At 40.8% G+C, this 119105-nt stretch overlaps 2 protein-coding genes across 5 annotated transcripts; one reads left to right on the top strand and one right to left on the bottom strand.

Annotated features, from left to right (window-relative positions):
* Positions 1 to 1395: 1395 nt before the first annotated feature.
* ano10a (anoctamin 10a) lies at positions 1396 to 42845 on the bottom strand. 4 transcript variants are annotated; one of them, XM_036128958.1, is made up of 15 exons: positions 42726 to 42845; positions 39902 to 40051; positions 39629 to 39826; positions 38615 to 38749; positions 35725 to 35844; positions 34589 to 34773; positions 28037 to 28421; positions 27195 to 27250; positions 26783 to 26857; positions 26499 to 26687; positions 26229 to 26420; positions 21961 to 22089; positions 11195 to 11311; positions 8227 to 8243; positions 1396 to 2347 (listed from the first exon to the last, which is right to left on the bottom strand). In XM_036128958.1, exons 2-15 carry the CDS (start codon positions 40029 to 40031, stop codon positions 2284 to 2286), a joined length of 1992 nt encoding a protein of 663 aa, XP_035984851.1. In that variant the 5' UTR covers positions 40032 to 40051; positions 42726 to 42845; the 3' UTR covers positions 1396 to 2283. The 4 variants fall into 4 exon arrangements, with proteins under 4 accessions (XP_035984851.1, XP_035984862.1, XP_035984857.1 ...); XM_036128969.1 differs by lacking the exon at positions 42726 to 42845 and adding an exon at positions 40602 to 40804; XM_036128964.1 differs by lacking the exon at positions 42726 to 42845 and adding an exon at positions 40335 to 40594.
* Positions 42846 to 42898: 53 nt separating this feature from the next.
* Positions 42899 to 62867, top strand: abhd5a (abhydrolase domain containing 5a). Its single transcript, XM_012881885.3, has 8 exons — positions 42899 to 43007; positions 48030 to 48110; positions 56093 to 56178; positions 57901 to 58276; positions 58751 to 58905; positions 59149 to 59260; positions 59353 to 59539; positions 61694 to 62867. Exons 1-8 carry the CDS (start codon positions 42976 to 42978, stop codon positions 61781 to 61783), a joined length of 1119 nt encoding a protein of 372 aa, XP_012737339.2. The 5' UTR covers positions 42899 to 42975; the 3' UTR covers positions 61784 to 62867.
* The last annotated feature ends 56238 nt before the right edge of the window (positions 62868 to 119105 follow it).

Here is a 119105-nt window from a genome sequence, read left to right as displayed (position 1 = left end):
AACTTTCCCACACAGGCAGAGGAGCTAATGTTTAAAAGCAAAAACAATAAGAAAAAAAATGTGGTCAGGCACATCAGCCATCTTGGATTTTCATGTCACCAGCGGGATTTCTGAATAGAATGGGTGTTGAAGGGTACATGTACTAAATGTCATGCTTGTGATGCCATTTGATCGATTCTTCTGAAATGTGCAGTAATCTGCTACACCATTTCATGGACTAAAGATGTAACCTCAGTGGTTCTTTCCTCTTGAGTGAGTGTACCGGGTTTCTGTGGGTCTCAGGCTACTTGGCAGTAAATGCCTTTAAAGCCCCACAAGTGCTGCGTGAGAGAAGAGAAGCAGGATGAGCACCTGAGAAGGAAAAGCAGACAGAGACGTTTCAGCAGAACCAACCAGGCCGCTGGAGTCCAGCTCTGCCTCCCAAAAGGTCACGCAATCTTTCCGAGTGTGTTTGAGCTGGATGTGCTCCAGAGATCAGGTTCTCTTTATTCAAGTCATGTGGATGTGAAAGTCCCTCTTTCTAAATGCAGACGTGACTTAAGCTGCTTCTTGTTCTTACTCGTTTCCCTTCACTTAGTGCAAAGCGTTCCTGCTCATAAACTGGACTGGACCTGTCATTTCTGTTTGTGCTGCTGGATCAGGAGCCCCCCCATCCTGCCTGGAGCTCCCAGCTGGACCTCTGTCCCCTTGTCCATTCTGCTCCAGTTTTGAATGAGAGTGGATTTAAAAAAAAAAAAAAAACTGTCCCTAATAGATGATCTTGCGAAGCAGATACAGAGCCGCGGGGATCTCTGTACGCGACCCAGACCAACAGAAGGTGTTGAAAAGCTCTCAGCTATGATGAACAAGCTGCGTGACACTGAGGAGGACCGCTCTCTAAGTTTGGCTGCCTCAGATCTCCTCTCAACTCACATAACCCTGAAGCGTCCAGGCCAGCTGTGTGTTCACTCAGAGATCCTCTCACACACACGCCGTGAGGAAGACAAACGGTCCGGGTCAGCTGTGTCTGGTTTCTTTCACCAGAAGGAGTCTATAATACCCCCCCCCCCCCCCCCCCACATACACACACAGTAGGGTTGGGGGTGTTGTATATACAGGAAGGCGGAGATGGAGGAATACATCGTCCTTAGTTGGGATGAGGGGATACCAGCAGGAAGCTGTCAGAGCGAGGACATGAGGGAAACTGCGAAAGATCTCACAGCTTTTAGGCTTCTTACTGACATGCTACCAACTTCTTGATGCATACGTATTTATTTCCTTCCAGAGCTGATGATATAAGTAAATGATGAGAAGGGCTGATCTCAGCTCCTTTCCACTTCGTAGTCGTGCTCTACATTGTGTCGGACCGTCACACAAAATCCCAGTCAAGAAAGAAAAAAAACTGGACACGTTATGTTGCATGTTTTTTAGTTTATTGAAGCCAACACTGATCCAGCCAAACCTGCTGCTACAGCTTCGGTGCATTTTTATATGTCAAACAGCAGAAAACTAAGGCACCAGGGGTGTTACAGGAGTGCACTGCTTCAAACATCCTCTCATATTTCTCCACCTTGGACGTGAATAACGGATGATATAACTCGTGCAAAGATTATACATCATGTTACTGTGATAGCGTTTGTGGGAGCAGAGAAAGGCCGAACCATCGGCATGTTTAAACAGTTCAGTGCAGGAGGAACGGTACGGAAGTCCAAACTAATCCCAAACCTGTTCCCTCATGGACGTCTGAAAGGAACCTGAAAGCTGTGTGTATATGAAGTCGGGTGTTGCTTTCAGTCTTTGGAACTTTTTGGTCTTTCTTTGCTGCCGTACATGGAGTCCTGTGGATAAAAGTATCCGCCAACTTTCCAATCGGTGTGCTGTCAGTCAAGAAGGACGGCTGTCAGGTGGAGCCTGAAGGGGTTACTGTGCGTGCACCATCACCTTTAACCCGTTTATAATTAGAACGTGTTTGCACTGATTAAACCCAGCGACTGAACACAATAACACAAACGCTGTTATTTTCATCAACACTCTTTGGTATACCCATCACATGTACAGAAGATTTGAACAGAAGCTCATTCGTCCCACTGTTTAGCCCCACGTGAATCCTGTCATTTATTCCTAGAGTTGTACCCCACCCCAGCACAATACCTGTTGTCCACCATAACAATAAATGCCTCCTCCGCTAATGGTAAACCATATTTTCATAGTGCATAAAAACAATCAGGCCAAAAACTCTAAAAAATAACAATATTTTGCTTTTTAAAACATACAGAAAGGAGCCTCTCTCCAACAGTGCCGTCATCAGAGTCTGCAGGCCCTCCTCTCACTGGATGTCCTTCCTAGGCTCCGAGGCTTCCAGCATTTTCTGAAACAACAAGCAACGCATTTACATTTTTTAGCATTATACACAGTCTTTGATTGTGAGGCGTTTACATGTCCCTTCCATGCAGTGACGTGTGATAAATTCAACCTAAAAGGAACAACAGGCTGTGCAGAATAGAGACAGAAAGTGGTGGAGCTTGTTGTTCTGCTGGAAGGTGCACCTCCACCACAGTCTCAAGTCTTCTACAACCTCCAAAAGCTTTTCCTCCATGATTGACCTGGATTTAGCTCCATCAATCTTCCCACTACTCTGATCAGGTTGCCTGTTCCTAGCGAAGAAAAGCATGCGGACCGCATGATGCAGCCACCACCGTGTTTCACTGTGAGGACGCTTGGCTCAGGGTAGGTGTAGAGTTAGACTGCCACAAACACTGCAAAAAATAATATCTTAGGGCTTCCATAGTGTTCCACTAGGTCAGGATGGGTGTAAATAATTTTTTGCCATGAGATTAACTGACTAGGAATTAAATGTCAATGCTCTGAGAGGGCCCCTTTTGGTCAGACCAGTATAAGTCAAAGGAATCAAAAACTAGGTCATGCTGTCAGTTTCAGTTTCAAGCATAAGGCGTGCCGATCTGAATGAAACTTCTGATACCGCAAATCCACTTAGCCAAACATTTTACCGGATGTCACTTGACCTAAAATAACGTAGAACCTGAAACGTCAAACACCACCCAAAAACATGCCTTCTTGATCATTTGCCCTTTTCTACAGTTAGAAGTGCTTGGACTGATTCACTCTTGCTTTCACTGCAAAAGATGCTGCTAAATACGATCCTCCAGTCACAATGCCATTTAAATGGTCTCTCCCAGTAGATAATTATATCTTTAATTAACAGCTCTTAATAAATCTGTTGCATACAATAAATCACTTACAAATGAGTTCAATTGCTGTTATTAGAACACATGACTTGCAGCAAAGGTATACCATCTTCATAAGTACACACAGAGTGTTTGCCATTACTGCAATATTTAAGTAGCATTCTTTGGTAATGACGTATCAGTGAGCGAGCTGGAAGGCACTACAGGAACATTGTTTACCTCGGGCACTCTAGGGATACGTAGGGCAGATATGCAACTGTGTGAGTGGGGTATTACTCTAAGTCTAAAATAGGTTTTAATTGAACAATTATACTCAAAAAATTAAAAGGAACACTTTGGAAACACACCAGATCTCAACTGCTAAAATATCCTGGATATCCACACTGATATAGATAGGTTAAACCCCCCAGCTGCATGGGGCAGTCCAGCTTTGTCCCAGACTGGTCTTCAGCTCCTTTACTTTTCACAATAAAGCTCCAAGATTCTTGGAATCAAATCTAGACTGTTTGGTGATCATAATAAATGAGTTTCACATGGATTTCTAAAGAAAAGTTAACCATCTTTAACTTTGCCTGCAAACTGAATCCTCGTGGTATTTGTGCGGTTACAAACACACGAGACTCCATCTTGTCCCGTTCCCATCTCAACGGTTTAGGCCCAAACCAAAAACAGTTCGGGCCAAATCACGCTGCAGGACTTTGGTTTAAGGCGGGACAAACCAGCTGCGACGAATGCAAGCGCTGCCGAGGCCACAGCCGAACCAACATAAACATGACAGTGCATGAGGACGCACACCTAGCTGCTATTTTTGTCCATGATTTCATCTTTGAAAGAAGAGCAGCAAGATGTGCCTTGAAAAGCTTAACTTGTTGTAGTTTCTCATGTGGCCAGCTGTGTACATTTTCATTTGATATGGTGAAAGGCTAAAACCAATATTTGGTAGATGGGCACCAGGTGTCACTAAGCCCAATCAGCTTGGAAAGGTTTTGTTTTTTTTGTGTTTTCTTTACGTGTAGGAAAGTTCTGCTGAATGTTCCTCCTTGATGGGAGCAGTCCCATATTGATAATGTGCAGAACATAACATGCACAGTGCTACACATTATCAGTCTGGCTGGCCAGGTTAAAACATCTCTGCCGTGTGGAAAAATCTGTCCAGGTTTTTGTTCTGTTCAGATCTGAGTGATGCTTTATGGAGTGAAAAACTATTTCCGTTATCTGTTTTCATGCTGTTTCCATGAACTCCTGTTTCTGCCCATCCTTCACTCGTTTTGTTGTGCCTCGTCTATTTTCCGGTAGATAACTTCATGCTTTGTGATGTGTTGCTTTGACATCTTTCTGGAACTACCCGTGCATTGAAAATTCAAGAACTTTTCATTTTGTTTGTACTTGCGCTGAATCTTAGAGCGAGCTGAATGGAAAACAACATTGCATGAAAACTGCCTTTAAGGAAGTTTAAGAAACTCCTAAATTGTTTCTTCTATCTTGTTTGGACTGTGTGTCCAAAAAGTCTGACTTTTGAGTTAAATGAAATACCGTGTTATTACTGACCTGGATTTTAGTTTTCAAAACTAAACGTGAATGAACCTACTTCTGAAGGGATGATGCCACAGGGCTGGTAGGAGGTTGTTCCAACCTGCATCAAGACGATGCAGATGAGGGAATCTCTTACTCTTGTAAACATTGATCAAGTTGAAGGGATGTGCATATGTTGCAGCAGCAAAACTGACACTACCCTATTGGCTTATTTATGCTAGCTACACAACACCAGGGCAAATTAACCCAAGATGTTCAGTATTGGCAGATATTTAAGTTTAGATATCATGAACACTTTGGAACTTAAAAGTCCTGGATTATAGCGTCTCTAATGTTATTAAAGTATTAGCACCCAACGGTGTTCAGCTTGTTAGATCAATGCCAAACTAGGTGAAATCAAGTAACCCAACACCATACAAAAAAGCTCAGAGCTTCAGCAGAGATGCAGGACCTAATCAAAGACATCCACCGCACAGAGTGCAGGACAAGACACGATCACACTATAAAATAATGAGTGCCATGAAGGTTGCTTCTCAAGTAGGTGCAATTACACATCCAAGTATCTATCCAACCTTTATTCCCTGCTTATCACTGCAACTGTTGGTAATTTCTGCTCTGGAAAAGTGCTTCGTATGGCATTTTATTTCTTTTATGGCAATATTGACCTATCCCGGAAAACGTCTCGGTAATCTTTGTGGAGATGACAAATGTAAATGTCCTGGGCCCAAGAAGATCCTAAAGAAAGAGGTTATTCAAGCTGAAATGAATACATCAAAGCTTGGTGGCTATTACTGTTTCATTATGGAGTTCTTTTTGGGAACGAGGGACGAAACAGAAAGCATTTGAGAACCACCGATTTAATGACAGCAGACTGGAGGTATGACTGGATCTTAGGCTGCAGTTACGGCCTAGATGGTGCTGCACAGCAAGGTGATTTGAAGCAGGAGATGTGGAGCCAAGAAATTCTCTCATCCGTCTGATCGAGTGTCATATGTGGAAACGTGAACCCTGCAAACCATAAAACCTCTCTATGCCTGAACACAGAGCCAATATGGATCATTTGCCTCACACATTATCAAGAGACTAGCCAACATGAAGGATGATGGACAATAATCTGAAGAAACTCTATATTTGAGAGCCCAACTTTAAACACACAAAGGACTCATCAGGGAGAATATCTTTATATCAATCTGCACATTATTTACAGACCATCAAATACTTCTACATTGGTATTAAAACTTTAGGTCAGGGCATATTCTTCTTAATAATTCAGATTTAGAAGATTAAACTAGCAAATTGACATTTTTTAAACTCTAGATGGCGCCACAGATGGCAGCCTTGGTACAACGCCTGCTCATACTGTGTATTATTACGTATCTCCATCGGAATTTGGCTCCTGTCTAGACACCTGGCAAATGTCCACTCCCTAGGGAAAGAAATAGACAAGCTGCTCTTTTCCAATGCAAGAAACTCAGACATCCCTGGATCTGATATCCTTTGTTTGAATAACACCTGTCTCACTGACAATCTTAAGGGTTGCACTACAGGGAAAAAGAGAGGAGGTGGGATCTGCAATTATATAAATGAAGGTTGGTGTTCTGATGTCAAAATGCAGCCTTCATCAGGAGTCCTATTTTTTTTAGAAACTGCAAACCCTATTCACCAAGGAACAGACAAATATGCCTCGTTTGTTCTGGCTGTTGTTTACATCCCACCACAAGCCCTTACATCAGGCTCAGTGAGGTGATAACAGACATGGAAAAAATAAATACACCCAGACTCTCATCATTGTCGTTGTGAATCTTATCTGTGAAAACCTCCCAAATTAACTTCCAAAATACAGACAGCATATTAATTGCCCTATCAGGAAAAAAAAAAACAAAACTCTGGCTCACCGTTACACAGTTATAAAAAGTTGCATAACGCCCAGTTTTCCGTGCGACTCTGGGACTCCCTGATCACATCTGTTTCATTCTCCCCGTACACAGATGAGTGCACTTCCATGGACGCCTCTGTGAAGTGCCTGAAGGTTGCAGATGACCCCACTGTTTATTGGTTTGATCTAAGACAGCGACAAGTGTGAGTCGTGACAGGAGGGAGATCCGCTTGTCCACTGGTGCGGTCTGAACCAACTGGATCTTAAACATGCTAATGACTGTGGAGATTACGGAGGACTTCTGGAGAACTCCTCAAACATTGCCTCCCCTCAGCATCCTTGACAACATGGTCTACCTTGGATCACTTCCGGTTCCTAGGAACCACCTTTTCCAAGTACCAGAGATGGTCCTCACTCATAGACACTGTTCAGAAGAAGGCCCAGCAGAGACTGGACTTCCTGCAGCAACTCAAGAAGTACCACCTTCCACAGGAGCTGCTGGTCATCTTCTGCAGCGCTATCATTCAGTCCGTCCTGTGTTCGTCCATGTGCGGTTTGGGTCATCCACAAAACAGGTCAGGTCCAGACTGCAATGTACAATTAGGGCTGCAGAGAGGATTACTGGGGCTGACGTTTCCTCCATTCAGGACTAGGAGAGCTCTAGGGTCAAGTAAAAGGCTGCAGACATCTCTGCAGACCCCACACATGCTGCAGACAAACTGTTTAGACTTTTACCTTCAGGTCGGAGCTGTTGACGACCCAGTTGGGACCGAGCGTCAGCTATCAGACCAACGGACCAATACATGACTCCAGAATAAGTTCACTCAATGCCTGCAAGTTGCCCAGATCCTGGTGGGTCTGAACAAGCCCAAACCATCAGCCCCCCCACCACCATAAGGTGTTTGTGCCAATATGCTGTATCTGGTTTGTGCCAAAAATTGAACGAAGCATTGTGTCCAATCATATCTATGTTGGTCTCCTCCTACCCATGAACATTATTCTAGAAGCCTTGTGCTTCATTTAGAGGCAACTGGGCTAAACAAGACATGCTGGCATTATTGTTTCACTGGGAAGAAGCGTTTCCATTCAAATAAAACATGTTTTTATATCAGTCGTCTTCCAGTTTTCCTACTGTGAACTCTACCACTGAACAGGCCAGCTAAGGCCTGATGGCTAAGTTGGTAGGTTGCAGCATCAACTTTAATCGGAGAGTTGAGGAAGAACTTTAAGAAAATGTTGCTGTTGATATGTGGTAGCTTTTATTCTATTTAAAACATAACACCTCAGTACTAGAAGAGTGTGTGTATTTTTTTCTGTTTTTTTTCCCTAAAGCTGTGATATGAAAGCCCAATCCCTGACCCTATGCAAGACAAATATTTTCACACCAAAGGACAAATCTATTGTTAGAGTTCAGCCCATGCTGGAAGACACACCATTAAAAAGTGCATCACAGCTGCAACAGTGTTGCAGAGCTCTGAGTGTTAGACCCCAAACTGAAAAATGAGTTACGGCATTAGAGGAGTCGCCAGCATTGTAAAGTGTTATCGTGTGATTACTACAGAAAAAAGGTATCAGTCAGAAAATACCACAATCAAAATAATCCAAAGTCAAAAGCAACCCGGGGCTACTCACCCTGCAGAGCTCTGCCTCTGGAGAAGCAAGAGATCAGAGAACAACTCAATAAACCAAACTCAACAGCTGATATAAGAGTGTGGACATTAACCTGAGCACCTACACCCCGAATCAAAGGAAGGATGGAGAAAAAATATCATTGGGATGTATTTCCCTCCAGGTATGGTGTTAACACACCATACTCTAGAGCAGCACACTGACAAACTGCTGTTTTTAGAAAAGGTATTCGCACAGTTTACCAAGTTCATTTAATCAGCATCAACTGCCTGCTACTCCCCCTTTAAACACCTAAGAGGTCACAGAGGGTGTACTTAGATTTCACATAGATCTTCTCACCCATTGAACCTTTTCACATAACGACACTATTTCAAACCTCAAGGTGTTTTTTTGACATTTGGATTAACTTTCCTTATTGACGTTTTCAATAACACACACAGACACGCACACACACACCTGCCACGTTAAATAGAAAAAAACAGGACATCAGCTCTTACACAACTGGAAATGTAAAACAGTCCAGCAGCTGGGTTCAACGGTTTATAGTATAATGCTATGAAACATCCGACTGAGTTCTCTTTGTGGTGTAGTCCATAAAAGGCCCCCAAATCCTAATAAACCTGTTATGATTGTTCAACAGTTTATATTGTATCTCTTAAAAGGTACAAGGAAGACACCATATAATTTAACCATTTATGGAAACAGGGAGCTGCTACAGATTTCCAACTCTCTTTGCAATCGTCATGCCAAACACGATTGCTTGTTGAACAGAGTGAGAGCAGGACAATGTCTGATCAGAACGTCCACGTATCAGTTTTCTTGGCTTTTCATGAGACAGACCATAGCAAAAGGGTGCATGATTATGAGAAGTCAAGAAAATTATATAAGTTCTCAAAGTAATGTACAAAAAACCCAGCAAAGTGTGGTGTTCATTTATATCAGGTCTTCTTCCAGGATTTCCCTGTTTAGCTAGATCTATCGTCCCAACAACTCTCTCCAGCTTCCCTATCCCTGCTGAAGAAAAGGGCCCGCTCAGCATGATGCTGCCATCACCAAGCATGGTGAAACATGGTGATTGACACTGCTAGTTTTTTTCCATACATAGTGTTTTACATGTAGACCAGAAAGTTCAGGTTTGGTCTTGTTGTCTTGCATGTTTGCTTTATTCCCTACATGTTTTTTTTTTTTTTTAACAAACTAGACTTTTTAGGAACTTATTTCAACAATGACTTTTGTTCTCTCCACTCTTCCATTAAATGTCATATATTTGCAGTGCAAGAGGACAGATTCTCCCACCTGAGCTGTGGATCTCAGCATCTCCTCCAGAGTCAGCATGGGTCATCATGGGCCTCTTAGCTGCTTCTCAGGTTAATGCTCTCCTCGCCCAGCCTGCTAGTTCAGGTCTGTTCTAAAGCACTAGATTTTAAGTCGAGGTATCAGAGTAAAGGGGGCTGAATATGACTGTACAGCACTTGTCAGATTTCTACTTGTTTTTTGTACTTGAACACAGTTTTTCACTAGTTTGTGTCAGTCTGTCAAAAAAAATCACATTAAAATACACTGAGGTTTGTTGTAGAAATATGACAAAGTCTGGAAAGCTAAAAGTCATGATCTAAATTCCACAAACAAGGAGTGTTATATTTCTCTGACATGTGAATCAACATGTCTATTTGAGCCATGATGCACCAGCGTTAGTCTAAGTCACATCCACCAGAACCTGATGCTGCCAAAGCTAAGGAAGAGAGGGCAGCTAAATGTCCATCTGTCTAGCATTGATCCTGTTTAACTTTCATCAACAATTGGTTTGTTGCCTGTTTTTCCATCAAGGCTGAACTTGATTCTGAGCAACATTTTATGTCACTGCAACAATTGCTGAAAAGCCCAAGTACACATAGCAATAAAAACCATAAACTCAGTTTACCTTCTAAAGGGAATAATTTAACACAACTGGACTTCTGTTGCTTTAAGCTTCTTCGGTTCTGACCATCTTGGACACAAACCAAATATTTACATACACAGTATAAAAAGACACATATCACCTTTTATTCTTACAGTCTGACTTTAAATCAGACAAAAAGGTTTTGTGCTAGTTAGGATGGCCAACCTCAATCACTCATGTGACAAACAGACTCACTTTCATCTCTCTAAGTGGGCACAGAACTTGCCAAGGCAGCGATGCGGGCACACAACCAACGCCGCGGTCTCACTGATGGCTGAGAATTAAGACAATGTGCTGCAGTTGCTGGAAGTTTAGAACGCTGCTGACATGGCGAGTACATCCAGAGAAAACTCTTTGCAACATTCATTAGTTAAAAAGGTAAACGCCAGTGGTGCCTCCTCCTCCTCCTTCAGGGGAGCCTCTACCATCCCTTAGCCAGGAGCAAAAAAATCACCACTGTCCATAAGACAAAGGAGGGCTCTTTAGAGGATCCCAGCAACAGTTACAAGGTCACAGATTGTCTAAAAAAGGGAACGAATATTGATTGTTTGAGTTTACCCCCAGACTAGAGAGGTCACATCATGCATCTGTTTCTATATTCAGCTACTGACAGCACCGCCAGACCCGACTGCCACTTGGGCGTCACCGGTACGTAACACCCCACATTACCTACAGGACCCCACAGATCTGCAGCAAAGTCAGACAGATGAAGCCACCTCCAGTAGAAGACTTAGCATAAATCCCATCTCCACTGCACACCACAGTGGATGTAGTGGAAAAATCACGACATGACTACAACAAGACAAGAAGCATTCAAAAAGTTCAACTTATTTAAAAAATAAAACTAAACAACGTGGAAAGGATGAAGGGTCATGTCAGTGACTCGTTACATCTGCCACTCCTGATCCATGATAACAACAAAAGAAGCCTTTTGAATGAGAACTTAGACATTTAGAAAAAAAAAAGTTCAGTAGCCTTTACTTATCATCCTGTCCTGCAGAATCTATCTGTACTATAAAGCAGTCCATTTACCTTCTTCTTGAGAGCCTCCAGTGACTCAAACTCAAGCCGGGACAGCTTGATCTGGATGTGTTTGGGGACATCAGGTATAAGGAAGGTCAGGATGAACTTGAAAGCCAGCAGTCCATGCTAAAAGAAAAAAAACATAATGAGAGCAGGTTTAAGCATAACACAGTAAGCATAACACATCTTTCGTTTTAATTTAAAGGGACATGACATGTTTTTAAATCCCTCCTTTTCACATTGAAATCAGTCGGTTGTGTTCTGTATAGCCTAAAGTGGAACTGTAAAGCTTTAGTCTGAATTCCTCATTATTGATCCTCCACAGCCAGTCTTTTACCCCTGTTCTGAGGTTCATCTGAGAACAACATGTTTTGGTGCCGTCTCTTTAAATCTATATGAAGCACTTCACACCCCACCCCCTCCAGGTCGCAGTGTTCCACTCCACCCAGTTCAGCCATTCTTGTAGGATACAGGGGGATGGTGTAATGAGTTCTGTGGGTTAATACTAGAGGTTTAAATCACCATATGATGTTATATCAATTTGTTTGGATAACGATACAATGTTTGGCATTACCAAAATCTGTTACAAAACAATTTACATTAAATTCTCACAGGGAATCCCTCACCCCGCTTTCTGATTGGCTACATGGATGTGGCTACAAAAAATGTCGGATTTGCGAAATTGGTTTGCAATGACTTTGTTTAGCGGTTTCACTGCAAATGCTGTGACGTAATTGTTCAACAAACATAATAGAAAACAGAAAAAAACTGAACGGCTTAAAAAAAAAAAAATGACCCAAAAATAATATAAAGATATCTACGCAGCACCTGGAAAGACTGCATTCAAATTATCTGTGTTCCTAGAGACTCCAAGTACACAACAAAATGTATTTAAGGGTTTAAAAAGGGCATTTTGCATGATATGCCCCCTTTAAATCAAGTTTTGTCTATATAGCAAAGAATGCTTGCTTTGAAAGAAATGAAAACAGCTAAATTCTATTTTTTATTGAGTGGCTCCTCTGCTGGAATACAGAAAAGAACAGAGGAGGACGCCAGCAGTGAGTGAGTGGAGGGGTCAGACGCACCAAAAGCAGCTTGTCAACAGGGGTCGCCCACATCAAAATTGAAGAGGAAAAACAAAGCATACAGTAAACATTAATTACAAAGTGATGAGAGATTTTCACATCACTTCATTATGAAATAAGTCTAACTTTAGATTTTTTTTTCAGCATTTCCATTCCATTTTAGTTTTTTTTAGGTTGTTTATTTTTTTCTTGTAAAGGCCTAATTTAATGTTTCATTGACAAGGGGCACCGTGCCGATGACTGTATACGTATCCTCTCAAACCATGTGACTTCATGCCTATCTCTGATTGGCTACTTAGAGATTCTGCTGGGGGCACGTCTCTCTGCACCTGTGGCTAATCGGCACTTTTTGTGTCATTCCTCATCCAAGCAGATTCATTCATGATAATCAGAGTAACACCTCTGGCAGCTCAGTTGGACAGACTGTCGCTCAAATACACAAATGAATAAGAATGGTGCAGCCAAAGAAAATGTAGTCATTTTCAATGGCACAATAAAAATTTCACAAGCCTTTTGCTGGAGAAACAAAACAAAATGGATAAAGGAACTTGGACCGGACCGAGCAGATTTGAAAGTCCAGTAGGAGGTAAGTGATCCTGAACGGATTTATGTTCAAGTATAGTTTATTGTGTTGTAATTCCTGACCTCATCTTCATCTTCAACATCTTCAGGCCCAGATTCTGCAGTTTACGCTCATCTGCAGGCCCGCGGTCACTTTTACAGGAATGAAGATGTTCTTTTTTTTTTTTTTTTTTTGAACATGGTATGATTTAAGAATGTTTACATTGAATACTTCATAAACATGCATCATGTTTCAAAAAGGAGTAGGATGAAACATAAGCTTATTAAGCCCTACCCCTCTATGTTCTCATCATTCCTGAGAAATGTCCGGCTATTAATTACTGATAATCAAGTGGTAATTTGGATAAAAATTCTGAACTTTGTCAATAATTGCCCTTGGCATTTATTAATACTTACTCATACCCAAACATTCAACTATTGTTACACAACAAGTACATAGAAATGGATAATTGAAAGCAATTGAAATCTTTTTAGTTTTTGGGTGCTTTTTCAAAAGCTCCAATGAGAGTCCTCTGACCTCAAACTAAAGGACATAGTGTCGCATCGCTACTGCTGAGAAGGCCCTGTCACCTTTAGCATTCAGCTTTGTATGGAATAATCAGCAGGCCTTGGTCACATGACCTTAGGGAGTACTGGGTATACCGAGTTTTCCCAGGCCAGAAGGGATACGCAACCCTTTCACCAGGTTCTGGGTCTGCTCTGGGTTCTCCTACCAGTAGGACCTGCATAAGGAGGCATCAAGGAGGTATTGGTACCAGATGCCAGACCTACCTCAACTGACTCCTTTTGATGCAGAGAAGCAGCTGTTCTACTTGAAGCACCTGCTGAGTGACAAAGTGCCTCTCCCAACCTCTGAGGCTGGGGGCAGTCACCCTACAGTGGAAACTCGTTTACGCCGATTGTGTATTTAATTATTTGGTCCACATTTCATGACCACAACAAGTGACTGCTCACAACAGAGCAGCAATTGCATTACTGCATACAAGGCCCCAACCTGTCTTCCCATACACCGCAGACGGAGAGACACATGGACTGCCTGCCCGTGCTGATTTCATGGGAAGGTAATAAGTGAAGGACATTGTGTGTTTTTGCTTTAGTTAGGAAGTATCTCCAACTGTCAGAGCTAAAGAGACGCTAACGAGATGAAGAAAGATTAACAACTCTATAGCTGTGTTAGTTCATGTTGTTTAAACAAGTGTTCTGCTGCCAAAAAGTCTGACAGGCTACAAATAGAGAATAAACACTTCACCTTGTCCGGCCTATGTGCTTCACATTAAACATCATAAACCCAGCGTCTCCAAGGTAACCCCTTTTACTGACGTGTGGCTGTGGGCTTTCTGCTTCTAACTGCTGGTTAGTATAACCAGAAAACTAATCATCCTCAAACAAGATTTATTACAGATCCCTCTTCTATTTACAATGATTGAAAATCATAAAGGGGTGTCAGTGGTGCACTGCTAAGCCAGCTCAGAGCAGCAGATAGTATTTGGAGTTTGATCACATCCATTATGTTAGGCAAAGCACATTTTATGGTTGGCACTTTAACATCCTCAGTGTTCTGGCTAACCTTGCGCTGCTGCCGTCCCATATATAAATTAGCCTTGAATAGTGTTAGCAATCAGCTGAGAGTGTTTCTTGGGCACATTCAATCGATATATGGAGTCACAATGATCAGCGATTCCTGTTTGTTGATGAGTTAAACTACTGTATTGTGCTGACTGTGTGATGAAGCCTCCTACTTCATGCTTCATGCTTTAGTTTAGCAGCAACGTTGTCTCAGTGTTTAAAGCCAGGCTTATTGGTTGGAATTAAAGCAGATCAGCTTTGTGAGAGTCTAGTGATCTCTTCAGGTTTTACCCCACCTCTCGCCCAATGACTGATGGAGATAGGCACCAAGCCCTAGTCTGCCCTCTGCAGTTGCTGAAGCTTGCATCAGTCCATTACTGTGATGAGGAAGAGGACTGAGCAGCTGGCAGGAATGCAGATGCACTGATGGACGGGTGTGTATGTGAGAGATGATCTATGCGGGGCAAGCACACCTCATGACTTCTTCTCTGTATAATGTTATATTATGTGCATATTTTATAAGTCTGAACTGAACCAACTCAGACTGCAACGTTGTTCTTTACACAGTGGAGTATGGTTGGAAGTGCTGTTAGAGTATTTCTGTTTCTTGCAGCCCTGTGAAAGCGTGATGCAAGAGCAGAGATGGGTAGTGAGGAATACAATGAGGCTGTAGCCTTGGCCCCAACAGACCAATATGCAGGTAGCGCAGCTAGGATCCTGATACACAGCTAACACAATAAAGCCCCATAACAGTGCTTCACACACTTTGTGCATGCTCAGAACCCTCCAGAACAGTTCTCGGTTTCCTCAGCATGTTCTTGAAGACCTTGGCAGAGAACATCAATGTTCTAGCACCGTTCTCACCGTTTCAAAGAACCTTTCAGTTTTCTCTGTTCTCTTAAACTATTACATCACAGTATTTGCCACAGAGCTGCTAAACAAGGCCACTGACTTCCATGGAATCCAGCATTTTCCTTTCTACGAGCAAATTTGTTGCCTAAGCTAAAGGATGTCAAAGCTACAAGTAGATAAGTCAAAATGTTTGGTTGTTCATTACACCGTCCCCTAGCATACTCCAAAAATGGCGGATCAGGGTGAACTAGAATGTTTTGTGCCCTGGTGGAGGGCGGGGTTTAAAGAGCCTCCTTTAAATTTAAAGAGACAGCACCAAAATGAGTTGCTCTCAGACGAAGATTTTAAATCACACCTTGACCATTTGTCTAAAACAAATTTACATGTAAAGCTGAATAGTAGTCTATACCAAGCAATTATATGTAGTTTAGTTTCTGAGGATTTTAGCAAAAGTCACAGTGCTGTTTCCACTGCCCAGTACTCAACACTGTTGGAATAAGATAAGAGCCTCTAGGTCCAGTAAAATATGATGCACTGGGTCCGAACTATGATGGTGGTTCAAAACGACACGACAGGTTGGTGAAAAACAATGAGGGGAAACTTGGTTTACAGAAACACTGCGCGATCAGGCAGAAAATATTAATGCAAATAGAGTATTTTGCATTTTGTCAAACTGAAATGCTTCAGATCAAAATGTTAAAATATCAGACTGCATTAATTCAACAGTTTAATAAACAGTTTTGAAATGATAACATTTATTAAAAGGAAAAATGCTATACAATCTAACCTGAACCTATGTAAAAAGTAATTACCCACTGACATCACTAAGAGCTACTTTTAGTCTTAGGATTTTTTGTGAATACGGGCACTGGTTTTAAATTGAGTGCAGGAAACGCAGCAAGTTTGATATTTCAGGGATCTGTGACATTCAATTAGTCCTTTGTACTTTGTATGTAGCTCAATGGTTTTTGTTCTGTACATAAAGGACGATGGAAAGAGTGAACGTACAACAGACAGTACAGTTGAGGAATTTGAGAAAGAGGGAGATGAGGTCAGGGGATCCAAGCAGAGGAACGGCTAGCACTGCATAGCTACAAGGTTCAAGTTTGCTGAATTTTCCAGACATTGCCACAACAAATGCCTTCAACGTGCATCATGAGGTGGGCATTACCAAGCAGAAGCAGACCATGCCGCACAAAGACTTTATGGTGGAGCTAATGTGTTGCTAATGCGTGTGGCGTGAACTGGTCATTTCCACAGATGCTGCCCTAAAAGCCACCAAAAGGCAGACTGAAATGCAAAGACAACCTCCTGGACAGAAAAAGGTACGACTCCCCTTGGAGGTGCCATGCCTTGTGACCCCTGAGCGTTTGAAAATAATTGTAAATATCTGTACAAACATTTATGAGGAATTTGCAGCATTATATTTTATTTGTGACAAATATATGTATGTTTGGCATCTTGTTCAATTTGTGGGTGTTACAGTAAAAAGTTAACTTTTTTCCAAATCGGATTTTATGTTTTTTTTCTTGTGACTAGACGGCCAAATGAAAAAGAAACTGTAAATTCATACAGTTTAGGTTGTTTTGTGACTACCGTGACATTTTAATGGGGAAATATAAGGATAAAATCCCAATTAGTAAAAACAAACATATGTACCCTGGACCTCAAATGGCTAAAGGGTTGTGGTTTTGTTTTTAGGGTCTTTAGATTTCAGTAAAGCTGAAAAAAACAAACAAACAACGTATGAATAAACTACATGCACTTAACTATAGATTAGATCACCAGAACTAAAAAAAAAAAATCCATGATGAACAAAACCAGACAATTGTTTTTTTTTCCTCTTTAAACTTAGATTTTATCAAGAAGAAAAGCCACTGGTGGCTGAAGCTGCACTCTCTGCTCAGAAGGTTTGCTCTGTGAGCTCAGCTGCTCTGAAACAAGACAGCCCTGTGACTCTGAAAGAAAGGCTCTGTCTGTCCTGTTGCCTAGTTACTGCTCAATGATGTGAGGAAGCTCCATACAGTAATTACCCAGGTATCATAGCACCACTGCCAGAAAGCTACGAGGTGGCCAACACTAAGAGGAGATGTCACCTCTGATTTTTACCCAAAGTGTTCTCAGAGTGGACATCCACCAAAATAACACAGCCAGTTGACCTTCACGTTGTTTTTCTAATAAACTGTATACATGGATTTCTTAGTGTGCTCTCATGTTCTGGTCATATTTTTTGACAATTTACTGCACATTTGTTGAAATCCTGCTTTTGTGTCTAAAACCGTCTCTGTGGCACCCTCCTGATGTTGAACAGGCGTACTGTGTTTGAATTTTGAATCAGCATTGCTACAGGCTCAAAACATAACGGTGATGTTACCCAGAAGAACTGACGTCAGTAGCTCTGCTGCTGTTACGTATAAAAGCGGTTCCATCTCATATAAGCCTCATAGCCAGTTGGAGTTAGAATACTGAGCTTTCTATCGATTTTTCAGGTTAGCGATTTATTAGCTTAGCATTCACTTAAGTCAATTTATGTCACATTTATTTACCTTGCTTTAGTAGGCCAGACCCCCCAGTGAGTACAGTAAAGAAGCAGAGGCTCCTCCGCCCCCAGACTTTGTTTTAGGAAACATACATGATGATAATATGGTGATATAGAAGCATGTTGAGATGTACAGTAAGCATGTGGTTGTGTTCGTGAGCCTCCCTCACAAACATGCATGATAGCTCTGAGTGGTTATCAAGGTTATTACCAGAGACCGGCACTAGGGTCTACACCACCCTGCAGAGTAATGGCTGGCCACATGTTGAGAGCTATGCTGGTTTCTGTTTGTGCTCAGCTACAGAGCTGTGAGAAAGTATTTACCCTTACAGATCTCTGACTGCCATGGCTCAGGAGAAAATAAGCCACTTTGTCAGCAGCAAAGCACCTCTCCATCCCCCATGTGTACGGGGCTGGCAACATGTTTCGCTGCAGGGGGAACTGATGCGCTACACAAAATAAACGGCATAGAGAACATCATCTGAAACTATTGTAGCATCTCCACACATCCCCTCAGCAGACCACCAGGGGCAGCGCAGGGGTAGTGTGTGCAAGCCAGTGATGGAGGCCCGCTGAGCCGCATGTCCTCCCCCTCTCTCAACCTATTTTCTGTCGTTACAAAGTGTCTGAAGGGCAACAGTAGCTTTGTTGACATGGGCATAAGTAATGGGAATAAAAGGACACGGCAATTAGGATACTGCAATCAGATTAAGCTCAATCAGAATGAAATTGTATTCTGAATGAGAGGGGTGGTTTATGCCGTTCCTTGATCTGAACACTTGTTCTGATCATGTCCTTCGGATTGGGCCAAACTGCCCTGACTTTGCATGTGTGCCCTATGTCAACCTAACATATGTCGGGGAAGCAAAAGTGGTCTGCTGGTGATACACCCTTTTTATTAGAAACCCTAAGAGAGCTCAAAATTATCAAATACCTTGATGGTTAGAAACCAATCAGGTGTAACCTGATTTTGGTTATTCTGAATAAGGCCTGATGCATAAACGCACGTCATGGTCAGAATAATTGATTTTGCGCTTTTAAAAACAATGTATTCAGATTTATTTTGTTATCCAAAAACACTTCATTCAAGGATTTTTTGCACATGTAAACATAGCTACTGTCAATGCTTTGCAGGGAGCATAACAACGCTGTGATCTCAGTCCCACAGAACATTGAGCCTGGTTCACACGGCAAGATTTAAAAAGTGTCGGCTGATTTTCCAAACCTGAGAGCCCCCCACATGACCATAAAAAAAATCATAGATTTAACCTGCTCCTACAGTGTGTGGTGTCCCATAAACAACAAGCACCACACACAATCAGATTTCTCTCAAGAACATTCAAATCTCAGACGGGAAATCTTGTAAAACCTCTTTGAGATGAAACGTGAGTTCAGAGTAAATAAACATGGCTGACGAGGAAGAATAACGATGATTGTAATAATATTACAACAGAAAAGGCGTTGGTTTAAGGAGTGGAGACGGCGCGAACCGGGGCTCTACATTAGGATGCATTAGGAAATCAAGGCGAGTTGTGTTTTGTTTTTCTCGGGGTTTCCTCACCTTGTATTCTGATTGGCTACACGTCACATTCAACATGCTGCATGTTCATTTATCCTCAGTAAGCACCACACACGCTAGGATATCGGTTCAAGACAATCCAACATGTTGAATAGCCCCAATTTGAAGTCGGAGCGGTCCCAACGTCTTTCCGAGCGGACAAGATCGATCTTAACATGCCGCACACGGCCGAAATATCTCTTAGGATTATTTTACCAGCCACCCTGATAATCGGAGCGTGTTGGAAGGGGAGGATCTGGGTAAAAACCAAGCAGTTATCCTGCTGTGTGAACCTGGCATCAGTTCTGTCAGAGGGAAGGGGCCAATATTCCAGCAAAATATTGTGTGAAGCTTTTGGTTTGATCCAGTTCATAAAGTTTAAAAGGTAATTAAAAGGTAATTTAAAATAAAAATAATCTGACCCAATCTGTATAATATGATTGAATTTGACTTTGTGAAGTGCCTTGAGATGACACGTTTCATGAATTGGCGCTATATAAATAAAATTGAATTGAACTGAATTCTACCAAATACCAAGGAAATGTATTTCCAGGTTTTTTTTTATGGTTTCAAGTTCGACAGTGAAATTAATGGTTCTGTGTCTTTACGACAGTGGATGTAAACATCGGGCTTCAGGTGTATCTATCCAGCCCACTCCCACAGAATCTCCTCTCCTCTGAGCCAGTTTGGACTGTGGCTCCATCTAGTGAGGAAGCTCTGGGTATGCTGGTGGACACACAAAGCCACATAGTGGGGCTGGTTCTGGTTCTGATGGCACATTTATATGAATATACCTTGCTTTTATTACTGTTCCCATGGATTCTGTGTTTATAGCAGCAACATTTCGTCTGATGTGAGGATGAGCAGCAGCTAAATGATGCTGTGTGCCTAACAATAAGCATCCTGGTGCTATTTCAATCTAAATGAAGCTGAACCCTTGTTGACATTTTGTTCCACAAAGCCCAACTTGTCAACAAGCATCAATAAAACAACATTTTGTCATTTCCAAGAGCTTAACTACAGTATTTCCACTTTCTAACAATTGCTGCACTAGACCCACGTAAGGTTTGCCATATATTTGACTTTTAAAGCGCTGAGCATAGATATATCACTTATGGCAGTCACTTCACATTTTCACACGGTTCAGAAGATTAGAAATTACTTTAATTTAGTGGTGTCCAAACCTTTTTGCCACATAAGCCAACATCCTAAAATTAAAATTACCCACGAATGACAAAAATAATGTTTTTGAATTAAAAACATAAAAAGCTTTCAGATAAAAATCTTCCAGTAAACAGTGGCAGAATCAGGTGCAGCATGGCATAGCCCCTTCCCATGGAGAAAAGGCTGGAGCTCACTGATCAGACTTTTGACTGATGAAGGCACAGATGGCGTTCAAACATTAGACTACATGAAGTCTGTACAGTAAAGCTGAAAATGGATCAGTAAACCTTAGCCGTTTCTATATTTCTAAATCTTTTTACTGCAATTTTTTTTAGGTGTATCTACTTAACAGTAAACTAAAAATGGCATAATTTGATAAAACAAACTAAATTATCATAATTCTATAACCAGTGTAGATCCAAAAACATGAAAAGGACCTCGTAATTAGCTTTTTCTGAAAAATGAAGGGTAAACAGTTTTCTAGATTTTCTCTGAACTTAGTTTAGAAATAATGTTTTCCTTGTTTTGTGGCAGCAAGAACAGAATACGGGTCACTCTTTCTTCCTAAACACTTGGCATGCTACATTTAGCCCAGTGCGCACAGCTCTGCTTTAGAGTAAATGCTGCTCGGTGTTTGGGGCCCTAATTACGATGAAATTCACATAAATGTCGGTAAAAGATAAAATATTTCCCATTTTAAGAAGCTTTTCATTTGGCAGTGGAAATCTCACTCTGAACTTTTAGGTAAACAAAAACGTCCACATGCATCATCTGCTTGTGGCGCTGGCAGGCTAGATTTGCTTTCCCTCTTGAATTGTGATCGAGGGCTGCACAAAATCATTTCAACGGCCACAAATGGTCCACGAGCCACAGTTTGGGCAACCCTACTTTTAGATACCAAATGTCACAAGGTCTTTAGGAAACAACTGGCTGTGGATCTCTCCTTTTCAGAAACAACAATTTCCGCTAAAACAAAGTAGAATTGAAGGAAAAGCAGAATAACCAGCGCCCTTCTAATAGTTCTTCACTGGAAGATCAGCTGGTGTGATTTTTTTTTTTTAATGCACAGCTCTCGCTCTGGATGCATGCAAAGTTTCAACCCTGTGGACTGCTGCTGTTTCCACGCAGGAAGGCAGCTGTGGAGATTTTAATCTTCCGTGGAGAGACCCGAACTGAATTCAGCTGAACATTGTTTCAGTTTGCTCCATTCAACACTGAAGATTTTATCTGTTGCTCTAAAAGTGCAGATGGAGTGAGGTTTCAGATAGACCTCTGGTCTAAAGTTGTCATGAGTAATATCAATGAGAAGAATGTCAGGATATTTAGGTAGAAAGTTTTTCTGAATCAAGTCACTTCAAAACAATCATATTAACAATGCTCCAGAATACTGCCGTGGTGCTGGGATGAGTGGTGTAGATGTATGAATTACCTCGACGGCCACTATCCACAGTATGAGCTGGGTGTCGGAGTCAGGGAAGTATGCTTTGACTTGTGGCGACATGCCAATCAGCGCGCAGTTGGTCACAACAGCGATCACACTCATGGTCTCAAAGGCGAGCTGCAGAGTCAGAGACACACAGAGAGCAGCAGCAGCAGCTGTTAGTGGCTGCACTGGAATAACAGACGTTGCTTCAAATTACCCAGCTCACAACCAGACCCGACCCCACGGGCTGAGGGTCACTGACAGCGCGTAAGGGACAGGAAATAGGTTTGATACTGGAACTAAGGATACATAGAGTTTGATGAAAACATTTAGAATCTACAAAAACTGGAGCTGAAGCACAATTAGACGATTCTAACAAATCTAAAAGCAGATTTAGATAGCTGACACATGACTGTAACTAACATTGCATTTATGAAAATCTAAGAATAACAATTACAAAAAAAACTACTGAATTCCAGAATTCATTCTTCCATTACTGACTGCACCCTATCCTGCCCCACATTTAAGATGAAAAGGATAAAATTATGATACAACTACCCTCTGATGTTTAATTCAAACCAACTTAAATCGTTTAAAGGCCCAGGGTGAATCAGAGTTATGCACATGGGTAGAGTTAATTGAAGAGAAGGAGAGGGTAAAGACTAAAGGTTCTGCCTCCTAAGTTAGAACTGAGTCTGAAGTTAATTCTTGAATGGATTTTGCTTTGTGTCTTCTCCTCCTTGTGAAGAGTGTCTCCTGGACATCAGTCCAGTCTGCAGTCTTCTCCATGATTGTGTTGCCTACTGACCCAAACTGAGAGACTGTTTAGAGCAGGGGTGTCAAACATACGGCCCGCGGGCCGGATCCGGCCCGCCGAACAATTTAGTCCGGCCCGGTGGCTAAATGCATTATCATTATAAAAAAAAAAAAAAAAAAAAAAAAATGTTTTTCTTTTTTCAGTGTCCTGTCTGGCTCATCAGATTTGACTTTCACAAGTGGACAAGATAAAAGGAAGAGAATGATAAAACAATTATTGAAAAAAACATTTAATTGAAAATATGCAGTTCCTATATTGTCCACGAGGGGCGCTGTGTTTTAATTAGCAGATTAAGCTTCAGGTGTGGAAAAATTCAAATCATTTCTTAAGTTTTATCTGTTTGATGTATTTTGTCATGCAGGACAGTGTTTTTAAGTTCCAAAAAATGTGAATAAATGTTTTTCAACATTGTATAATCACTGTGATCAGTTCTTATGCATAATGCACAAGTAAATGTTTAACTGAGTAGAAGTATTGTTGAAATTGCACATACTTTTCTTAAAAACGCTGAGGTTATTCATAATATATTGTGTAAAAGTGAAATTAACTTAATATAAAAATCAACAACAAGTCCACATTTATTAGTTCTATTTAATCTTGCAATGAGTTTACTCGTGTGGCCCTCTTGAGATCAGATTAAGCTGAATGCGGCCCCTCAACCAAAATGAGTTTGACACCCCTGGTTTAGAGGCTCAGGAAACCTTTGCAGGTTTTTTGAGTTCATTAGCTGATTAGGGTGTAACATCATCAGTTTCAAATTATGAACTTTTTCATAGTATTCTAATTTCTGATACACTGAATTTTGAGTTTTCATTATCTTTTTAAGCTATAATCATCAAAATCACAAGAAACAAAGGCTTGGAATATATCACTCTATCTGTAATGATTGTATATAATACAAAAGTTTCACTTTCTAAGATGACGGGCAAAAAGTACTGTGGTTTTCTCAATATTGAAAATTTTCTTTAGCTGTACCTGTATACTAAAGCCAATAAGAAGCATTAAACCGAAACTGGGAATCTGGATAGGATCATGACTAATGGATATTGACTGATGTCCAAATGTCTATAACAATTACCCATCCAGATCTGTACATCTTCAAACAGGCCTGTAACTTCATTAGGTGATTAGTCTCATCAGGAATTAAGATGTACAAATTGTTGTCATCAGCATAACAGTGAAAGCAAATATCTTGTTTTTTGAATATCCTGCAGAGAGGGCGTTTGAGCATGGGAAATAAAATTTGATCTAAAGGTGAACCCACAGGAAAATCACAATTCAGAATCTAAGCAGACGAGGATGTGTTTGTTTTTATAAGGTAGATATTTGGATCTGTCAGATTTTTTTTTAATATTGTTTACATTTCTGTTTACAATATAAAATTATTTGATATCTTTTGTTATTTTATCCATTTGAGGTTAGATTTAAATCTTTTAAGAAAACAAAATAATTTTATGAAGTTACAATTTGTAACATGTATTTACCATGACTATTTGTAGGAGATTGACTGATGTGGTAACCTGACAAGCCAGATGAATTTCGTTCCGCTTAGCTCCGCCTAGCTTCACTCACATCCATCTTCCATAGAGAGTAATTCCTTCAACCAATTTTATTGTCCAGCCAATCAGGATGCAGGGCTGGAGTTTCATAGATGCGACGTGGTGGAGAAGCGACCGTGACGTGAGATTGTTTTGATTCAGACAACAATGGCGGCTCGCATCGAGGAAGCAAGCGTTAACATTGATGCTGCTATTTCTTCCGTGTTGTCCAATCTACCTAATATTGTTTCATTAAAAGAATATCAGAGAACGGCTCTGAAGGCTTTTGTTGGTGGAAACCATGTTTTCGCCCTTCTCCCGACCGCATTTGGCAAGTTTTGTATTTTCCTGCGTCGCTCTCATCAGTGTCACGGGTTAGCTTCGGTGTGAGTGGTTGAAATAGCACGTCGTTAAAGATGACAAGATGATAATAACGAAGGCAAAAAGATAAGAAGGGAGCAGAGTTTGTTAAAGAACCACACCGTTTCACTATAGAACTTGGGGAGTTTTAACCCGCTGAAATGCCCACCTGGAAGAACTGGTCACAGACGCACATCGAGACCCTAGAGCCAACCAGCATGTCCCTGACCCTGATAAACTATCAAGCAGAATAAAGGAGAATGAGCCAACATGGCAAGAGATTCAGGATATAGTCCAGAGACCCAGAGCGTCAGGAGCACCATGTCCAATCTGTATACCATGCACGTTACACGAGCAATGTCCAACACCCCTGTGAGGGTTCTGGAAGTTAAGGAGGGAAATCTAGACTAAAGGAATAGGTTTATGAAGCTGGAAGTTAACAGAGAGTTCTTTTGTCCTGAAAGAAGAGAGCTCCACCTCACTAAGCCAGTTTAGATTGATTTCTCCCTCAGTGATGATGGAAAATCATTGTATTGATCAACACCAGTATCCATAAAGGCGCTATCCTGAGCTTTTCCCTCTGTTTGGAGCACTTATCTGTAGTTAGTTACCCAATCCAACAGGCAAGAAAGAACAAAGGCAATCTGAAGGTTTTTTGGACACACCTTGCTATTGCTCATAGACCCATCCAACATGAACCCATCCAGCTTGGGCCTGACCATTACTACATTCCAGCAGCCATTAAAGGATGATTACCAGCTACCTACAAGGGATCAATATTACATCGGGCAAGTTCACCACAGGTTGGTCAGATCTTAAAATGGTATTCCAACAGATTATATGATCTACCACGTCTTTGGCATCAACCTCCTCTGAGCTGAGTGGGCGAAGCGACACCTAGTGCCCGCCCACCAAAGTTTGGTTTTAGCCAATCATGGTATCAAGGCGCTTCTTGCTGTTCTTCTTTCTAAAAAGAAATTGTGGATTCTGACAAAACAGATGTGATAGCAGAAGCTATGCGTGTGTCCTGGTTGTGGAGTAAGAGAGACGAGGTATCCTGGAGGCTAGCAGCGGATTGGCAGTCACCTTTCTATCACTGCTGAACCACCTGTTGGAGAGCATCATGGTTAAGAAACACTGCATGAACGTTGGACCCCATCCAGTAAGCTCAGCTCCTGGCCCTCAGCTACAGTTCCCTCATAGTTACTTAAAAAAGAGCACTCAGGCGTACACTATGATGGAGGTTCATTCACTGTGGAACGTGAGCGTGCTTGCATGAAACAATTAAATACTTTACCACGTCTTTGGTGATTTGTATTTGGTTTTCTCATACTATTTGTCCCTTTTGAGGAGAGTGAATGAATATGAGCAGATTTAATTCCAGGGCTTCCAGAAATCCAGTTTGTACACCTCAGATTTCCACTAACTAACTGAAACCTTCTTTTTAAATGCAGTTAGCTGACGGACTTTAGAACCGTTTTCCTGTCTCTGTCTAAACCTTTGCTGTTCCATCCGGTTAACTCTGTTCCTTAGTACAGATAAACGTTGCAAATACCAACCTGCCAGACTCCAATGTTGGCCGCCGGGTCAGCAAAGGGTCTTTTGAACACCTGGCACATCTTGAAGGCGTCGGAGTAAACCTCCGTGACGTTGTTCAGAACCACCAGGACAGCAGACAGAGGGTAGACGCAGGAGAACAGGCTCACATAACCGAAGAGCAGAAAGAGCTCCAGGTAGTCATCAAATGTACCCTGAGGAAAGAAGCCATCAGACATCAGACTCTGCTGAGCTGACAATGGTGGCTTTCATCAGAGGGGATCTGAGTTTACCAAGTAGGTGCTCATGTCGGCCTCCAGCCGGACCTGCTCCTCCAGAGGAAGCTCTTTGTCCCCGAGAGTTCTTCTCTTCTGAACCTTGCGAATCATCTTCTTGTTGCGTCTCCTCTGGAGCCAGTAGGGCAAGAAGGCCTCCATGATCTGATTCAAGATCTGACTGGTGATCAGTAAGGTGGCTAGACTCTAATGAGGGAAAATAAACAAAGGAAGGAAAGGGAAAAACAGATGAGATTAAGCCAAACATGGATGTAAACAGAGGTAAAAAAGTGGCGACCTACCTGCCTGAGCAACACCATGTCCTGCATTACAAAGGCGATGTAGAACAGCGAAGCGAAACAGTTGAAGAAGTTAAACTAAAAGAAAAGATGAGGAGATTAGATCAATAAGAGCCTGAATGTGGCAGCAGCACAGGACACACAGAGCTCTGACAAAGTATTCAACCCTAACAGATTTCTTCTGTTGTGGTCCAGACCGTCAAAGAAATGGATTTTGGATAAAGACTGCCTCAAACTCAAACAGCTGTTTCTAACTGTATATTTCTTTTTTTTTTTAACAAAACCAATCTGGCCCAGTGGGGAAACATAACTAAATCCTAAACCTGATAGCTGATGCTTCACCCTTAGCAGCATCAGCTGCCATCAAGTGTTAGTGAAAACTGGAACGGCACCGTACGAAGGCATGTCTACTCACAACGAGAACTTTGAGGACCAAGTGGTTCTGATATGAAGACTCCAGCCGGTGATTCTCTAAACACACATCAACAAAAACAGTCAATGTGTCAGCATCAAAGCATCATGTGATAAGGCATCATGAATTAGTTCAGAATTATTCAATGATGCATGCAAATAAAAATCTGAAAGCTTTTTTATTCTGATCCAATAAATGAAATCCAAGGGCAGCAAATACCTTCAGAAGGGACCTAACCAGGAAAGAGAGCCAATTTGATAAAGAGTGGTTTAATCTCAGTATAAATTACTGAGCATTTGTGTGTCTAAGGGTCTGATCTTCAAAGGAGCGATAAAGCGTGGCAAAAAAAAATAAATACATAGAAATAAACTGCGCGTACTATAAGTGGCTGTGTTGCTGGTGATCTACAAAGATTGCATCTGCGAGACGAGCAAAACCAATTTGGTCCGCCCCATTTTAAATGAGTAAACTGCGTGTGCTAGTGGCAGTTTGGGAGCTGCTGTCAAAGAAAGATGGAGTTCTACGCAATGTTTCAAAAAAACTGGATGCCAGTCAGAAACGGCCGTCACATAATTTCTCCAGACACCCAGGATGTACAAAACCATTTTTTAATGAATGGAGAAATCGCATATCTTCCTCCCATAAATTTGCGCTGTTTTCTCATCAGCATATCATCTGCACATTAATGAAGGCACACACGACATTTTTTTTACACTTGCAAACTGTTTTGCTCCTGGTATGAAGATCCACTTTGCACACGCTAATTAGTTTACACGTCTTTTAATACGCAAACCTTTTGAAGATCAGGCCTGTAGTGTTTATTTAGGATCATTAGACCTTCTCACCCCATTCTGTAAGGAACTCCGCAGCATATCTGTAAATGAGGTTCATGGCTTCTATCACCACAGCATAGATAATACTGGGGATGTAAATGAGTACTCCCGTCCAGAATGTAGGGTCCTGGTCATTGATGGACAGCGCCCAGCCTTCCATCTGGAAGTAGATCATCATGACGTACAGAGACAGGTAGAGACAGAGCAGGACAAAGGGCAGGGACACCAGGTAGATGCGTAGCTGCCGCTTGGTGTTGGGGTACAGAGGTTCCTCCCGACCCGTCACAGGGTTGAACCCGAGGATGCCATGGAATCCGGGTCGAGGTTCTTCGAAGGCCTTCTTCCTGCTCAGCGTGCCCCAGTGGTAGGCCAGCGAGGCACTGAATCGCTTCCATAACTGGTGGAGGAAGGGGCCAATAAACCTGTTACTCAGCTGTCAGTGGTAACTTCACTCAACAAAGACGCCAACATGCTGCTACAGTTCTGAACTTATAACACTTCAGCAGAGGCCAGACAACATGTAACACAAGGTGCAATTTGGGATTAACCTGTAATGTGTCCAAACTAACCGCCTACTTTCGTCTGTTAAATGAACAACTGGCTGCTGGCTAGAACTTATAAAAAACCTGACAACATCAAATAACAAACCCTTCCAGGTTGCTCAGAAGCTTCTGATCCCATCTAACCACTCAACATTCCATGGCTTTAGTAAAGAACACACATATGGAAACATCAGAGAAACCAAACAAGGATAGCTAAACCTTTATTTAAAACTAATATAATTCACAATAACTGATAGAAGGTATGAACCCAAGAAGACTGATGCTATAGCTGAAGGAGGTCTCAGTTGAAGGTTACTGCACATTGCCCCAGCCCAAACACAGGGCCATTTTGCTAGCTGAGCTGTACAGAATACTGTAACTGTGACATTAAAAGTGGGCAAAGTTTGTAATTTATGTATTGCGGTCTCATCTTTTACATCCACAAATGTAGACATTTTAACAGGGGTGTGCAGATATTTGACATCCAGTTCCCACATATAAGACCTTCTTCCAAAGCTTTCTAATGACATCATAAACATTTCCTGGTCCCTGACTGCTTTCAAACACAAGCTCAGAAAAGCTTTGTGTTGTTATTTGTTAGTCCAACGTTGACTCATCATGGATGAACCAATGTTGTTAATGGACAGATTTTGGGGGAAGATTTCTCCGGGTCCTACCACAACATATTCATCGGGTTGAGATCTGGACTTTAACTGGGCCATTGCAGAACCTTGATTCTTTTCTAGATAAGACATTATGATGAAGATTAGCTGCTGTGTTTCGGTTTATTGTCCTTATTGACAGACTGATACTGGACTGATATACTTCAGGTCACGTTAGCCATACATTTGACTCTAGGAAACCTTAGAGATCATTATTCACTTCATGACAACAAGCTGGTTGCTCACCAAGCCCAGATCATTATCCATGTGTGCAGGCAGCCTGAGTAGAGCCAACCAGTGAGGTCAGGCAGGGATTATGTTACCAAGAGAGCTGCCTTTGTGCTTTTATGATGCTATAAGAGGATACAGACTTAACCACCTCCATGAGCTTTTCAGCTTTAAATACTTTTTTGCTTATTTGCTGATGGAGCTGCTTATTAAATCTGGTGCAACATCGTCACAGTGACAGTGGTCCCATCTGTTCCAAAATTCAATTGAAAATTCTAACCTGTTCTGTAAGCTTGGCAGGGAGACACGTGGCTTTCTCCTGAGGCTCTTCCAATAAAAGAATTAACTTGAACATCAAACACACTAAGCAAGGCCAGTAGGCTCTGACACAGAGCTCCTGTTTGGGTTATTGCACAGACTGACCTTAAGGTACACTTCACTGCCTACTGTCTCTTTCTCCATCTGTGTCTGCTTTCAGAGCTCATCATAGGACTGAAACAGCTCTGGTGAAAGTCACTAATGATATTCTTATGGCCTCACATAACAGACTTGCCTATGTACTTGACCTGTTAGATCTCAATGCTGCTTTTGATACAGATAATCTCAGTATTGTCTTAGAAAGGCGTTCGTGTGCTGTAGGGATGAAGTGAACAGCACTAGGCTGGTTTCAATTTTAACAGATTCCAGTTTGTTCGTGTAAATGAAAAATCTAGGAATACCAGAGGGCTTAGTGCTTGGGGCTATTCATTTTATCTTATATATGCTTCTAATAGGTCAAATTTACAGTCAGCATGGGATGAATTTACACTAAAAACTAGTATTTATTAAAAACTAGTGATGAATCCAGCCAGTCAGGGAGACTACAGGCATGTCTTGGTGACATAGAAACCTGGATGACTTGAATATGTTTGACCAGGATATCAATTAGTCAGTCGTTTATTTATGTATCCCTTTGTACAGCCAATAAAAGCGACTAAATGCTTTACGATTAAAAACAATAAAAAAAAATAAAAAAAATCTCACGATAAACATAGCAAGGCGTAGAATCATAAGAATAGGCAAAATTAAAAAGATTAAAAATCAGGAGTAGATTGTTACAGTGAAGCTTACTATTAGAAGTCAGATTGAATAAGAGTCTTGAGCTTTGATTTAAAAAGACTTAGATGGGTGATGGAGCGTAGATCATGAGGGAGCTGGTTCCAGAGTCTGGGAACCTGATTCTGACAAGCAAGGTGGGGTCAGGTCATTAAGTGCTTTAAAAACCAACAATAAAAGTTTAAAATCTATTCTAAAATGGACAGGAAGCCAATGTAAAGAAGATAGAAAACACTTATTTTTTATCATGACAAACTTTACTAATTATTGATAGTGTCTACATGTTTTAAATCAGCAAATGATAAATCCCAGTGGTTTCATTATACTCACATAAAAATCCAGCAATTAAAATAATAATTAAAAAACAATGTCAGAACCATCATGGACCTGTTCTAACTGTGGAATAACTTCCAAAGCTGTGAAAAGGTATTTAATATCAGACAAAAAATAGTTCAAAAGCTATTCAAACCAACAACTATCTGACGGACAGACTGTAGTTTGTCAAGTCACAGAACTGTGTCTCTGATGGTCTGCTATGTAATATCGGGGGGTTCCTCGGGGAACTTCCCCTTCACCACCTGCACTGCAGACTTCAGGCACTGTTCCAGGTCTTGTCATCTGCAAAGCTATGTGGGGTGTGTTGAGGAGGAGTACAGGAAACTTTGTGAGGTGGTGTGGGGTGAACCTATTACAGCTAAAAGTAGACAAGACCAAGGAAATGGTGGTCAAAAAAGGTCCTGCTGCCAATCTCCATCTCAGGGACAGCTGTGAAGCAAGTTACATCATAGAAGTACCTTGGTGTGACCCTCAGCTGTAAGCTGCAGTGGACTATGAACACTGAGGAACTTTACAAAAAGGGCATGAGTAGACTCTACTTTCTCCGCAAGTTTGGGTCCTTTCATGTCAGTAGTGGGATGCTCTGCTTGTTTTATAAATCAGTAATGACTAGTTACATTGACTTCGCAGTGGTGGCAGGGATCAAAGTGAAGGACTCAGACTTAAACTCATAAAAAAGGCGGAGTCAATTTTAGGGACCAGGCTGACTCCATTGGAAGAGGTGGTGAGAGGCAGAGTGCTGGTGAAGATCAGAGCCATCATGAACACTGTCTCTCACCCCCTGTCCAGTACTGAAGACAGCCTTAGGAGCAGCCAGAGCCAAAGGTCCCTGCAGCCTTCATGTGTAAAGGAGCCCTATAACCCCTCTTTTCTGCCTGAGGCTGTCAGACTTTATAATCTTTATGTAGCCTCCAGATTTGTGCACCCTAGATAAACCACAGTTTGGTTGATTTATTTTATTTTGCTCTGTGACCGCGTTTCTAAGATGGTTTTTAATATGTTTTAGTAGTTTTTGTATTATTGTTTTGTGCTATGATTGGGAAAATAAATGACTCATTTTGGGGATCAGTAAAGTTTCAGCAGGGTTTATACAGGAATCCCAGAGTTGAATTTACAACGTTTTACTACCTTTTTACTACCGCCACAATATTTTTTACTACCAACACAAAATCGAGAAGCAGCCTATTTTGGGGGAGTGAGGTATTCACAGCACCAACCCATGTATGATGATGCCCATCTCTCACCCAAGACAAAATTTTATCCTACTCACCACACATAAATATTGCAAATGCATGTCAAGATCTTTTTTTTCTTTTTTTTTTTTAAATATCAACAAAATGCAATTACACCCAAATTTCACAAGCCAATGTTCCCAATAGAATATTGATAAATGGCAAATGCTCAAACTTAACAATCAGCTGGAAGAAAATCAAGCAACTAATGTTAAATAATAGATGGCAGTGTGAACATGCCCCAAAATGAGAAATCCATTGCAATTTTAAGAAAAGTGGTAAAAAAAATTATATCTGTACAAGTAGAGCATTCATCAGCTGATACCATTTAACATTGTTGTCAAATTGAGAAAGAGAAAGAGAGCGTACTGTGTGGAGTGAGATGGCAGAGGAGCTAGACAGCTAGAGAGAAATAGAAGAGAGAAAATATGGACAAAGAAACAGACTCCCTCTCACACAGACAGAGACACACAAGCTGTGTTTCCTTTCTGGGTTTTCTGGGTTTTTGTAGCACTAGTAGCTTGTTTGTTGAAAGTAAGCTGACAGGAAAGGGGGTTTGAGAGAGGAAGACATGCGGTAAAGGACCTCAGGCCGGAACCGAATCCAGGTCAGCCACATTGAGGACTAAGGCCTCGGTACATAAGTCGTGCTAACTATCCCTGTGCCATTGGAGCACGCCCTCCATCAACCTTTCTAATGAACATTTGGAAATATCACATTAGAACAGGTTGATGGAAAGACAAAATTCTAATGAACTTACTAAATTTAGCAAAAAAACGGTTTTCGGCTCGCTTGAGGGCAGTTTTACATCTTCGGAAAACAGTAAACTCGCTAAAGAGGAGATGAAAACATATTTCAAATTAGCGCTGATGTAGTGAAGGTTTACCTCACATGACTGGTCAGATATTTTTGCTGCTGGGGTCTTCCTGAATTTTCCCATAATGCTAGGAAGCAGGGCTAGAAGCAACAACAGGTACGTGTGGGCAGACTCGAGCATTTCTTAATCTCATCCGTCAAAACGAAGAGCAACACATTCATTAAAACCTCGCTGCATTACATTAAATGTGGTCCGTGCTGGTCAGCAACCTCTACTTCCTGTTTAGTACAGCACAACGTCCACATACGACAACGTAATGCTTCGTGTCGCCTGGTTAAATTGCTACAAACCAGTAGATGAAAACACGTCTGATTGAGTTCTTTGTCTGACATTTCAAAAGTTCACTGAAAAATCTAATGAGAATTGGATGGAAATAAAGCTACAGACAGAGTGTGAAACACAAATACAATCAGAAATAAGAAAGAAACAAGCAAGAGACAAATGGACAGCAGTGGTTGGGCAAATATTTTCCTTCCACTTAACTTTCCGTCACTATCTCAGAATACAGTTTTATATGAGCAGCCAACTTCTATTTCTCTCCATCTTTCCTCTCTTTATCCATTTTTCTTTCAGTGTCCTTCTGTGTTTCTGTCTCTATCAGGTATCTTTATACATGGTTATATTTTAAAGGCCTATTTTGTTTCCTACTTTTTCATTGAATGAAAACCTCTTTAAATCTAGATTTGCCAGTTTAGAATAATTTTGAGTGTAACTTTATTCAGTGTGTAGTTTATTCTATTTGGATCTGTTTCTGATCCATTAATGTGGTCTACAAATTTTTTTATTTTTGCAAGAATAAAGCCGCCATCTGTTTTTATCTGTCTTCAGACTCAGGAAGGTAGATTTTTGTTTCCAGCAGACTGACATTTAGTCACGACGTTGAGACAGAAATAGTCTAGGATGCGATCTGGCACTATTTAGGCTAATAATTTTAATAAGATTAACAGTGAACATGTACAGATGTTTAATAATTTACTACATATTGTTGTAGGGGAGGGGTCTTGTTAGCAGGGCGGGTCCTCGCCTTACAGAATGGTAGGGGAAACACTGGACAAGAAGGAGGAGATAGATGGGTGAAAGAGTGAGCTCTGGGGAATAAAAAGGAGCCAAACTTAAATTTTCCCATGGTGGGCCAAGAACTGACTCGCTACTCTCAACATATTAAGTGGTTCCAACAGTGCGCATGTTCACAGCAGATAGAGCGGCAGAACCAATTGGGTTTAACAATGTCAGCTCAGGTTCTGCCATAGGTCTAATTTTTTATACAGATTTTATAGTTAAAAGAACAAAAAGTCAGCATCAATAGAAAAGTCAGAATATATGGAAGGAGTGACGAAAGATTTACAACCAAGTCAGGTTCTGTTTGTTACCTTTTACTGCATTTTACTGGCCTTAATTTGAGCTCATATAATTTACTACTGCACAGAAAGCCTGTTTAATCAATCAATCAATCAATCAATCAATCAATCAATATTTATCAGTGTGACAAAAAAACAATAACAGGAGATATCTGAATGAGAACAAACAGGCAGCGCCTGAATGGGTGTGGACCGTATGAGTTGTTCTTAAATCAGTGAAATCAGTTTTCATACCTCGAGAATAATGGTGCACCAGATCACGTTGAAAACAGCAAAGACTACATATTTGTCATAATCCTCCCAGTCAAACAGGTAGTAAGGCACTCCAAATAGAGCCATAGGCACCAGGGCAAAGGTGAAGTACTCCAGAAAGCCAAAGTAGAGTGCCTGGCCCTCACCATAGTAATGTCTGATATCATCTGGAAAGAGAAAGCGCAAAATAAAGACAAGAACAGGAATACTGACAGCGTTTCAGTGAAAAACAACATGTGAAGCCATTACAGTTAGATAGAAGAGGAAAAAATAAACATTTACATTACATCAGTCTCTAATATCATAAAAGGACATTTACTGATGCACTAAACAACCTGACAGTGGTGGAAATCAGCCAGTTTTCCCTGACTGGCTCTGTGACCAGCACACTGTTTCTGTTCATTATATGCATTAAAACTAAAAGCCCCTACTTTATTCAATCAGTGCACACTTTAACAAACATGTCCTGATGAACTTTCTTCTGTGTTCAGTAAAGAGATTCAGGCAGATGTTTTGATGCAGAAGGGAGCATTTGGCACTTTGTTGTTTTATGTAATTGTTGAAATAAAACAAAGCTGATCATCATGGGTTTAGACGACTTAGTGGCTGGTAAAAGCCTTTCTAGAGACAAAGTCCCTCGCCCAGTTGGTCGCGCCAGAAGGCCGTTCACACTGAGCCAGTTTCTGGATCTGCTCGAGTTTTCTTCCTATCAAAGGGGTGTTTTCCTCTCCACTGTCGTTACATGCATACCCCAGTATGGGGGATTGCTGCAAAGTCAACGACACAATGCAGGCGACTGTCGACTGAGGCTCCATGCTCTTCTAGGAGGAGTGAATGATGCAAGTCAATGACTGCAACCTGCTGGGTTCCCTCAGTTAGAAAACATTTAACTAGTTTGAATAATAAACTGAGCTTGACTGCATGGGTTGGTAACTAAAATCAATGGAAATGGATGTACTTCTTGACTTGCCTGCACGATTCGACTGAACTGAAGACAAAAATTTGATGTGTTTTTTTATTTGTTTTTTTCAAGAGGACATTGGTGGTGACTCAGCCCTACAGACATGAAATGAACTGTACTGAATTTAACTGAATATAATGACATCTGCTATACTTACCAAGGGGCTGAAGGGAAAGCTTGACTTTTTTATACCAAGAAAAAGAGAGTCTCTTGAGTTCTTCTTTATGGTGCAGAGGAAAGATTTGGATCAGAATCCCTTTGGACAGCAATCTGCGTACTAAATTGTTAAAATAAAAAAAAAGGCAGCCCATTAACTCCAGTGTGGTGTGACTCCATTTTCATTTTGCCATCAATTCACATAGCTGTCACTCTGCACTGTTATAAAAGGGGAGATTAGGAAAATACAGTCGGTGATTCAAGCAAACACAAACTGTGTTAACATTGTGAACATGCTGCACTGACTTCTGTATGATACGGACAAATAGTTCTGCAATTTTATCTGTCATGGCCAAACAAAGATGGAGCATAAGCTCTTAAAACCACAACCCTTAACAATAGCTGACGGCTCAATCCATTGTCCAACACACTCATCCCAAATGTTTCAACCATACTGACTCAAAGCATGAGTCATTTCTAGAAAATAATGGCTTTCTGCTAATGAACTATTTGTCAAACATAGGCTGCTTAATACAGCCAGCTAACTGCGTCCTTATCTCGCTTGTAGGAATTTTCAGCATATTTGCATATTCATTGTTTCCATCACGCTGCCACAGACAGAAGGAGTTGAGCAGAAAGACAGAAACAGCAGCGTTTAACAGCAGTTCTGCCGGGTTAGGTGATGCAACAAGAAAGTGCATTTAAACACGTCAGACTTAACAATGAGCCCTGTCTGGTGAAATAAGGTGTTTTAGCATTCATTTAATGATTTGGTTGTAAATTTTAATAAAACAGTTTCAAATATTTTTGTCCTTGTTAGATGATATATCAGATAAATTAGATGAGAGGAACTGCAGGGGTCCGTATCAGGACCAAGGTTATTTATGATATACAATAGTGACATAAGTAAAGCATCACAATTATTGGAATTCACGTGGTTTGCAGATGATATCCATATTTTTTGTTTTGGGAAAAGTTTGCAGTAGATTCTGGAAATTATTACAACAGAAATAAATAAATTCAAAATGTGGTTTGACAAAAATAAATTACCATTAAACTTGAGTAAAACAAAGATCATACTATTTGGAAGGCAATAACATAGAACCTCGTCTGGAACTAAAAACTTGAAAATACACCAATAGAGAGAGTCAATAAAATAACATTTCTTTGTGTAATCCTGGATCACATAATCTGCTAGAAACCTCATGCAAGATATGCAAGAGCAAAACTAGCAAAAGGCACAGCAATTCTTGCAAGAATAAGCCATAGTCTGTATATCGCTGTATATTCCATACTCATCAATGTTTCTACCGTACTGTTGTGTAGATGTTTAGGGACGTAGCTACAAAAGTACACTACAGCCGATGTACGCGCTTCAGAAAAACACAAGAAGGGTAATACACAAAGTAGAAGATAATGAACATACAAGCCTATTATTCATAAAATCAGGTATATTGAAATGTCTGGATTTGACTAAATACAGAAGAGCACAAATAATGTACAAAGCGAGACATAACCTATTGCTAAAAAAACATTCAGAATCTGTTCACAGAAAGAGAGGGGGGCATAATTTAAGGGGAGATATGAATAAAAAGGATAAAAAGAAAATAACAATATTGAAAAGTATGAGCATATGTAACTGTGGAGTGACTTTGTGGAACAGTTTGGACAGAGAGGTTAGGCTAAGCATCAATATAAACATATTCAAAAGATGGTGTAAAAACAATTTCTAAATGCTAGGTATCTGGAGGATGAATAATATACGTAAATATTAAACCTTTAGTGTTTCATAAGATGATCTGGGTATCTATATTGATCAAAATAGTTTTTATGTAGTCATATGTATATTATTATAGAGGCTGCACATAGAAAAAAAAATAAAGTGGTGAGAATATAACAAAGTGTAAACTTCTTCCCTCTTCTTTTGGAACATGTAGATAAAATAACTTGACTCCATGATTCCTTTGTTATGATACTTTAGTTTTTTGTTTTTGTGGTTTTTATATTTTTGGCACCACTGTTCTAACTAAAAAAATCGAATAACATCATGAAAATGCTCCATCCTCTGGACGTTGGAAAGTCCAACAGTCCTGGTGATCAGCTCCAGACAGAGAAAGCTCCATTTTAATTTTCAGTAGAGTTGCACCGATACCGATACCAGTATCGGCCGGGGCGCCGATACCGCACTAAAATGGTGGTAACGGTATCGGCGAGTACCAACAAATAGGTCACAGATACCATTTTGATGTTTGTATGTCACTTGAACGCAGCCTTCTCTCTCCCGACACTCACTAGTTCTACTGGACTCACTTTGTATTAGTCTTTTTTCCTGCTTTAATAAGGTAGCAGCTTGACAAAGCCATGATAGCAATTATTTTACATCCAAGTAGTATGCAGTTCTTCATATATACACACACACATAAATTTCAAAGTAATGGTATCTGTATGGTATCGGTATCGGCCGATACTGCACAGCCAGGTATCGGTATCGGGGCCAAAAAATGGCATCGGCGCAACACTAATTTTCAGTCAGCAGAATGTGTGTCTATTCCCCCTTTTTCTTCCAGTACAGGTTAAAACTAAAGAGGAAGGTTAAATATTCATCTTTAGGTACAACTACTTTCACTAATGATCTAAAGCTTCTTTAATTTCTGATTTTCAGTGGGACTGGCTAATCTATAGACATTTAAAAAGACTGAAAGTCAATATGGGACTTCTAAAATAGACATGGCCTATAGATGGTAAAATTCCTGGAAATCCAAGAGGACAATCAGTTATTGGATTACAAACAGATGAAAAACATCTCAGTGTGTCTGGTGCGTATGCGAAACGCTGAGGCAGTAGCTGAAGTGAAATGTGAGAGCAGTAGGGTGACACAGACAGACACTCACCGATAGATTTCCCCGGATAAAGCTTGGCGTGGCTGTATCCTGGTACGTGGGTCTCATCTTTGGCTCGCAGTGTGTCCAGCTCATGTTTGATGATGTACTGACACTCAGCCATGCTCAGGAAGCTGTCTCCATCCCCTGGAGGTGCAAAGAACATCACAAATGGTTTCCTTTGTGAGGAACAGAGGTTCTGCAGCAGACGAGGTGCGAGGCAATCACAGTAATTGCTGTCATAATGGAACCTAGCATGCAAAGGTCCAGGTACAGCTGTGATCTATAAAGGGATATTGCGTGCTGACATGCACATGCATGGCTTTATAAGTCAGGATTCTTTTTTGCCAAATGCCATTTTTGGCCTTTGGGCGTACGCAAACCTTTAGCATAGATCATACGCGATGTTTTATAAATCAGACCCCTGTTCTTTATTGTTCTTTGTGGGAGATACAGGCAACATGGAGAAGATGGTGATCTGATCACAGGAGACCAATGTAAAGTTTTCTTGATTTCATGCAAAACAATCTGTCAAAAAAAAACTCCTTTTCCAGCAGGACGATGACCCTAAACATACAGCCAGAGCTACAATTGCATGGGCTATTCTGCAGCGTATTCATGTGTTACAATGGCCTAGTTAAAGTCCAGACCTACTTCCAGCTGAGGATCTGCAAGGGTGCAAAACTGCTGCACAGATGCTGCCCATCCAATCTAACTGAGGTTGCCCTGTGATGGACTGGCGACGTCCCCATAGACGGACGGCTGGATGTTGAGAACCATGACTCACTTTGTTTCCAAAATGCACTACTTTGCGTTAGTCTGTAACATAAAACTCCAGATTAAACAATTTGGGGTGTTTTGGAAGATGACAGTGTAAGAAAGTTGAGAGTTTGAGAACTGGAGGAGGGCTCCGTATGCTAGTAGTGTCCTACCAAAGCAGAACACCTAATGGACTATGTGATGTCTGACAGGATCTGTAGCAATGTTACAGCAACCACTCTGAAACAAACATATCTGAAAAAACACCTTTAAAGTCTTTAAAGTTGTGTTTGTTGGCGCAGGTGAAGCCTCTCATGGACCCGTCGCTGTACTCCTTGAAGAGGCCCACATCCTCAGCACCAGACAGCAGCCTCTCCCTGGAGGCACCCACCAGGAACAGGTTAGGATTTTCCTTCTCCTCGCCTCCGACTCCAGGGCCTAGCTTCTCCACCAGTAACCCAGCACCTGAGAGGGAGAGAGGACATTAGTGGGAATCCAGGGGAGAGCAACCAAACAGAGCGATCAGACTGGCTGTCACACCTCCAGTCTGCTGCGGGTCTCTGATCCTGCTCAGCAGCCACGCGATGGCCTCCTCCTTGGTGTCGGAGACCAGCTCCAGCACCACCAGAGGAGTAAACGGGGAGGCGCTGCTGTCTGCTGACGGCTCCATCGTCCCATCGGCTGGAGCTCCTGCACCAGACACAACAATGAGCTCATGCACCTGTTCACGGTGGATCATTAGAGAAAACTGTTTGAAACTAAATGCCAAGATGAACCAAAACAATCCTGATGGGAAGTGGGAGGGCTAAAGGGGGCGCTATACCCGAATGTAAATTTGTAAAAGAGACAAAAGATTCAATTCTAAAATGCAAAAGCAAGGAAGGCGTTTTTGCTTGCTCAGGCAAGTTGCTGCTGGGAGTCAATGCAGTCATGTCAAAGGAAAATAGTCAGGAAATCTCTCTGGCATTCCTACCCAAGGTGTGTCAGGTCAGGTGCACACACTGTTCACGCAGAACTTGCAGGGAGAAAGTGATACCCGGAGCTGGGAAATCCTACACGCTGGTCCTGCTCTGGTGGTGCTGAACACGCTTCGTTCAGCAGAGACAGACGGAAAGGAAAGGAAGGAGTCCAGAAGAGCAGAGACTGACCCTGACAGAAGCAGACCGACAGAGGGAGGGCGGACCCGCTCTACAGCAGGATATTAATAGCTGTTGGTCCTCACTGCAGATTTCAGCCCTACCTCAGCTTCTCTGTAAACACACGAGGCTTCCTGTGAACCAGATCTTAGGACCGGAGTCCAGTAGCTCTGTCTGTGTGTGTGTACTTCAGCTTGTTGGGGTCCGCCCCACGTCACATGCCTGCCCACAGCCTGGTGTGTGACCATGGGATCTGTTCAGCTGGTGGCTCCCAGAGTTAAAAAAGATGAAACATAGCAGGTTCTAGTCATTATGCTGCCCCCTGCTGGAATCAGCCCACCATGAAAGCTAAAAACGTCGCTCATGGGCAGCGTGTGGTGCAACGGAAGAAGAGGTGCTCCATATACAGTGGATTAGAGGCCCCAATACAGAGGTCTGGGGTTCAATTTCCAACCTATATATATATATATATATATATATATATATATATATATATATATATATATATATATATATATATATATATATATATATATATGTATATATATATATATATATATATATATATATGTATATATATGCCTTGTGTGTGTGTGTGTGTGTGTGTGTGTGTGTGTGTGTGTGTGATGAATATAGACTGAGATTAGCAAATGACCTTTTGGGGGATAAAATTACTAATATGAGAAAAAAGTCATAGGAGAATAAAAAGACAAAAGTGGTAATATTATGAGAAAAACGTCATATGACAATTAAAGGGGAACATTTCCAAAAAAATCAGTTTGCAGAACTATCTTAGTCCTGGAGAAATAGGGCCATCTTAGATTCTTACAATTATTTTATAAAGTATATTCTGAGATTAAAGTCCCCCTGATACTGTTTAAGTGACTGAGCCTAACTGGAGATTTGCCACATTCAACATGGCGGACGGTCTGACGCATCCGCAACATAGGCAGAACACGCCCAACGAGGCGTCTATGTATTTAATGTCTATGTGCCATATAATCTAACAAATGTTCTTTTCTGGACTCCAGAAATACCTCAGTTCTCACTGATGTTCTCTATTCCTTTCTGCTATCATTAACATGTAAATCCAAACCTTGAATTAATCATAAGTAGATAACAAATAACAAGTAGAAAAATACATAAATACACGCACTCTCCACATTTCCTTCTCTTCTTCATTACTTGTTGTTTTCTACCTGATCAACAATATTGTGGAAAGTGTTTATGAGGAAAATCATAACGTGAAAGAAAAAACACAGACTTGGAAAAACGTTTGGTGACAAACTCTAACTCAATGGAAGGATCAATGTATTATTATTATTATCATCAGAACCTGTCTGATTATTATTATTATTAATTATTATTATTATTAATTATTATTATTATTATCATCTTGAAAAAAATATTTAAATAATTATCTTTTAGATTAGTTCAAATAATATCAATATTACAAAATCCTAAAATAACACAAAAGTATGTAACCATTAGCATTATCCCAGGTTTAGGGAAAGAGAGTAAAACTGAAAATGCTGATATCAGATTTGGTGATAATGAGGTAATTTTTCAGGATCATGAGGCATTTTGCCTGAGGCGAATAAAAGCAGAGCTTTGGTAGCTCTCCACCCTGCAGAGCTGATCAGTCTGCTGCCAACAGGGTGTTGGGACCTGATGGGGGAAGTAGAAGGATTTCTCATTTGGGAAGTTCTAACATAAGTGCAGCGGTCAGAAAGGATCTGATTTGGTCAATACTGGATCTAAACAATAATGCCACTAATAAGCTTAAACATAATTCCATTTGCTAAAAGTAAAGATAAATGTTGTCATTCATTTATTTTGCGTTTATTTGGATACAAGTGAAATGATTTAAGGGAAATCAGGGAAAGTAAACAAGTAGCTTATTTCAAAAGAAGCCATTTAACAGTAAAGTCCGCTGCTCGGAAAGGTAGTAACCCACTCCAGCTCTTCGGATCAGTCTTTATCACACTTTTGTGTCCATTTACCTCCAGGTAGATCAGGCAGTGGTGTGCACTATCAAAAAGCTGAATATATGGAGAAGTAGACATAGGAAGCTGCTAGCAGAGGCAGGACGTGGACGTGGACAGGTCCATGTTAATGCCACCGACCTGTCACCGTCACTTCTGATACGTAAATGAGACACTGAAAGCATCACCAATAATACGCCTGTTCGTCATAATTTGCATTGATGATCTCAGTGAAACACTCACCACAGTCCTTATTCCTCCTCAGCAGTTAGGGTTGTATGGGGTTGGCGACACCAAAGTCCACTTCCGCAAAAAGTCAGCTGTCAGCCCAGGACGCGCTCCTTTTTCGGCTCAGACGAGGAGCGACGCCGCGGCGTGCTGCAGTTAGAGGGTACCGCCCGGCGGAGCGACGCCGCACCGAAAGTCGAACGGCCACGCTGGGGTTGAGTTACGTCAGCGGCAGGGAGGGTCACGTGACAGCAGCTGCTGAAGTATGGCGGAGCGGGACGAGACGGCGAATAGCGGGTGAGTTTCAGCTCTTATTAGTGTCTGTCCGAACAGCTGCAGGATGTTCCAATGTGGTTTCCCTGTGGGTCAGAACCGCGCTCACAGGTTCTGCCGTAAAGGTCCTCTTGTTGCGTGTTTCCTTGTGAAAACCGCAGCAAGTTAAAGCTGAGTCCAGGTGAGGAGCCCCTCAGGTTCCCCCTCTGTCAGTCACTGACCTGTTCACCACGGGCCAGAACCCTGAGTCCACCTCTGGCTTCACCGCACAGGTCCGGCCCGATCCAGTGCCTGCAGTCTGGCTGGGTCCGTGTTATCATCACAGACTAGTAATAGCTAACAAGAAAAGCAATTTATTTTTTATTTAAAATACAGAATATGAAAAGCTGATACTGTTTCTGTTTTGAATGTATATTTGGCTACTTCTGTTTATATTTCAAATAATAACGGAGATAAATTGGCCTGTGATCAGCCACACTACAGCTTGTGTATGCTTTGCCCCGTGACGTCACTGATGACGACGGGTAGTTGTGTTATTGACAGATATTTAAAACATTTTTAGTTTGATCTTTCATCCGAAAGATCAGAAGTGTAGCTGTATTTATTTGTTGTGTTCTTGCAGCTCAGACGTGGGACACCAACCTGAGGTGGTTGGCCTGCCTGTCCGTCTGAGAACAACAGGCTGATTGTTTGCAGGTCATTTGCTTTTTTTTTTTTAGTTTTGGCTTAAATCTCTGATCTTTGGAACCAACTTTTTTTTTTATCAATTCCACGCTGTGACCCCCGAGCTCCAGCATGCTGGAAAGTCCCCAGACTGTCGCTGAGCTCTTCCTGGATTGATGGAAGAGGTTGCTCTTGGGAGATGTTTCCATCTCACTCTTTATTCAGGGCAGCATATTGAACAACCCTAGGAGAACGGCTGCTGTGTTGGACCAGAGGACACTCCACACATAAACTGAATCAGAACTAGGGCCACAAACTATATCCAAAATGTATCACTGTCAACAACATTGAGGTAGTCCCTGTGCTACTATACATGTTAGACTCTCCATTGCCTTGCAGAAGTATTCACTCCCCTTGCCTTTTCCTTTTTTTTTTTTTTTCTATTGCACTCCAACCTGTAGTTCAAATGGTTTAAATCATATTTTATGTGATGGACCTGTAGAAAATAGTCTAAGTTTGTGCACTGACAACATAAATGTATATAAAATTAAAAAGCTTAAAATTGACAAGTTCAGCCACCTCCTCTGCTATGAGGCCCCTAAGACATTCTTGAAATGATTTCAATTTAAGTGTCTCGGCATAAACACACATTTTCTGAAAAACCTAAACTAAGCAAGAGGCATCACACCATGAAGACCCACGAGCTCTCCAAACAAGTCAGGGACAAAGTTGTTGAGAAGCACAAGTCAGGGTGGGGTTATAAAAAATGTCCAGATCTGATGTTACCCCTGAGCACCATCAGATCCATCATCTCCAGATGGAAAACACATGGTACCACTATAAACCTGTTGAGAAAGGGCTGCCCACTAGAACTCACAGGGCATTAATCAGGCAGCACAGAGACCAAAGGTCATCCTGAAGGAGCTGCAGAGCTCCACAGCAGAGACAGGAGGATCTGTACATAGAACCATAATAATAATAATAATAATAATAATAATAATAATAATAATAATTATTATTATTATTATTATTATACATTTTATTTGTATAGCCCTTTTCTAAAATCTCAGACACAAGAATCAGGTAAAATTACAAAAAGGACAGTTAAGTACATCAAACAATATGACAGAAGAAGAGAAAAAAGAAACCCTTACGTACATAGAAGTGAACAGCATAAAAAAGGATTTGAATGTGTAGGTCTGTACAGTCACAGGTGTGTTTGGGAAGAGAGTTTTAGAGAGCAGGAGCAGCTGTGGAGAAGACAATAAGCCGTAAACGCCATAGAGCTGGGCCTTATGGAAGAGTGGCCAGAAAGAAGCCCTTACTTAGCAATAAGAAGTCACATTCTGACTTTGCCAAAAGGCACGTGGGCGACTCCCCAAATGTATTCTGGTCAAATGAGACTAAAATTGAACTATTGCCACCAATCATAACACAGACTCCGACCACCCCATCTTCCTAAGAACATCAACCCCACAGTGAAGCATGGTGGAGGCAGCATCATGCTGAGGGGGAAGAATGTAATTTTCCTCCAGTAGCTGGATAGACTTCTTATCAAAAGACGTTTGCTTGATATGAAGCCAAAGTAGACACCGTTAACATTACCATGTTTAATAATTGCAGATCATATTGCTTTAGCAACACTGAACAATTATGATAGTTGTCATAATTATTTCATATTACAAGTCCTCCTTATATCATGCGGCCCTAATTTGCATGTTTCATGGTAAATGGCTTGCACTTGTATAGCGCTTTAACTAGTCCAACAAACCCAAACGCTTTACACTACAGCCATTCACACACCCATTCACACCCTGACGGTGGTGAGCTTTGTTAGTAGCCACAGCTGCCCTGGGGCAGACTGACAGAGGTGAGGCTGCCATACATCAGCGCCACCGGGCCCTCTGACCATAATTCGCCTGAGGTGTCTTGCACAAGGACACAACGGCTCAATTACAGGACAAACTCCTGCAACAGCGGCGCCAGAGTTAGGATGAGTAAGATTTTCAAGGCAAGGCAAGGCAAGGCAAATTTATTTATATAGCACAATTCAGTACAGAGACAATGCAAAGTGCTTTACATGATTAAAATATAGGAAAATAAAACAGAATAAAAGCAAGTAGGGATAGTATAGAAACAAAAAAGAACATTTGAAAACAGTAAAACATTTTAACTTGAACATTCAAAGGGAATTCTAAACAAATGTGTTTTTAATCTCGATTTAAAGGAACTCAGGCTTTCTGCACTTTTACAGTTTTCTGGAAGTTTGTTCCAGATAAGTGGAGCATAGGAACTAAATGCTGCTTCTCCTTGTTTAGTTCTGGTTCTAGGTATGCAGAGTAGGCTGGAGCCAGAAGACCTGAGTGGTCTGGATGGTTGATATACTGATAACAAGTCTGTGATGTATTTAGGTGCTAAGCCATTCAGGGATTTATAGACTAACAGAAGTATTTTAAAGTCTATTCTCTGAGATACAGGGAGCCAGTGTAAGGACTTTAGAACTGGGCTGATGTGCTCTACTTTCTTAGTATTAGTGAGGACGCGGGCAGCAGCGTTCTGGATCAGCTGCAGCTGTCTGATCCACTTTTTAGGCAGACCTGTGAAAACACCGTTGCAGTAATCTATTCGACTAAAAATAAACGCATGGATTAGTTTTTCTAGATCCTGCTGAGACATTAGTCCTTTAATCCTAGAAATGTTCTTCAGGTGATAGAAAGCTGACCTTGTAATTGTCTTTAGATGCTTTTGGAGGTTCAGGTCTGAGTCCATCACTACACCAAGGTTTCAGGCCTGATTAGAGGTTTTTAGCTGAAGTGACTGAAGCTGTGTGCTAACTTTTGATCTCTCCTCTATTGGTCCAAAGATTATTACTTCTGTTTTGTTTTTGTTCAACTGAAGAAAATTTTGACACATCCATGCATTGATTTCTTCTAGGCATTTAGTCAGTGATTGAACTGGTTTATAGTCACCTGGTGACATGGTGATGTAGAGCTGTGTGTCGTCTGCATAGTTATGGTAGCTGATGTTGTTATTTTTTATTATCTGAGCTAGAGGGAGCATGTAGATATTGAATAGGAGGGGACCCAGGATGGACCCTTGGGGAACCGAACATGTGATTTTTGTCGTCTCTGATGTAAAGTTACCTACTGATACAAAAAAGTCCCTGTCCTTTAAGTAGGATTTAAACCAGTTGAGAGCTGTACCAGAGAGGCCGACCCAGTTCTCCAGGCGTTCTAACAGAATGGAGTGATCAACAGTATCAAATGCTGCACTAAGGTCCAATAGAACCAGCACGGTGGTTCTTCCACAGTCTGTATTTATATGGATGTCATTAAACACCTTGATCAGGGCGGTCTCTGTACTGTGGTGAGCGCGGAAACCTGACTGGAATACGTCAAAGCGGCGTATCAACCATATAGAAGGAAATATTTCCAACCTTGTAATTTTGATGATTCGGGCTTTCAGGTAATGAAAACCAAAACTTCCCAGAAGAGTAGAATATTGTGAAAAAGTTATATATTGGAAACTCCTGGTGTTCCCCTCTGATGATCGGATTGACTCAAAACACATGCAAAGGTTTCCTGAGCCTCTAAACAGTCTCAGTTTGGGTCAGTAGGTGGCACAATTATGAGGAAGACTGCTGACTGGACTGATGTCCAGAGGACGGTCATCGACACCCTTCACAAGGAGAAGTAGACACAAAGGAACATTGCTGAAGAAACTGGTTTGCAGAGTTCTGGATCCAAACATATTCATAGAAAGTTAGGAGGAAGGAAAAAGTGCGGTAGGAAAAGGTGAACCAGCAACAGGGAGAACCGCAGCCTTGAGTGAATTGTCAAGCTTCACAAGGAGTGGACTGAGGCTGGAGTCCTGAACACCTCAGCAGAACCACAGCATCTCCATGCTACGTAGTATTGATGCAGGAATTCATGCAAAAGGAGCCCAAATCAAGGATTAACTTCACATAAATGAACAGAGTGTTCAGAAGCCAGACATTTCTGCTTAAAACATATTTTTTTTGTTGATCTTATGTAATATTCTAATTATCTGAGACACTGTATTTCAGGTTTTCATTTTCTGTAAGTCAGAATCATCAAAATTGCTAGAAATAAAGGCTTGAAATATTTCAGTCTGTGTTGTAAATCTATATAATATGAGTTTCCCTTTATAAGATGAAATGAGAAAGAAAAATATTGAACTTTTCACAACTTTATATTTATTAAAATGTACCTGTGTGTACGCAGCAGGACACACGCTATCAGAAATGTGAGCTCTGTTCCTAAATCATATAAAGTCATTTAGAGTGGAAATAAGATCTTAACTGATGTGGATCAGCGTAGCATTCAGTGATCACTGCCCTTCTCCTCTCTTGCTCCTCTGCAGGATTGTGCAGAGGCTCTTATCTGTTGCTGGGGTTCCCAGTCTGGCCAGCAGCGTTTGGGGCTACGTGGATAACACCATAAGGTAATTCCTGGTTAATGGCCATCCAGTGTTTTCACCACCCACCAGTTTTCCTTATTGTACCCTTAGATGTTTTAGTTAACCGCAGTCTGCAACGATCTGTGAGCAACAGTACATCAGAAGTTGGACCATCTCCTTCTATGTGAGGATGGAAGTTGGTTATAAAATAAATCAGGCTTCTATATCTGACACAACAGGATATTCAGTTGGAAAGGATGGTTTGTCTAATGTTTGGCACTGCACTCTGTTTTCTGTCAGTAAGAGAGTGGTTAATGTCAAAAAGCTCCTAAACACAGTCAGAACACCAAGTGGCAAACTCTGAAATCATGGAGAATGGTCCTGTTCGCTGTGGCAAAATAATAAAAGTAATAAATAACTCACAAAACAAAACTCTTTTATTTACCAACTGAACAACCTGGCATCTTAAGGTGTATGCTCACTGTTTGCAGCTTCAATAGCCCTAACTCTTCTGGCAGGGCTTCACAGGGTTTAGGAGTGTGTTTATGGAAAGCTGGGACTATTCCTCCAGGACATCATGTGTGAGGTCAGACATTGATGTTGGACAGGAAGGTCTGGCTCATTGTCTCCATTCTAGTTCATCCCACAGATGTTCTGTTAGGATGAGATAATTCAGGGTCTTCCACACCAACTGCCTTCTCCATGTCTTCATGGATGTTGCTTTGTGTGCTGGTGAGCAGTCATGGTGATACTGTTAGGGATTATGAGATTACAGAGACTGGTCTGAGAAAGGCAGTTAGCATGGAAACTGCAGATAAAGAACAGACACTTTAGACAGAGTCTGACATACTTAGATTTGGACAGAATGATTGATCAGGGGAAGACGTGTCAGCTAGGACCCGTCTGGATTACAGCATGATCTTCTCCACCAATGTGATGAACTGAGCACTGATATCATACTGGGCACGCCCTGAATGGGTGGACACAATGGGTTCTACTTAATGTCTGTGTGAGGAATGAACGGGACTCTCTGGCGTCCGGAAATCTACCCGTCTCGTTGTTGTGTATGAAAGTCCAGTACTGAAGCTGTAAACATCCCTCTGCCTTTTAGATTAAATATGGTAAAATATAGTTTTGGTTTCAAGAGTCTTTTTATTACTGTGGAAGTCTACAATACACCACGTTATTCAGCAAAACAACCTGGGGAGACCACGGCAGGTAGATTTCTTTAACAATACAGGGAGGACAAATTCAGCTTATAAAGTGTGTTTGCATGCTGCATAGAGAGTTCCTTTCAGTGGCATTAACAGGCCGAACCCAACTCCTGAAAAAAACCCAGCACCGTAATGGTCCCTCCACCAAACTTTACCTCTGACACTCTACAGTGAGAAGTTCTACCAAAGCCAGACTCATCTCCTGGTTTGTCAGTCAGAGGCTCATCGCTCCAGAGAACGTTCCTCCACTTCTCTAGAGTCCAGTGGCCTCCTGCTGTCCATCACTGCATCTGATGCTTGGCTTTGTCCCTGGTGATGTAAGGCTTGGATGCAGCTGCTCAGCCATAGAAACCCATTCCATGAAGCGCTCTATAAACTCTTCTTGAGTCTGTAGATGTTGACTCAGCAGAAAGTTGGTGACCTCTGCTCATCCTGTGATTCAGCATCTGATGATAATCAGGATTTTAGGTGGCCGGCCACTTCATGACAGAGTTGCTCTGGTTTCCAGTCAAATCCATTTAGTTATAATCCCTCTAACAGTTGATTGGAATATTTCATACAATAATAATATAAAGTGAAGTTAAAAATTTGCTGTTTAATCCTGAGTGATTTTAATAATGAGAACATTTGACAACTGGACTAATTAGAACGCTGGCCTCCCATCATGGTACCATGCTGGAACCTGTAGAGCTCCTGAGAGCGATCTGTCCATTCACAGATCATAGCAGCGGTTCATCTCCAGGGTTTCCCCCACCGGATTATAAGAGTCGTATGTTTATTTACGAAAGCCTCAACGTATGAGAGCAGCATAAAACAGTAAAGTTCAGGTCTGGAAGAAATAAGCTAACTCACTAGCACACACTACGTCTGTGCTGCGCCAGTCCTTCGAACTGCATGATGCAGTGCAGGTTCGGTGAGGAAAGAGCCCAGAAACCATCCATCATCTCATAAGGAGCATGCCCCAACATTGTCAGGCATGTATACAAGGATGTGGGGCCCCTACAAACTACTGAGGACCGTTACATTTCAGTAAACTGGACCAGCCTGCCACATCAGTTTTTCAAACTGTGGGTTGATAGTCTCCGTTTTCAGCAAATGATGTGGCATCCTTTAGTTCCTCACACACCCGTTCCCTGTGGGTATTCAGCAGAATTCATTTTCCCATTAAGATCCAACTGATTGAACTGTCAAACGTCCGTTTCCACAGCAACCACGCCCGGCTGCAGATGGAGCAACAGGGAGACGTTTATTTCCCCTGTAGTTTTGAAACAAGGTTCCAGACCAGTCTGAGTAATGGTGATGGTGTGCCGCTGTTAGATGCAGATGAAATGCTGGGAACAGAGAGAGAGAGAGAGACTACCAGCAGGTAGTGGTTTAGTTAACGGCCAGGAATTTCTGCCAGACAACTCAATGAACAGTTCTGTAGAAGATTTGATGCTTTTTAACATTATTTCTAGATATAAATCTGAAAGGAATCAACTATGTTTTTTCTGTACTTGTTTGCTTCTTTAGGGAAAAAGCTCAAACATTTTCATTGTACAAACATTTGAAATTCAAATACTCAATTTTTGCTTATCCAACACAAAACTTTATCCATTGTTTTTAAGGCAATACTGGAGGTTTTTTTCCACTGTTCTTGTTTTTCAGGTGGAAACCTTTTCAACTCACCAGATCTCTCCGGTACAGACGGATCTGGTTTAGACAAACTGTCAAGGACAAATCACGAAAAGCAGAAAACATTACCTGGATGATGAGAGTTAGCAGATGCTTAATGAACTACAAAATAATACTGCTGCTATTAGCATTAATATTGATTTCAAAAATAACATTTTGAGTCGAAGTAAATCATTCAGAAATATGGATTTTTACAAATATTTTGGATTTTCAATTTCGTTTAATTCCAAAATACTTTCTTAATTCTTAAGGGAAATTATTTTTTCTGACACAAATAAACTTTGTAGATCTTAAACGTCTGCCATTAGTTTTTTATCCATTTTAAGTGTTTAACAATGGCTCATTATTTTGTGATAGTGCAGTTAATGATTGTTCATTTTAAAAAGACACAATCATCAGGGCAAAACTGATCATTTTCTTCCTCAAAGACAAAATAAAAGAAAACTAGGAAATTCAGATAAATACTAGTGTTGCGGCGATGCCATTTTTTGGCCCCGATACCGATACCCGATACCTGGCTGTGCAGTATCGGCCGATACCGATACCATTATTTTGAAATTTATATGTGTGTGTGTATATATGAAGAACAGCATACTACATGGATGTAAAATAATTGCTATCATGGCTTTGTCAAGGTGCTACCTTATTAAAGCAGGAAAAAAGACTAATACAAAGTGAATCAGTAGAACTAGTGAGTGTCGGGAGAGAGAAGGCTGCGTTCAAGTGACATACAAACATCAAAATGGTATCTGTGACCTATTTGTTGGTACTCGCCGATACCGATACCACCATTTTAGTGCTGGATCGGCGCCCCGGCCGATACTGGTATCGGTATCGGTGCAACACTAATAAATACCGCATTAATTCATACTGGTTCCCTCATTTGTTCAACTTAACTGATGCATTGTAAATAAATACTATGTAGTTTGCTCTTAAAACACATCTCTGAACGCGTCTAATTCTGCAAATGAGCCTGCTGTGAAGAAACAGAGCTGTTGTCAACCTTAAGGGGGCGCTGCAGCTGCTGACTGACAGGAAACGATGAAAACGATTCTTTTCAGCTCAGAGTAAGGAATCATATTGGTTGTTTCCAGTCAGCTGGCTCTAAACTTTAGAGCGAGTTCATGTTGTAAAAGAAACATCCAGAACAGTAGAAACTTCAGCTAAATGGGCAGAAGTAGGTGTCGGTGTTTAAGAGCGGAGAAATTAGCTGAAGGAACATTAGCCAAACTGAACCCATCATTAACATCTGAAGAAGCTTCCAGTAGCCTGATGGACTGTTGTTGACTATGGATGATTGGCCCAAGAGATGATGCTGGGACATTTGTTTGATACCTTCCCAATGAAACACGACCATGACATGGCCCGACTGGATCGCAGTCTTGTTTTAAAAATTGCTGCTCAAAATAAAACATCTCTGAGGTAAACGACTGAGCAATTACGTTGTTGTGGTGTTCTCCATCACCGTGGGAATCACACGATTTTAGGTCCTGGTAAAAAGCAGCTAGCTGAGTTTTGCTTGTGAGTGCGGTTCCCCCTTTTTCTCCTTACACTGACTGTAAACATCCAACTAACCCTTATGATCACCTCAGTAGTTGCATGTGATGAGGTAAAACAGGTTGATCCTAGCAGGTTGTAATTAAAAAGGCTTCCATGGATACATCCGGTGGTCCAAACTACAATAAACTGATGGAGACAGGAAACCCCGTGTTACAAGACTAGACAGAACCTTCTTTAGTTTTTTCTTCTTAAAGGGTTTTTATTTTGCCATCTTCATACATCATAACAAAGGAAATTTACCACTTCTGCTTTTTAGAAATCCTTTTTTGTTCAGAAACACATGTTGTTGCTTCTCCTTTCTTATAAACTGAATACTGAACAGAGTTCTGCTCCAGTGCTGATCTCCTGTCTTTTAAACCCATCTGCGTCAGAACCAGACAAACAACATACTGTTAGGCCCTCAGGCTTGGTTGATTCTAATTATTTATTAGAAGACTTAGAAATAACAATCCTAACTAATAATTGATTAGTATATATATATATATATATATATATATATATATATATATATATATATATATATATATATATATATATATATATATATATATATATATATATATATGTATGTATGTATGTATGTATGTATGTATGTATATATATATATATGTATATAAATGTGTGTGTGTGTGTGTGTGTGTGTATGTATGTATATGTGTATGTATGTATGTATGTATATATATATATATATATATATATATGTATATAAATGTGTGTGTGTGTGTGTGTGTATGTATGTATATGTGTATGTATGTATGTATGTATATATATATATGTGTGTATGTATGTATATGTGTATGTATGTATGTATGTATGTATGTGTATATATATATATATATATATATATATATATATATATATATATATATATATGTATGTATGTATGTATGTATGTATGTATGTATGTATGTATGTATATATATATATATGTATATAAATGTGTGTGTGTGTGTGTGTGTATGTATGTATATGTGTATGTATGTATGTATGTATATATATATATATATATATGTATATAAATGTGTGTGTGTGTGTGTGTGTATGTATGTATATGTGTATGTATGTATGTATGTATATATATATATGTGTGTATGTATGTATATGTGTATGTATGTATGTATGTATGTATGTGTATATATATATATATATATATATATATATATATATATATATATATATATATATATATATATATGTATATATATGTATATATGTATATGTATTTATATGTGTGTGTGTGTGTGTTTATTGAGTCATACAGTCATACAAATAACTCAATAAATTCTCCACCTACACTAAAACTACTCTCTACACTACCGGCTAAGGCAAAGCTACTGATCAAACAGTAAATTGGAAAATGAATCAAATAATGTGCTATTAAGAAAACTAGACATTGAGGAATAATCACAGCCTCAGGATCAGATGATAATATGAAGCAAAATGAGGAACATCAATGCAGCAATGTCATCTCAACACCTTGACTCCAACCCACAAGGTCGCTCAGAGTGGTGCGTTTGTGTGTCCAGGCTGAGCGGGAGGATGACCAGAGTAAGCTATGAGCGGCTAACTGGCGAGTTAGCAATGGTGGCTCAGCCATAAACCAGTTTAAGCTCAAAACAACATAGTGTGATCACCAATATGCCAACACATTCTCACTCCCTACTCGTCACACAATGACGCTGGGTCAGCTTCCCTTAGACTCTTAGAGTCACATGTTGAGACATGGGGTACCCCTTATCGTCATTATTTGACGCACAGGGTGCTCTCATTGAATATTATAGCAACCCACCCTACATTAAACATTTAAGCAAAACAACTATTCTATGCATTTTGATGACATTTCTAGTGAGATGCATATTATTTTGATAATCTTCGTTCAGGGAAGGTAGACAATCTTTCATTCATTAGTTTCACCAAAGATTTTAATGCGTTCTGTCTCAGAAAGACAGGAGGAAGTGATGTTTCCTACCTACGTCACAGAGTTGCTCCGAGATTCCGGTCCACAAAACAACGTTTAAAGTCTGGTTCACACGGCAGAATTTTTAAAATAGCCGGCCGATTCTCAAATCGTGAGAGACACCACATGTAACGATTAAAAAAAAAAAATCATAGATAAAACATATTTGTTCGCACAGTGTGAGTTGACCGGTCAGACGGCAAGCTCAACACATCACACACAAACAAATTTTGGGAAATCTTGCGAATCCTCACCAGGTCAATCGTGAGTAGGCCGGGGCAAAAGCTGGGGGCGTTCAATTTACTCTGTATCCATCCGCTGTATTTATAGAGGGACAGGATCTACGATTCTTTAAATTTTGATGACATTTCTAGCAAAACTATGCATACTATTTTCTTATTATTCATTGAGGAAGTGTAGATAACATTTCGTTTAGTACTTTTCCTAACCCTGACCCGTTTGTTAATGCTGTTTCAATGGAGGCTGCTATCTTTTGTCTTCAAAACCTTTATTGAAAATTCTAAGAAAAACAGTCTGTTCACAAGACATCAAGAACATTAATCATAACACAAAGTAACTCAGTATTTATAGGGCAAGGGCATGCATCTTCTTTCTTATGCCATTATATACCCTGTTGCATGTAAACCAGAGGTTCTGATAAACAAAATATGATGTACAGCATCATCTGGCAAGTCAGTATCTAAGTTACATAATTTTTTAAAGGAATAAAGGTCACATAACTTGATACATTTATAGCCATGGGGTAGCCAAGGGCTCTGTTTACTATCATGTCCTGTGAATTAAACATCGCTCTATCACTCATGCTGTCCATGATGGGACAATCGTACCATTACAGTTTCCCTGACACAAAGCAGACTTTAGGTCATTTCATTATAGCGTCTACAAGACAGAGCAGACTGGACTTCTTGAAGAAGCTTAGTGTTTGTAACAAGGTCCTGGAGATCTTTTCTTGTGTGCAGTGTGTTATCTCTTCTGCCATTATCTGTTGGGGCAACTTCAGATGAAATTGACTTGAAGCATCAAAGCAGCTGACTTGAGGAAAGCTTGTTGAGCTTCTTCAACAAAGAAAGCCGGCTGTGTTCCGGGGACGTCTATAGAACGCCTGGGAAGGGTTTTCCAAGCAAGTATTCTTCATAAAATGCAGAACATTATGGACATTATGGGCATCCTCTTCATCAGATTATCATACAGCTACTTCAGTGAGAAGCTTCTCCAGATCCACTGTAAGACAGACCGCTACAGGAGATTCTTCCTGCATGCAGCCCTCCACAGGGCATTGAAGAAAATCCAATAACATGAATTATACCAACATTTAATTTCCCCTTTGGGATTAAGAAGGTATTTTTAATAAATGTAATTAAAATTTAAAGAAGTAAAAACACATTACAGTGATAAAGTTAACTTTAATGCAATTTGTGATTAAAATTAGTCCTTAGTTCCAAAAGTCCCTGCAAAAGTGTTGCAGGGACCCAGCAGGGTTCCTCCCAGGCTTGAGAGGCCCCAGCAGAACTCGTGCAGCTCATTTCACTAACGCTGACATTGGGTCAAGAAAAGATTGCATCAGTTACTCCACACACAGTAAAGTTCTCCTCTGTTTGTAGATGGTGCTGGATCCCTGACTGGCTGCCATCATGGTGTCCCACCTCTCAGAGCCAGCTAAAGGCTGCAGAGGACAAGATGCTGCGCTGTAAGGATAAGATCCGTCTTTTTTTCCCCCTTTAACCAATCTGTGCCCCACAACGACGTATTAGAACCATTGTAGATAAAAGAAAAAAAAGAGTACATTTCTGCCAATCTCAGAAATGTTTAGATTAAATGCACATATTTTCAAGGAAAAACTTGGAAAGGTTGCAAATTTGTGATTAAAGGCAGATATTTTCATCATTTATACTAAGATTTTCTGACATTAAGTCAGAAATTTGCAAGAACAAAACTCTTAAATTTAGCAGAAAAAACTCCAAAACTTGCTGAGATTTTAAAAGCCGATATTTCCAACAGAAAATGCCAGAAGCCCTCTATGATTTATGTGTCAGATTAATGAGGTACGCTTCTGGATATTTCCCAAAGTGTGCGGTAGCTACATGCGCTTTCTTTTCCTTTAAGGTTGACTTTTCCCGGGTGCAGAGCGGCCATGAGCGCCTTAGATGAGCTCATGCGCCTACACTTTCTCATCATTTGTGAGGAAAAAGCTTCAACATGGCTGCATCACATAGATGTTTATTATGCTGCAGTAACTAATGCTCAAGAGTTACAAGCACATCTGATTTTTCTGGCAGACAGTCTTTTAACTAACGCTAATAACATGGTCCTCCGTACACGGTCTGTTGACGGAAGTCAGACCAGCCCTCTCTGGGTTTTTGTACGTCACGCATACACCATGAAATACGGTAGCAGCGCTGGCCTGGACCTTTCACATAAATGTGATATGTTTAATGTTTATTTACTTATCCCTCTGTTCTAAAGAAATATTTTGTATGTCCTCCTCTGAATATGGATATATAAGAATTATTGTTTTTTTATATTTAAATTATTGCCCCTTAAACTCTCTGATTTAATTTTGAAATTCCACTTCACATCTTGATGAACTTTGGTGAGTAGCATCTGGAGGTGTTCTATTCACTGGAAACACAGTTTTGGTTTAATAACCATGGAAACTGAGGTAAAATAAATGGGCATTCTTATATAAGGAGTATCCAGTTAACCACGTAAAACGGTGTCCTGCAGCTTTTAGATGCTTCTCTGCCTCAACAGCCCTGACTCCAACATGAGCTCATTAGCAGAGCGCTGCAGAGCGCGCTCCATGCTAGGGAGCTAGTTTAGCCATGTGAGTTAAGGCGTGTAGGGCAGGGGACACAGCTAAAAGTAGCAGAACGCCAACCCTCGAGGATTTTAAGGTTGAGACCATTGCTGAACAGTCGCTGTATTTTAGAGGAAATGGGATTTTTAAGTCAAAGAATGTGACATCTCACTGCCCAGTCTGAATATAATTAACAAAAAGGCAAAAAAAAACAACTGCCATAGCAACACAGACCCCCCCCCCCCCCCCAAACCTCTTCAGGATGTCCCATAGTATCACAGGTATTCTCTGGCTTCAGATTTGAAATGTTGAGTCTCTGTGCTCCTGTCATCTTGCGCTATTTAATCATATAACAACTTCATTAAACACCATTTAATCCCTCCTACACTGAGGAACTGACAGCAGCTCTGCCCTCTGTTCTGGTTAGTTGTTCACCAAAAACATGAGCTGAGGGAGCGCTGCATTCTCTTGCACATTTGATGTATTGTTTACTCAGTTAAAGTGTAGTTCAGATGAGAGATGGATGTCAGTGCTTTTTCTATGGATGTGTCAGTGTTGTTCATTCTAATCGTTTCTCCTGCTCTCTCTCATGGCTCCTTCTGTCCTTGTCAGGTATCAGCGCTCCATTCACCAAACAGTTCGTCCCCGTCTCCAGCGGCAACATGTTGTGGACGCTGTTTTTTTCCAGTGATGGTGTTAAAGATAAAACCCCTGTGGTTCTGCTGCACGGCTTTGGAGGTGGCGTTGGTCTTTGGGCTCAGAACCTGGAAGCTCTCTCACAGAACCGGCCAGTCTACGCTCTGGACCTGCTGGGCTTTGGCCAGAGCACCAGGCCTGTGTTCTCCACCGACCCTCAGGAAGCAGAAGCCCAGTTTGTGGAGTCTATCGAACAGTGGAGGGCCAAAGTGGGTCTGGAGTCCATGATACTCCTCGGTCACAACCTGGGAGGATTCCTGGCTGTGGCCTATTCTATTAAATATTCAGACAGGTGAGCCCAGAGTAGAGGTTCGGTTCTTTTATATTTTTACATTCTTAGTCCACCTTCTAAAAAGTTTAATACTTTTCCAAATGTTGTCGTATTATCACCCCAAAGGTTGATGTATTTTACTGTGGCAGACCAACACCATGTTGTGCAACAATAGCTTTGGTTTGGCTATAAAGAACTATTAATAAACGCCAAAGGCAATTATTACCACAGTTAGTTAGGCTGAAAACGTCCCGAGACTAAACCTTTGAAACAATCATTTAAAGCATTGAAGGGTTTCTTCATAACTTCAACAAGCATATTTTGCAATAAAACAAAAATCTCTATTTTCCCAGAAATTGGCTGTTACTGTAGCTTAATATTGGGTTTTAAGGTGCTAGCAGAATGCCACCTCTCTGCTTTTATTTTCACCACAAGGATGCCTCGAGTCCATTTCAAACACCTCAAACATTAACTGAACATTTTCTCCCAATGCAGGGTGAAACACGTCATACTGGTGGAGCCGTGGGGTTTTCCAGAGTTTCAGGAGACAGTGGAAGCAGACCGACCCATTCCTGTGTGGATCAAAGCCCTCGGAGCTATGTTCAGTCCCTTCAACCCTTTGGCTGGCCTCAGACTGGTTGGACCCCTTGGTAAGAGTGCAGCATGAGGCGGTGACTGATGCACATAAGGTTACACCCAACTATCCTTGAGGGAACAGTGATACCTACACTTGCATTTACAGTAGAATAAACTACGAGATATGGGGATGGTAGCAGGAATGTCATAGTTGAGGTTCTTGAAGAACTACAGAAGAACAGATGATTTAGCAGCAGCCTTCTGTCTTAATGACTAACTGCCTACATTTGGGACATGAGTATCTGTGTCCCCTGCAGGTCTCACTCTGGTGCAGACCCTGAGGCCTGACTTCAAGAAGAAGTTCTCCTCCATGTTCTCGGACAACACTGTGTCAGAGTACATCTACCACCTGAACGTCCAGTCTCCCAGGTCTGCCTCTTTCTGCTTCTCTCTTCCTCTTCCAGTCTTAACACCGCTCACACCTCCTCATATCACCAATCTGACACTTTGTATGACCACAGTGGCGAAACTGCTTTTAAGAGCATGACAGATTCCTGCGGCTGGGCAAAGAGGCCGATGCTGCAGAGGTTGGACCAGCTGCCCCCTACCATCCCCATCTCCATCATCTACGGCTCTCGCTCCAGCATAGACAGCGACTCGGCCAGCTCCATCAAAGAGATGAGAACGAACTCTCATGTGGAAATCATTGTGAGTTAATGCTGTTTGTGAACTGCTGCCCAGGGTTTTCAGTTTGCCCCAGTATAATGAGCAGATGGGGGCTGATTAGTGCTATTATGGTATAATAACCTAAAGCATTCCATCATTCCCCTTCCAAGTCCCTCAAATAAAGACGATGTACAGAGTAATGCGTTGCTGGTCACTGCTGGTCACCTGATGCAAAGAAAGGTTGTTTATCTTTCAATTCACAAGAAAGGGAAAACCCACAGACAGTCATGGTCTTGAAACTAAATGAGTTCCATGCATTGAGTTAAGGCTGTGTTAGCACTACAAATGGAAAGCTCTGTGCATCATGTCAGATGTCCCGATATTACCCTGCTAATATCAGTTCGTTAGACTCACAGTGTTTCTCCACACAGAGAACATTATTCTGCAAAATAAACACATTTACTTGAAAAAAAAAAACAGTACCAGTCATTATGTTATACTAATATAGCATTATTGATGTTAAGTCATGTTTTACTTTTACTGCCACCATCCGGCAGTAAAAACTGTAAAAACAGTAAAAGTTTTCCGCTTGGAATTACATTGTGTTGTTTAAGTGTTCCCTATATTTATTTTTTTGAGCAGTATATATATATATATATATATACTAATATATATATATATATATATACTAATATACTTTTAAGAGTATATTAGTATATATATATATACTAATATATATATATATATATATATATATATACTAATATACTTTTAAGAGTATATTAGTATATATATATATACTAATATACTTTTAAGAGTATATTAGTATACTCAATATATATATATATATATATATATATATATATATATATATATATATATACTAATATACTTTTAAGAGTATATTAGTATACTCACTGTATATATATATATATATATATATATATATATATATATATATATATATATATATATATATATATGGAGAGAGAGATCTATCTATCGATTGATAGATAGATATTTTTCTTCCTAATCTATTACTACACTGCATTATGAGTGGAATTTAAGATTTAGGCAAGATTAATGAGGTTTCCCAAAGTGTGCGGTAGCTACATGCGCTTTCTTTTCCTTTAAGGTTGGCTTTTCCCGGATGCAGAGCGGGCATGAGCGCCTCGGATGATCTCTGCCTACACTTTCTCATCATTTGTGAGGAAGGAGCTTCAACATGGCTGCATCAAGTAGATGTTATTATGCTGCAGTAACTAATGCTCAAGAGTTACAAGCACATCTGATTTTCTGGCAGACAAGCGCCTCAGTTTGCCGGTCTTTTAGCTAACGCTAATAACATTAGCTAGAGGATGGACCCTTGAGGAACCCCACATGTGATTTTTGTTGTGTCTGATGTAAAGTTACGCACTGACACAAAATAATCCCTGTCCTTTAAGTAGGATTTAAACCAGTGGAGAGCTGTACCAGAGAGGCCGACCCAGTTCTCCAGTCATTCTAACAGAATGGAGTGATCGACAGTATCAAATGCTGCACTGAGGTCCAATAGAACCAGCACGGTGGTTCTTCCACAGTCTGTATTTATATGGATGTCATTAAACACCTTGATAAGGGCGGTCTCTTATCATGGTGATGAGAGACCGCTATGATATGTTGTTATGAATGACCAGGCGTCAAAGCACCTGGTCATTCATAACAAGGTGTTTAATTGTTGAAACACAGCTTTTTCAATAATCTTACTGATAAAGGGGAGGTTTGAGATGGGCCTGTAGTTCTGGAGTAGAAGTTTGCCCAAATTGGTCTTTTGCAACAGTGGTTGGATAATTGCTGTTTTTAGGAACTGGGGGAAAACACCTGATGAAGGGACGTGTTTATTATCTGAGTCAAATCAGACGTGACAGGCAAAACTTTCCAAAAGAAAGCTGTGGGGAGAACATCGAGACTGCAGAAGGAGGAACTTAGCTGATTTCTTCTAAGCTTCTGTGGTTTATCTGGCTGAATTGAGACATTTTGTCAAGATGGGTTCTAGTTGGAGACGGCTTTGGTTCTGAACTTGATATGGATGTACAGACTGTCCCTCTAATCTTTCTGATTTTCTCAGTAAAGAAGTTAGCATATGGGGGCTTATAGGGTTTCTCAACGCTTGCTTTCTGACCAGCCTCTATCTCTGCTTCGCTCATGTTCCTGCAGACCATCCGAGGAGCTGGACACTACGTTTACGCCGACCAGCCAGACGATTTCAACCATAAAGTCCTGCAAGTGTGTGAAAAAGTGGACTGAGAGCAGGGACGGCCGGGATCTTACACTGTGGAGCTAAAGGAGATCATAACTTCCCAACGATCTGCTGTGGGACCTCCGAAAGAAAATGAAGTGTTTGTAGATGACAGCAGGATCATGGTTGGGTGACTCAGCCATGAGGACATGGCTAGGATCATCAGACCAGTGATTCATTGGTATTCTTAGAAACCCAGATAAATACAGATCCAGAGCTGATGCCATTCATCAGATTGGGGATATTTAGCAGTATTCCTAGAATGAGTCAAATGTCTCAGTGGGCCAGCATTGTGTGGTTCTTTTGGATTACGTCTGTAAGACACATGCAAAAGTCTTACTTAACGTTCCTGGTCAGAGAGCTGGAGGATGTGTTCCAGACAGTGTGTAGCACCATCTGACGGGTCCCTGAGTCCACCTTCATTATCACACCCAAACTTCTAAAGTTAAAGAGTGTAAAAATAATATGATGCGCTTTAATTTTGTCAAAATGTCATTTATGGCTATTATTCTAACCCAGCAGCACTTTACCTGCACAGATACAGGTGGGATGTGTTCTGTCTAACCCACAACATGAGTGAAGGAGTTACTTCCACCATAACACGGTTCCTCTGTGCTCAGAGGAACCGTGTTCCATTGCTCTGACTGATGTTTCTGTGCTGGGCCTCAGATTTACTCCCAACAGTGCATTTACACCAGTGGCCTCTTCTTCCTCCTAATTAAGCTCTGAGGATCCAGACAAGCTGTTGTTCATGGGATGGACATGTTTCTAAGCTGAAAGAGTTTTTCTATTTTTATTGTGTAAATGTTTTATTCTGTTCTGAAGGAACAGAATCATGTAGATATAAAAGATTTGCAAAAGTTAACTGTTGAATATTTGGACTGAAAGAGAAGGACTGCATATGTGTGATGTGATGGGTGTGGTTTTCTGAAAACAGCTCTCATATTTATCTTTCTGAGAAGGAAAAGAAGCATATTTTTTAATTATTGGCTTTTGTATGTTTGGAATGAATCTATTTAAAACAGTTTAATCTTCTTCTGTTTTCTGTAACCCCCAGTCGGTCGAGGCAGATGACCGTTCATACTGAGCCCGGTTCTGCTGGAGGTTTTCCTTCCCGTTAATGGGGAGTTTTTCTTCCCACTGTCGCTTCATGCTTGCTCAGTATGAGGGATTGCTGCAAAGCCATGGACAATGCAGACGACTCTCCCTGTGGCTCTACGCTTCTCCAGGAGTGAATGCTGCTTGTCGGGACTTTGAAGCAATCAACTGGTTTCCTTTATATAGGAATTTTTTTACCAATCTGTATAATATGATTGATTTGACTTGTAAAGTGCCTTGAGAGGACATGTTTCATGAATTGGCGCTATATAAATAAAATTGAATTGAATTGAATTGAATAGTTGTCTTAATAAGGGGTTTCCCTCCCCAGATCGGAGAGGTACTGAACAGTGCATTAAATCCAAATTTGTTAAATCCTAAACTAGGGATATGGACAATGTTTTTTGTGACAAATATTTAAAAATCCAAAAATGAGAAGGTGCAAATATACTTGTGCTCTTCCAGCCATAGTATTGTAGCATAATTGACATTAAAAAGAAAAGTTTTCAGAGCATTTGTGTAACTTGAACAAACTGTGTGTTTCCCTTTCTCTCACTGAGCTAATTTAGGGAGTCACAGCAACTCTAAATTAGGAATTTATCTATCTAGCCATCTTCTTTCTCTGGATTTGGTTTTTGAAAGGTAGTTTTCAGGAATATTGTGTTTTAAGTTTAAATTTTCTCGAGAAATCAGTTGTTGTGCATGTTATAAAGGTAACATATTTCACTGCCTTTTGGTTTTAAACGTAAAATGGTTCTGAATGGGCTCTTTTACGTAAATCCAATTCTTATCCACCAAGTCCATGCTGTTTGGGTTCTGCTATTTTACTTTCTGTATTCATTCTGTATGAATAAATCAAACGTTCATCACAGACTTGTCAGCTTCACATGTGTAATACTGTCCTTCTCTGAGTGTTTATCCTACAGTCATGGTAAAATAAAACATAGTTGCTTTGAAAAGATACATTTGATGATACTCAGCTATATTTATACATAAATCCTAACGAATCCAATCAGTTATGTAGAATAAAAGGCATGTCTTGAAGACGTAAAAACTTGGACGACGTATGTTCTGAGACAAATAAAAACAAGCCACATGGACTATAAGCCTGTTTTTGAGGAACATGTCTATGATTAATGCTACTTGAAGACATTTTTTTCAGGCTTCAAGTATTTAATACTGTATCTGTAAATGTTAAACTCTTCCCCTGGCTTTGAAGTGAATCTGTTCCTTCTCATAATAAAAAAAGTTAAAGATAAGAAGGTGTTATGTCAGAAACCTCTTTGATTATGAGTATTATTATTAATTATAATTTTCTATTATAATTTTAATAATAGATCATTCAAACTCAAATGGTAGCTATAACAAATGTAAATCAAATGGTTGTGATCCAAGGGCTACAAGCCTGTAATGACTAACACTAACAATGCATTTTTTAATCAGCAGTTATGAACTTATGGTGGAAAAGTGTGATTTGACCGGTTGTTGACCGATCAGACTTATCCAGCAAACGTTGATAACTCAAATTATAACTGCGATTGGAGTTTTAATCCTTGCTTCTTTATCACAAACCAATGAAAATGTCTCAGTTGATTCAGTTGTTAACTCACAAAGAGGTAATTCTTTTACTCTTAGAGACCATTCAACTTCTGGATCAAATAACCACAAACAATTACTTTCACACGTTATTATATATTAAACTAAATAATTCCCTGTTACAGTAATCATATTTAATAAACACTAGAAAACACTACTTGCTACTCAAAGAACATGCAAAAGAAAATAAATGAAAATAAAACAAGTCAAATGGATTAAATGAGAGGTAGCATTTCTTAATTCAATTCACAGTTGTTTAAATATCACATTCAAGAAGTCGGCACTTTGGCATAGCAGCATTGAAAGACAAAATAGCTTAGAAAAAACAGACCTAAAGCTAGATGGGGAACGCTTCAGTACTCCACAACCCGCAAAGCTAACCGTCTAGAGCTACCCTTGCACCTTCCCAAGATGGCGACTATGACGACATATGACCTACGATCTTGCTTGACGCGTGAGGAGGAGGTCCTAATGTAGTATCCAACGCACACACCTAGTGCAGGGTGGGCTTTGGTCAGGAGGCGGTTTCACTCCTGAACAAAGGATTTTCAAAGGAAAATGCGGGAGACCCGAAAATGTAGACAAAGAGATCAAGATGAAGATAGGAAGAGAAAAGACAAATTGACTCTCCGCGGAGTCAGTTTATCTTCAACCCAAAATAGCACAGCCAAAATCACTTATGAAATGCATGCTAACACATCAGAAATGTCTAGCACAGTTAAAACATCTCCGTCTCGGAGTAATTAAGCATTAAACTAAATCCTAATAGGTTCTGCTCAGGCACAAAATATCACCTTATGGGTAAATAAGAGAAATAAAAATTCTGACGTTGCTCAGTGGGAATGTCCCGGCTCCGGGTCCATCGCTGTCCTGCAGCTGCAGCGGCGCTTCGGCGAGTGGCAGAAAGAGCGGAGGGAAACCACACAGTCTCTGGGCTTTCAGATGCTTTGATTTGCCAAAACAAACGTGAAGTCTGCCGATCACTGGGAGATAGCGGCTTCCAGTAGGATCAAAATTAATTCAAAGTACTTTGAAAGTCGACCTCCTGCATAGGAAAACAGGGAGAAGTTGCTGCAGCAACTCGGACCCGTGCCACATAGGGAAAATCCCAACGGGGGAGAAACAGCTGCGTTGTCTTCCCAGTTTGGCGAACTGCCAGCAAAGAAGGATGAGCCTAACTTTGCTAGGGCTGTTGGTCAGATTTGACCGTGTTGCATGCTGGGCGCTGGTGATTTGGTCGACCATGTTGCATGCTGGGAGCTGGAGTCTGCCACGTCATAAGATGGCATTACAAAGGGTAGGTACTTAATAGTTCAGGGGTCCTTATTATTGGAGAATAGAAACCTGGTCAATGTTTATGTTAGTAACATATATGAATCAAGGTTCAATCAAGATTTACTCCTTTGGCTTTCAGTGCTGTTGGAGTGTCATGATTACTTGGGATTTGTACTGTACCCTTAACCCAGACATGGATAGATCCAAAGGAGCGGACCAATTACATGAAAGTTGTAAAATGTCCATGCAGAGATTTATGAAAGATCTTCAATTTTTAGATATATTTAGGGAATTGTGTTAACAAACTAAAGCCTATCCATGCTGCTAAGCAACATTTCAGACATTTTCACAAATAGATTATTTTCTAACCTTGTCGCAACTAATGTCTATGACATCATAGTAATCTTAGATCATGCACCATGCTGCATTTATTACAGAGATGAAAGATTAACCTATGACTCGCATAGATGGTATTTTCTGCACAAGTGGAAACAGGATGAGGATTTAGTTAAATATATTAGACAACAAATAGAAAGGTTTTGTCAAATAAAAACTAATCAAACATCAGCATGCATTAGATAGGATGATTTTAAAGAGTATCTTGAAGTCTAGGAGGGATAGTGAACATAGAGCTCCCCGTCTAGAAACTACTCCTATGAGGAGACTGTGAAGGCAACTTAAGAAAGCAGAGGGTTTCTCTCCATTGTTCTGGTTGGAGCTAAGAAATGCAGTGAAAAGTTCTTCACCGTCCTCAACAACTCCAAAAGCAGAATTGAGCTGAGTGACATATGTGCTTGGTACCTCTAGTGACCCCTTGAGGATCAACTTCAGAGGTGGGGCTAAGCAAGCTTTCAAGTATCTTCCTTACTTTGTGTGCAGGAAGGAAGGTTCACTAAGTAAAAGATCAACTTGCATGCGCCATGTCTCATAATCGACTTCACCATTAGGGCGTGGGAGGCAGTCTGAAATGGTGCATATCTTTCTCAATGGGAGTGGCGGGTAGCTTGGCCTGCTTCTTCCTGAACTATATCCCTAATGGTTCTAGAGAACCATTTCACTGCAGGGTCAGCAGGGCTTGGCAGCTCCCCTAAGGTCGCAGTTTTATCTTTGCAATAAGCTTGTTGTGTGTTCTACTCTTAGGCTGATTAAGCACATCTGGGATTCTTATAATTCCATATATTTCATCATTAACAGAAGAAAACATTAGAAATGTTATTGTCGGTACAGCTTGTTTCAACACCTGTCACATGCAGGGTTCTCAGGCTATTGACCTCAAATCTCTCACAAAGTTCCACTTTTTTGTCGTGCAAATGGAATTGTTTGTTGCTGTATGTAGGTTGGAGATTAAAAGCCACTAAACCAATCTCCAGGCTGGCTCACCACATATGTAGCCCTCTCTAATTAAGTAGTTGGGACTGTCTAAGAATCTAATTCACCTAGGTTCGTTAGAATATTGGTATGGGGCAACACTATATAAAAGGGAAAAATAATAATAACCTTTGCAGGTTGCACTTTCAGTGAGTGTCATCAACAAAATTGACCTTTAAACTCTCAAAAGAACATTGGCAGGAACAACAGAACAATATCTTGATTGGTTCAGGTTACATCAACCCTTAAGTTCTGTAGTGTTTCCTTAGTGTCCCTAGTAAACTGTCCATATCAACTGTTTTTAATGTTTACTATGCACTAAATGTTCACCAATTCCTCTGTAGTTAGATTGGAGTTCAGATACTCCCTATTTTGATGCATCAATCCATTGTATGGCATCCCGCAGGAGGTGGGTTCAGAGCATGAAGATATGCCGCACCATACAGAAGTAAGGTGGCTGAGTAGGAGCAAAGTCCTTAAATGATTTAAAGTGTGTAGAGCAGGGATGCATCTAAAAGATGCAAGATGGTACCTCTCGAGGACTGGTCTTGGACACCACTGATTTATACCGTTAATTGGCCAATCGAGGGCCGACAATATGCTGAAGTCGCCCCCCCAGTGAAACTGAGTTTAACACCCCTGCTATAGGCCCTAGGATGGAGCATTGAGGAACCCTACAAGTAAGAACTTCTGCTTCTGAAGAATATTTATCTGTCTGGACTGAGAAGCTCCTTTTAGTAATTACGTGAGACGTAAGCCACTGTAGAAAAGTAATTGCCCATCCTTTACTCTAATATCATAAAATGCTCCAATCTTGATAAGAATGATCTACAACAGCCACCCATGGGTCAACAGCTTAAATAAAATTGTTAGGAAAGGCAAGGAAAGTTTAATTGTATAGCATATTTCAACATCAAGACATTTCAAATTTAATTAACATGGTGAAAATATTGGTACATTGCTGTGGCATAATAAAGGAAAACATGGAAAAGCTAGAATAATGATTGAACATGATGTTCTTTAAATAGATCAGTCAAAAGCAACTCTGTAAAATGGACTTTAACCTTGATTTACTTTTTTATTTAGTTAAACTTCAGTAGCTCTTTCTGGTTACATACAAAGTTGTTTATGAAAGATTACCACATCCTGCTGCCATATTAGTTATTATTTTGGTGTTTTATGCTTTGTTTATGCTCAGTTTGTTAGTAAATAAAGCCTTCTTTTGTTTATTTACAATATTAATGGAAGTACGTGCCCCACATGCGCAGCATGGGTTGAAACAAGGAAATGGATAACTGCTATTAGCATATCCCAGTGAAACAATCAAGAAAGGTCCAAGATCCAATGAAAAAAGGTGCGAAAAATTATTCCAAGAGGAATCCCAGCGACTGAAATGTTGCTGGGAATACAGTCTGAACGTTGGTGTTCACTGAAGCGGACGCTAAACTCGCCGAGGCTCAGATGTGACCACAGAGTTGACCGGCGTGAGTAAATGTTCTGATATGAGGTTCTTAAAGTTGCTGTAGATGGGTTTATTTAATTAATAACATTTGGTCTTTGATCACACTGAGCTGCCGCTTTACTGCGAGGCATTGCAGAGGGTCAGGCTTGGTCCGGCATTATTTACAATTGATTTATAAATGAAGCAAACCGGCATTATGATAGTTCTGTGATACTGTTGCTAGATGTCGCCACATCTGTTTATATTTGTTAATCACTGAATCAATGAACCCAGGGTTTCAGCACTTTTGCAGTTTTCTTGAACTTGGTTCCAGTTAAGTGGAGCAGAAAAACTTAATGCTCCTTCTGTTTAGTTCTGGTTCTGGGTATGCAGAGTAAAGTTGAGCCGGAAGACCTGAGTGGCCTGGAAGGTTGAAACAACAACAAATATGAAACATATTTTGGAGCTGAGCTTACTTACACAAAAATGTTACTACTTGGAATTGTATACTGAATTTACAGTAAGTACAATGTAATATAACTAGACCTGAACTGGATTTTAATGTGCCTTTATGATTGAAATGTATTGAATAGTTTTGATTGTATATTTCTGGATATGACTGGGACCTGTCTGTCTTGTTTGCCTTCATGTGACATTTATTGTAGATTGATAAAGTCAGACTGGAAACAACTAACAAGAGTTAATGTAGCTAAATGTTTAATCATTGGGTGGATTCCCTGGAGGTTCATTTTAGTTTAAGTTATATTTAGAAAATAAAATTTTATTACATACTGTATGGATAACTCCGAACCTGAATTTTTCTCCCATCGCTCTATATTTAAGGTGCGCTGCAACACTTCGCTTCTGATTCCATCACAGTGGTAGATTTATCTCCCGCTGTTCTTCCAAGCATTTGGCCTTGTCTGTCCTGTGCTGGAGAAACATTCTTGTGTTGGTTCAGCCCAGGAAATGTTTAGTTCTCCCTCACTTCCACTAGAGGACACTCACATATAGAGTTACTGCTTCTGGAAATGTCCAGTCATCCTCCTGTACTTTTGTTTCATTAGCAGGGAAACAGTCTGACAACAGATCTGTTCCAGTACTCTCCAAACAGCTGTAAGGGTCCATCATTTGAATCCCAAATCCGCATTAACACAGACACTGATGTTAAAATGTCCTGTTTTTATTCCTTCCTATAGCTTGAGGGACACAGCAGGTATTTTTCATCCACAGGGAACATTTTGTATGCTCTCCACTCCTTATGTAGGTGGAAATGAATCTTTTCTGTGTGCTGCGCTGGTTTAGCCTCGGAAACACATGGATTGTTTGCCATTTTTACTGGTTCTGCTCGTTATTACCGGAACCCTCAGCTGACAGTTTAGACATGAACATGTTCCACTCCCACTGAGGCAGCAAAACAAGAGCTTTGCTGGATGGCTGATCTGTGGCATTAGCTGGGTAGTAAGCTATTATCCTGGAGCACATATCAACACACACACACACACACACACACACACACACACACACACACACACACACACACACACACACACACACACACACTGCAGGAAGTCAGTGATGCCATCCTTACTCTGACATGACACCATTAAGCACTACATGGCAGGGCTGGTCTGCTTCAGACCTGTGAGTCATTGCTCTGGCTTCAGCACCACTAATGAATCACAGGGCAGGTTACTGGAGCTGGATTTAGTCAGATCAGGTTGTCAGCTCAATCAAATGATGCCGGTGCATCGAGATGTGTAAAGTTCGATCTAAACTGATACCTGTTGATCCAATAAGGCAGCAGGTGGAGAATAGAACAGAATGTGAATACTCTTTATAGTCCCACAGTGGGGAAATTAAAGTGTTTTAGACACAATTTCTCTTCAACATATTGAGAGCGTGATGAAGGGAAGTGTTTTTTTTATAATCTAAGAATCTGCGGTAATCATTTAGTTACTTAAATTCATCACCTCTTACGCAGTCGAACAGTGATGTGAAGTGCACCAGCAAGTCAAACTGCTAGAACAAAATTCCCAAAAAAGTTAAAAAACAAAACAACTGGACTTTTTTTTTGGAATGATCATGACTTGGATGAATGAGAATATTCACCAGCATATTGCTAGAACAAAACAACATGGCTTTTAAAGGGCATTGTCAAAGTCTGGACATACAGCGATTGAGATGCTGTAACATGACCTTAACAGGCCGTTCATGTCTGATGTGTCTGATTTAAAAGAGGTCTGCAAAGCAGAGTGGGCCAGACCTCTTCCTCCACAGTGATGGAGAGGACTCCTTGGCAGTTATCACAAACACGTAAACCTAAAGACAAGCAGGTTTAGGGTTTAAGTATTGTTTCACATAGGGAGATGTTAGTTTGGCTAGCTAAGGACTATTTGGTATGGAACAACACAGACAAACATAGACTTTATGGCATCAATTGAACTAAGCAGAATATGCGTGTTGGTATCCTCCTAGGTGAGATGGACTGGGACAATGTTCACAGTCTGATGAGTGAGGAGGAGTGAGGAAGAAATGCTGAGGAGAGGGACCCTTACTCTGGAGCACCAACCAGCCCAGACCAGGCTTGTCTTGTTTGGGTTGCTAGGAAACCGGCAAGGCTTGAAGACTGGACCAAATGTATTAAATTCACCCTCTCGCCTTCTCTGTATCTCTGTCGTTCTCTTCCTGTGTCTCTGTCTTGCTCACTCGCTTTCAGGCCTCTGTCCTGCTTTCTCTATCTGTTGTTATCTTTCCCACCCTCTGAGGAGCTTATCTCCCTCCTCTCCTCCTCTCTCCCCTCTCTCTTCCTCTGCCCCTGAGCCCCCTCTGATTGTATGTGGCAGTATCTGTTGGTCTGTCTGTCCCACCCTCCCTGCATCTCAGACCTTAGATGGCCTCTGAGACTTTGTGAAAGTCCCACTCCCGTATCTTTCACACTGAGCCTTTGAGTACTGCCTTCAGGAAGACCAGACCAGTGTGATTCGGCTAGTGCACCAAACACACCGACACATACCATATTATCAGATGATGCCTTGCTGGGAAACTTGAGGCCAGATTTGTAAATGCTGATTTGCATACTTCTCACTGCTACACAATCCGTTAGGGCTTTACTGAGAGCCTAAAATATTCATTACAACTGTTTTCAGCCAGTGAAGTGGTCAGTTCCAGATTATAGCTACAGCTGGTGTCACACTGTTTCCTGTTTGCTGGTGTACAAAAAAAGTGCCTTACATGGGTCTTGATGTGAAGTAAGGAAGCAGAGTTTGTCCTGTAGAAGTTCTGCTATATGTGTAAAGTATTTTTGTCATTACAGATGCACTTCCAGTTTCAATAGTGCGTGTGTATCAGGGTCAATAGTGGGACATCCACAGTGTTCTGGTGTGTCATGGATTATTTTTGCAATAATTTCATGTTTTTTCATATTAATAAATTAACTGATTAATAATAATTAACATATTAATAAATTAACCTGAGAATGAGCTTTCAATGCCCTATAAGTGCCCTCAAGTAGTAGGAGTGATTGCCAAATTCATCAGAAAGTAAGACAAGCTGTCATCCAGCATACTGAGGTAAGTGAAGCATCTGTCCATGAAAGCAGGGGTTTAATTATGTTATTTTAAGACTATTGCTGTGATATTTGACTCACAGTTGCAACAATTCTGTAGCAGCGGCACCTCTGTGACAAAAGCACGCTCCTTTAAGAGCAGGCAAATAAAATTTAAAATTCTCCTCACATATAAAGCCCTTAATAATCAAGCTCCATCATATATCAGAGCTCTGATTACCCCGTATGTTTCTAACAGAGCACTTCGCTCTCAGACTGCAGGTCTGCTGGTGGTTCCTAGAGTCTCTAAAACCTAGAGTTTCATACAAAGGGCTTCTAGTCTACTCTAGACCTTTGAACTAGAAGAGTCAGAGCACATCTTAACTTTATGTAAAATAAACAATTTTTTATGCATTCTTTTTTAGATAATGTAACTTTTAAGTCTAATTAAACGCAAGTGTGATTACAAAGGAAGATGAATGGCATAAAATTACATTTTAGATGCAGCTCACTAGGTGGTTGTGCCATTTTTAGAACAGGCTTGAGGGCACCACATGTGGTCCTTGGGGGCTACCTGGTGCTTACGGGCACCGTGTGGGTGACCCCTGCTCTAAAAGTAGAATGGGAGGCAGCTCGCCCGCCGACAGGGGAGGACAAACGGGTCAGTTGTCCTGGGCCCAGGACAGAAGGGGGGGGGGGGGGCAAAACTGACACTCTGGCTGACCATTAAAATGATCAGAGTGTCAGCAGTAGCCTGTGTCACGGCACTTTGCTGCTCCCTCTCCCCTCTCGTACATGGCTCAGCGGCGCCAGCCAATCAGCACGCAGGCTCAGCCTGGCCCGCCCACTCAGCTCTCTCTCACAAACAACCACGCTGCTGCTGCTCAGACTCGGAGAGAGAGAGACCATGAAGAGGGAAAAAACACGAAGAGGGAAAGTAGCACCGTTTGGCTCTATTTTAATACCGTAAATTAAATCAAGTTGTATGTTTTGTAAAACGCCAGTTAAATTCAGTGGAAACACAACAAATTTATCTAAGCACGTGAAAAACCATGAGCAAGAAAACGTGGAGTGAGAGAAACGGAGAGAAGAGACAAAACTTCTCTCACTGCCCGACAGACCCAGACCCACAGACTGACGTCACTGACTGAGGCGTTTCAGTCCTCCAGAGAACATCCAGGTAGATCAGAGTGGTCATCTTCAGCAGCAGTTCATGTTAACTTTCAAAGTAGATATTATCTATCATATGTTACTGGAGCCCACACAGAAAATGTAAGACCTTGAAAGGACCCAGTACATATATCCTATTAAAAAGTGTTATTTAAGATAAGATAACATTAGCTAATCCTTTATTTATCCCACAATGGGGAAATTTATAGGATTAAAGCAACAGTCAGGTGCACACAATACAGACAGAATTACATAAGGATTGAAAGATATAAACACTATGAACATAACATTATTATTATTATTTATTTGTAATAATAAAATAAAAATCACAAACCCCGAAAGGTCAACAGTTTCATGATACATCAAGCTTAGGGACTGGCTGATATACAGCAGGTCAAAAGAGGCCATATTTTGGCTGCAGTGCTTGCTGTTCTCTTATGAAGAAAAGATCAACTAGTGCACTAAATTCAATTCAATACAGTTAAGTTGACTTTTTTTTGGTGTGTGTGTGGGTGTGTGTTTGTGTGTGTGTTTGTACGTGTGTGTGTGTGTGTGTGTGTGTGTGTGGTGGCAGCAGGTGTAGAGGGGGGCCCCAAAAAGAATGTGTTGTCCCGGGCCCTAGCAAAGCTGTCAGCTGGCCTGGGAGGCAGATCCTTTAGCTATCAGGCTCCTCTCCTGTGGAATCAACTCCCATTTTTAGTCCTTGAGACAGACACCCTGTCTATTTTTAAGACTAGGCTTAAAAATGTCCTTATTGCTTAGATTAGCTGAGGTCATCCTGAGCTGTAGTATCTCTGTAGTTATGCTTCTGTATGCTTAGACATACTGATCACTATCCCTCCCTCTGCTATATTTTCCCAATACTCTCCAATTTTGGAGTTATTCCTTTCCACTGCTGCCACATTGCTCGTTTAAGAAGAGTGGCAGAGTTGTTGTTCTTTCAATAGATCAGCATATCTACAAAGTTTATTTTAAATGAAATAACTTTGATAAGATGGATCACCTAAACACTTTACTCTTTACTTTACTCTTCTAGAGTAAAGTGCTAGGCAGAAACATGACCAATATTAGCTGGTTGAGTCTAATAAGGAAATTCAATGCTACATCACTCTATCGGTGTGGATTTCTACATGCACAAAAATATATTGTGTAAAGGTACAATATTTCTTACCAATCATCTCAAAAGTGTTATATAGACTCAGTACATATAGATTAATATATTCCAAGCCTTTGTTTCTTGGATCATGTATTTAAAATAATGAAAACCCAAAATTTTCCCAAAATTAGAATATTGTGAAATCCTGGTGTTACACCCTAATCAGCTAATAAACCCAAAATACCTGCAAACGTTTCCTTAACCTCTAAATGGTCTCAGTATGGGTCAGTAGGGTTTCTAACACTGCTAGTGCCTATCTCCAGCGTTCACTGGGTGAGAGGCGGGGTTCACCCTGGACAGGTTGCCAGTCTATCGCAGGGCAACACAGAGACAGACAGGACAAACAACCATTCTCAACCACACTCAAACCTAAGGACAATTTAGAGAGGCCAATTAACCTAACAGTCATGTTTTTGGACTGTGGGAGGAAACCAGAGTACCCGGACAGAACCCACGCATGCACAGGAAGAACATGCAAACTCCATGCAGAAAGACCCAGGGCAAGGGTAGGACTTGAACCCAGGACCTTCTTGCTGCATGGTAACAGCACTACCCACTGCTCTACTGTGCAGTCCTACCTGTAAACCATAATCATGATGAATTTCTATGACATAATGATTTCACTTTCTGAAAGCAGACAGCCATCTATGTTTATCGTCTATGTTTGTCTTGACCAGAAATACCCCCCCCCCCCCCCCCCACCCAAATTTTTTTTTCCTTTCTAGGACAGGGAAACGTAAAGGAGCCTACTTTTATCCAACTAAATGGCTTTTCGCAGCAACAGAGGGGGGAGGGACAGCTTGGCATTTCTCTATACTCCTAATAACCAGTTAGATATTATCTATCTAACTGTCTCATACGTTGGTGCCATCAGTGTAGATCTTGCTTCAGGGAGACAAAATGGGTAGAAGAAAAACCCTCTGTGGTCCAAGAAAGTCATCAAGAGCAAACTGAAGCTCTGCAGGAAGTATAAGGGTGGACAGCAGAAGACCTGGGTGTTGGAGATTTGTGGAAAATTCTTTGCTCAGAGAGTAAAAGGTGGCAGCTACCACAAGTCCTGTGATATATAATAAAGCTTCCTGATACAAGCCATGTGATGGTTTGCATCTGAGCAACAACCTGTATGAACAACTTAGTTTGGTGATGATCCGTGGATTTTCCAGCACAATGAAGTAAAAAGGCTAAAGTGATAATATATTAGAACAACAACATTTTGGAGCTGTGGTCAGGAAAACAAATTATTTAAAAAGTACAAAATGATATTTTTTTTGTATTCAATAGAGAGCTGGAAAAATACTTCTAAATTGTTGAAGGCCTTAAACATTTCACATGGTAGAAATAAAGATTAAGCAAAGTCGTCTAAGAGGTTGGAAAAGAGGGAATTACGATCAGTAAAAATGAGTGATGAAGGTCCTAACTCGCACTTAGCTTGGGCATCTCCACTTTATTCCCCTTATGTGCACACAGAGAAGGAAGCACTCCCACACCCGCTACTGTATCCTCTTATTCCAATCTTGTTTCAGCCTTTTTTCCCTGAGGGCATTCCACCAGTGGGAAGGTATTATATCTCTTTTTCATCAAGCCATGATTCTGTCAGATACACACAGGAAGACCTGCGAAATGAACTAACACTTAGAGGAGCAAGATATACATATTTTCTTATTGACACTTTACTGTATTGTACTCATGGATGTTTGATATGGTAAAGCTTCATTGGCAAACTACTGAGCTGAGCCTGATCAGCTTCATATCCCAGCCTGACCAGCTAACTCACTGTGGCTATATTCATTTATCACATATAAAAAATATTTTTATCCTTTACGTCTTGTAATTCTGATGAAAATAGCTTACAGATAGTGTATCACTGCATCAGTATGGTGTGGCATAGAGGCAATCAGCCTGTGGTTCTACTTGTCACGATTTGTCTTCAATGAACCCAGAACCACACACACGGAGCTAAAATTGAGAGTTTATTGAAAGGTAATAGAATGGTGGATGAAGAAACCAGAGAGGTAGGACTGAATTGGAACAGGGGTGTAGATGAGAGCAGGAGCTGACGGCCCGGACCAGAGTTCTTGGAGACCAGAGTATGACAGCAGGTTCCAGAGCACAGAAGCAGGTTCCTCAGCACGGCAGAGAGGGAACCTTGCTGGACAGAGTCACAACAGGAATAAAAGCTTGGTTGGTGAATACTTGCAGATAAGAGTCTTAACAGGTTAGTTGCACCGGTGAGACTGGAGTAATCAATGGCAAGCTGAGGTAAAAGAGAAGCAGAGGTGGCAGGGTTCCAGTAGCAAATAACACACAGGTAGACAGGTAAGGAGTAGGTGTTGCATGATGACGAACCGGCAGAGGAGTGACAACAGAGGGAGGCTTAAGTAGGGAGGCTGGCAGTTGAAGTGAGTCTGACTGATTAATGACCAACAGGTGTGACTGACTGCAGAGGGAGTGAAGGGAAAGCTGAGTGAGGGGAAGGAGGAGCTGAAAACTAACAGAAAATAAAGTCAAATCATAACTAAAACCCAAACAAGGAGGAAAAACTGAAAACAAATAGTAAACAAAAGCCAAGTCAAAACTAAACCCTGACACTACTGATGTGTTCAGGAAACCCAGATTGCTTTGACAGTAGCCTTAAAGTCATCTGGTTGGTTTTCTCACATATAAAGCCCTTAATAATCAAGCTCCATCATATATCAGAGCTCTGATTACCCCGTATGTTCCTAACAGAGCACTTCACTCTCAGACTGCAGGTCTGCTGGTGGTTCCTAGAGTCTCTAAAACCTAGAGTTTCATACAAAGGGCTTCTAGTCTAGACCTTTGAACTAGAATAGTCAGAGCTCATCTTAACTTTATGTAAAATAAACACATTTTTATGCATTCTTTTTTAGATAATGTAATTTTTAAGTCTATTTAAACGCAAGTGTGATTACAAAGGAAGATGAATGGCATAAAATCACATTTTAGATGCAGCTCACTAGGTGGTTGTGCCATTTTTAGAACAGGCTTGAGGGCACCACATGTGGTCCTTGGGGGCTACCTGGTGCCCTCAGGCACCGTGTGGGTGACCCCTGCTCTAAAAGTAGAATGGGAGGCAGCACGCCCACCAACAGGGGAGGACAAACGTGTCAGTTGTCCTGGGCCCAGGACAGAGGGTGGGCCCAAAAGTGACACTCTGACTGACCATTAAAATGATCAGAGTGCCAGCAGCAGTCTGTGTCACGGTGATTCCAGATATAATATGTATATATGTATATATAATATGTATATCTGGCTCCTCTAAGTGTTAGTTCATTTCGCAGGTCCCCCTGTGTGTATCTGACAGAATCATTGGTGTTTATCATCTTCTTCTTGACAATATACAATCTATGGGGTCTTGTCAAGAGGAAGAAGATGCTTCTGACACTTCTCTGGTTCACAGGGAAAGCAGTAATTTTAGCCCATGTGTAAGCTTCGTCTTTACGTAGTGCTTATTGTTACACTAATTTGCACTGACTCCAATAAATATATTACTATCTTTATTCTATGATATATTATTATTATTATTATCAATGCACAACGACATCCTTATCTGCTGTCCATCCTTTTTTTGGCAAGCTGAAGTGTTTCTTATTTGGTATGAGTACTGGTACTGATGGTGGAAGTGCAGAAACTCCCAAATAAATGAAATTCTGAGTTGTGTGAAAAAACATCTTAGTGCAGATGTGACATATATGGGTGGTGGCATTGTGGTAGGCATGCCAAGAAAGCTGCTGTGGAAACCATGTTTGGTGAGTATAACAGCTGTGTAGTAGTAGTTGTCACACTCAAATTTGCTTTTCAAGATTTCTCGCAATCTAGTCATGGTTGAACAGTCATGAAAGTCCTGGAGACTGTTCGGCAGTCTCAGTCGGATGTCAAGGGATCCTTAAGGATGACTTCCTTGAAGAGTTCTAGTATGTGTTTATATCAGGAAAGATCCTGGTGAGGTAACAACCTATAATCTAACTCACATAACTAGCAGGTTTCATCTCAAGTAGGCCTCAACTTCTTACATGATGGAACTAGGAACGGAGACAGCAGCAGCTGTTGAGTAGAATAAAAGTGAAAAGCAGTGCAAAGAACAGAAAGTAGCAACAATTGAGAAACTGAATTGACTAGATGTGCGTTTGGCTGAAGGAAATGTGGTCAGAAGCATTCAAAGAGATTGATGTTGTCCACCCCTTCACACCACTGTGAAGCTGGCTGTGTTGAGCAAGCTGAAAGAAAACGGAAATACTTTCCTATAAATACTCTGAGACTACAAAGAACAGCAGAGGAGCACCTAACTTACAGGGATAAAATCCATAATGTATGATTTCAAAGACACATATGGAGCTGTGTGGGGTCACCTATTTTCATGTCTGCCAGGTGAGGCACCCAAGGTAACACACCCACCTATAGACAGGTCTCCATGGTGATTTCTCCTTGGCTGTAATGATGTTGTTAGCTGTATTTACATTTCAGGCACTTTTTTATTTAACAATTTTTGACTCTATCTCTCCTTTCTCTCTCTCTTTACTACATACACACACTAGCCTCTCCTGAATTTTATGACCCATTGATTTAAATTCGGCGCCATTTCCAAACTCTGAGATCACATGGCCTCTGTGTTGTTATTGACTTACAGCTATCTGGTTTCTGCTATTGGCTGAGACATGTGGCTAAGCTAGGTACCTTAGCCTGCTAGACGCCAATCAGCTCAGATGCACAAACGCACATTTCTGTGCCGCTGCAGCGTTTGATGTTTGTTCATATTATTATCTGATCCTAACGCTGTGATTATTCCTCATTGTCCAGTTTATGAATTACTCATTAGTGATTATATCCAAGCTCACTATGAGTTCATTATCTTTGCCTAATTGTCCACTATCGTTCAGTTTCACAATTCATAATTTCTTTGTGTGCTCATTAGCTATGAATACATAAAAAACACATTACTGTTAAAGGACAAATGCCCTTTCATAGCCAGAAAACAAAAAATACTAAATTCCAGAATATGATTAAAACACATAACCAGTCTTACAACAAAACTCAGATAAACTAAGCGCAAAGAAAATCAACATCTCGCGTCAAAAATCTAAGAAAAGAGGTAAGTTTTAAAAAGATGTAGCCTGTCTGGTGTGCAGTGGTCAGGCATTCCACATCTTTTGGAGCTAACACAGCCAAAGCGTGGTCCCCCTAAGTTTTTGGTTTGTTTTGGGCAGAACATACTGAAAAGCAACTGATCAGCTGACCTAAATGAGCAGGAGGGTGTGTAATGGTGCAGCAAAGAAGAAGTTGTGGATTCTTACCAAACAGATGTGAAAGCAGCAGTCCACAGCCAAACCAAAATAAACATGGCAGCACAGGACTCGTGTGACAGCTGTGGACTCGTCAGCTCTTGCTTTCGTGAGAGCTGGCATGTCCCGCCTTAAACCACAGTACTGTAACGTGATTGGCCCGAACCGAAAACGGTTCGGACAAAACGGTCGAAGCATCCACAAGATGGATTCTCGTGTGTTTGTGAACGCATAAATACAGCGACAATTCATTTTGCAGGCAAGGTTACTCACATATGTGTGTACCAGCTAAAAGACATGCCGCAGCATTTTGTACTTTCTGACCACTTATAGTTCCCCAGGGGCTGAGTCACGCTCACAATAACAGCATTGTACGAAGGGGACTATTGGATCCAGAGGCCCTGTGGGGCGTTGGCGTTGATTGTTCTTGGGCGAGAGAAGATGATCCCCTGCCTCACCTGCGTCTGGCGGTCAGTCAGAAAGCTTGTTGTCCCCTGACAGGTGGAGGGCAGTACTGTGAGCTGGGATAGCTTCTGGTGGAGGATGTCAGGATTGATTGTGTTAAAGGCCGAGCTGAAGTCTACAAACAGGATCCTGGAGTATGTCCCTGGATGGTTGAGGTGGAGCAGGATAAAGTGTAGACGCACGTTTACAGCGTCTTCTGCAGATCTGTATATTCAGTAAACAAACTGCAGGGGTCCCAGCAGTAGGTCTGTGAAGTTTTTTTAGGTGCTTGGATTTCACGACCATTGATGTAAGACTCATAGGTCTTTAGTAATTTAAACTTGTGATGGTCCGTTTCTTGGGGACAGGGATGATAGAACATTTTAAGCAGGTGGGAACTTCACACAGTTCTAGAGAATTGTTGAAGATGTTGTTGAAGATGGGGGACGGTTGGTCAGTGCATGTTTTTAAGCAGAGGGGGATGACACCATCAGGACCCGGTGCTTTCTCTTCACTCAGATGCTTGAAGGCCCTGTTAACATTTTCCTCTTTGATGTTAGGTGCAGGCAGAGATGGAGAGAAGGGGATTGAAGAGTTGTTGGTGGGGGGGATTGGAGGGGCCTTTTTTGTGGGAGTGAGGTGTGACAGTTTGACAATAGAAATTTGACTGTTTCTGCACACACCTCCATTATCAGCTGCAATATTGAAGGGGCTGGCTGCCAATCACTTGACACCTGAGTGTTCTCTTCTGCGGTATCTCCAGCCGCTAGAATCATTCCTGTGATTCATTCCTTGCCCCTTGTTTCTTCTGGTAACCAGCCTTTTATGTTCCTTTTTAAAGGTACCTTCTGGGAAGAAATCTGGAACCTTCTCAGTAAACCTACCTTGTTTTTCGTCTTCAGCCTTCTGTCAGTTATCTTCCTGGTTTCAAGTTCCATGATCATCAGCTCCAAGTCTCCTGAGAAAAGTGTGTTTGCCCTCCAATGCCACTGCAACATGCAAGCTCACACCCTGGCCCAGACTTCCTCTCTCAAGCGCCATCATCCACTCTAGTAGTAAGCTTACCTGGACTTCAACCTCTGCCTTCTCACCTTTGTTCCATCTCTTCAGTGTGTTTATCTTCCTCCTAGGCTTGGTGTAGTTCACATGGACAAAGATCATTCACATTCGAAAACAAGAAACTGTTTAACGTTCTTTATTCTCCTGAGTGTTTTTCTTGCATGTTGGTCAGACGTAGAGCTGGACGATATAGAAAAAAAGCATATTGATAAAATCGCTAATTATCAAAAAATTCTAAATGTATATTTTAAGTAATTACCTATTTTTTAGCTAAAGAACACACAAACACTGACTTCTAACTCAACCCAATATTCAACCAATTTTTTTACCAAAACTGCATGTAAAAAAAGAACACTGAACTCTTTAAAGGGGGAAGGAGCGTTCCTGGGTTTGCGTTTTGTGATTGGCTGGGAGAATGTAATGACTGGAGTATTAACAGACATGATAGGAAGGGAAGCTGCTACTATTGAACTTATTATCGACCCTTTTTTTTTTCTATCATACCAGATGTCTATCGATCGATTTATATTTTTATTAAAATATCGTCCGGCCCTAGTCAGAACATGAAATTTCACTATGAACATGACATCCATAAAATCTTTTTGTCACATTCTTATAATATTCCTGACCCACATGCAGAGAAGACTCAGGGAACTCATAGTATTACCAGTAATTGATTTATTTACAAATTAGATTAAGAGCAGAGGACTGCTTTGGTGAAAGCAGCAGTAGGGAGAAGATTATGTGGAAATGATTGGGCAGAGGGCTACAATAGCGCAAGTACTGCAGGGGGGTCACAAGATACCATTGAAGGGCATCCTTGCAGTGGTTCTGAATGACAAGATGTCTAATCCAAGTTTTCTTAAAGGAATTATAGCAAAAAGTGAAGCAAGAGGGAAACCTGGTTTGGACCTTATGTTCAGGTGTGAATACACGTGCAAACCCTAGTCTAAACCATCAGACCGAGACCCTTTTTGAGGTCTCAATCCGCTTCCAGAAGGACTCTGGTCTAGTTCCCTTCTGGTGTGAAATAAGAAACGGCCTCAATCTGAACCAACTACAGATAACATATGTCTCTTCGGACTTAAGAATCCACTGTATTCTGAAATCATTCCTGATTTTATTAGAAATAAAATGTGTCAATACTTGCATTACATAAGCTGCTCCCGCCACTCTCAGCGATATAGGAGCTATAACAACAGCACAGATATGCGAAACAGCGGTGCTGCATGCAGGATTTCCATAATAATTTTCCTCCATTTCCAGGTCCGTGCCACATCGTGCCCTAATAATTTCTGTTTAGTTGGAGCAACTATCGTCACATGCGCAGCTTTATTTCAAGTTATAGTTCACTTGCAAAAAGTACAATGTGAAAGCAAACTACACTGCTTTTGGTCAGGACCAAACAAGCAGAATGAAAGACTTTCCTGGTGTAAATAATACACCCTAAGAAAAACTAGAAACATTGCTATACTGTAGCAGCCCACGACATACCAATTCTCCTTCTCACATATAAAGCCCTTAATAATCAAACTCCATCATATATCAGAGCTCTGATTACCCCGTATGTTCCTAACAGAGCACTTCGCTCTCAGACTGCAGGTCTACTGGTGGTTCCTAGAGTCTCTAAAAGTAGAATGGGAGGCAGATCCTTTAGTTTTCAGGCTCCTCTTCTGTGGAACCAACTCCCAGTTTTGGTCCATGAAGAATGCTGGTGAAGATTCTCAGTCATCCAGGTCATGGTCATTCCAAAAAAGTTAAAATACAAAGCAACTGGAATTTTTTTCGAAGTTTAAAGACGTTTCACTTACTATCCAGAGAGCTTTCTTAATTCAAAATGTCTGGAGTAGTGTGGAGTTCCAAGCTTTGTAGTACTGCCAAATAAAGGCCTTGTTATGACTTGGATAACATGCAAATTGAACCGAAACAGGTCCACCCCCTTAGTAATGGGGAGTCCTTATGGTCATTGTTGGCCTGCAAGTTAAACCGAAACTGGTCCACGCCTCTGCGATGGGGAGTTGTTAGGGTCATTTTTGGCCTGGCTTACAAGAGCGATGTTTTGATCACCCGCATGGTGGTGAGGATTGAGCTAATAATTGGAAGGAATCAACCCTATTGCTGTGTTCTAAGTTTTTTAAGACCTCTTCTTCTGTTTAAGGTTGTTTTTTCTCTCGTAACATAAATGGCTTCCTTCACGCCCCTTTCAAACCCTCTGTGTTATTTGTCCAAAATGTGAACATTTTGGTCCTCAAAAGAATTAACTGATCAATGGCAATGGAATGAACTGATCAATTGTCATAGTCCAGGCTGAGGTGCAGGCCGGGTTTTCTCTTTCTCTTTCTCAGCAGGGCTAGACGGGCAGGTGCTCTACATCTGAGCTGATTACCACCCTTCTTAAGGAGCTGGAACCAGGAGGAGGGCGTCAGTTTGTTTACGCTCATGCGTTGGTACAGACCAAACCGCTTTCCAAGCCTTGATTCCTTGCATGACCCAAGCCTAATCCTGTTCTTGCTTTCCTTCCTCCTAGAAACCTGGATTCCAAGCCAAGAACCATTACTCACTCATTCTGAAGACTCCACCAAGACGTTCCATGCCAGCTTCCTGGAACCTGTGAAGACTTTGATCCACACCCTGCATAAGCCCTCCTGTCTGAGCTCACCTGCCTGTCCACCCTCTGACCAAACATCAGGAGAACACCTACCGGTCCTGCACCTCCCATCAACAATCCTGGACATCACCCTCCCAAGCTCAAGCCAAACCATCAGCCCAGTGAGTTCCAGTGCTCTTCTCAGACTCTCACCATTCAAACCATCACCTTTCTGTTGCTCACCTCTCGCCTTCCCTTCTTCAGCAAGACCTGGAAATCCAGCCTGCAGACTTCATCTCCACTTTTATTATTTTCTTCAATAAACCTTTAACTGATTCCTGCCTCCGTGATTGTGCTCATTCAGAGTCAATTTGCTAAACATGATATCAATGGCAATGTTGTGAAAGTGTCATGATTTGGGTTATGTTTTGGATTAATTTTGAACTGCTTTTTATTTAACCTGTTCACCAGCCAGTAATCAGCCAGCTCAAGTTCAACTCTCAGTCACCAGCCAGCAATCAGCCAGTTCACCTCGCAGTCACCGGCCACCACCCAATCAGTTTGTCTGTCACTCCCATCTCACCAGTCACCATCCAATCTGTTCTGTTCCATCATTAGTTTTCAATTCTAGTCACCTGTGCACTCCTCTATTTATACCTGCCTGTAGCCACTGTTCTTTGCCAGATTATTACGAGCCATTTGGTGAATCTTATCCAGCGTTCTTATTTCTGCATTGACCTGTTGGTCTGACCCAATTTTGTCTCCGGATATCTGAGCCAGCCTGACACCTGTATTGCCTGTTTTTCCTGCCTGATCGGACTGTCTGACTTTTTTTGCCTGACCCCTGCTCGTTCTGATGACCTGCCTGTTTTTGCCTGACCCCCGCCTGTTCTGATTACCTGCTTTTGTTGCCCGACTCGGTTCTGTTTCTGTCCGATAACGAACTTGGATCTGTTTCCTGACTCTGTGCCCGGATTCTGCTCTGGACTGTCCTGCACTTCTGATTATCCGGTTTTTGACTTAGGACTGTAAGCAACCATGAACTCTGTCTTGTCCTGCTCATAATACTGCCTGTCTGTCATCCCGGTTTCAACCCACAACCTGTCCTTTAATAAACAAACAGGCCTTATTCTGCAACACATACTTATTTATGGTTGAAACCAGAAGTTTACATACACTGTAGAGCATTTTCACCTCTGCCCATATATTTTCAATAGGATTGAGATCAGGGCTTTGTGACTGGCACTTCAAAACATTTACTTTGTTATCCTTAAGCCACTTTCAAACCAGTTTGGCTGGATGCTTCAGATCACTGTCCATTTGGAAGACCAAATGGACAGTTCCCAAGCTTTAACTTTCTTGCTGATATCTTGAGATGTTGCTTTAGAATTTCCACATAATGTTCTTTTCTCATGATGCCATCTATTTTATCAGGTACACCAGTCCATCCTGCAACAAAACAACCCCACAACACCCCCAAATTTCACAGTTGGGATGGCTTCTCAGGCTTGAAAGCCTTCCCCTTTTTCCTTCAATTGCAACATTGGTCATTAAGGCCAAACAGTTCCATTTTTGTTTTGTCAGACCACAGTACGTCTCCAAAAATGTATTTCCTTGTTTCTGTGAGTATTTGCAAATTATAACTGGCTTTTATGTGTTTATTTTGGAGTAATGGCTTCTTCCTGCCAGAGTAGCCTTTCAGCCCATGTAGGTATGGAACTCATTTCACAGTGGATAATTACAAACTTCCAGCTTCATCCAGCATCTTCACAAAGGTTTTTGCTTTTCTTCTTGGGTTGGTATGCACATTTCAGACCAAAGCACGTTCATCTCTGGAACACAAAACCTGTGTCCTTGGTATGAAGGCAGGACAGACCCAGGGTCTTTATACTTGCATATCATTGTTTGAACAGGTGAACGTGGCACATTCAGATATTTAGAAATTGCACCCAAGGATGAACTAGACAGCCAGACTGTTTTAGGTGTGCCTTTAAAACATCCACAGGTGTTTCTCAAATGAACTCAAATATTGTCAATATACCTATCAGAAGCTTACAAACACATGACATCTTCATCTGGACATACCCCAATTTTTTAAAGGCATAGTGATCTTAGTATATGTAAACTTCTGAATACAAATACAGTAATAAATTGTCTCTCATTATTCTGGCATTTAGCAGATAGAAATAATTTTGGTAATTCTAACAAACCTAAAAGAGGAAAAAGTTATTCAGATTCCATGTCTGATGGTGTGAAAAAAAGCTCATGTGTTTTTTTACATCGTGTATGTAAACTTCTGTTTTCGGTTGTAGATAGATCAAGTCTTGCCCACATCCCAACAGGGAGTGTGAACCCTGGAGATGCAGGTCAAATCACCTTGCTGAGCTTTGCCCTCCCTGCCCAGTCTTCAGTGTCACAGGTTTCATAAACAGATCTATTCACACACTTCACAAGAGCATGCATGAACAGAGGGGGTTAAAATCTAACACAGAACCAGCTCTCAACTAGCTGCAGGTCTTCTGCATCTTCTTATAATGGTAATTCATCAGTGCACATGCATTACAAGGGGACAGAAAACGTGTGTGCATGTGAATGAGTATTTCTGCCAGGTTTGCACTAATAGTCTTAATGCTTCCTGAGGAGTTGCTCAGAGCTGCATTAGCCTCTGGATGGGCCATTGATTTGGCACAAAGAGCACCAGACAAACACACTCACACACAGAAACACACACTCCACCCATCCCTCCTCTTAAGGCTCTATATGGCCAAGGTTTCCTGTCTCACGCCCACAGGGTTATCTCCCAATGCAATTAAGGTACTTTAAAAGTGCATTTTCAGGAAGAAGAAGCATGAGGGTAATGAGGGAGAGTGCTGGCTGGACAGCTTCTCTGTTGTGTGGGATGGGAACCCCCCCCACACTCTTCGAGAGCCCTGCTAGACAACAAGATGGAAGGACACACCCAAATAAAAGAACGGCTCTGGGATGAGAGGAAATGGATGCATTACTAGAGGGGGAAATGTGTGTATGCATGTAATATTAGAAGGGTTCAGGGGCTTACAGTGTAATAATACTTATTGGAAAATAGGTTTTACTACCATCTTTTTGCTGCTAGAGTAAAAGCACCTACCATCACTGTTGATGTGCCAATCAATATGCAATTCAAAGCTGATTATATCATGCAACTAATAGAATTTATTGGGTGTAATAGCTCTATCAGATGTTGTACAGCACTTACGCCAGGCCAAAGATCATCACTCTGTCTCTTCTCTGTGGTTTTACTTTAGCTTCAGCATCAAGCTGTTCTCATAGGAGGGAGTGAGCGTTAGGGGTCAGCATGGATGCCTCACAGTAAGAAGATTCTGGATTGAAATCTGGCCATGGTCCTTATTATTTGGAGGTTGTACATTCTCGCTGAGCATGTCTGGGTTTCCATCAGGGTACTCCAGCATTCTCCCACAGTCTGACAACATGAAAGTTAAGGGAGCTGGTCAATCTGAACAGAATAGAATAGAATAGAACCATTTTTGTCACACAATGGGGAAATGTGGGCATTTGTGGCAAAAACATACAGAGAGAAGGCATCAGACTTATACACACATTGATATGATAAAAAGCTATATTTAAACTATCAGAAGGGGTAAAATACTGTGTAATTATATTCAGGTAAATATGAAATGTTCATTGTAATAAAGCAGCAGATATAGAGATATAGAGAATTGTGCAATTTCCATGAATGTAAAAACAAGCACTCCATGAGAAGCTAAAAAGTGTGCAAATGGACATCAGCATCTGAGAGACTGCATAATAATTCTTAACCAGATCAAGAACTTGTGTAACTATTAGTATTTTCTAAACACTTACTGAGTTTTTAGGGAACAGCAGAAATTACAGTCAAACAGCAGCTGGGGAGAAGTATGTGCGAAAGCGCTCCCTTGAGCATCTATGATGCAGTAGTCTGTCACTGAAAGAGCTCTGCAGCTCTGCAACAGCACCAAGCAGTGGGGCAACAGCAGGGTAAAAGTTAGGAGCTTGTCCTGTAACTAGTGGGTTGCCAGTTCAAACCCCTGCTTTGACCGTTTTAGTCATTGTGTCCTTAGGCAAGACACTTCAACAACTATGCCTGATGCTGGTGATCAGAGGGTCGAGTGCCAACCTCACTTCTGCCAGTCAATGTAACTCATATATTTCTGTTAACAAGCTTTCTTCATGAAAACGTTTTCCTTATTTTTCACACAGTAATCTAATTTGAAAAAATCTGACTGCTGTCCCCTGAAGGCAAGGTATGTCTCATAAATACTAAACACAAGACAATTTCCTGATTACTTCCATCATACAATTTTGCCATACATGTTGTGGGCCCTGTCATGCAATGCTTTAAAACAACTCATTTTAAATAAGTGGTGCATAAAAAAATAATACAACAGGTGCATGCAAGGTTAAGGTTAAAATGCAAAACTTACTGTCAACAGCAGTTTACTTTAAAGCATTTTTACACAGGGAATGTGCCAAAAATTAATGTGTTATACAAACAGTGTGAGCTAAGGCATCATTGCATAATGTTTTGGTTGATGCCATTTTGTTTGATCTTTAATGTTTTCTTTAAAGCAATAATAACCACAGAATAAAACCCATTTGTTGCACTGAATATAAACCCAGCCACTCACTGTAATTTTCTTTGAGTCATTCCCATTAACATCATTCCAGTCTCTGAACATTCATAACACAACAAGTATTGATCTGTCAATAAAATGTATCTTCTGCAGCATTTTTTGAAGTGAGGTTTACAGGAACGCTGCAGACATTGGCTTTATGAAGCTTTTGGCCTTGGGCTCAGATCCGAAAACAAAAGAGAAAGCTAAGGATATGCAAAAAGAGCTGAAGACTGTTGGTGTGAAAGAGCACAGAGACGTCTCCTACTGCACAGGGAAAAGAGCATTAAGTTTCATTTCTAAGCATGGTCATTAAAAGTCTTTGTCTCTGAGACACATCAGTGTTGACAGGCTAATTGCTGCGGCTGCTGCGGCTGCTGCAGCTCTGTTGCCGCATGTTAAGCAATATGTGGGAAGATAGAAGCAATTAGGTTTCAGCACCGGACAGTGAAAGAGCATGTCTGTCCATCTGCCTCCCTGCGGCTCTGAGTAGTCCTCCAGTCCTGTGCAGAAAGCACTGATGGCTGTGAGCATCTGCTCTTCTACGTCTGTTGTTTGACTGTATGTTTAACCCTAAATACAATTTTAGCTTCTTTTGAGATGTGTTGCCAAACTTTTTGACAAAATAAGGACTGATAAACTAGCAGAATTTGACAGGTAAATATAATGACAGACAAACTGTCGTTTTAAAGTTTCAGGCAAAAGAAGAAAGATGAAAAAATAGATTAAATGAAATGATAGCTAAGAATAACGTAGACCAGTGTTTACAAACTGTATTTTCCAATCTATTGAAAATGACAAAAGTTGTTCACATCTACAGATGTGAGAGTGATCATTATTTTTTATTCTGTTCGCTGTAGGCCAACTTCTATTCGGTCATGACTTTCTAAATACATTTAGAGAAGCATTTTGTCCATAGGTGTGATGGTTTCATAGAAAATCATAAATTACATCATGAATGTCAATAATGCTTCAGGACAAATAGATCAACAGCAACAGAATACATTAAATTCACAGAAGATATTACAACTGCAATTAAATATATACCAAAGGTTGGCAATTGGAGCGTTAGATTGTTGATGTAAAATATATTGCAGACCCCAGGTCTTTCTGCAATGGCAACCCCAAACTGTAGATTGTCAACAGTGACAAAATGTCAAGGCCTGTCCTCATGTGAAATATAGCTCAAGTCTTTCTCCACCACTTGCTTGGTGTTTTTGAATGTTCTCAAAGTTTTCTAAAAAGGGTGCCACAGCTTACTTCTTTCCATAATGCAGTTTAATGCCACACCCTGTCCTTTAACTGACTGATTTTATTTCCCCAAGCCGAGATCTTCATTGATTTGAGACAAGTTGCCCCTAAGTGAGTAACCGCCTTCATGCCCAGATTCACGGTGTGCAGCTAAGCTGTCCCTGTATCTTCTTTTGCTGGCACCTTTTTTGTAGTGTTACTTGTTTTTTTAGGGATATTGTAAATAAAATATTGGTTTGGTTTACTCATTCTGTGGTATATTCAGATCCTCTTTGGTCTGTTTCAGTTCCCTTGTGATGAGTGGTCGTCTAGTGGTAAAGTGTAGTGCTGATGCCTTGGAAGTTTGGAGTTCCCATGCTGGTTCATTGACCAAGACCCTTAGCCCCAGATTGCTCCCCAGGTACAGACCCTTTTCACATGACGTCACTCAACTTCCGTTTTGAAGCGGAGCAGGGTATCTTTACTTCCGGCTACATGCTTTTACATAGAAAATTCGGGAGGTGAAGACGTGTTTCACTAGTAATCAGCGCGATTTCATAAGGTAAGACTGAGACCACAATGTGTCGCATTGACTATCTTTATTTTCCTTAGTATTTGTAGCGATCATTGCTGTTATATAGATGCTTTGATCGGGACAGTAACATGTAGATCAAAGCTAACATGCAGCAGCTTGTTAGCTTACCTTACCAAACTTTTACCTATCAGTAATCAGCGTGATTTCATCAGGGAAGACTGAAAGCACAATATTAAACGTGTCTTATGGACTATCTTTATTTTCCTTAGTATTTGTAGCAATCATTGCTGTTATATAGATGCTTTGATTGGGACAGTAACATGAAGATCAAAGCTAACTTGCAGCAGCTTGTTAGCTTACTTTACCTGTCATTAATCGGATGTAGATGTTATAAAATGATTACTGTAGCTTTGCCATTATAGAAATAAATCTTGTTCACTGAGTGAAAAAAGAGACATTTATCTGCTACATTGTTCCCCTTACTTGATTATGGTGAGGTGTTATATATAATTGCAGTCACTGAATTAAAAAGATCTTATTCCATTTGAATTTTTTTGTTCATTCCTAAAAAAAATTACCGTGGGTCTATTGGACAGTACTTCTGTTTCTGAATTTTCTGTGTATTATAATGAATTTTCTTCATGATATTATTTGCACTTATATTAATGCACTTTTTTTTTTAGTTTTTGTGCAAAATACTGTATATTTTAAGTAGAAGCCTGAAATTGTTTTATTATACTGTAATAGTAATGACATGTGCTGCTGACCTTAGTCAACCTTTAAAAAAAAGAGATCTTAATCTCAATGGGAGTTTATCTGGTTAAATAAAGGTTTTAAAAAGTATTATAATTAATCCATTTTTTTTCTCCCCTTGTCTCTTGTGTCCATCTCTCAGCAGCATCATATCCACCAAGCATGGCACAATCACAGAGAAACCGCTACTGCAGTGTCCCACAGTGTTCGAACAACAAAAAAAAAACTTTCCATATCTCAGTTTTCACAACTTCCCGGCTGATGCTGAGACTGGAGCCCATTGGGTGACGGCAATAAGAAGAGACGAGGGGCCAAATTTTAAAATCCTTCGCGGCAGCACTTACGCCTGCAGTCAGCACTTCTCTTCCGAGGAGACCCATGTTTCTGCAAGTGGTCTTTAACAAATTAAACTCCATCTTTCTTTCTTAAAGATAATTGAGTTATAAGTTTATTTAGCTTTTCCCAAGATAATTTCAGTGGCTCACCACGTAAATTTTTATTAGAGCTGTCAAAATCAATTTATTAATGAAAGGAAATTAATTTGAGAAATTAATTAATTTCTGCACATACAAATGGTTTTTAAAAATACTCACCTGTACACTGTGATCGCACACTGTCTCTTTCTCCTGCATTGTTTACATTTCAATTGTTTACTGTTAAATCACTGCTGCACTTTATCCTGTAATTTACTGTAATTCTCAAGCTGTATGCAAACGGAATTTCGTTCTGTACGCACTCTGTGCATACAAAATGACAAATAAAGTTGTCTAAGTGTAATTTGTCTATGGATGAACCCAGAACCACACACAAGGGACTTAAAATGAAAGTCTTTATTGAAGGTTTGATGGGATGGAGGGTGATGTAACCAGCGAGGTAGAACTGCACGGGAACAGGGTGATGGTGTTGGCAGGAGCTGACGGCCCGGAGAGAGACTTCTTGGAACCAGGATCAGGCAGCAGGGTCCACACCTCGGCAGAGAATTGACAGTTCAGGGGAGAACCCACCAGAGCTCGGCAGCAGGCTCTTCTGTAAGGCAGAGGGGAACCGGAGCAAGGCAGCAGGATAAACAGGACAGGTAAAAGGTAAAATGGACAGAGCTGCTATAAAGTATCTATGTAATAAATAACTAAAATATATGAAGTGTGATGTCTGAAGTTTTTTAAAATCCATGTTTTTTTGGTCAGTTCCTGAAAAATAACAGTATAGGACACAAGGGGTTTGCCCCGACAGCAGAATAATTCATAAATACTATAATGAACTGATTATTAGTGTGCATGCAGTGTGCAAGCAACATTGACAGTGTCTTTCTCAGTCTTTGATGTCCTAAACTAGAATTATTTTATTAATTGAGGCTCCAAATCTACTGACGAGACTGAGAAACACACTGAACCCACAGAGGAATTTTGAGGGATACTGCAAAGTCTGCAACTTTAGTAAAATACTACACACACAAAAAAAAAAAAAAAAAAAACGGGAGGGAATGAGGCTCCTCATTTTTATTCATAGAGCTGTGACCAAGTGGCCAACAGCATTGACACTGTTCCAAAACAAAGTATGAAAAGGCTCAACATTATACATCAACTATATCCCTGGTGTGACTCATTGGCTAAAAGCTGTGAAACAGATAAGCTGATATAGCAATAAAGCTAGCGTAGCAATATAATGGAGAAATAGAAAACTAATAAATGCATAGCTACCATCATCCTAGCATCTATGCTAACAACAGAGCTAAGAAGACAAAGCTCTTACCTTCATAATCAAAAAGGTATTGTTCCACAAAGAACTTGTCATCTTTGTCGAGTCTGGAGGCTGGTGTGGCCGAAAGCTTTTGTACCAGTCTGTGCACGTCTCCCAAACGAAATTTGGGTAGATTGGTGAGGGACTGTGTGAATTCCCTATGTAAAAACACTGCTCGCGGAGAAAGCGGAAGTAAAGATACCCTGCTTCACCGCAGAACGGAAGTTGCATGACGTCACTGTGAAAAGGGTCTACTGCACAGTGGCAGCCCTCTGTTCCCTAAGGACTGGGTTAAATGCAGAGGACAAATTTCAGTGGAATGTACGTCACAATCACAATAAAGATTACTGTTATTGCTATAAGGAGATTCGGCAATCAGTTTTTCTACTGGGAGAAAGCATTACAGCCATCAGGGCAAAGAGATGGCTCCATTTTTTGTTATCATGACAAATCTTTGCAGTTGGTCTTTAGTCTTTCAACTAAAGCTCGGGACTCTTGGGACCAAATCTAAGTTTGACCCCCAGTGCAGTTTCTTACGGGTGCGACACTCAGTTATATGCCCGCTAGCTCTGTCCAATAAAGTGTTTAATAGTTTTTGTTCAAGTGTTTCTTGAGGTTTTCTTTGTACTGATATGAAGGACCAGGGCCTTGCTTTAGCAAGAGGTGACAGATGTAAGAGTTTTGCTGAACAGTGATGTGTGTCTCTTTGTCTAGGAGTTGTTGCACTACTGCCTAGGAGTTTATTCTTAGCAATAACATTTTACATTATATGAAATACTGCTCAGTGCTGATTCATCTATTTTATCTATTATCTTTTACTCTTATTCCCCCTAATTTCACATTTCCTTCATGTCTCTTACTAGGACTCTCAGGACTCTGACCACTTTTCAGAGCTTCACTCTAATGGACTTGATATCTGCAGGTATTTTTCAAATACAAAGTATTTCAGGGACTACAATCCACACAAACACACACTTATGTGTGTAATTATGAATAAAAACAAAATTAAAGGATTATCAAAATAAAAATGAAATAACATAAGAAAATAAAATATCTCCCAGGCCTCATTCTTGTCAGGGGATCAATACGGATGAATAAAATTTAAATTTTCAATTAATCCATTTGAAATCATGCATGTTCTTTAAAAAGTTTTACAATCACTTTAGGTTTTATTAAATTTGGAATACTCAATGGCAGACATTTGACTACTTTAACCCTGGCAACAGTGGTGCAGGAGCTAGGGAGTTTCTCCTGTAATTTGTAGGTTGCTGGTTTGATCCCCTGCTCTGACTAGTCATTGTGTCCTTGGGCAAGACACTTCACCTAAAAACTGCTGGTAGTGGCGTCAATGTATGGCATCCTCGCCTCTGTCAATCTGCTCCAGGGCAGCTGTTACTACTAACACAGCTCACCACCGTCAGGGTGTGAATGATTGTAGTGTAAAGCGCTTTGGGGGCCTTAGACTAGTTAAAGCGCTGTATTAGTACAAGTTATTTACCATTCAACACATGTTGTCGGCAACACATTTGGACAAGTAAACTTTGTCCAAATTATCTCAACTTTGCCACAGTTTGTGTGGAGTTACACTTTACAGTGATACTGAATTTGATTTTTAACACAATTTGTAAAAGAATCAAATGTGCAAATATTTTTCCAATATATTCTGAATGTATCAATGTGTTATTGTAAATTGTGCAATAGAATAAATAAATATTATGATTGTATCTGTCATGAAGAACCAAAGCAACAACCAGATGAAGGCAGTTCACCATCGGAGTCGTGTTGGAGGTTCTCAAGGGTCTCCATCCTCCAGAAGAGGGTCCCAGTGATCTCCAGTGTCCTTCAGAGGTGGTTCCCAGTGATCTCCACCGCCAGTCTCCAAGGTTCCTCCGCCTCTGTCCTCCGTAACATGGGGTTTGATCTGGGCTGCCCCCAGGTCATCTGGCAGAACTCTATTTTTCTTTGAACATGAATTAATTAATTTAATCTTGCTGAACTAGTTTTTGTTGAGGATGAACTGCTACAGAACTGGCTGTGACAGATTGCATCATCATGGTCACAATTGGGAAAGGCCTGGAAGAGATAAGAGAAGCCTGCAGTGCAAACAGCTGCAAACCACTGCCGGTTTTCATTTTGAAAACTAGGCTGCCTAGAAAACAAGATCCAGTAAACCATCTGAACTAATCATCAGAAATATAGATGTGTTAAATTCTTTGTATGTGTGCCAAGTGCTGATGTCCGTATGCTGGTATTGGTGCATGTTTGATCCCTTCTCTAATCCCATGACTTGCAAGCTTCTCAACAACTATATCAGCTTTATGCTGAATAATGAGCCTCGGAGCAGTACTTTCTAACCTTTTTAAAGCAACAGAGCTTCTGTATAGTGAACTGGTCCTCTCCCATGTCACTGTAACAGCTCCTAATGCTATCTCATTGCTGTGAAGATGGTCTAAGCATTCCTAAGGGAGCAGCTGAAACTTGGCACTTAGGCCATTTATACAGGAAATAAATCCTCCAGGGCTGACACACAGATGACCAAAACCAACACATTAGTGGAGGCAAAATGATCAGTTCCTTCTTTACTCTTCTTTCATTTTAATGCACGATGTGCTTGGCTTAACTTGAAGAGCTGTGGGACTCCAGTATGAGTGGCAGAAGGCTCTTTTATGAGCTGTGTCTCTTAGAGGACATCTCCTTGGACCTAAAACTGATCTCTAACAATACTATCAAAAGAACAAGGCTGGTTTTAAAGCAAACTGATATAAGATACCTCTTCACCGTCGCTGCCTGTATAACTCCTGTTTAAAGGAGAGCTGCATTCCCTCCTCTTCCCGTCTTGCACACAGATTTTGTGCTGTTCCAATCCACTGATCCTATTCAGTTTGTCTAAAGCGACCTGGATGAAGATGAATATAACATTTGGCTCCCTGTCAAAGCGGAGGGGCGGTGCAAGCTGCAGCAGTGATGCTGCTATCGCTGCGCTTGTGATTTGTCGCCATTTCACAGCAGCTAGGGCAGCTATTTGGGTAAAATTATGAGGCTATTGATTGCAGTAAGAGAGCAGTTTTACTGAGAGCAGCAGAGCAGGACCAGAGGCTGGCTCCTATTTTATTAGCCAACAGTGTATAACCAGCATCACCTCCTTCACATCTGCTGAAGCAGCTCCTTTATCCACCTTCTTCTTCTGCTAACTCGTTTTCCATGTTTCTTTTCCACTGCCTGGGGACACAAGCCACATCTGTCCTCATTCTCTCGTTGCTTATGTTTATCTTTCCCTTTTGGTTCTTTGCCAGCAAATAACATTCACCAGCAAAAGTACTTGTGATGTGAGGACAATACGTCAACAAAGTAAATTCAGTAACGACTAACGACAAAACGTCAACATTTACAAATGTACAGCTTTGAGAATGAATAACAATGTATTTCTGTCAATAGGAACTGACATTGTTTACATTCTTACATGTTTTTACTTTATTATAACAGGAATTCACCAAATGAACCACTGAAACTTCAACACAGATCTTCATAAGATTACTTGGATTTTGTACTTAAAATGCATTTCTCAGATTTATTTGGTCTAAATTAGAAACATGTGGAAACATATAGTTTTGAGCAACAACAATATTTACTAATCCTAAAAATATCAGGAAAACAATCCTAATTGCCCAGTTTCACATAATGAAAAAAAAAAAAACAATGTACAGGACACATGGAAACAAACAGGAGCCAAGGAGAAAGCAACAGTAGAATCCAGCAGAGAAGGAACAGAAATACTGTGGATCTCTGATGAGCTACATGAGAGTCCAGTGAGTACAATCAACCCCAAGCAGATGGGGGGAAGATGGGACTGAGGAAGCACCAATAATGAAAACATAGGGAATCTAAATACACCCATGTGAGAACAAAGACACAAACAGCTGTGGATCGTGACATCAGAGTCTGGCAGAAGAGTGGAGATGCACACAATCCAGTGTTAAGTTTCCGCAGTCAGCGATGATTTGGGTTACATCCACACTGAGCTGAATACTGTAATCCGCACAGAAAGCTTTGGGTTTAAAGATGAAACTGCACAAAGCCAGAGGAGCCGTAATAGGCGTTGTAATATCTGTGCCACGCCAGTTAGTGGTGTGTTAATGCTGCCATAGAAATAAAGGAAGAAGAAGAAGAAAAAAAAAACAGCAGGACAAAAATCACAAACGCAGTTCCCTACACTGTTAGGAACAGTGTGCATTACTGGAGGGTAACAGACCAAAGGGCATTACTGTTTAAGGAATGGATTTATCTAGGGAGGCAAAAGCTTGTATTTCTGGATGCAAGTGGAGTTCAGAAAACAAGCAGGTAACCATGTAGTAAATCTAGAATGATAACAAATTAACAGAGCCAGCCTGGTCCACACAATCTTCCATCTGGGTCAGGGGATACAAGTCAGGCTTTGTTACCGCATTTACTTTTCTGAAGTCTGCACAGAATCAGACTGTTTTATCTGCCTCAGGCATTACAAGACATGGAGACCTCCATGATCTGCAGCCAGTAGCTGCTAAACCATGCTCCAGTGTGTAGGTGACCTCATCCTTTATAAGAGCGTGTTTTCTGGAGTTCAAGCTATAAGTATGCAGCTTAATTGGCTGGTGGTCTCCTATATCTGTCATAGTTCAAAACAGTTGTGGGTGATGGATTGTCTGAAAAAATAAATAAATAATGTCATGGGCAGAGTCCTTTAAATGGGGCATACTGGACTTCCTGGAAGTCTGTTAGAATTTAACATACAGTGTTTGAATAAGCCAACATTTTCTGGTTAGCACAGCTGTGACTGGTGCAATGATGGCAGCAGTTGCAGTCTGGAGTATTGTGAACATAAGCTGTGTTGCCCAACTTCTTTTTACATGGACCACAACACTTTGCCTGAAGGAAATGAAAGGAGAGCCAACACCTTACAGCCAAAAGTAAAACTTCTTTGCATTGATTTTGTATCTAATATTTCCTTCATCTTCTCCTGAGACACAGAAAGAGCGCTAGGGTTTGTGGAGACGTTCCCTAAAGGAGCTCACATAATCTAGCTCAAGTTTTGACCAGAACTGTCTGTTTCAGACAAATAGGATTCTCTGAGGAGGCACAGAGGGCCAGGCTATGTTTGCACAAACACTAACTCTGGATTCTGGTGGATTCAAGCACACTTTCCTGAGCGGCTAACAGCAAAGGTGATAAACTTCCTTTTCGCATTTTACTAATTTCAAAACGGAATGCTTTTATCATGGATATTATCATGCAAAATTACCCTTAAATCCCTTTTATTTTGTACTTGGAGTCTCTAGGAGTGCATAAATCTTTCATGTAAACTGTCCAGAAGCTGCTTAGATATCTTTATGTTTTGGGTTATATTTTTCTAGCTGTTCAGTTTTCTCTATTACGATTTTTAAACAATTACGTCACAGTAGTTGCAGCAAGACTACTAAACAAGGTCATGGATTTCCAGCTTACGAATTTTGTGAATCTGCCTTTTTTATTTATTTTACTGCAATTTTGTGGTCCAAGCTCAAGGATGCCGAAGCAACAAGTGAATAAGTCAAAAAGTCAAGTTGATGGGTGTATTTACCACACACAATTCATTTGTCCCCCAGCATAGTTCAAAAATGGCCGATCAGGGTGGAGTGGAAAGTTCTGCGACCTTGAAAAGGGTGGGTGTGCTGCCTTTGAATTTAAAGAGGCCGTGACAAAACAAGTTGGTCTCCGAACAATAACAGAACAGGGGCAAAAGAGGAGCTGTGGGGCAAAAATAACGAGGAATTCAGACCAAAGCATTGCAGTTCCACTTTATATAGACCACAGCTGATGGTAAATGGCCTGTACTTGTATAGTGGACCTGGTTGGTTTTCCCACTGACCTGACGAACGTGGCCAGAATGAGAATATTTTGTCACATCATATTTCATTCCTGACCAAAAGAAGTAGCACAGGATGTACTAGTAAGATTTTTTTTTTCATTCGCAAATGTCCAGCAGAACTGTCACATGCAAGTTACAAAACAACAGGGCAAAACTTCGAGGGAATAATTAATTGTTTAACTGTATTCCAACCTATATTGCCACGTACAGGTGGGTACTTCTTAAGCGTTAATATTCTGTCACAATGGTGTAGAGATGTGGAGAATCAGAGCTTGTTCTGGCAGTGGACAAACACATAGCCAGAGTTCAGGCTCTATGTAGCATTTTTCACTTTTGTGTCTTTGGGTTTTCCTGAATATCTGTCCATGCACCCTCGCCAACCTCCTATTACCATGTGAGACTTAAGTGGGTATGGAAAAGGGATGAAAGGACTAAAATCCTTTATTTTAAACTAAAATATGATTATTTATAGGTTACTTTAAACCCACCCAGTGGTAGACTTTATGTAAGTCACTTTAACACATTTTTCAGAAGAAACATCTAACCTAGCATGCTGGGTCAAACCTATAACACAGTCCTGCTGTGTTAAATCAACCCAGATCTGGTTCCGCCCGAGTGTTGTTTCCTGCTCTGCAGAGCCAACAGGTCAGACTCAAAATGATTCGACATCTATAATGAGTCTGAATCCTTGCAGGTAGAGAAAAATGAAACCCAACACCAAGGGAAATACCTTCATAAAATGTATGTGCAGGGCGGATTTAATATGGGATATTAAATTACAGAACAAAACAAGAGAAACTGATCCTCAGCTGAATGCAGTGACTGTGCATTGTGCTTTTATAACAGCAAACGAGCAACATGGTAATCTCAGGAAATCAGTGGTTTGAAAGATCCCATTTATGTTAAATGGTAAGGACAGGAGTCAGCCTTTTATTGTTGTTTTACTGACTTCTCAACATTTTTACTTTCTTCTTGTGAACTCCAGGTTTGTTCATGCAGTGCACACAGTCCTTCACGGTAGGGTAATCTGCAGTCCCGCATGATGGCACCCTTGATTGATTGTTTCCACGGTGTTTCTTGATGCACATTCAAACATGAAACAGCAGAATGCTAAATACTTAGAATTTCTGCCACAGCCATTATATTGCTGTAGTTAAAGAGGAAATCCCTATGAAAGCATTTGGCTGACATAACCATGGTTTTGCAGTTTGGGAGTTGGTGTAGATTACATGAGATGACAGCAAGAAATATTTTTAGAAAAATTAAAATGGTCATTTATGAATCATGTGGCCGTACAAAAGAAGTGTATCTAGAATAATGCATGAGTAACCACTCCAATATTAGCCCTTTAAGCACATTCTACCTTGCAGATGGACTATTGAATTCATTAATGCAGGAAGCAAATACTTCATACATCTAAGTAGAATGGAACAAAACATTGTTTGCCAAATTGACGTTGTCCCTGTGTGTATTGAATCCAATAAAACTCTTTCAGACAACGGATATATGACATTAACTTCACTGATCTGTTTTAGCCCTGTCCCATCATAGTTCATCAATGATCCAGTGAAATCTAGGGCCTACGTTTGCTTTTTAAGCCCACAGCTGAGATGACTGAAGCAAAAGAGAGTGGCCTGTAACTCAATAATTTTCACTTATACACATAACACGCGTTGGGCATTTCCCTTTATACCATTCTCCCAATACCAACTATGGTAGATGAGCTATGTTATACTGTACCCTTGCTGGCAACAAAAATACAATAAATGCTGGTAGACGTGTTGGAGGTCATCCACAAGTTATTCCCTGCATCAGATTCTGCTGCACAATGTACTGAGTGACACAAATCCAGTGATCCCAGCATATCTTTACTTAGTGGCAGTTTTACAATGGTGTTTTATCACCCCAAATGCAGGTTGGGAATTCATACTTTATACTCTTTATGCTGACCCGTGTATATATAAAATGAACTGAGACGCATTAAAAGACATTGGGTATAATGTATAAATATATAAACAACATGATTGCTACTCTCATGATCTCGGCAGTAGTGCTGGTTTAATTCTCATTTGAAACATCTGCGGAGCTCAGCTCCCCGTTCTCAGCCTTCACCAGATCCACCTACACCTCTCACTATATAACCAGCCCTCAGACCAGTCACTAGTGCCAGATTATTACGAGCCACCGGTGAGTTTAATCCAGCGGCCTGAATCATGTCTGCCTGCTTGCCTGTTTCCTGGCCTGTTTCTGTTTTCTGATCCTTTGAGCCTGTCAAGCCCGTCTGACCTGATTATTGTGCTGCCTGGATTTCTGACCCGTATCTGTGCCCTGACTCAGCCTATGGATTCTGATTTGGACTGTCTCTGTTTTTCTGATCACCCGGCTCTGACCCTGCTCTCGGACTGCGGACTCTGGTTATTCCGCCTGATCATCCTCCTTGACTCTGCCATCACGGTTCTGACCTTTTGCCAGCCCTCCGACCACCGAGCTCCTGCCAATCCCAGGAGTAAAACCATAACAGCTTCCCTGACCGGACTCCGGATCGCATTAGGGCATCACCAGCAACAGTCTCCACCAACAGGACCTTCACAGCCCGCTCCTGGATTGTGAGAAGTGGTTCCTGTCCCTGACGCTAGTGATTCACCCGCGACCTGCTGCAGTTTACATCGTCTTTAATGCTATCTGTTTGTCTGGCTGAATTCTGGGTCCTCAGTTTCTGCTCTTTACAGTTAGTGTTTTTTGTTTTTCTTTTTTAAAGTGTAAAGAAATGGAAAAGGAGGTTTGATAGTGTAAATATCCTTATTTAGTTTCGCAGCAGAGTATCTGACTCCTCAGGCTTTAAGGTGTTTATTGTTTTCATGAGTGACAGCTTGGGAGAAGAGACCAGCCGCCACTGTAATCAGGTCTAGGATCAGAGCCCTTTCCCTGACCCTAGACCTATAGAGATAAGGTTACCCCCAATGGTCTTTACAGACCCGAGTCTATGTTGTACGGTAGTTTTGGAAATGTCCTGTTTTGTGGATGAGCCAAACCTCACAGTGATGACGAACACAGGAAAGAGTGAATTATGACAGTGGAGAAGATGACCAGTGTCTCCTGCAGAAAGTCGTACCTCTCGAGTTTCAGTAGGATGTACTGCTTCTCCTGGGCCTTCTTCTTAACAGTGTCTAACTGTGATGACTTTTCTTTATTAACTGTTGTTTTCGATGCTCTCTTTTTGCATTGAAAGCAACAGCTGTAAAACTAAAGAAATCTTTGCAGGTCATCAAGCTCTACCATCTTGGTACTATGCTTTCCTTCTGCGTTGTGTAAGTCACGCTGTTGATGACACATGCATTGTTCCCAAAAGTGGAACGTGCATCAAGTTCAAAAACACCCAAACCAAACCTGTTGAAGAACGAGGGTTCTGTTGGTGAAACATGCAAAGATAGATCTGCCTGATGCTTAGGAGTTGCTTCCAGGTGAAAGCGACAGCAGTAGAACTGCAAACAAACACAAGCCAATGATGTTCTGAGGTGGCCACCCTCCATCCCATCAAGTACTTTCATCTGTGTTTGACCTCAAAAAGAGCACAGCACAACAGAAATAGAAAGTGGACTATGAAAAAGAGAGGAGGACTAAAGAGGCATACCAGAGAACCTATGAAATATGACCTATGACACACATTTTTCACTTTAAGGGCATTTAGAACAAGGTTTCAAGGACAAGAATAACAAAGAATTGGAATAATAAATTGTATATCTTTTTACACATGTTACTTTTTATTTGCATTAAGAATATATAAACCAGTAGGCATGGGAAGCCCCTGAACTCGGAAGTTCCTCCTTAATGAATTCAACTGCTCCATCCAAGCTGAAAATGATGCTTTGCACCTAATATATGAAGAATGTATTTATAGTCTAAGCTCAAATAAAAACACAACTGCATTTGCTGCTATTTATTCACTGGAGGGTTGTGCACAGTCATTGAGACATATAGTTATTAAACTGCCCTGCAAAATATATTATCAAAGACAGAATAACAGGGAGAAAGAAAATATTGATTCCTTTTGGTACATTGCCCCATAGACAGTAAATACTTAACCACACAAAAAAATGCAGCTTCTGATATTTAAAGATTTTATATCTTCATTTTTGATCTAATGATAAAGTTTAATTTTATTTAAAAAGCAAAAATAATGATTACACCTGCTCTAAATACAGATATGCGGTAGCAAAACAGCACTATGGAATGTACATACATTTAAACAAATATATTTTTATTGTGAATAACCTTTAAATTCCAGAATAAAAAAGCGCCATGAATGAGTAAACCAACATTTTGAATGGCGCCCCCAAAATTCTAAAAAAGCCTAAAAATATATACCCGGATTAAATTAGATGCTGCTCTTGAACCCTTTGGTGTAGAGGCAAAAGCTTGGTGTCTCTGTAAACGTAACACTTTCAATATTTAAACCAAGAAGTCCAATATGGTGTTCTGGTGACATGTTTTTAGTTAGATGAAGTCGGAACACACACAAATTGTCCATTTTTTGCTCTTGTTTTCTTGTTTCTTTCTTCGACATGCAACTGCAGGCTGATGCAAGGAGATTCTAGCTGAAAAGTAAATAAAGAGACAAGTCTTTTCTGTGACAGGTTCAAATTTGAATGCAATATAATAAAAAATAGACCTGTTTTTCTGTGGGTATGTCTTGGCGCTCTCCAAAACTTTTCTGATAAGTAATCAGAAAAACCATTGTCACTCCTGTGACGAACTCCACCACTTCTTCTGCTGCTCTTTGGGTCTTCCCAGCAGCTTTACACATATTTCCCAGTGAGAATGTACGTCTAACACCAAAAGCTGACTTTTACACCCAAGGATGCACCGAGAACGCAGCAACCGGATCAGCTTCATGGATGCGGTTGCTATGGAGTTTTAAGTGTCCTGGCCCACAAGCGATAAATCCACGTGACGGTAATTTCACTGGCTGTAATCTCCACTTTTCAAAATGAGCGTTTAAACTGACTGGTCTGAGCAACGTACCTCAAAAACAGGAGGAGGGAGAGTTTTAAGAAACGAGCTATGATGAATAACATTAGCTCTGGAGAAACTGGATCAATACAGTCGGACAAAAGAGGTGTCAATCAAAGGAGGAAGGCCCAGATGACCATCTAGAAGTCTACGGTAGGAACTACATAACTTGGAAGTCAATAATTCCGATGGGTCACCTGTGACCAGTTGCCGGTTAAGGGGTTAAAGTGCTTACTGTACACCTTTACAGTTGAGAGACTTTATGTAAGAAGTTCCCTTGGCCCAAAACTACAAATAAATAAATACATTTTCTCTAGTATTTTTCAAAGGAAATACTGTTGCTATTTATAACAGCAGGAATTGAGGTTCCAATCGAAGAGAAAACTGCAGTGATGACATCAGCAGGATAACCTGAAGTTTTCATTTTATTAACCATCCTTTTGGGAAATGTAAATGAAAGAGGCTCAAACTGATTTAAGAAAGCAGGGAATAGAAATGAACGTGTCATGTAGAAAATGCTATTGCTGACCTGATGGACTCAACCTTGGAAATGAAAGGAATTTATTACAACTGTCAGGGTGGTAAGCTAGAGCACATTTAGAGTAGAACTGATAATCTTAAGTAAACAAAGAGAACAGAATAAAAAAAAAATCTCAAAAGAAAACTGCAATTCTTCAAGAAGAGAGTTCTTGGAGTAGAGACAAAACCTTTCAACAAAGAAGACATCCAGGAAACCTAGTCATTTTTTTTCTACCTGGATTGTTCACATGTATCACGATATCGACCTGGACTGTTAACTGACCATGATCCTTACAAAGTCCATAGGATGAGTCTGCACAGTCTCCCAGCCCATGGCATTGTTTCCAGGGTCAGCCAACCTGCCTGCCATTACCTGCTGTCAGCTGCCAGCACCCAATTTCACCAGGTTACTACTCATTTCTGCAGTGTTTGTGCCTGCCTGCACCTTAGCCTTATTTTTAAGTGCAATGGCTAGAATATTGGGGTTTCTGTTTATCGTTGCTTTACAAAAAATAATTTAATCCTAACCCAGGACAAAAAGTTATTTCATTGTTGTGTAGAAAGAACACAGGCCATTTCTCCAGCGTTATCTCAATGAAGACAGAATAGCAAATGAAAAGCAGATGAGGTTCTAAAACAGAGATGTTTAATTAAGCAATTCAACATTTAACGCATGCACAATTCAAACACAGAGAGAGAGAAAATCAGAGAGTGAGTGAAACAATCTCTAATAAGAACACATTAAAAACCACATTTCAACAGCAAACACTGAACTCAGAAACTGTTCATCACTGAGACAAGATCAGAGATCAATAGAAACAGAGGTTTATGTGCATACCAATGTGTGTGTGTGTGTGTGTGTGTGCACCCTTGATGCACAAATTCAGAGGGACAGTTACAACAGCCACAACTTTGTAGCCGTTTTGTCTGTAATTTGGTCAATTTGTTGGAGTTCAGCTTTTTTGTCTTTCAATCTTCTATGAGTGTGTTAGAATTTGTGATTATCTCCGCCATCTTCAATCCAGCTTTTGCTCCGGCCATTTCAGCTGACTTGTCTGTGTCTATTTGGAGTGACTCAGTCGCATGACATCACCTACAACATTCACAAGAAAGTTAAGATTTAATCATTCATGTCATTAACACAGTTAGGCCCAGAAATATTTGGACACTGACACAATCTTCATGATTTGGGCTCTGCATGCCACCACGTTGGATTTGAAAATAAACAACTACAATGCAATTGAAGTGCAGACTTCAAGGTTTAATTCAAGGGGTTGAACAAAAATATATGTTTAAACATTTTTATATAAACACTCCTGATTTCAGGAGCTCGAAAGTAATTGGACAACTAAACATAACCCTATGTAAAATATTACTTTTCAATATTTAGTTGAGAATCCTTTACAGGCAATGACTGCCAGACGTCTGGAACCCATGGACATCACCAAACGCTGGGTTTCCTCCTTTGTGATGCTTTGCCAGGCCTTTACTGCAGCGGTCTTCACTTGGTGCTCGTTTGTGGGTCTTTCTGCCTTACGTTTTGTCTTCAGCAAATGAAATGCATTCTTGATTGGGTTGAGATCTGGTGACTGACTCTGGCATTGCAGAATCTGAGCACAAAGTTTATCCCTAAACACTTCAGAATTCATCTGGCTGCGTCTGTCTTTTGTCACATCATCAATAAACACAAGTGACCCAGTGCCATTGGATCCATGCATGCCTATGCCATCACACTGCCTCCACCATGTTTTACAGAAGATGTGGTGTGCTTTGGATCATGAGCTGTTCCAATTCTTCTCCTAACTTTTGGTCCCTTGAAAAAGAGGCGGCTACATATTAAGCTGTAATTCCTAAACCCTTGCTCCAATTTGGATGTGAATATTCTCAAATTACTTTGAAGCCCACATTGATTACATAATTGTATCCATGTTTTCATAAACAGCTAAAATAACAAAACTTGTGTCACTGTCCAAATATTTCTGAGCCTAACTGTATTTTCCAGTCAACTGCCTCACCAGCCATTTGACAATGTACATATATCTGTGCCACATTTCAGTGTCACATAGAGCTATATTTTAATTCAGCAAATATTTCAAACTACTCAGGCTAAAGATGGCAGGAAACCACAAATGAATTATCTAATTTGCAGTTTGCATAACCTATTCATTTGTCTTGTCCCTATACAATATTTTCTTACCACCTGGAATGCCTTCTGCCCTTCCTTGGAGAAACGTTTATACTACTCAGGGGCGGATTTATGAAATTTGAGACCCTCTGAAATGAGAAAACAACACACAAAACAACAGATCAATTATACTAATAGAGATTTTAACAGAATACACATGCATTGTTTTACCTTTTGTCCCCCTCTTCCTGTCCTTTTTTCATGTTATTTGTTTCATTTCACTCCTTGTCTTTCTCTCCCTTTTTCTTTAAGTTTATTCTCTTCCTGTCTTTTTCTCAGTCTTTGAATTTCTCTCCCTTTTGACCTTGTTTTTTTTTCTTATTCTTCTTTCCCTTTTACTCATAACGCATCTCAGATGGTGATGAGATATATGTGGGGAAGGATCTAACTGCACCCTTTACCTCCAGTTTCTCTCCTCTGCATCAGTATCATCCAGCTTCCCTTCCTTCTCACTGCTTCTCATGATGTCAGTGGACTAGAGAAATCCATACAGCTCATAAAAGGTTTCCATGTGTGAAAATCTCTCCTTTAATTCCATTAGAGCTGTATCAATTAGAGCAGGGGTGGCCAACTCCGGTCCTCGAGAGCCGGTGTCCTGAAACTTTTAGAGGTTTCCCTGGCCCTACACACCTGAATCAAATAGCACAATTAGCTCCTCAGTATGCAGTCAGGTTCTTCAGAGTCCTGCTAATTAACTGATTATTTGACTCAGGCGTGTCAGACCAGGGACACATCTAAAGGTTGCAGGACCGGAGTTGGCCACCCCTGAATTAGAGGCAAGGAAAACTCTGGCCTACACTGCAGAAGAGACCTACACTGTTTCGTTGGTCTCTTCTGCAGTTGACTGAGTTTTCCCTCTTCCTTCATATTCAAACTGTTGGGTTGTTTTTCTCTGACGCACCTCTGGCTAGCTCATCTCCACCTTAAGCCTCTCTGCTATTTCCCTGGCCTCTGTTTTGTCGCTGTTGAACCCATCATCCCGAAATTCCTGAAGGAATTCTCCCAGTGCCCTGATTTCTTTCCTGGCTGATTCAATTGAAACTTCCTGGTTCTGCAGGGTCTTGCTGGCTTTATTCATCTGGAACAACACACTGTACCACACGATGGTACTTACCACAAAAGGCTATCTCTGCATCTCCTGATAGATGCTTTCAACTGTTGAAACAACTTCTGCATCCCTTTTCTTCATGGCATACTCCTTTAGAGCAGTCAATGCCATCACAATTTCAGGAAGCTGGTAGTGAACAGCTTTGATAGCGTCGCTCCTGGGCTCCCACCTAGTTGTTGCCTTCAGTGTAAAGGTCTTGACATGCTCTGTGAGAATGGACCAGCGGTGAACTGAAGAGCTGAACAGAGTGTAGAGTCGCTGTAGCAGACCAAAGAAGCTGATGGATGTCACAGATGACCTAGCAGCATCCCCAAGCACAAGGATTAAAGTGTGACTTCCACAAGGAACACACAAAGGCTTGCTGTTTAGTTCTAACACTGTTTTTTGGACCCCCTGCTTTTTACCCTGCGTGTTCCTGCCGTTGTCATAAGACTGGCCGCGACAGTTGGAGAGGTCTAAACCTAGTGTTTCTTGGTGCCCTAAAAATGACTCACATAAGCCTCTTCCTATTGTGTCAAGTGTCTGTAGAAAACCAACAAAGTGCTCATCAATGGAAATACCTTTTGAAGTTTCACAATTCACAATCCGTATCACCACTGAAAGCTGCTCATTGTGACTGAGGTCTGGAGGGCAGTTCATGATAACAGCATAATGTTTAGCTTTCTTTACTTTCTCCACAATTGAATCAGTTGTGCACTTTGCCACAAGGGAGATGAGTTCATTTGAATGTGTTTGCTTAAGTAATTGTCACTTAGCTCTTTGGCCTGACTTCTCCTCAGATGCTTTTTTCATAATTGGGTCAAATTGAGCCATGAGTTGAACTTGCCCAAATAAATTTCCATTTCCAGTCTCAAACAGTCTGTCAGAGTGACCACAAAATGCTAGATCGCTCTGCCAGATGGTTAACAATCGCAATTTGTCTCGTCTGAACTTCTTTCCAGTAATTTGAGGATTTTAGTTCACCTGATCAATAGCCGTGTGTGTCTGATGTTTCTGTGATAGGGTGCGCCAAGCATCCATATTGGCAATGTGCTCAGCTGACTTTTCATGCTGTCTCAAAAGGGCTGAAAGGTTTTTCCAATCATTAAGCCCATTCTCACTCAGCTGTTGCTCCTTCCTGTGTTTTTTAAAAAGGTGGCAGCAAAAACAAATAACACAGTCCTTCTTTTCACTGTAGACAAGCCATGGTCTGCTTATCTGTTCTCCATTTTTCATTTGCATGAAGTAATACCTGCAAGTAAATCTGTGCCCGTCTTCATTTCTTGGGAAGATCCTTACCTTCACCTAGAGTGGTCCTCTCTGCTTATTAGCAGAATGGATGATGCTGGATTCTCACCATCTGGTGTAACAACACCATTATCAAAGCCTGGCTGGATCATTTTGGAACTCTCTTTGTCACTTTGTCTTCTGTAACCTCCAGTCGGTCGAGAAAGATGACCGTTCATACTGAGCCCGGTTCTGCTGGAGGTTTTCCTTCCCGTTAATGGGGAGTTTTTCCTCTCCACTGTCGCTTCATGCTTGCTCAGTATGAGGGATTCCTGCAAAGCCATGGACAATACAGACGACTCTCCCTGTAGCTCTACGCTTCTCCAGGAGTGAATGCTGCTTGTCGGGACTTTGAAGCAATCAACTGGTTTCCTTATATAAAATTTTTTTGACCAATCTGTATAATCTGACCCAATCTGTATAATCTGATTGAATTTGACATTGTAAAGTGCCTCGAGATGACATGTTTCATGAATTGGCGCTATATAAATAAAATTTAATTGAATTGAACAGCCAATCCCTGTTTCATTCTGAAAACAAACACACAGAAAACACAGTACAAGGCTTTTACCCAGTGGTTAAATGTAAGTATATTTACTCAATTGCTAAGGTAGAAATTTGAGGATTTCATGAAACTTCAATTTTGTGTGGAACTTCGGGGGGCCTAGGCAACCTCCTAGTTTTGCTTAATGGTAAATCCGCCCCTGACTATGCTCTTCACCTGTGTGATGCATCACTCTGAATCTCTGTTCATTCTTGAGGAATCCAAACATGTAATCTTCCTGACCACAGGGAATTTCAGGGGATATTTATCCTGCAGCTTTTCTAACCTAACCAGGCACAGCAAACATTCTTGCCTAAAGGTGAGCACAATGTTGTGCCATTATGCATGTTTGTAAGTTATTTAATGTTTATTAAATTAGGTATTGTGTGGAGAATATCAATGGTTGAAAGGAATGATTTGGCATTATTTTAAGAGCAAACTCTGCATACGTATGGAATAAATAAGTGACAACTTCTCTTCAAGTACAAGAATGTATTAACAGAAATAATATGCACATCCAGTGAACACCATTATAGAATGTTGTGTATCTGAATCAACACTATATTTCAATCAACAAATCCTCTCTACTAGTGAAACTTAACAACTATCATGCAAAATTAAGATTAAGGAAGCCAAGGAACTATGTACACATTAAAGGAAAAATAAAGAGTTGAAAACCATCATCATAAGAATGTTTCAGTGAGTTCACTGCCGATCTCAGTTAGAGAATGAAACTTCATCTTGAAGAATATGGAATCAGCTTAACTAGTTTAGAACAAAATTTGGTATGTGTCTTAACCCATTCACAATGCAACTCCGAGCAATATAAAACTTTATTTGAGGAAATAATATTTTAAAGAATGATTTACTAAATAAAAATCAATAACTTTTAGGTCACTTGATTTTTATTAATGTAATTATTTCTCCTGGAAATAATTAAGACTCAAATTGGTAACTTAAGAAGCTAGCGGTTGCTGCAAGTGGACGATAGACCAGAAATAATGTGTCTTCAGCACATCTGGGCCACGTGGCCATTAGCTCGATGGGTTAATCTTAATCAGAATCAGAATCAGAAATACTTCAATAATCCCAGAGGGAAATAATTTTCGTTACACGCTCCAGATATACAAACAACATATATATATATATATATATATATATATATATATATATATATATATATATATATATATATATATACATACACACACACACACACACACACACACACACACTTATATATATATATATATATATATATATATATATATATATATATATATAAATATACAGATATATATATATACATATATATATATATATACACATACATATATATATATATGTATATATAAAGAGTGCAAAAGAATGAATAGATGTCAATAATTATGAGTCAGAATTAAATAATTAATGTTAAGTTACACAATAAACCATTAAATCGACATTAATGTTACTATTAATGCTGTACTAACGCTCGTAGCACTACTGGATGACGGTGGAGCGAAACGATAACAAGCATTATGTTTAAATATACCATAGTTATGTTTAACTTGGGTTAGTAGTAAGTTATTAAGGAGGCTAATAGCAGCTAATGCTAGCGGACATAAGGAGTTATTTTAAAAGGAATTTTAAGCTATATTTTGGTGTAATTAGCGGACTGGAAATACAAACATCAATGTCCTGTCAGCGTTGAAAAGCCTTATGGAAATAAAGTTTGTCATAACTGTAACCCCCCCCCCCCCCCCCCCCCCAAAAAAAAAAAAATAAACACACATAGCTGATGCCATTAGAGCCGTGAAAAATCTCCAACAAAAAACCAACACACAATAAAATGTAAACCTTTGTAAATGATTAGTCCTATCCAGACTTCCCTATCATCTCTGCAAAACCTCTACTTTTGTGTCTGGTTGTGGCGACAGGGCATCCAAGGTCAAAGCAGTTCGGTCCGGGGGCTCTCTCTCACTCCTTGTGAATCCTGCCCTGGCATGAGTTCTTCCCTGATCTCTGGTGGGCTGCTCTCAGCCTGTGGAGGGGGTCGCAATGTGGGGATCTCTGCACTCCTGCAGGAGTGTGGCTTGGCTCCAGGCTCAGCTTTTTCCTGCACAGCTTAGAAAGATCACCGGTGCTTTAATTTTCACAGAAAGCACACTGTACTTATCTTGGTTCCAGACTGCGCACATGCATGTGGGTCATCAAACTCCATTCGGACCAATGGTTGCTTCTTCCTTCCTGTGTAGACCTTCTCCTCACAATGGCCCACGGAAAAGAGGAAAATGAACAGGAGAGAGCCTAGCTTTATAGCAGTGGGCACCCTGCTGTGAGGCAGTCCCTTGGGAAGGGAGTCTCTGCTGCATCTTATAGCATTAGCGGAGTCTGATTTAGCTTCCACCCAACAGTCTGTTGTTTAAGTTCTCCCTTGGCAGATTTTCCAACAACAGAGAGTTCACCCATCTTGCATGCTAGTTTGCCTAGAGGTTCCTAACAATGAACATTAAGGAACATGCATGTCAAATGCAAATCTGAATAAACCTCTTATGATGATAATACTAATATTGTACATAGTGAACATACTGTATTTGCTGATTGATTTGCACGGGTATCACAATACAATACAAAGGGGAAGTAATTCGATAGCTCTTAGAGACCATTCAATTTCTGGACCAAAATAATCATAAACAACTACGATTTCACAAGTTATTATTTAACTAATAATTCCCTGTTACAGCAATTACCCTACTTAATAAAGCAACTAGGAAACACTACTTGCTACTCAAAAGAACATGCAAAAGGAAATAAATGAAAATAAAACAAGTCAAATGGATTAAATGAGAGGTAGCAATGCATAAATCAATTCACCGTTGTTTAGGACTGATTGACATCACATTCAAGATCAAAATCAACAAGTCAGCACTTTGACATAGCAACATTAAAAGACATGGGCTAAATAGTTCTAAGGTAGCAAAACTACCGAAACAATATCGAAACAGACCTGAGGCCAGATGGGGAACGCTTCTTGCACAAACTAGTTGCTAGCAATGTCCATGCATGGTTAGCTTCTAACTCCTTCTAGTACTGGTGACACCCAGCTAACGGCAGCTAACTAGTGTTACTTCATGACAACCTAGGCTAACCGCTTCAAGCTACTTGGTACCTTTCCAAGATGGTGACTATGACGATCTATGACCTATGACCTTACGTAAGGATGTGGCCCTGATGATGTATCTAACACACCGAACTTGCGTGGGGCAGGCTTTTGATCAGGAGGAGGTCTCCAACACAGCAAAATCACTTATGAATGCATGCACACACATTAGAAGATATTCAGCACAGTTAAACAAACTCCCTTTTGAAGTAATTAAGCATTAAAACCATTTCCTAATAGGTTCTGCCCAGGCACAAAATATCACCTTATGGCTGAAAAACAAAAAGGAGCAAAAGAAATCCTTTACTTGGCTTTGCTCCGGAAGGGAGATTGATGCTTTCAGCCGGAGCAGGGGGTAGGCTCGGATCACTTCACCGTGAGGAGCAGAGACACCACATGCCCTGGGTCCTTCTCCGACGATCTGTTTGGCCAAAACAAAACGAGTGGAGTCTGTGTAGGTCCCTGGAAGATAGCGGCTTCCAGTGGGATCAAAAAGGAATCAAGATCATTTTAAAGTCTAGACCTCCCTGGTTTTATGCAGGGGAAAAGTTGATTCAGCGGAGCTCGGACCAGCAAGGGGGTCGAATCACGTGGTACGTGCAAATCTGCGTGTGGAGATCAGCTGAGATGTTTTCCCAACAAAGGCGGTTGCCCAAAAAGAAGGAAGAAGTGGGAGCGCAGGACGCATTTATAGTCATTTCCATGGCAAGGAGATAAGGTATCCGTGGGATGGTTGGAGCGACAGTGTTGCATGCTGGGAGCTGCTGTCTGTCACGTCATAAATGGCATGACACCTCATTTTGAATAAAACCTGCGTGCGTGGTCTGCAGCAAGTTAAAAAATCTGGAGGTGCACAAACTGACGTCATGACAGCGTGCGTGACTCACACTCGGGGGCTAAGAACGGCACAATTGCACCACCTTTGGCGCACACATCCTTGCGTCCTGGTTAATGCGTCGAGTTTAAACCTAGCTTAAGTACCATCCTTTCTGCTTCACTGCCTTCCCTGTCTGGTCCACAGTCAGTCGGTAACACTGAGTCCTCTCCGAGTCAACATTTAGTGCTCCGGGTGTTACAAGATCAATCAGCATCTTCCCAGCTACCCACCACTAATTCCTCCTATGGTACGGTGGACAAATCAGCACGACACACTTTTCATTTACTACCTTTTAATACATTCTATGACCCCACAGACTCCCTGGGGGTGATTATTTTGATCAAGATCCGATGAGTCTAATCAACAGAATGGATGGATGGAAGGATTGGGGTGAAAACATGAACTAAAAAACTGAGAGATAAATACTCCCCAGTTTACAGAGCTTTGGTAACTATAAAAGAAGGGACAGGACAAACAACAAAATTCAACTCTACAATCATGACAGATGTTAAAGTTCAAACCTTACAACTTTTTAGAAAGAACTCACAACTCTCAAGCTTTATATTTTGAATATTTGTAGATTTTAAAGACTTCCTCTGAATTTGACAGGATTATTAGAGTAAAATGGTTGAAATCTATGTTTACAGCACCAGGTTTTAATTCCGACTACAGCCATCTCTCCTCTTTTCTTATAAGTGATAAAAAGAGGAAGTCCACTTCAGTGAAATCTCTTAAAAAGTGTGTTACAGTTACGCTATTCAGTGGATTTTGAAGTGACCCCTTCTTAGAGTATTCTTTGTGACAGAAACGTGAGTTATCGATTAATTACTGAAAATCCTAGCTTTTCATTTCTTGAAGGGACCCTTTGTCCTGTACTCGGCTGCTGAGCGTGACCTTGGTGGGGGGCGCTGCAGAGGGAGGAGTCAGTGCTCAACACCAGAAACCCATTTTGGAAACTGGTGTAAACATCTGGGTAAATGAAAGCTTTGAGATGATTTTGACCTGACATTTGTCATGATGTTGGTATGTCAGACCCTTGAGGGGGCAACAACTACGGACCTAAGTGATTTGACCTAGTTTTAAGTGATTTAACCAAAGTGATTTATGTAGAGTAACGATGAAAGGTAAGTCATGATGATCATGGTGAAAGAGCCATATTTACGCTGAGGTTGGCAGGTTGTGGTGAGCGATGCTGGTTGGATGGGATAGGTAGGTTAGGGATTGTGGGGGAGTAAAGATGAGTCCACACAGCTGATTCAGGGAAGCAACCAGAGGATTGGTGAGGAGATATGAATCCTCACATGAGTTTTCCTGGTAACTCTTGGAATGAGGTCCTGTACATGAGCAAGAGGGTAGCGAAAAGCATTGGGTGAGCGAACAAGTTCTGAAGATACCTAATTATCCATCAATCTGGCATCTGCCTCAGGGGATCCACTCCTCTTTAAGCTTCTCCTGATAGGACCAAGATGAGCTGTAAAGACAGCACCTACCAGTGACACCCTGCAAACACAATAGGTAAGGCACACACACATGCATCCTTGTTTAAAGTACAAAGGAAGGACCGTACCATGACTTCCATGGACTTCAAGCCTTTCTATGTGAGGGGGCGACGTGGCACAGAGGTTAGGGAGTTTGTCTTGCAATTGGCGGGTTGCCAGTTCGATCCCCCGCACTGACTGTCTCTGTCGTTGTGTCCTTGGGCAAGACACTTCACCCGCATTGCCTACTGGCAGTGGTCAGAGGGCCTGGTGGCGCCAGTGCATGGCAGCCTCGCCTCTGTCAGTCTGCCCCAGGGCAGCTGTAGCTGCTAACATAGCTCACCACTGTCAGGGTGTGAATGTGTGCGTGAATGGGTGAATGACTGAACTGTAGTGTAAAGCGCTTTGGAGGTCATCAGACTAGTTAAAGCGCTGTACAAGCCATTTACCATTTATCATTCTACCCTGACAAAGTGAGGACCTTTTCTTGTAAAGTTACTTTACTAGTAAAATTAGCTAACATTTTCCTTGCTCAGCAGCAATTGCAAGAACACACACACACCTTACCTTAAACGTAACTCTGACCTAAACCTAATGGACATTTCAATCCCAAACCTAACCCCTAGCTCCTATAAAAGTGAGTACCAAAAAAAGGTTCTCACTTTACATCAAAGTCCTTACTTTGGTGGTAAAATATTGACATGACAACTTTGGTCTGATTTCTTATGCCCTAAATATTTGAAGCATATGTCACTTTTATTAGCAATGGCTTCAGTAATGATGATTTATCAAAAGGGTATCTGATCACCACACAGACTCATGCTGAATCATGATCTTCATGCTCTCAGACAAAATGTGGGAGAAAGAGGGAATAACTTAGCCAAGAGAGGAGGCTGACTCACCAGCAGGAAAGGAGAGAAACCAGGTGACAAGTGGACAACTGGAGGCTGGATTATGTCATTGTAATGACTAAGTTCTACCAGCAATCTGAGCAGAGTGGTGTTTGCTAAATACAGCTGCAGCTGTGTCACTTCTGTATCAATGACCAGTGTGATGTAGCCAGAAAACCAGATGCTTCTGAAGGTTTTGATTGTGATAAGCACTGGAAAATGGTAACTTTAGAATAATTTAGCTGTTTTATTGCTCACAGATTTGTGACACTGGTCTTATATGACTTGCAGGACTATAATGCAGTACGACCAGTGAGATAACCAAGATCCAGCCACAGTTGTTTGGACAATAAGATTAGATTAGATTAGATTAGATTAGTTTAGATTAGATTAGATTAGATTCAACTTTATTGTCATTACACAGGTACAGGTACAATGCAACGAAATGCAGTTTGGGTCTAACCAGAAGTGCAAAAGCAGCAAGTGCAGGATAAACAATAGTTCCATAAGTACAGGACATGGGTTTTTACTGAAATTAATATAGAGATGTGTAAACCAATATCCAAAAGCTCACATCGGGTGTACGATGTAAGGGCACAACTGTTGTGTCCAAACAGACCCGAAATGAGCTAGAAAAACACCGCAAAATTGCAGAATCTGGAGAGACTGTGAGCCTTGCGCCGCCATCCTCGGTCTCATAAACATGTGGTGGATATTTTGACCATTGTTCAGCTCAGACTACAGGATTTCGGTTGAATACTAATTTAAATACATCTCACTATTCGACTCAATAAAATTTTATGTTATATTTTTGGGTTTTTGGGTTTAGTTTTGGACTTTTCTAGATTAAATAATTTCCACTCCCCTTAATCAACAGCCATCTGTTGCCTCCCAATCAATTCAGTCCACTTCTCAGTCACCAGTCAGTCAGCTCATATCAGCTCCACCTGCTGCCACTAATTAGTGCTTACACTGCCCACCTGTCATTTATGCCAGACTCACTCAACCACTCCTTGTCTCATTTTGCGTCATGTGCTCTGCCGCTGTGCCTCTACCAGTTTCTGTGTGCCCAGCCAGCTGGACTCTTCTGCTCTGATTGTGTTCAGTACTCTCTGTTGTATGCTGCCAGTTTCTGCATGCTGCACAAGTCTGCCCTGTCTCTCGGTGACTTACAGCCCCTTTCTCTGCCAGTTCTGGCAGTTTCTCAGTCCGCATCGCCTCTTCTGGTCAGATCCTGCCTTCACTACTGGTTCAAGTCTGTCACTGCCTGCCTCTCCTGGTCTGTCTGGTTTTGCCTGTCTCATCATCCACTACTCATCCATCCAGTATGGTTCTGCCTGCCTGCTTCATCTATCATTACTCATCATTTCAATAAATCTTTTAAATTGTATCTCTGTTGTCTGGCTGAATTATCGGGTTCTCAGAACATTATTCTTAACATTTTATTAATATAGCGCCAGTTCACAACACGTGGCAAGGGAAGTTAATTTATATAGCACTTCTCCGTAACAAGATGATTCAAAGTGGTGTACATGAACAGTAAAACATTACAGAGGAATAGAACATAAAATATTACATCGGAAAAGAAAGCATTAACAAAATTTAACACTAGACCTCTTTAGTTTCACTATAACAAGCTTCACGACTAACATTCAAAGCTTAATTGTTTCTTTTCATACATTAACAGACCTCAACACCATAATTAAAATAAAGCAGGCATATTTTTTTCTATTCATAGACTTCTTTTGTTTAATTGTAATAAGAATAAACTAAGTAAAGCCATAGTCTTTGATAGGAGAAAGAGGGTATATCAGCCAGCTCGGTGTAGGTCTGTTTCAGGTCCACAGATGTTACGGGGAGGGGAGCAAGTAGTAGTAGCGGTCTTGGATTACCAGCCTTCCAAGGCTGACACTGGGAGCCAGTTCAGATAACAGCAACTGTTTTTGGTTAGTAGTTTTCCATCTGCCTTAAAGTATCACTGGTACATCTCAATGGTGAATCAAAACAGCCAAATTTGTGGTCAATTCCTCCAAAGCCAAGCCAACTTCTCTAAGATGTATTCCCTTTCACCAGCAAGTTCAGGAACTGCACCTGGCCAGCGATTCTGTTTAAAGATCACATCCAACTTGTGATTCTACTCACACAGCATCTGAGTCTGAGTGTTGATAGCATTGCATATCTCCTCACATCCGGGCAGCCTTACAACGACCAGAACTGCTACCGACATCTTCCGAATTTCTCGATACACCAGGTAACCACCAGGTCCAAAAAGCAGAAGTCCTGTTATCATAAATCCAGATATTTAAAAATCTTCAACATCCAGGGAGAAACCTCCAGCAGAACCAGGCTTAGTATGAATGGCCATCTGCCACGACCGACTGGGGGTTTAAGAAGACAGAACAGAGACAGAACAAGTGAACACCCAGGTACTTAGAAGAGTCAACTTTCTCCGCAACAGTTCCTTGGATATTCACCTGTGTCAGTCAGGTGGGTCTGCGCTTCCGAAAGTCCAGCTCTTTAGTTTTGGCTGCATTTAGCATGAGGTGGTTCTGCTGCCTGGCACCAGTCTACAATATCAGAGCCATAGAGAGAAAGAGTTGTGACACTCTTTGATGTCACCACCAGGGCAGTCACGTGGATCGTGTGAACCGCTATAGTTCCAAAACATACGCTGGCTTTCATGTTCTTCTATTCTTCATATTCTTTACAATTTCATTCAAAGTTTTAATATCCTGTTCTGTTAACTCTAAGAATGTGACAAACAATCAGACTATTTTAAGAGAACATGTGAGACAAAAGTTGAAAAGGCTAATTTTGAGCGTCTTATCCTGCCCTAAGATTTAAAACAGGCATTCAGTCTTGGTGATATTCTCTGCATTTTCCATATTGAGCATGAGAAAATGGCACCAGTCATGGCTGCCCGTTGTTGCTATCATTTACCATTTATTTTTTCAGTGTCCACAGCTGCGCCCCCTTCAGTAGCTGGCACCCTTGGCAACCACCTACATTTCCCCTGTCAAGAACTAATGTGTAATATCTCTTCAAAATCAAAATACAACATTGTATTGCTGTACATGAACATTTTCACCTTTAGGGATTCTTTGTACCATTTTTTGTTGATGGTAATGTAAGTTTGGAACTGAATGAGGCTAAATGGACAGCTGCTGGCCTGACAGGTCTGTGTAAAACAGGCAACCGTTCAGTCATGCTGGGAATCAACCTCTTACTGCTGTCTGTCTGTTTTAAAACTGTTCTTGTCTCAGTCAGGCACAAATAACCCTTCTTTCTCTTCCTGTTTGTCAATAATTCTAATCCTCTAACTATACAAAATATTTCCTGAGCCCAGACTCTGTGAATTCTGTATATCACCCTTTCAGACATCCCTCCCCATCACATCTCTCTTCATCCCTTTCCCTTCCTGGTCTATTTCATTCCTCATCTTATTCATACACTTCATCATGCTTCCGTTCTCCTTCTATCCTTCCTTG

This window comes from Fundulus heteroclitus, chromosome 3 (genome assembly GCF_011125445.2).
Source record: "Fundulus heteroclitus isolate FHET01 chromosome 3, MU-UCD_Fhet_4.1, whole genome shotgun sequence".
NCBI classification, from domain to species: domain Eukaryota; kingdom Metazoa; phylum Chordata; class Actinopteri; order Cyprinodontiformes; family Fundulidae; genus Fundulus; species Fundulus heteroclitus.
Note: the sequence above shows the minus strand (reverse complement) of the source record. Positions and strands in the feature narration are given on the sequence as shown.

Excerpts from the sequence above, each read along its gene's own strand:
- ano10a (XM_036128958.1), bottom strand. The coding sequence starts at position 40,031 with ATGGAGCCGTCAGCAGACAGCAGCGCCTCCCCGTTTACTCCTCTGGTG. Across the intron at positions 28,422-34,588 it reads GGTGCACCATTATTCTCGAG|TTATGGAAGCGATTCAGTGC; the intron begins GTATGAAAACTG and ends TTCCTCCACCAG. Across the intron at positions 26,421-26,498 it reads CCGACATGAGCACCTACTTG|GGTACATTTGATGACTACCT; the intron begins GTAAACTCAGAT and ends TTCTTTCCTCAG.
- abhd5a (XM_012881885.3), top strand. The coding sequence starts at position 42,976 with ATGGCGGAGCGGGACGAGACGGCGAATAGCGG. Across the intron at positions 48,111-56,092 it reads TACGTGGATAACACCATAAG|ATGGTGCTGGATCCCTGACT; the intron begins GTAATTCCTGGT and ends CTCTGTTTGTAG. Across the intron at positions 59,261-59,352 it reads CTGAACGTCCAGTCTCCCAG|TGGCGAAACTGCTTTTAAGA; the intron begins GTCTGCCTCTTT and ends GTATGACCACAG.